At 42.2% G+C, this 143409-nt stretch overlaps 8 protein-coding genes across 9 annotated transcripts in view; 2 read left to right on the top strand and 6 right to left on the bottom strand.

Annotated features, from left to right (window-relative positions):
* The window catches only part of LOC311496222 (muscarinic acetylcholine receptor M2-like), a 7757-nt gene extending 6512 nt beyond the window's left edge, over positions 1-1245 (bottom strand). Inside the window, exon 1 of the mRNA XM_084555984.1 lies at positions 1118-1245. The gene's annotated coding sequence lies outside the window, so the exon portion shown is untranslated. The remainder of the gene's footprint in view (positions 1-1117) is intronic.
* An 8139-nt stretch (positions 1246-9384) lies between these two features.
* On the top strand, positions 9385-19751 carry LOC311495604 (guanine nucleotide-binding protein G(i) subunit alpha-1). The gene is made up of 9 exons (XM_084555120.1): positions 9385-9868; positions 13411-13453; positions 14572-14713; positions 15287-15444; positions 15567-15695; positions 16285-16414; positions 16510-16663; positions 18387-18579; positions 18670-19751. The coding sequence occupies exons 1-8, from the start codon at positions 9751-9753 to the stop codon at positions 18575-18577; spliced, it is 1065 nt and encodes a 354-aa protein (XP_084411246.1). The 5' UTR covers positions 9385-9750; the 3' UTR covers positions 18578-18579; positions 18670-19751.
* A 7146-nt stretch (positions 19752-26897) lies between these two features.
* On the top strand, positions 26898-101790 carry magi2b (membrane associated guanylate kinase, WW and PDZ domain containing 2b). Its single transcript, XM_084555695.1, has 22 exons — positions 26898-27243; positions 48177-48293; positions 63648-63767; positions 68589-68813; positions 70170-70398; positions 71237-71316; positions 79172-79229; positions 81037-81158; positions 81687-81869; positions 85306-85835; positions 86568-86736; positions 91797-91828; positions 92652-92844; positions 92931-93022; positions 93437-93629; positions 94080-94325; positions 95135-95320; positions 95683-95998; positions 96670-96949; positions 97064-97207; positions 97622-97760; positions 98655-101790. Exons 1-22 carry the CDS (start codon positions 26946-26948, stop codon positions 99347-99349), a joined length of 4647 nt encoding a protein of 1548 aa, XP_084411821.1. The 5' UTR covers positions 26898-26945; the 3' UTR covers positions 99350-101790.
* An 826-nt stretch (positions 101791-102616) lies between these two features.
* LOC311495988 (endoplasmic reticulum-Golgi intermediate compartment protein 2-like) lies at positions 102617-106224 on the bottom strand. The gene is made up of 13 exons (XM_084555696.1): positions 105688-106224; positions 105486-105594; positions 105363-105409; positions 105206-105273; positions 105076-105116; positions 104816-104917; positions 104629-104721; positions 104263-104318; positions 104040-104138; positions 103859-103956; positions 103610-103772; positions 103228-103307; positions 102617-103151 (listed from the first exon to the last, which is right to left on the bottom strand). The coding sequence occupies exons 1-13, from the start codon at positions 105791-105793 to the stop codon at positions 103083-103085; spliced, it is 1131 nt and encodes a 376-aa protein (XP_084411822.1). The 5' UTR covers positions 105794-106224; the 3' UTR covers positions 102617-103082.
* A 640-nt stretch (positions 106225-106864) lies between these two features.
* Positions 106865-108837, bottom strand: kxd1 (KxDL motif containing 1). Its single transcript, XM_084554682.1, has 5 exons — positions 108629-108837; positions 108184-108303; positions 107903-108055; positions 107772-107818; positions 106865-107689 (listed from the first exon to the last, which is right to left on the bottom strand). The coding sequence occupies exons 2-5, from the start codon at positions 108279-108281 to the stop codon at positions 107436-107438; spliced, it is 552 nt and encodes a 183-aa protein (XP_084410808.1). The 5' UTR covers positions 108282-108303; positions 108629-108837; the 3' UTR covers positions 106865-107435.
* Positions 108838-110534: 1697 nt separating this feature from the next.
* On the bottom strand, positions 110535-118068 carry LOC311495737 (SIN3-HDAC complex-associated factor-like). The gene is made up of 6 exons (XM_084555301.1): positions 117811-118068; positions 114513-114640; positions 114299-114398; positions 114090-114213; positions 113847-113997; positions 110535-112910 (listed from the first exon to the last, which is right to left on the bottom strand). Exons 2-6 carry the CDS (start codon positions 114638-114640, stop codon positions 112571-112573), a joined length of 843 nt encoding a protein of 280 aa, XP_084411427.1. The 5' UTR covers positions 117811-118068; the 3' UTR covers positions 110535-112570.
* A 1432-nt stretch (positions 118069-119500) lies between these two features.
* LOC311495603 (DENN domain-containing protein 5B-like) lies at positions 119501-135608 on the bottom strand. Its single transcript, XM_084555119.1, is given in 22 exon segments — positions 119501-120824; positions 120826-120901; positions 121949-122123; positions 122314-122440; positions 123231-123313; positions 123494-123678; positions 123992-124110; positions 124205-124350; positions 124626-124747; positions 124841-124969; positions 125112-125172; positions 125269-125347; positions 125498-125650; positions 125751-125870; positions 125953-126043; positions 126759-126909; positions 127621-127852; positions 127933-128439; positions 129509-129696; positions 130015-130735; positions 131590-131699; positions 135337-135608. Coding segments are annotated over 22 exon segments (3738 nt in total). The 5' UTR covers positions 135446-135608; the 3' UTR covers positions 119501-120770.
* A 1562-nt stretch (positions 135609-137170) lies between these two features.
* armc10 (armadillo repeat containing 10) lies at positions 137171-141887 on the bottom strand. 2 transcript variants are annotated; one of them, XM_084556098.1, is made up of 6 exons: positions 141332-141887; positions 140507-140652; positions 139506-139640; positions 139249-139425; positions 139072-139143; positions 137171-138913 (listed from the first exon to the last, which is right to left on the bottom strand). In XM_084556098.1, exons 1-6 carry the CDS (start codon positions 141591-141593, stop codon positions 138662-138664), a joined length of 1044 nt encoding a protein of 347 aa, XP_084412224.1. In that variant the 5' UTR covers positions 141594-141887; the 3' UTR covers positions 137171-138661. The 2 variants fall into 2 exon arrangements, with proteins under 2 accessions (XP_084412224.1, XP_084412223.1); XM_084556097.1 differs by having other exon boundaries at positions 139072-139425.
* Positions 141888-143409: the final 1522 nt, after the last annotated feature.

Below are 143409 nucleotides of genomic sequence, written 5' to 3'. Positions count from 1 at the left end.
TCTCGTAACCGTAATTCATTGTTTACTTTTCGGGACAAACACACGTCTAACTGTAAATCTGTAAAATCAGTTTGAACAGATGGGATGTTAATACAGTCAGCGGCTGCATACATTTACTTTCAGGCATTGTTTGAGGTCACACACGGTTTAATTTGTGAAAGTAACATTTGACAGATGTGAAATTGTTTTATGAGATGGTATTTTTATTAATTTTTTTCAGCAAAGGTTCCTGGTGTTATTGTAGTAGTTACTATAAGTAGGTTTGCTGTCATTTCAGAGAAGTGTGCCCTGAATCGGAAGAGTGGGAAATTTCACATCAGCCTGAGCTTTGGCCTCACACAGCAGTGTAACAAAGAAAACCAGCGAATGCCCAAAGCAACGCTGCAACTGAGCCAGAAAGAGAAGCGTGAAGAGGGTATGATGGGCAACAAAGTAAAACAGTTACGGAGGAGGTAATAAAATATTAAAGAAACTGGAGTGCTGCACAGTGTACACAAGGGGCAGGAAATTAAACAAACAAAGACTAAGTAGTTCTAATTTTGTACAGTTTTTTGGGAGGAGTTGAATGATAACATTTATACTCTGGAACAGTATTAGTGTTTAGTGGAAAGATTCCTCGGGAGCAGGGACACCGGGGAATCCAGGAGTTGGGATCAGACGCTAGTAGCCGACAGAACCCTTTCAGCTCAGGACAGAAATTAAGACAAACATTTGCAGAACAGCCTTATAGGAACTACAAAGCCCAGTTTTAGTTAATAACAAATCGAAGCTTCCCCAGGAACCTGAACCAGTATACAGCGGGTACAATTTCAATCAATATATTGATGTATCGCGTTATATTCCTGTTCCTTCTTTTCTGTGAATTTACAGGGTTGTCTATATTTACTGCCCCTATGATAATCCTTAATTTGACTTTTGCATTTAGAAGTCCTGTTTGCAAAAATAAGAAATGAGAAAGTGCTGGAATCTAATTGACTCTGTTGGTGCCTCAGCAAGCAGACATTAAATCCTGTTCAGTGCAGCTGTTGCATAAGTTTGGGCAAAAAAAACCAAAAAAGAAGCTGTTGTTCTTACCCACAGCAGTTTGATAGAAGTCCACAGAGAAATGTTATCTTACCTCGTTCGCAGGGAATGACACGGATGAGCTGTTTTATTTTCGTCCATGTTACTCTCACCTCTGTCGACACACTGGAGCACAGAGGGAATCAGAAAGTGACTCGACGCTGATGCCGCTCCTCCTCTGACAAGAACCAGTGTGTTTGTGTGTGTGAATGTGTGTGTGTTGGAGAGACTGACAGACAGAGAAGGGAGGGTTTACGGGGGGCTATTAGTGTGTTGAATCCCTTAAGCTAGTGCAGCAAGTTTGAATAAACAAGAGATGGAGACAGACAGACAGACAGACAGACAGACAGACAGAGATGTTTGTTTCAGGACCTCGGAGAGCACTGGCCAACCTCTGCAACACAAACACATCTTACTCTCCTGCATCACAAAGCTGTAGGCAATCATTTCAGAGAAAAAAAGTATGAATGGCCGTGGCAAAAAATTAAATGGTAAAGCACTATTAAAATGAGGATAAAGGGAAAGGGTCGCACAGTTATACCGTTGCTGCAGGACGTTAACCTTTAAGTTGTTTTGACCTTTTAACCAAACCGGTGACGCAGTCTGCCCCAGTTGGTGTATGACCTTACTTTGATGGAATTACCACTGAAGATAATGGTCCCACTTCACAAAACAATACGGCAAACGAAACAAGGAGCGTCCCAGTGTCCCATCAAACAGGCCGAGCCGGGCATGTAGCAAACATGATTTGCAACGAGGAAACATGAGCTGGTTTATCGTGCTTGTCCCGATCCAGACTTAAAATAATCAACATTGGTCTGTTAGCTGGATTTAATGTAAACGCAACAAGACTTCTTACACATCTTTAATATTCTGTGAGATTTAACAGCACGGAAATATTATTTTACTGTTTTTATTTTTAATGTGACCACAGTTATATCGTAGAAAACTGCACTGGTGCTTCTGTGGCTACGAGCTTTGAGTTTACTGTTTCATCATTTGTCATGAACACAAATCAATATGAGACTTTGACTACACTTGTGAGTGTTTGGTTTCGTGTGTCTTGGTTTCCTGTCTCCTTGAAGCCCCCTTTTAGCCAGTTTCATTGACACTCAGGCATCTTCTTGTATTCTTAACATATTTTTTAAAAACATACTATAAGGGGTATTTATTATCTCCATTAATGTTTCTTTAGTAATGGTAACATATGGTACATGTACCATATGTTACATGGATGGTAAAATATCCATTTTGCTCGAATAGGGTCATGTTTGACGTGTCCACGAGAAACACGAGCTACATTTGAAGGCAGCATGAGTTCACAGGGTGTGATATGTTTGCTGGTGCTTAGAGAAACTACAGAGATAGGTGGCAAGCTGATATATTGTAATTTATTCGCATAGCTTTCCTTGTGATGGGGAGGGGGTATGCCAGGGCAAGAGGCGGGGTGCACCTTGGACAGGATGGCAGTCCATTGCAGGGCTAGCACAGATGGACAGATAACCATTCACTGTGTGTTAATATTCCCAAACTTTTCATTATGCCCTTGTATTTCTTTGTATTTGCCATTAGCAACTTACAGCTAGCCATGTTCACAAAATGCTTGACGTTCAAGTGGCAACATCGACTATGAGTTCACAGAAAAACGCTGCTAGGCAACCGTTGTCATGTATAAACCACAAGGCTAGCGGTTTGCATTGCTCTTAGTGTAGGAAATGTGACAGCATAGATAGATAGATATGCAACCTCAAGACCTTTTAATCAAGGCTTTAGTCAGGCCTCTCTTGAAGGACTCTACTTGTGAACACAAGAAACATGACCCAATTTGAATGGAGCTCAAGTTCATGAGTTGTGACGTGTTTGCTAACGTCGTCAGGTCTATGACAAGTAGTCTGCTGTGAATTAGTCATACAGAGTTGTCTCTGTAATTTTATAACATGTTCAAGGAAGATGTTAGTACAGCCTCATCCTTTCATTATGCCCGTGCATTTCCTAGATTGTTACCTTGTTGTTTGCTTGCTAAACCATTAGCCTTGCTGGCATTTGGTGTTCTCATAACTATTAACAGCTAGCCTTGTACACAAAATGCTTCATGTTCAAGTGGAAACATTGAACATAAGTCATGAGAAAAGAGCTGCAACGCAACTACACTATGGTACAGTATGCTACTTTTGCTATCTCGGACCAGAAGATGGCTAACTTTCCCTGTGGTTTCTGATGGTTGTACTGTGCTAAGCTAACATATGCAGGCTGCAGCTTATCAGCTGTGCAAGCATGAGAGTGAACTTCTTGTCTAACTCTTGGTAAGAGATAATAGTGTCATTTAAATGATTTACTGCCCCTTTGAGTCAAATGTAATGGAAACGCATTCTGCTAATTCAGTTAGAATTGGATGCTAACTAGCTGATTTATGCTACGCATACGCTGGATACAAGTTGTCTCCACAGCAGCTTGTAATTTTATGAAAAAGTAAGCTCATACATGAAGTGAATGAAGGCGTGTTTTGTGATCTGTGTGACTCCAAGTGAAATGTCAAAACATGAGTAGAAAACTGCTGTCGCAATGCCTCCTCTGGGCAGTGGCTGTGTGGTTTTAAAGCTCGTCCCTGAATGTATAATTTATGAGGGTCGTAGAGTTGTGCCTGGTCCTCACTGGCCGCTGGCGATTTGCTTTGCATGTTTGTATCATACAAAGGATTCCTCATAGGGGCACTGAAATAACATCTGCATATGTGAATGGGCTTGTTAAAGGTCTCGGATTCATCAAATGCTTCGTCTTTGGTGTCAGATGGAATATGTTTTTTTCCTGTGGAGTTACACGCAAGCTGACCTTCTTTTAAAAGCCCCACACCGACTGTCATGTACACATTCATGAAAGTGTTCAGAGTTGAAAGGAGGACAGAAAGTAACTATAGTGTATTCACTGCTGTAAGGCATATAATGTACTATAATACAACAGCATGGCTGGTAAAAGCCACCTCCGTTTGTACACATACGTACCCTCTCCTTTCACACAACCCCCACCCATACTGTATTTTCCAAATTTCTCTTTCCTTCTCTCACCAACCTCGCTCCATAACTTATAAAAAATGATTTAATGTCTTTGCAGTAAGAGAAACATCACCCATTCAGAAGGAAGTTGCTGCCCCATTCCTTATGTGAGGAATAAATAAAAACAGCAAACAATGAAGCTTTCTCCTTGTCACTATATGAAGAAAAGCCCCAAGGCTGCAGGGAAATGAGGTCATCTTAGCTCGAGCACTAGCAGCTGTTTGAATGGAAAAAGGGCCGCACACACATCAAGGCAGCTCTTTATATTTTGAAAATTACTGGTGCATTCAGTTAATAACAAAGAAGCAGAATTTATAAGAGGGAAAGGAGGAGTTACAGAAGGAGAAAGAAAACACGTGAAGCTCACGATCTCTGGATAATAGTCTACTGCATCATTTACTAATAGCATAAAGTTGAGGATCCATAGACATTTAAAGTAAGGCTTCTTTGAGCCTGAAGCAAATCGTGACATGTTAATCTCTTCAGATGTTTCATTAAAGGCCATAATTCATCATTGTGTTAGTTTGTGTGTCTCGTGTGTTACCATTAGATTTGAGTCACAGAACTTTGCACAAAAATTGCCTTTGTGAAACACAAAAAGAAAGTGAATGACACCTCCGTCTTCTCTTCTCTGCGGATGTGTGCAGAACTGTTACTCTTCAATCATAGAGTGACAAAGAGTCGCAATAAACCTGACACATGTCTTTGCTTGTTGTATATTAAATATTTATTTTAATTAAAAAAATAAAAAAATCAGTACAAAAACAAAATTAGTTGGTGAAGATTTTTTTTTTATTATTTTGTTTCATGTTATTTCTGACTATCTTTAAGCTTGATTAGTTAAAAATGGGGGTGCATACAAAACATACATTTTTAATTAATTTATTACTTTATATTAAGAAGCAGTTCAAAGTCTTTGGGGAATATTTTATGATCTCTGTAATCCTAATATGATGCCTAAAGAAGCTCAAACCGGAACATTACGACTTGAGCTTCCAGCATATATTTATAGATAAACGCTCATATGTATTAAATTAATATGAGGATATTGAGCAGCTCTACTCTAACATATTCTCTTTTTGTGTAGCTGCTGTGGACTTATTCCAACTGAATGATAAATTACTAAACTTTGTGTCTTAAGATTTACTACTTCATAAAGGACGATAAAAACACACTTTGCGGTTTCTTTTCTGAGTTTATAGATTCATTTCAGTCCTTAAATGATAACAACAAGACACAAATGGAGGGCAACATAATCATATTGTACATTCAAATACACTACAGAACTGGCGAATATGTGCGGGCCGAAGTCAAAGCTAATCACACCTCCAGTTATAACACACAGCATCTGAACATGTCATAGCTTCACAGTCCAGACCGCAACTAAACAAACAGTAAGACATGTCCGTATACTGTACATACACATCGGCTCATTTATATTTACATGGATTCTTCAGCAGGGCGGCACAGTGGCGAGGTGGAGTTTGCATGTTCTCCCTGTGTCTGAGTGGGTTCTCTCCGGGTACTCCGGCTTCCTCCCATGCTCATTAGGTTAATTGGTGATTCTAAATTGGTCGTAGGTGTGCATGTGAGTGTGAATGGTTGTCTGTCTCTCTGTGTTAGCCCTGCGATAGACTGGCGACCTGTCCAGGGTGTACCCCGCCTCTCGCCCGATGATCCCAGGACCCTTAACAGGAATAACAGGATTCTTCAGCATAGAACAACTCTTTCGACTGCGGATGGACTGAAATATCTATAGTCTGATGGGAAACTATTTAGTTTTATAAAACTGGAGCTCTAACTAAGTCCATGTAGTGGACAACAGCCACAAAACACACATTTCGCATAACTCACCTCACTAGTACATATCACTAGTATTTTAAATCTCACTCACACACATTAGAATTATTAGAATATTATATGTTCTTAGCTTTAAACCAAATCTGACTAAATAACCCTGGAGATTAAGGCAGTATATAGCAGTTGCTGAGTAGTAAAGAACTGTGTAGCTGTTCATTTTCATCTCTCTGAGGATCAACCAGCTTCAGAACTCGTACGATTCTTTTTTTTAAAAAAATAACACAGTCAGAACCACCTTACTTATAATATGAAAACACAGATGAAAGTGATTTTTCATTGTCCCTTCTTCAATCACCAGTTGCCTCCTCTCATGTCTTCTGCTGATTGGTTGCTCCATGACTCTGCTGCCACCTGGAGGCCTAATGTCTGTTTCTCGAACTGCTCCTCGGCCTCACAGGACTGCAGGCAAGTGCTGTGCAGAGAGTGCACTCCATTCACTGGGTGAGTTTTTGTGTCAGAATTTAAACTACAGCTTAAAACTGGACTTCACACTTCACCAGATATAATCAACACGCTGAAATCAGACACAAGTAAACGCTCATTTATGTGTGCGTTTTAGTTGTGCCTATTTTATGGTTTCACGTCACACATATTAACAATATGGTGCAGAGAGTGTGATTTATATTTCACATGTTGACAAAATCTCAATTCAAGGTCAACTTGCAGATGATGGAGTTGCTCCATTGTCATGGAGAAGGCTGTGTTGCCATCTTGTAAGGTAAGTATGGAGCTTAACTGATGTGTTTCTCTTCCTGAAGGATGGTCTGTGGCCTTTATGAGCTTTCTCTTTCTGCTCTGGTTGATGACAATGACGCCTTCTTATCCGAAATCCAATAACTGATGCTTTCAGATTACAGACTGAGCTGAGTGAGGACTAGATAATAGAAAACAACAGGAAGTAAATGTTTTGCATCTCTCTGTGCAGCAATGGAGAAGCCTGTATACACACACAGACACACACACACACACTAATAGGTCCCTCTTGGAGTCCCTTGTCTCTGTGGAGCAAACTGAACATCAGAGTGCTGACAAGCTACTCCGCCGTCTCATCGTTCGTCTTGCACGCATGAGGCTCTGTCACTTGAAAGAGTCAAAACATTTCCTGTTGCTTGGGGGGGCTCTGTGACGTTGCCATGACAACGGCTACACGCATCCGAAACTTACACGTCCTCCTTTGAATTCCTGGGTTGTGTTTTGCCGATGGTTATTAAAAGGGGTTTTGTGCTGTTGACCCCGTGTGCTGAGATCTTTCCAGGTTCATTTAGAGTGGACTGGAAAAAAACCATGGCACTAGTTTGCATGATGGAGGGACCATCTGCAAAGGAAATCGTATGTAAAGTGAGGAGATGAATTCTGACCACATCTCGTCCATTTCCCATCAGAAGCCAATTCACATTATGATGACTCACCGGAGGTCAATTTTATTGTCATCATTAAGAGAGAACATGAATTGATATGGATTTTTGGTGCAATATTTGCACCATACATGTCTACAGGCATAAACATAGAGTCATACAAATTAACTGACCAATAAAACATGTTAAAAGACATTATGTAAAAATTCTTTTTCATCTGTTTTTTTTTTCTTCCCCCAGCTGTGTATATTTCAGGTACTCACAGAGCTAATTTGAATTCCTGGATGTGGTCACTGGCGAAGCTCAGCCACAGGGTGTAGCCCTCATTTGTGAGCCTCTGCTTATCCTTGCACCACCTCACAGCAGCACAGCAGGATTTTGCCATCAAGGCAGCCCTCCTTTGAAACCTGTGTTGTTCAAATCTCTTCTAAATAATTAACTATAAAATGTGTGCCTTAATCCAGTGCTGTTTCATTGGCATTGCTGTTTGCTGTAGTCCCTGCCTTTTTCTACACAGGGTTATGTTTAAAGTCTGTTATTTGTTTAACACTTTTTGATTTTAAAGTCTCCTCTCCTGTATATTTTGTATGAATCTGGTTGTAAGAGGCTCTCATACATTTAGATTTTTTTTTTTATGTTTTTATATGCTGGTCCTGAGGAATTGACAGTTGTCTACATTTCTCACAGTAGATAGAGCAGATGTGGAGTTAATGGTGGTTCCTATCAGTTTTGTGTCCCTGTAAATCATTATAGTGAACCAGTATACATCCCCAAAGTGACTGGCATACAGCCCTCCTTAAAACACCCTCCTATAACAACACATTTTAAATTAATATCCGACTGAAATATTATAAATGCTGTAAAAGAAAGAAAGAAAAATCTCTGTCTCGTTTTAACTACATTTAATCCTATGTCATGTTCTCAAATGGCTGAACTGTTTTGCACTAAGAGCATCTCGGAGCAGTTTTTCTTTACAAGCTGCTCATGCAAACACGCTACTGAGCATTGGCAGCTTCTGTCAAAGGCTTGCAATGCAAATCAGCACTGACAGCACGGATGAAGTGTGCATAGATCTCTTTCCCACATTGCTGTATGTGTTTTGCGAAGTTTTCCAAAGCAAACATGTGCCATCCGACTGCCGCTGATTTGCCTTAAATATCACTTAATTGTCTGCACTCCAGAATATCTTACAGCATGGCAGGGAAACACAGCTGCAGCTATTTTAAAAAACCTGACATGGAATCGAAAACTGTTCTGTCAATAATAATGTCCAAAAATAATAGACTGGAAATTAGTCAGGGTAAAAATAACAACAGTCACGGTTGGTTGAGTATGAGATATTAGCAGAAAATTTTGACTTTCTAAATCAAAATGAGGTGCTACAGTAGTGGGAAAGTACAATTGTCAATTAAATCAAAATTTAGAGATATTATTAGTCTACTTAGTCATATTGACTTTCTAGTTCAAAGTAGTGAGCTATTAAGTCAACATTAGGTAATACCAAGTAAACAAATCAGGACATACTCAATCACAGATTTCATTCACGTAATAAAAATAAATAAAAAGAGACACTGAGTCACAGATTTACACAGTAAGGTGTTTTAACTTCATTAAATGACATTAACTTAAGTTTGTGACATATCTTTTAGCATGTACACTTATTTTTAACGTTTTTTTTAATGAATTAATTCAAGGTTGTACTTCAAGTAAGGATTGTGAGGATTACTGAATGAATGTTTTGACTTGTCAACTCAAATTGGTGAAATTAGAAGTCAGAAGTTCAGAATTTAGGCAGGGATTTGTTGATATTTTCCACTTGCTAAATGAAAATAATGCTCATGCAAAGTCAGAAATGTAAATGCTTTATAATTTTGACTTTGTGTATGAAATGTTGTTTGTGTTATGCTTCATTTGTCTGTTACTGTAGAATTTGACTTCATTACCCCTCTCCCCTCCCTGCCCCCCCTTTAAATTAGCCTGCATTTTTTAGAGAAGCTTGTTGCTTTGCCGCGCATGCGCAGTTCACGTGTACGCGTAAAGAACAGGAAGCGAACATTTTGAGAGCCCGTCGCAGATGCTGCCGTCTGCTCCGCTCTCTGTGAATGACACTGGTTTGCTAGTTGAATATAGTTGAAAAACGCAAGTGGTACATCCAGATATTGTGAAGGCCACATTTTGTGGTTCGCTGATATTTTTAAAAGTCGCGGCTGTGAGATCGGGAGCCAGAGTGCGAGGTTAGGGCGTGTTTGAATCTCAACTGTTGGGAGAGACAGACTGCCCCCTCCTCCTCCTCCTCCTCCTCCTCACTGGATGCTAGCTCGGTAGCCTTTGCATGTCGTTGCCCTCGTAGAGTTAAAGTTGTGTTTTAGTCTGCGTTTATTTTATTTATTCGGAGGCCAGGAAAGAAGAAGAAGAGGAAGAAGATGGGATGTACACTGAGCACGGACGACAAGGCGGCGCAGGAGCGGAGCAAGATGATCGACAGGAATCTGCGGGACGACGGAGAAAAGGCAGCCCGGGAGGTCAAGCTGCTCCTGCTCGGTGAGAGAAAGATGGATGGACGAGGGGACCGGGGTCTCGGTCCATTTGCTGGAGAGGGACTCTACTACTAGTGTCTGGTCCAAACTTTACAGCAAAAACATTAAATTATGTTTATGTATTTGATTTAATTATAAGTTTAGTCCTGCTGCGCAACGCACGAAACAACCGAGAGCCGGAGTTGGAGACATTTTGGGTCTTCTTCTTCTTTTTTTTTTTTCTTTTTTTTTTTTTTTTAATGGCTCAGTGGTGGAGGTGCGGTTAGCTTAAAAAAAAAAAGTTTGAACCTCATGAGTTGTTTTCTTCGCTCCCTCAACAAATTAAAACCAGCTCAGTGTGTACGGTTTATTTACCCGTACAGTGATTAGGTTAGCCCCCACTGTGGCAGTCCGCCCTTACCCAGCACTAAGTCAGGAAGCTAATTTAACTAAGCCTTTAGCCTCTTAGCTAGTTTAGCTAATCGGTGCTAGCTCGGATTAGTTAGCTAGCAGAAAGCATTAGCGATGTTCGAGGTGTTAATCGTTCAACGAGTCCGTGTGTCCCGTACATGTGTACAGGTGTCGTTTGTCAGATTACAGCCGTTTAACGTAATTTAAATCACAGTAGCTAGCTAGCTAGCTAGCCGCCTTCCCGTTTAGCAGCCGTTTGTCACGTTACATAGAAAGTTAACGTACTTTTTTTTAGGCCGTTTGACTCCGGCTTGTACACAGTCTGAAAAATATACCAAATAAAAGCAAATCATTTCACACTGATTTTAAATCACCGACAAATATATGGAGCAGAAGTTTGTGTGTGTAAATATGTGTTATTGTTTGGGTGGGTTAATGTCTGCTATGCTGCTCAACAAGTCTGCTCCTTACTCCAAATCTGGAAGAAAAGCTGGAGGAAATGTTTCCTGATTATTATTATTTTATTTTTTTACCCCCCACTCTTGAGGCGTTGTATAGTAGTTTAAATCAAACATTAATAATAATTGGATCCTTTATATTTGGGGCTATGTGATTTCATACTTTCTGTGATTTCTCTGGTGAGGTCTTTGAAGGGTCTCTGTTCTCCAATTCATGGTTTATGTTAAAAAACAAAACTGCAACTGGACTTAAACTTTACTTGAACATCATACAAGTTCAGGTTTGTATTTGTTAGAAACCTGTGGGTGGTGCAGAAATGAAACTCACATGACTAGGGTTTGATAACAACCACATATCCAGCTGCCATTACAGGATGTTTTTTTTTTTTATAATAGTTTACTCATTTGAATATGGTGGTCAAACATGAAAATATGTTCAGGAAATCCTATTACTAAACTGCACTTCTACATCTCTCTGGGATCGTTATGGCATTTCAAGGGAAACTGCCACACCTTCTCTTTCTTTCTTCTTCCTATTGCTCGTAGCTGAAGACCACTGTTGGCTGTCTCAGTATGGATAGATGGGGTAGAGGGTTGCTTGGCAACCCACGCAGCCTGGCCGACAGCAATATGCATCTCTGGCAACTATACACACACACACACACACACACACACGGCTAGAGCATGCTAACTGCACGTCTGCCTGAGCTGTGCAGTCTGTTCGGAAAATGCACCACTATTCTGCATCTATCGGCTGATCTGCCCTCTGGCAGGTCTGTGTATCTGTGCCACCACTCATTTCTCAGACATGTGACTTTCACAGACACAATACGCCGTTCAGCTGCTGCAGTCGCTTCGTGTGTGTGTGTGTGTGTGTGTGTGTGTGTGCGCGTCATTTGAGAAGAGACCTGATTTGAATTTTCATGGTTGTGTTTTTTTGCCTAACACGATTGCCACAAGCACCTGCGCAAAGTATGTGGCAGCGTTTTGTGGATTTATCATTTAAATGGGATCTCACCCGATATGCCTACAAACGCACAGATGTCTTTCAGGTCCACATTTGTGACGTCAGGTTTTTTTTCTTCTACCCTGTAGTGTTTCTGAGGGAGACGCGCGGATATGCAGCTTTACATTATCTGCTTACTGCAGTTTACCGCTTTGTCAGGCTTCCCACTGGGGATGTTTGCATCAATGCAGTAAATGGCACGCTGTTGCAGCCACTGTTCTGAGTGGGAGAACTGCCTCAAATATAGATTATTTACATACTGCACAAATACAAATGCCAGCCTGATTTTGTGTGGTGGCATTTTTATCTAGAGATGCAGCACAGATGAGTTGTAGGGACGATGTTTACTATTATCTGCAGAGATATCTTTACTGTTCAGTCAGTGTAGCTCTGTCAAATACAATAGTTCACTGACAATCATTTTCTATTATTTCTAGTATTCTCCACAGTTGGCTTCGATTAAGTCCTTCATTTTGAGCGGCTCAGTGAAGCACGAGTGTGTGTGTGTGTGTGTGTTTGCAAATTAAATTTAAGCAATGTTTTCAGTGATATTAGCTCTGTGCCGTGTGCCTGTTTATCATATGGGACGATGAATTGGTGAACAGCCCTGCTCACGGGGGAGCGGAGTGTCCCTGCAGAGATATGGTAATTAAAATGTTGTGTGCTCAGCTCAAAACACGCCTGGATCTCAGAGGGAGCAGGAGGACTTTATGTGACATGGTGCACCTAACACTTCTGTGGCTAACTCAGATTGGTGTTAGAGTATTTCTGGATATTATTCACATGTAAGTCTGCAGTGACACCATACTGCAAACGCGGGCGTTGTGTTTTGATAGAGCATAAATCAGATTTCCCCCTTGAGACTCATTTCACAGCTTCAACCAGCCTGATGCAGCGTGAGCTCCTAACCCTAGGACGTTTAAGCTGTGTATAATCTCATTGACGAAGAGGATGTAGTTGATTAATCCAATTGGACTGTGACCCGACTAAACCGGGCCTTAGACACCTCACTGCAGTCTCCCGTAACGTGGCTGTTGTCAGAAACTGGTGTTTTGTTTGAATCTATGATTTAAGCTGTCATCATAAACTATTAACTTTAATTAGTGTTTTGACTATAGAGCTGTACAGTGGCGAAAAATAATGATTGTTAATTAGTTTGGCGTTTAAAAGCAAATAATTGGCAGCTGCGAAGTCACTGCAACCTGTGTGAAAATGCAAATAACAGAGCTTGGAATAATAATTGTCCAAACCAGCTCTGATTATATCTTTTTAGGGACTATTTTCTTCCCGGGTATCACATCTGTCATGAAATGAAAAGTGGAGAAATAACACCGTGTGGAAAATGAAAGCATGCGTTAAATGTAATATATTAGGGGCATATTTTCAGCTTCATATGGCACCTAAATAAACGGTTGAAGAGTCCTAGGTGATTTGCAGTAATCAGAATGATCATTCGAGTGTTATGAAACAGACATATGAAGCGTCACATCGGAGCAAAATACGTAATTGACATAAAATAAAGAACTGTGTATGGATTGTGCTTTTATTTTACACTAATCTACAATAAATGTGGTGATTTTAGAAGTTGCAGTGTTACTGTACCTACTCGTCTGTGGTGTATGTTTAAATTAAGTGTTCTGTCACTGTATCAACCAGGATTTAATTTTCTGTCCCATCTGTTTTGTGTTTCAGGGGCTGGAGAGTCTGGAAAAAGTACGATTGTTAAACAGATGAAGTAAGTCTGAATGATCAGTAACACATTTAACAACAGATCCAGCTTGGCTGAACCAGTGAAAGGACATTTTGTTAAACCGAATCTGGAGCACACAACATCGTTTCAGTTTCATTTGATCTTCCTCAAATGCAAAGAGAACAAATGACCATCTTTTTACGTGCAGCAGATCACCTGAACCAGACATGTTTTATCAGTGATCAACAGGTTAGACACAGTTCAGCTCTGCGGGAGGGAAACCACTGCTCACTCGCTCATTGTTCCCTACATAATAGACGTTTATTATGACTTTAGCGTCTTGTGTTCTCATCAATTCATGTTCATCTATCTAATATTTGGACCTCTTTTAAAACAATGTCTTACTGGATTTGTAAAACTAAAAGTTGAAAATATACGTAGTGAATGGAGAGTATTTGAGACGCAACCACAGACCAGTACAAGCTTTGATGAGTGGATCCCATTATTGCCTGATAGAATTAGATGCAAATTAGTTCAAATATGCTAAAATAAAATTAAGTCAAATTTCTTGACACCTTTTAAAGCAGCATTAGTCTGTATCCTAACAACAGTGTTTCACCAGACAAAGTTTAAAACAGTGTGACAGTAATTTAGGGCTATAACAACAACTAGATCTCAACAGCTGTGGAAATTCATTAAGAGACATCTTCAAATGCCATTGCTAACTAATTTTTGTAATACTTAATACGGCTGTTAGCGGCTCTTAGCGAAAGAAAAGCTTTGGTCCGTGCATACGACGTTCCCAACACTCCTGACTAGGCTCACTTATGAAACAGGAAGTGTATACCATTTAATGCCATTAGTGCTGCTGTTAATGCATCATCTTTGCGTTGGCGCATCTTTGGCTTTGTTTCCGCTGGCTGCAAGTGGCAAGAAATATGTTTGAATTTTAATCTTTAAACACTTAATCTCATCCAAGTATGAATCCCATTTAAAATGGAACTCCTCAATCTGCGTTTCTACTTATTTAATACTCTGGATTCAGCTCACTTACCACAAACCTTTTGTCTTTAAACTATAATACACAACAAACACTTATAAAACAAATCTGTTATGAAGCTACTTGGAGACAACACTTAACGTCGTCTCTTTTCGTGCACCAGGATCATCCATGAAGCGGGCTACTCAGAGGAGGAGTGCAAGCAGTACAAGGCCGTGGTCTACAGCAACACCATCCAGTCCATTATTGCCATCATCAGAGCTATGGGACGCCTCAAGATTGACTTTGCTGATGCAGCCAGAGCAGTGAGTGAAGGAACACAAACATGGCATTTACACTGTTCTTAAGACATTGCAGGTTGTATTTCTGTGTATAGTTCAGGCTAATGAGGGCAACAGCGGCTTTGTCATTTGTCCTACAGGGCAGCTTTCTTTGCATTACCTCCTTCTGAGGCTGGTCAGACAAAGCTGATCTGGCTGACATATTTAGAAATGATGGTACATGGGTGGTTAGATTATATAATGTAATTTTCTGGTAAAGAGTTTTTTTTCTAATTTTATAATATGTCTCATTTCCTAAATTGAGATACTAAGGGCGTAGTTGCACAGCAGCTGTGTTCTCACGACTCACCACTCATGTTACCCCTTGAACAACAAACAGTTGTGTTCACTACTTCACACGTTGTCAGCATGAGCTCACAAGTTACATTTAAAGGCAGCATGATACAGGTACACCTAAAATCTAAACATAATTTTCTCATGATAGAAGAAATAGGTAAGACAGTGCTCCTACAGTTAGAAACATTCTTCATCCACCTAATTGGAAAGTACGCGCACATTTCACGAAAACCTGTACAGTAACTGGATTTGTCTCATCAGGATGATGCGCGGCAACTGTTCGTCCTGGCGGGTTCAGCAGAAGAGGGCTTCATGACCGGCGAACTGGCCGGAGTCATCCAGCGGCTGTGGAAGGACGGAGGAGTTCAAGCCTGCTTCAGCCGCTCCCGAGAGTATCAGCTCAACGACTCTGCAGCATAGTGAGTGGGACGCAGTGACGCAGGGACCGCCATGAGACTCTCACTGTTAACTAGTCTTTTTTTTTAATCTGTTGTCAATCGTTTTGTTTCTCCTCATTTGACTTTTTCCCTCTTCTCTTAAGTTACCTAAATGACCTGGACAGGATATCCAACGGCGCTTACGTTCCCACCCAGCAGGATGTGTTGAGGACCCGAGTGAAAACCACTGGTATTGTGGAAACACACTTCACTTTCAAGGACCTGCACTTCAAGTGAGTACAACCACCGGCAATTCAACCCTGTTTACTCGAGGACTAGTGGTGCGCAGTTGTTGTTCTGTTGCTTACAGATGTTTGGTGTTTGTGCCGTTTAAAAATGGCAAAAAGACAATAAATGTGTAGTATGCTGTCAACTCCATAGTGTGTCAGTGAAACTGGCCAGTAAAAGCTCAAAATACTACACAACATGTACAAGATAGTCAAATCTATGCCATTATATGTTTATGTTCTTCTTTATTTGGTGATTGGTCCCTGCTACGTAAAGTTCTGATTGGTCACAGTACCTTGTGTCATCTGTTATGTGTCTCAGCCAAGTAGTAACACACATTTATTACTCTATAATCGCCTAATCTCACACAGTGAGCTTCGTGTTACTTCAAAATACAATGCAGTTTGAACCCAGAATCTTTTTACATTAGCTACGGTAATTGGCTGCTTCCATAAAAATAACTGTTGACGTATTTTCTGAAAAAATGTTCCGATCAGCAGATGGAAAGGAAGTCAGCGAGATGGAAACATGTCAGAGTGAAAATGTGTTTACTGTGCGGTGCATTTGTCTAACAGTGCGCCTTTGTGTTCTCAGGATGTTTGATGTAGGTGGACAGAGATCAGAGAGGAAGAAGTGGATCCATTGTTTTGAGGGTGTGACCGCCATCATCTTCTGCGTGGCCCTGAGTGACTATGACCTGGTGCTGGCTGAGGATGAGGAGATGGTAAGACCCGACCGACCCCTGACATACCCTACCCTGCGGTCTGCTGCTTCTCCTCTGGTTGGTGAGCGTTGTTGTGCGTCTCTTCTCCCCTTCAGAATCGAATGCACGAGAGCATGAAGCTGTTTGACTCCATCTGCAACAACAAGTGGTTTACAGACACCTCCATCATCCTGTTCCTCAACAAGAAAGACCTGTTTGAGGAGAAGATCAAAAAGAGCCCACTCACAATCTGCTATCCAGAATATGCAGGTAGGAGAGTCGCATACACAAACATGGTGGGACTATACTTTGTGTGCTGGCCGTGCATAGAAAACATTAAGTCCAGCCACGTGTATTTGGAGGTTTTAAGTGACTTGACCCGATTTTGTAAGGCTTTCTATTGGTCTTTAAAGCTTCATTTGTGCAGTCTTAACTCAAGGTCTTTAAATGTGCTTTAAATATAATTTATATAGGTCTATAATAATGCCCAGAGCCTGACGGTGAATAACTTCCATGAAGTCTAAATCATTCTGTAATGGCGTTAATTAGAATAATGCTTAAAACGCTCATAAATGCACATAAAATGGTTTTCTTCTTAGTAATGCTAACATTGAGGCTTTTACTTGCCCAGATCCAGTCCTCCGGTCTAAAACCTCCTTCCTTTTGTGACCACTCAGAGGTGTGTCAGTCTCTGCTGAAGATATTGTTTTATCCCCCCAGCTCTCAAACTGTGTGGGCTGCTTCACATTTAAACAATATGTCCTTGTCAGCTTGGACAGTAATCGCACTAAGCTGACAGCACACAAAATTCCTTGAGTGATTTTAAGATTGCACAGTCGGAGTCGGCCATAACGCTCAAATAAGATTGATGCAGTCACAGGAAGAAGTGAACAACATCCAGTATGTACCTTCAGTTAGTCACAATAGCACATATCAGACTGTGTGAAGACAGAGTTAACTAAAGGCTTGGTGTGTCACAGCCAGTCACCACTGAAGGGTTGCTCAACCCCTCCTTAACATTATTATCAAGTCATTGTGTGTCAGATGTCAGTTTGTTGCTCCATAACGCCTGCTTTCAGTGAAAATGACTTGTAGCCAGTTGCTTTTTCTTCCTGTATTGTGAACACGGCACCGGGTTTCTGGTCCTGTAGTGCTCATATACTAACCTGGCATAGCTAGACTTAACTCTTATTGGAATGTGAGTCTGGTAAAATGTCCGAGGGCAGTCATTATTTGGAACAGCAGCCTACTTCATGACGCCCGTGCCCATTTTCACACAACAAATCCTCAATAAAACAAGTGGAGCAGGAACACATCAGGGCATTTGGACTGTACTTGGTGCGACGCAGTTTTTAATTGGAGCAGTACTTGAGTAGCGTGTGGTGACGTTCCTCAAGAACACAAGTACAGACAAGAAAGCCTATCGATCAACGCCCAAATTATACCCCACTGACCTCAGATTATTTGTATAACTACGCCGCTGTTACTGCCCAAAACCTGCCTGGGTAATCTGATTGGCCCAGGCAGATCTTTGCCAGAGCATGTCAGTTTTCCAACAAAGCAACTCCAGACTTTTTTCTCCAGTCATACTGACATCCAGGCTACACCCTCTCTGCAGCAAGTTGTGGAGTTCAGCCACTAGAGGTCAGCAAAGGCAAGACATTCATACTGTGTTCTGCAATCCCAAACTGCTGTATAAAACCTACGGTGACTCCAGAGGCAGCTTTGACAACGTGAGAGAAAATTTGCAGTTTGGTGTTTTCAAGAAGGAAGCATCTGGAAAGCCAGGGGAGCTAAACAAAGGAGCTAGATTTATGGGAGTCAGTGTGATTCTAAAGGGGATGAAAGTCAGGATATCTCAACACCGCTGCTTTATTTCTTAGCCATACGTTTGCAGACTTTATGAAATTGCAGTACTACTATCAAGCAATGAGTAGCCTACACTTTTTTTTTTTTTTTAAAACAACTCGTCTTCTTTGTCATCTTGTTTTAGGCAGCAACACCTACGAGGAGGCAGCAGCTTACATCCAGTGCCAGTTTGAGGACCTGAACAAGAGAAAGGACACCAAGGAAATCTACACCCACTTCACCTGTGCTACCGACACCAAGAACGTGCAGTTTGTCTTCGACGCCGTCACCGACGTCATCATCAAGAACAACCTGAAGGACTGCGGCCTTTTCTAAAGGTAGCGGCCTCACCGTTACTATGAAGACCGTGTGCGCTCTGGCACGATTCTCCCCTCTAACCCTCGGCTTCTTTCCTTCTTTCTGTTCAGGCTCCCCGGTGACCGGCTAAGCGAGTGACTTTATTCAGGTGGAGTCTGGAAACTTCACGGACCCTGCTGAGAATGTCACTTTTAACCTCTTATTAACTTATGTTCATCTCTAAAAGATTTAAAGACGGTGTGTAGAGAAAACATTTTGTGTAAAATATTTGTACAACTGTCTATGGCCAGGGATTTTTCACAGTTTTTAAAATGTGCTTGTTTTACCTTTATTATTTTTAATTTTTATATAAACAGGAGGGCCTTTGCTTTGCTTTTTCTTTTTTTCTTTTTTTGTCCATGAATGAACACTTTGTCTTTTTGTTTGTAGTAGCTCGTGCCTTGCATGCTTTAGTTGCAGTGTCTTCTTTTTGTTGACTTAGGTTTATGTAGATGCCACCAGTCAGCTCTTTCCCTGAGTCCATATTATCCTATTTTTTTTTTTCTGGCTGTTGCATTATCTTTGCCTCCTTGTTCAAATCAAACAAGACCAAGTCACTCTGTAGACCAATTCACTCTGACGCTGACATACTGTGAGCTGTGTAGAAACCTGTTCCGATGTGTGATTTGCATGCATGCTAAGAGTGAAAGCTCTTTGATTTGATCGAGGTCATATGGCCGTGTGAGTGAGTGAGTGAGTGCGTGACTGAGCGAGCGAGCGTGGATGTGTGCACAATATAAAACAAAGGGACTTTATTCCTCTACTTGTCATCCTCTTTCAAAGTTTTATTTTTCTAAGCGACCAAAAAGAAGCTACTCTCTCAAATTAACGAGTGCACGTTGTTGGTGTGCTTCTACAAACATTCCTGAGTGAATCACGGCGGAAAAAGAAGCTTTGAAAAGATGATGCCAATGGTGGCCTTGTAGCAGACAGTAGGACCATATTTAGATCTGTGTTCAGTGCATTGACAGACATTCGGCTGGTCTAAGTGCACTGTTATTGATTACGATCTGTGATGGTTTCACGTTACATATCCCCCCCCTCTAGACCCCACCCCTCTGTTTCCATTGGATGGGGACGTAAGCGGACTAATCTCCATACTTTTGCTAATAAAAGAGTTGCTATGGTGAAACCATGGCAACTTATGCAACAACCGTGTTTTTCTGGCCTGTTTTTTTTTCTGAAATGACCGAGACATTGAAGCTGTTTCTGAGAAATACTTGAATGAATACATGACAAAAGTAGAGCTGAATCAAACAATTTATTAGAAGATTAATCTGCAAGTCAAGATAAAATGCAAAACATTTAGTGAGCATTAGTATTTGCTTTTTTTCCTCAGGTTTCTATCGATGCAGAAAGAGTTTTATTTCAACAACTGTTCTGAAAACATAAGAAATCTGAAGATAGATTTAACCGTGGCTTATGGCAAAAAAAATATTAAAATATTTTCTTGACAGAAATCAAAACCATGTTACTAGTGGCAACCTGAAACAGCAGAGACTCTTCTCAAATCAATTGTGTGATCCATATTTTGTTGTCTCATGCACTGGCAGTTTCTTTCTATACATACCATCCTTCACTCACCTGCCAATTCATTAGATACACTAGGACGCAGTCCTGCACTAAATTGTTGCTTCAAACTTGTTCTAATGTTCAGCTTATGTTAAAAGAGCGTAAGAATGGAGCTAATATAATAGTTTGATCATTTAGGTAGATGTGGTCTGAATGCATTCATTTTCAATAGTGTAAATTTAGATTCTCATTGAAGAAAGATATTTGGCCGAAGTTTCAGTACATGTGTATAAATTACAGCAGAAATCCATGCTCAAGTTAAGTATAAAATAATAGTGTAATGAATTAAGCAGTGTGTAGTTCCCTCTAGTGGACACCATCAGTAATTGAACGTAATGACCAAGACTGATGGCTGCTCCGTGATTGTGAAGGAGACAAACTGAGGAAAAATCTAATCACCAGTTTTAATATAATTAACGTAGACTGTTTCTGACAGAGACGTATTGGCCTCTCATATTAAGTCTCCACGGGAAATCCCCCAAGATTAATACTAATTAATCTTGAACTACAATGAGAAAGTGATTTCCCACCAAGCTGTGGTGATTTAAAGCCCGAGCCGAGGCCCAGAATCATTGCCAGCATTCATGAGCTGATCAAAGGAATTAGTTTAGAGATAGCGATAGGATTATCAGAACAACTGTCATATAACAGCCTTTTATTTATTTTTTATATTTCATAGACATCAAGACCATGGCAACCTACAAATGGGTCACAGTGGTGCCAAGGCTGACTCCTCCTGTCTTGCAGACTTAGCTAAGCCATCACCACTCGAGCACAGTGATTAGGCATTAGCTGAGAGGACACTATTTTTGGGGAGGCATTGTGTGATTTAAAAGCTAATTGAAGAGTCATGTGGCTAATCCCCGAAGCCCTCCCAGCAAGATAAAGGAGTTTGAGTATGAAGCATTTGTCATAATGAAGGTGTGTGTTTGAGTGAAATTGTGAAAAAGAAAGAGTATGATGAAGCTTTTGTTTGTGATCAGACAGCACATCAATGCAGGCTACAGCTGAGTCAAAGCAGAAGGAATTCAAACAACACAGCTTGGCTAAAGAAATCAGGCAACTGAGGAGACTTGAAGTGTATGTCAGGCTCAGGTTAATGTTTTAAACAAATAATCCTTTTATTGCTTCATTTTCAGTTGAAATCCTTAAAGGAATAGATAAATACTCTGGGTATACTTGCTTATACTTCATAAAAAGTTTGATGACAACACAAATCCTATGTTTGTATGCTGAATATGTAGCTGGAGTTCATGGCCACTTAGCTTAGCATAGCATAAAGACTAGGAACAAGCTAGCTGTCCAAAATCTAAGGAAAACACCAAGTGGAGTACACTATATAATACAAGTCGACCATTTTTTAACTCTTTGCTTTTATATTAAATAAACACATGTTATATACAGATTAATTACTGAGCTTGAGGTGTTGCTAGGCAGGTTTTGTTACCTCTAGACAACACCAGGCTAGCTGCTAAGCTAACCATGCAACAGTTTCATGTTAGCATTCAGATATACTTGTCATTTCTCAAATTTTCACTTTTTGGACACAACATATATTGCAAGCTGAACACAACATGGCATATTATCAAATTTTAGGTTATTCTTTTAGGAAGAAAAGTTCTATATAAACCCATCTGTCTGTTAGCGAGCAAAATTATAATGCTTATTATCATTAATTTGAAGATAGGTTGTTGTTCACACATATATCTACAGTTTCTTTAGAAATAATTGATGATGATGATGACTAGTGATGATGGTGAATATTGTAGAAACCATATTTTATAAAAGTTAGACAACACAACTGCAATATTTTTGTAGCTGGAGCTAACAGCCGCTTAGCTAGCTTAGCACAAAGACTGGAAACAAGGGGAAACAGCTAGTCAAATAAAAAGCTAATCAGAACTATAGAAACAGCCATAAGCCAAGTAAAAAAATGTTGGTTTTGTATGAATAAATTAAATGTGACATAGGCCTAGTGATTAATCAGTGAGCTGCAGGTGTTAATAGGCAGGTGTTGTTTTCTCTAGACTCCATCAGGCTAGCTACTAAGCTAATCTAACCAAGCTGCAACTTCATATTAGCATTCCCATATGAGAGGGGTGTAAATACACTTCTGATATTTCCCCATGAGGACAACTCAGTGAGCTTTAAACTGAATGCAACATTGAAGTAAGGGCAATATTCACTCTCCTTTTAGCTGTTTGGCTCCTGCCAATGCAACACACTATTCACCAGCTAGTCAGTATAAAAAGCAAAGATCCTCACCAGACAACTAAACCATGAGCTACAACTTCTGCATGTATATTCTCTGTCATCATGAGCACATTGTCATCATAAAATATAATTTACAGCAGCTTAAATTTTGTTTTTCAGGGTGTAGCATTTCTGTCTTACGTCTGCTCAACTGACACTGATGCTACCTCAGGTCTATGGATGCTAATGTCTGCTCAACCCTGCTCGTTTTTCAGCCTGCCGATGATGAAGTCTGTCTGATTTGGTTTGGAGTCAGACTACATTTTGTACAGGTGTACTCTGCCATCACATGTTTCGCTTCATAATTAAATCTCATCGTGAGCTGGGAGAAAAAAAGCCAACTTGGTTTGGTTGCCAATTCCCTAAAGCTATCCAGTCTAATTAACTTATTCTGTGTGCGTGTGTGTGTGTTGCATTTGTGTGTGTTTGTGCGCGCGGAACTGATTTTTAACTCAGTCCAGCACACTCCTGGGTCTGTAATTTTAAAGTTGAAAATGTCTTCCGAACACTGTTATTGTCTCAGCAGACGTTTCATGGTCGTTGAGTCTGTTTCCTCTTTTCCAGCTCCCGCACAAATGTGGATAAAATAAAGATGATAAAGGCGAGAGGAGTATGTTCACCCTGTTGAGAGTGTGTATTAGTGTGTGTGTGTATATGTGTGTGAAGGTGACCGCCACCCCCCTTCCGCCTTGTCTTTGCTGAGCAATAAAAACAACTTAGTGTGCATTTCCTTCCCCAACAGCAAATGCACAAAGCAGAGAGTCAATGAGGGAGGCAGTGAACTAAATCCATATAAGCTCTATTGAAATTCTCCCTCTGAGTGCGCAGACTGCCTCGTGTTATTGTATTTTTGCCTTCTGTTGTTGGCAGCCTGCTTTAGGATCCTCATTACTTTCTGTCCATAATGATGATATAAAGTAATATCCTTATCTTTCTTCTTCATCCCCCAGCCAGCGTGCACAAACACACCCACAAATACATTCGCAGACAGTCGAAAGGAGCCTCCGTGGATGCTTTTAAGAGTGCAGCTAATAACACTATTTTATTTTAATCGTCAATATTCTGACAGAAAGTGAAAGATTTGAGGAATAACAAAGCATGTACTGTTTTCAAAGCGCCTCCTTCAAAACAACATTGGAGCCAAGCTACAGTGCTGTTGGATGCTCCTCTTCCCAACACTGAAGCTGCGTCCATGTTTGCGCATGGCCATCCAGACACCAGAGAGATTCTGCGGTGCTTCAGCGTCCTGTCAAGAGAAAATCTTAAAGTGGGCGAGTTGTTTAAAGTGACTCTAAATTTAGACGCTCTGAACGCTCAAAGCTTCGACAGCTGACGGCTTTTCTCTTTGTTCTTCTTGTCACCACTTCTGTTCATAAAGCAAGGTCCAAAATAGTGAGATACTCTGATCCAGATATAGATAAATGAGCACAGGATGGAAAAATTAGTATATGATTCATCTTATCCACTCGACAATTACTCCTTATGTAACAAAAAAAATAAAAAATACAGTGTGCCAGATTCGTGTTCCCTTTGAAGCCACATTTTTTTAGTGACATGAAATGCGTTGGAACGATAACGTGCATAATTCCTCAACTCTGAAGTGCAGCATGTTTCCGTCCAGGCCACAAGTCCAGGCCTTGATGCTGCAGTTCTGACACCCACCAGCAGAGGAACAAATCAGGCAAAGCAGGGATTCATTTCTCCTCTGGGTGTATAATCTCCTAATCCAGCCAGTTTTCTGGATTATAGCAGAAACTACTCATTTTTTTCCCCCCTATGCACCGGTTAGTCTTTAAAATGAGTCCATCTCATCCCCTCCTCAGAATTAGTGTCAAAAGTATTTGCTATATAACCCAAACATACAGTATGACCTACATGCCAAGACAGTGAAGTAAGTAAAGTGACAGCAAAAGCGAATCCAGTGCCCTTCATGGATTATTTACTTGCCGCAGATACTCAGGGGGTTGTGTACAGTAATGTTGTTTTGTTCAGAGGATACTCACGTTACAAAAGCACATGCATGCCCTTAAAACATTGTCACACACACATACGCTCGGAGGCTAAGAGTGGCAGCGAGAGGGACCGTCATCCTCAGTAGGTCTTGAGGAAGACGCTCTTGATTTAAGCGTTGAATATTGAATGAAACTTTACTTCACCCGCTTCAGAAAGCCATGCAGCCATGAAAAAGTAATGGCAACAAACGGATTTGTCATTTACTGTTGGCCTCTGCTGGATTTGTGTCATCATAGCAATTACATAAATGTGAGCACCATAAAGAGAGGAGTGCATTTGAAAAACCAAGAGATAGATGTGTTCGCATTACAACAAATGAGTAAAAAAAGAGTCAGTGCTCTGTGTTTTTACTCACTGTTATACACTCACTCTCCAGTTCATTGGGTACATTAGTGAAAACAAATGCATTATTATAACAGTCCTGCACTAAATCCCCCTTCATGGCCGTTATAATGTTTATGTTGAAACAGCATCAGAAAGGTTGTAATTCAACTGTATGATCAATCAAGAGGATGTAGTTTGTGATGCTGTTAAACTGGATTGAATTAAACCCGAAAGTGTTTCTGTTATTTATTCTAGCTCACTGACTAAATTGGGGTTGTCAAAATAATAGAAACATGTGTCAGTGCAACATAATACAGTTCAATAGTTTTTACAAACCACAGCCTCCAAAATCAAAACACAGATGGATCAACAGCTCTCTCAGTTATTTTAAACAAATGCTGGATACGATAGCCTTCATGAAAATAAGATTTAGTGCAGGACTGTTACACCGATCAGCCACAACATTAAAACCACTGACAGGTGACGTAAATAACATTAGACCGTTTGTGACATTACAGTGTTCTGCTGGAAATCTTTTGGACCTGGCATTCATGTGGATGTCACTTAGACACCACCCTCCTAGTCCAGACCGGGCACCCCCACCCCATAGCAATGACACTCCTCAGCAGCCATCCCCAGCAAGATGCAGCCTGACACAAAAACAGTTTAGGAACAACTCAAAAAACATGAAAAACAGCACAAGGTGTTGACCTGGCCTCCAAATTTACTAGATCCCAAACTGATCAAGTATCTGTGGGATGAACTGGAACAAACCTGATCCAGAGAGGCCCCTCCCCTCAACCCATAGGACCCAAAGGCCCCCATTAACAACATTCTGTTGCCAGACACCACAGGACACCTTCAGAAGGCCCATGTCCATTCTCTGATGAGTAACAACTGTTTTGGAGGCACAAGGGAGACCTACACAATGTTAGGTCATAATGTTATGCCTGATCAGTGTATATTAGAATGCATTAGTTTTCACTAGTGTACCTAATGAACTGGTAAGTGAGTGTATAGTACACATGTAAAAGTGGGAAGGTGAATTTAGACCTACAGAAAAAAGACTCAAGAAATTAGCGACACCCAAAAAAGGGGGTCTCGGTGCTGATCTAGTCCCCTATCCTAGAGAGCTGTATCCACATATTGGGCAGTTCAGTAGCTTTATGTAGCAAGAACTTCTGGCCAGACTAACTGTGACCACAATGTTAGATTAAAAGTAGCGTATTTGAAACAACCCTGATATCTTGCCTTAATCATATAGTTGCAGTGTACAGTAAATATTCTATAAAGTGAAAAATGTTGACATTGGATGTGAATGCTGTGCATGTACCAATTAATGCAGCAAAATGTACCATATAATTACAAAAATGGAAATAAAAAACACTTTTGAATCAGACACTATCTCAAGATGAGTCCTCAAGATAATACTGTTGGTTTTGCCTCCAGGCTTCTATATCATTACACTTTTAAATGTGCCTAAGAGTCCATGCAGCATTAACAAACACATGTAATTAATTTACGGTAATTACCAGATCCTGGTGAACCTGCAGCCCCCCTGGCCCCTGGAGGTCTGGGGCCTTTCTGCAAAAGCAGCTTTGGGTACATAAACTGTTTATAGCATGTTGCATATATTTAAAAGTCGGTTCCCCCTTGCATACTAGCCGATTTTCTCTAAAAAAGACCTCTTAAAATGTGTTTTACTTTGTCTCACACGAGGTTGCATGTAAATCCTTTAAGTTCGTGTGTCGTGCAGTTGTAAGTGTTGTTCGTCCTCCTTGTCATCGCCTGTGTGTGATCACACTGAGCCTGAGGAAGCGCCCCTGGCAGTGTAGTAAGAGTGAAGCGCCTCCTGTGTTATTTCCCCTCCTCTCCATCCCTTTACGCCGAACCAGAACCATTCATCTCTCCCCTCCTTCAGGCTTCACATCCGGGTCATCCGAGAGGATCTGTCTCTTGCGTCTGTGTGTCTGACAGGGTAATAATTATTTCAACCGCCGCCGTGCTGTACTGCAGCTCTCTGCCCGACTGCGCGGCTCGCCGAGCGGACACTGCGCCTAGCGTGCACCGGTGATGATGGAGCCACGAGCGGCGTGAAGCTGCAGCCGGTCGCACAAAAGGCAGGGATGAGACGGTAGGGAGGCTTTTGTATGGGCTAGCCCGCGGTGATTAACTCGCCCTAAACATGTCGAAGAGCCTCAAGAAGAAAAACCACTGGACCAACAAAGTCCACGAAGCTGTGATAACCCGGGGGAAGGAAGGGGAGCTGGGGTTCGAGCTGAAGGGGGGCGCGGAGAACGGCCAGTTCCCCTATTTCGGCGAGGTGAAGCAGGGGAAGGGGCTGATCCAGAGCGGCAAACTGGCCCAGGATGAGCTGCTGCTGGAGGTCAACGACATGCCAGTAGCCGGGCTCACCACCCGGGACGTGCTGGCGGTGATTAAACACTGCAAAGACCCGGTCCGCTTCAAATGTGTCAAGCAAGGTGAGCTATAACGCGAAGGGGGTCCAGGAGCGCACCGCCGGATTTGAGAGGCGGAGAGGAGTGTGTTGGATATGTGTGTGTTTGTTTGTGAGTGTGGCTGGTTTGGTTAAGATGTCATTTGTGCAGTCAAAGAGAGAAGCGGTGTGTTTAGGTGGACCAACAAAGGCCTGTTTGTTGGGGGGAACGTGATTACGAGCCGCAGTGATGGGTTCAGTCCACCAGGATCAGCAGCTGTAACGATTAGAGCCGCCGTTTGTTTATCACAGTGTCGCTGGTTCGATGCCACAGCCAGGAGGGGGTGTGTCCGCTTCGGCGTGATGCCACAGCCTGCGGTTTTCTCATTATTTTGGCCGAGGACAGGTCTCGTTTCACCAAACAGGCCCGCGCTGTGGATCCAATGTTTTTCTCTTTGCTGCTGAGCGACAGACAGACATGCTTCACTCTCAAACACGCTGAGACTGCTGATGAAAAGCCTGAACCCTTGTAGCTTCCCTCCCACAGATCTCCTCTCTAGTCAACTCTTCATCCAAAATGTTACACACATAGCTGCAGGGGCATATTTTGTGCAGGTTCCCTCGCAGTCGTGAGCGTGAGTGTTGAGTGTCAGCTGGTGCATAGTTTAGTATAATTATTGTGGCCTCCCGAGCAGGAGGCTTGTTGTGATGTTTCCGAGCGCAGCAGTGGATTTATGACAACAGAGTTGACTGAGTGACCTGCTTCTGTCAGCCAGCGTAAAAGCACAAAGTGTCTCCACGCAGCTAGAACATTGGGTGGAAGTGGAGGAGATAGTTAGCCTCGCACCCTCAGTTCAAGTCCCGATAAGTGGTTATAAAAGGCTGTGTGCCCAGCCATGAAATACGCCTTATACAGTGGTTTGTTTCTGGGACACGAGGGAAGCAAGAAATCCAACCGGTTTTCGTTGTTGGTCATTGCCGAGTTTGCACACAGAGGATTTGCCTCTTCTCTTCACACGACCACGCCTGACTGCCCCCTCTCAATCTCTGTGTTTCCATGGGTTGCGTCAATGTGATTGATCACAGAGTTAGAGCTGCTGACAGAGTAAGAGTACAGCCTTGTGATGTGTGAGGGGTTAAATGCTAATGTGTACGTAACAGACATGTCTGTTCTCTCCCTCCCACCTTTCTCCCATCCATTTAAACATGAGTCTATCCGTGTACTGAACTCTCCACCTCGCCGCTCTCCAGACAAACGTGGGCTTCACTCTGAACGTCCTTGAGCACTGTGCTGTTTGTGCACAGCTTGTTGTCTCCTTCGCTTTATATTTTTCCTTTCTTTGCGGCTCTCTCCTCTCCTCTCCCCCTCTCCCTCTCTCTCGCTTGCTTCCTGTCACATTACTATTTGACTTCCATCCAGTAGAGAGTGGAGTGTATTTATGGCGTGCATACTGACACACTCGCGGCCCGCTGAGGAATCATCCAGAAGCAGTCGCTCGGCTCAGAAGCCACACACTCGGATGTCCTGTCTGAGTGCACAGTCTTGTCTGACTGCCCATGCAAACATGCGCCTGCTTACACCTTTTAACAGGCTATTTTCAGTCTGGTGTGATTGCAGAGACCCCCGTTACGTCCCTGAAGGAGCACATCGCATCGGCAGCGAGGCCTGACGCCGTGACCTCCTCTCTCACGTGCCGTTTCATCCGCACTCATCTCAGATTTTAGGAAACACGCAGCGCACAGGCATGTTTTCACCATCCAAATGCGTAGGACAGAACACTGCTTTGAAAACGTGGCACCATCACTCTCCTTTTACTGGAACAAACCTGTTTATTTGCGGTGCGTCTGCATCCTCAGCCCAAATCTCGGAAAGTTTCTAGACGGCGCCACGAACAAAGAAGTTTTCACAGGTCCTGTGTTGGCAAGTTCTCTTGTGCATCACCGCTTGCAGGTGTGAGCGGTTGTGAGGATGAATCAAGTTACCTTATAATAGTCCACAGACATGTTTTGCTGTATGACTAGCAATTAAATCTATAGGTGACAGGTGGCATAGGAATAGTTTTAAATGTGATAGTAGTGTTGCCTGGAAGGAAACATAGTTCGAGTGCACATCCCAGGAGGGCTGTTATTTATTCCCCTGCTGTGTGTGCGTGTGTCTAAGTGCTTCAAGGGTCTCGGTTCTCCGTCTTGTAAATGGATGTGCTGCAACTGTATCTCAACTAATGGCAGTATAAGAATGGGAAAAAACAGCAAACTTCCCCGACAACTTTTATAGTCAGCCTTTTGGATATTTTCTGGGACCGTATCAAAAGACGTTTTGACATGTCAAGTGTCAAAGGATTTAAAGGATTGTTGTCGAAACTGAGACGATAACAACATTGTCGAGTTGGGAAGAAAAACACGTAATTACAGATCTTCTTTTAAATGAAATATTGGCTGCATCCATGTTCCCATGTATGTAATTGTCTGATACACATCTCTCGGGCCGCGTTCCATCTCCTCATCAGCAGCGAGCACGAGTGAAGTGCAAACGGCTGCTCGGCTCAGTCAGGCAGATTTATTGAAGTGCCATGAAGATCATAACCGCAGAGAGGTGTTAGAACAGTATGGTGAGGAGGGAAGTGTGAAGAAGTATGTGTGTGTGTGTGTGTGTGTGTGTGTGTGTTGTGACACAGTGAGAAAGAGAGGTGGAGTTTTAAGAAGAGAGTACGGCGAAGGTGTGAGGAGAGGATACTTGGCGAAGCAGACAGAAACCATCTTGTGATTTCTTTTCTTCTTCCAGATAATCTCTGACAGATTCTTCATTCTTAGACAAATCAAAATCATTTTCTAATGATGTTTCTAATTGTATTTATAAAATAAATATGTATCCGCCGTTTTACTTGTCTTAAATTGGCTCTAATCTTCTAGCATAAATAGCTATGGAGCAAAATCAGCAATGTAAATAAAACTGTCAGCTATTTTGGGAGTTTTATTTTTTTCCATTCAGATTACAGTAGGCCCATGATCCGAGGCTGACTCCACAACAAATGTTGCTGTGATTCACAGTTTACAAACAGAATATCAGAAATGCGATTTTCCCCACCTGAAGGTGCTTAACTCTGGATAAGAAAAGCCGACACGAAGCCACAAACATGTCACGTCTCGCCGAGAAATGCAATTTGCTCTCTTCCAAATATATGTTGGGTTTGTTTGCCTCTCAGCAGAAGAGCGTGGAGGTGGAAGAACCCCGGGATGTTTCATCCAGTCGGGTTTATGAGAACAATGTGTGTGTCGCTTTCGGAGGGAACATAACATGAATTCAAAATGTTAACACGGCCTTTAACATCTAAGTGGAGCACAGCCTGCGTGCGCTACACCACGCTGCAGCTCTTGCCTACAGCGAACTGTACGCGGGGCAGGCCAGCAGACTCACTTTTTACTATTGATACTGTTAAGTGGAATTTAGCCGACAACTTTAACCTCTTTATGTGAAAAACAAAACAATCCTTCCATCCCACTGACTGTGTAAAGTTGTTTTGTCAGGACTACTGTATGTAGTTATGCCCTTTGGGTTGTTATACAAATATGCAGTTTGCATTGATCATGATGGCTGATTAGATATTAAGTTCTTGGAACAACAGCTTTTTAGTTTGTTGCAGAGGGAAACATTTCCCACCAGGATCTATGGACAGTGGCAGAAAGAACGATAAAATGCCAGCAGATTGTATCAAGTGTAGCTAAGGAAAGCTAATGCTAAAACCCTACGAGTTGGCTGACAGCTCTTCTCCTGCTAATGTTTCCAGCAGACTTGTTTTCAAAGGGGGACGCTAACAAGGGATTTTAACATATACTGATCAGGCATAACATTATGACCACCTTTCTAATATTGTGTAGGTCTCCCTTGTGCCTCATCAGAGTTGTGACTCATCAGAGAATAGACATGGGCCTTCTGAGGGTGTCCTGTGGTGTCTGGCAACAGAATGTTGTTAGTGGGGGCCTTTGGGTCCTATGGGTTGAGAGGAGGGTCCTCTGTGGATCAGGCTTGTTCCAGTGCACCCCACAGATACTTGATCAGTTTGGGATCTAGTGAATTTGGAGGCCAGGTCAACACCTTATGCTGTTTCTCATGTTTTTTGAGTTGTTCATAAACCATTTTTGTGTGTATCTGTGTCAGGCTGCATCCTGCTGTGGATGGCTGCTGCCATCAAGGAGTGTCATTGCTGTGGGGTGGGGGTGCCTGGTCTGGTCTAGGTGGGTGGTACATGTCTAAGTAACATCCACAGGAATGCCAGGTCCAAAAGTTTCCTAGTAGAACATTTTATTGTCGCAAGATGGTCAGTGTTACTTACTTCTCCGGTCAGTGGCTTTAATGATATGCGTGATCGGTGCATATATACAGATAGATGGATAGACTTCATCCACATCAAATCAAGTGCAGGACAGGGCTGTGTACCAACTTGGCTTTTTCCACTGTTTTCAATAACTCTACAAAATAATGACTATAAAGGCTCATTTTCTTTGGAAGAAAGTTACCAGTGTAGTGTACCATTGAGCTAGTTAATCAGGCATGTCAAGGTTTTAAGTTTAATTTACAGCAGATAGACATGCATGAAATCAATTTGTTAAACCCTTCTGTTGTATTGTATTGTTTTGGGAGGGCTTAAAAAAAGGACACAGCCTTTCAAACTCTTGAGATTTTGAATACTCCATGTACAGTGCTTCAGTATTTGGAGAGATCCAGAGCTTGGCAGGCCTCCCATGCCTAGCTGTGGTTGCTAAGCTCAGTCTGAATAATCACTGTTTGTAGGCGTTGTTTTGCGAATGGTCACTGAGCATAAATGTCAAAGCTACTGTCCTGGTTGGGTTATGTTGGAACTGTCTATGTGAAATGAAATAAAACCACAGTCACGTTGCTCAGTTGGTGTCCAGTTAGCGTTTCATGTCAGTGAGAGACCTTCAGGAATAGTTTTGAAGTTTTCTGACTGTCCGAGTCTTGCCAGTCCTCTTAATGCGGGTACAGTGTGGAGGGACAGATGGAGCAGACGACCTTCTTCTGCTCCCGTGTCGATTTGTTGATGAGAAGCTTGAAGAATCAGTGCATAACATCCTGTCTGCTCCGTTGGTATTAATAACTCACCAAGAGATGAGTTCTGTCAGAGGCAGAGGAGGATTTTATTGAGGCTAGAAGCTGCTGGAGCTCGGCTCAGAGGCTCAAACTCAAGCTCAGCCAGCCAATGACCAAACATCTAACTGGTCCACTTAAGTGAATTAGGTCAGTGTAATTCTCCTCACTGTGGACACACTCCATGGGACAATCTGAGACTGTGCTGCAGCATGTGTTTGTGAAATGTAGATAGAAATGTCTTTTTGTGTGTCTAAGACGTTAGTGAAAACCATTTATGCGTAAATATCACTGTGCTCCACTCACAATAGGATCAGAGTTTCAACTCATCACCGAGTTTCCAAAAGCGTTAAGTTATTTTAGAGTCGGTGTCTCATGATTGGTTGCGATTCTCTGCGATCAGAGATTTTGACTCAGCAATGAAGATGTTATTTTAATAAGTCAAAAGACATACGTTAAGGTTTTCTGAGGGTTTTTATAGAGCCTCTAACAGCACCAACCTTTTTAGTGATGGATCACCACGGCGATGTGACTTCGTGACGCAGCGTGCAAGGTCGTATTTTAGAAAAGAGGACATATTTCACACCGGCTGAGATAAACACCATATTTTAATGATTATTCATGATGTGAGTGTTGAGAGAGAGAGAAAGAGAGAGAGAGGGAGAAAGAGAGAAAGAGTATATTATGTTAAGAAAAGAACAGAGAACAAATGTGTGTGCTTTAAGTGTATGCATGCACACATTCATTACAGGAACAATAGGAAAACGTGTGCAACATTTCAGCACCAAATCACCTTTTTTCATGAAATAACACGGACATAATATGATATATATTCCAATCAATTACACATTTGTGTTCTTTAGTTTATGTCACTTTCTGCTTTCTCTAACTCCGGCATGAGGTGGAGAAAAATTAAAATCACCCGACTGATTATCCTATCAAGTGCCATTTTTAGGACGTAGCCTACATTTTAAATTTGACACTGTTCACAGCATTGTATTTACACTCACTTGCCAAATCATTAGGCAGGCTGGGGAAAGCCAATGTTGAAACGGCGTAAGAAAGGTGGTTTTTGAACTGTATGATCATTTTGGAGGGTGAATTTAAAAAAGACCCAGGGAATTCAAGTGTACTATACACTCACTTGCCATTTCATTAGGTACATACATGAAAATTAATTCAGTCTGAGAGAGCTGTTGATTTAACTTGTGTTTTCATTTTGCAAGCTATGATTTGTAGCACTATTAAATTACATTGGGTTGTACCGACACATGTTTCTATTGCTTTGACAACCTAATTTTTGTCAGCGGGCTAGGCTAAATAATAGAAACACTTTTGTGTTTAATTCAATCCAGTTTAACTGCACCACAAACTACATCCTCCAAAATGATCATCCAGTTGAATTTACCATGTTTCTGATGCTGTGTCAACATAAACTGAACATTATAACAGTCACGAAGGAGGATTTAGTGCAGGACTGCTATATTAGAATTCATTAGCTTTCATGAGTGTACCTAACATATTGGCAACTGAGCGTACACCTCCAGTTACCATGTAAAGCCTTACCTTTGTGGTAACTGACATAGAAAGTAATGTAATGTAATCTGAGGTGTGGACACATATATGTTCTCTATCTATAAATAAATGTATCAGTACCACACTGCAAGTGCTAAATCTGATTTCAGAAATGCTTTGATTGTGTGTAATATATAATTAATAATCACTGAAGCTTTTAAGTAGCACCTTAATGTCTAACTGTACGATTTTTATGAACTGTTAGGTCGGTTTTATATACCTATCATCAGTTTAGTATTTGAAATCTCATAGAGACTACTAAATATAGCTTTTAAAATAAACTTAGGGATGTGAAAATTGAGTAAATGTAATTAGATGTATTCCTTCTTCCATGTGCAAGCTCCTATCTTTTTCTCGGGTTCAGTGAGGCCTGCTGTAGCTGAGAGCCACAACCAGCTCTCACTTCCAGAGGCGAAGGCAGCTGGGACGTCTGACTCGTCACAAATGCTGCTGCCTTCCCTTGCACCGACAGTCATTCAGTGTGTGTGTGTGCAGCCTTGTACGTCTGTGTGTGTTCCATCTGTTTTCACGGTATAAGACACGAGGTCTGCTTTCAGCACGACACCTCCTGTATTTAGAAAAACTTTCTGAGCGTGACAGGGAGCCAGGTCTGTGCTGAAACAACGGGAACCCTCCCACTCCCACTGAATCATATCTTATTCAGTCAGGCACGGCGGCGCAGAAGGCAGCGGGTAGTTTTCATTCAGTGACATAGTGTGTAGATTAGCCAGCAGCGCTAATCTGATAGCTTCGCTGTGGGCTTCATATCTGAATGAGGGGGATTATAAAAGCCGGCGTCAGGAGCTGTTCCAGCTGCAGCACTGAAACTGGTGGATGGCTACCAACAATATTGTGTGATTTTCTGACTTTATAAAGTGGCTCACCATCATTCGTGAGCTAAATATCTTGGATAGGAGCCAACTCATATACATAGTATTATATACAGAGAGTGTACACAACATGAAGGGAATTGAAACAATATACCATTAAAGCTCCTTTACACAATCATTCCTCATGTGGTTCAAAATCCTCTTACGCATCTGCATCGGTTCAAATACATGTCACACTTTGTTGTATAGTTTTTGACTGCAATCAATAAGAGATCATAGATTTCACATCATCAGTGTTTCTCACATAATGGTTTAGTGTGAAAACGTCAGTCCATGTAAGACCGGGATTAAAAAGCTTCGTTGTTTAAATATGAATTTAAATTCCGCCGCTGACTTAATCGTGTTCATTGCAGCAGCCAGAAGCTTCCTGTCTCAACAGAAGAAGTCTCAGCTGATGTGTTGAAGTGCTTCATTTAGATTCAGGATCATTTCATCACTGTAGTTGATGCTTCCTGCCAGTAGAGGACAGTAGCTGTCTAATCAGTTAGAGCTTCAGAGAAGGAGCTCTTATCTGCTTTGACGCTCTCACAGGAAGTTTATGGTCCTTTTGTTCACTTCACAAGGAGAGATACAGTATTTATTTGACAGTCTGATTATATCAATATGGTAACAGTTAAACTTTAGCAATCACTTTATATAAATGTCCTGACTGTAACCAGATGGTTTCTTTAGCCTGTCTGGGATAATGACACACAGTTTATGTACAACACAACCCCACTGTCTGTGACAGAAGTACAAGTTTATGTCTGTAATATTCAACTAGACGAAGTCCTTTAAATCCTCAGCAACAGCTGAAATCACCTTTCATAGGTTTAGATGACCAGGCAAAAAGTTGCTAGTTCAAACAGGAGAGACTTCCGTCCGAGTGAACTGTAGAGATTTTATTTAATAACATAGCGCAGTAAGAGAAATATGTTTAACTTAAATTTTAATATTATGACCACCTGCTTAATACTGTGTAGGTCTCCCTCGGGTCTCCAAAATAGTTCTGACTCATCAGAGAATGGACATGGGACATCTGAGGGTGTCCTGTGGTGTCTGGCAACAGAATGTTGTTAGTGGGGGTTGAGGGGAGGGGCCTCTGTGGATCATCCCACAGATACTTGATCAGTTTGGGATCTAGTGAATTTGGAGGCCAGGTCAACAGCTTGTGCTGTTCTTCATGTTTTTTTTTCAGTTGTTCCTAAAGCGCTTTTGTGTGTGAGCCTGTGTCAGGCTGCATCCTGCTGGGGATGACTGCTTCCATCACGGAGTGTCATTGCTACGGGGTGGGGGTGCCTGGTCTGGTCTAGGTGGGTGGTACATGTTTAAGTAACATCCACACGAATGAATGCCAGGTCCAAACGTGTTCCAGCAAAAACATTGTATTGTTACAAGATGGTCAGTGTTATTCACTTCACCTGTCAGTAGTTTTAATATTGTGGCTGACTGGTGTAAATGGCTGATTGATATCGTATCAAAATCTGAACGGTTAAGCTGAAATCACCCTCACCAGCTGATTAGTCTTCCTGACTGAACTGACAGTGAGCTTCATATCATGTATATTTAAGCTATGCACGGCACACACACACTCTACCAAAAAGATGAATGTGTTTAATATACCATTATCTATCTATAACCACTCAGACTTAGTAGTGGGCCGCAGAGGGGCTGGAGCCTGTCCCAGAGGCACGATACACTGTGAACAGGTTGCCAGTCTATTACAGGGCTGACGCAGAAAGACAAATAACCATTCACTCTCCCGTGCACACCTACCTACGGCCAATTTAGAATCACCGCTCACGTAACATGCATGTCTTTGTACTGTGGGAGGAAGCCGGAGCACCTGGAGAATACCAATGCAGGCAGAGAACATGCAAACTCCGCACAGAAAGGCCCCAGGCGTATAACTATAATAATGAAACGTAAGTGAAATATTAATTTCGCCTGCTTGGCTTCTGCAACACAGGTAGACCGTTGTCAGTGCAATGCAGGTTTTCGAGATGGACCAGGGTTGGTTTTCCTGAACAATCGTCCTCATAGATCCTCATTTTGAACTGTGAATCTATGAGGATCTTTACACATCTGTAGGATTTCATTATGCAGTGTACCTCTGCGTGCATTTGGACAGTCCTAAAACCAATTCAACCATTCTGTCAGAAGCAAATTCAACTCCACAGTGCTCCGATGATGTGTATGACTATGTCGCTGTTACTCTTAATTGTCCAAAACATCTCAAATATGTCACTCTTAAATATCTGCCTCCAACCTTTATGAAATAATGAAACGACAGCATTTCCAGGAGTTTTAGTTAATTTAAAGGTGACATAGAATGATTGAACGGGGTATTTATCCTTGATCTGTGATGTGACATGCAGACAACAAAATTTTGGTTGGGTCTGTAATGGCTTAGAAGCTTCCTAAAAACCTCTCTCAGAAAGCTATATTAGGGTGGGGGATTTTAAACGCGTGGTTTTGCACCTATTTGGCGCCCCTTCGGGCTTAACTGGCAACCTCATTATGAAATGCAAGCACTTGACGCTGATTGGCTGCATTTGCTGCCACTCAAAAGAATGTAAACTTCGCTATAGAGAGCCGAAGTCCCGCCCCTCTACTTACCGAAGGGAGTTTTGGTCGGTTCTGTACGCGCCAGCATGCGGGACTTGTAGTTCGTTTAATTACGTATTTTCCATAGCGTTTTACTGAACTATCTTGCGACAAACTGTGACATTCTTGACATGTAAAATCATTTTTTATTCTGAAAAACAACATATGTATAATCCAAGGCACAAGTCGATCGGGACCAGAAAATAATTTATCTTTCGCCATAGACTGCCGTTCACAAACGAAGTAGCAGTCTGTGGTTGAGTGTAGTTGGAATCCGATTATAAATGAACAGCAGCCACGCATCTCGTGCATTTCTTTCGGTGGGAATGTAATGGAAAGTTTGCACACCGCTTGCACAGCCTGGAAGAGCACACCTCGGAAGGCGAGAGGGCGGATGTATGCAAATTATTTTGAAGGGGAGGGAATGGAATGAGAGTGGGGGGGCAGTAAGATACATGTTACGTAATATGTATCCGTTGTTCAGATTGGGCCATTTTCTGGCTGACATTTCTAAAGGAGGAATTTCTATGAAACGGAGATGTTCAGAATGTCTAGCACTTTTCGTATGTTCGTGAATGCGGGCAGACTACCGTTATTCAACTAAGACAAGGTAAAAACGTTTTTTCATTCTCTGTCACCTTTAAATAATCCACAGAACACGGTGTCGGGGGTCTTTGTCGGGAATTTGCTGCACTGAGAAAATATTCACATTGTATTCGCAGGGACGGGCACTCTCTCTGTTGAAAAAAAAAGTTCCTGTAAAATTTTTTGAATTCACATTTCCAATGCTGTTAGAGCCGCAGACAGAAGTCTATTACAATCTCTATTGTGATAGGCGGTGGAAGCAGAGATCTGTTTGAACATCTCAAACCTTGGCAAATAAAACTTGGATGAAACAGTCATTCAGTCCTTTCATTTTTTATATTCTGTGGGTTTTTTTGTTTGTTTTTTTAAGGTTGGTTCTTAAATTGAATTCTCTGACTGAAAACAGAGCAATCCCTTTTCTATTTTATGGCATTGCTTCCTCCATTTCTATTTATCTAACAAAGCAATCGTTAGAAGATTCGGGTATGTTGCACACAATGCTTTAATGATAGTGTCACATACATATTTTGTTAATATGGCCAGTGTACTATGATTGATTATGATAATTAGTTAACTGTGTGAGTTTTCATGATAATAATAATATATATGGTGACGATTTTAATAAACTGTCAGTCACTACTGATGACTCAGAGCACCATGCATCGGCTTTGAAGAGAAGTATTTTCCACTCGGCTTGTTAGGATGAGAGTTACGGCCCGTTCTCGCAGCTTTTATGTGCAGTGTGTGTATTATACTCTCGTTCATATAGTTCATTCTGGTCGTTGGAATGGAGAAAAGAAAGGGGCAATCAGGTCAGTGTAGTTGAGCTGAATTCAATTCATTTTAGTTTGGATTTAGCAGCATGAAGTGCCCCTTAATCACTACAGACAGGCTTTATTAGACTATCAGACCATAGCAGCCAAGTGATGCATTGGAGAGGAGAATCATTACGGTGCTCAGAAGGTGGCCTTCTCTCGGCCACGATTATTAATTTTTGTATCGAGTGGGATCAACACCCATGCTGGTTTTAACCCCTCAGGTTATATCGACCGGTGCGCCCCCAAACCTAGGAGACTCCTTCCTTCACGTCCTTTACTTTCTTTGTCTTCTCTCCATTACTTTTACTCAACCTTATACATCAATAAAACTTTTTCATTACTTTTCATTTAAATGCATCCTGCTTGTTGTTCCTGATATAGTCTGAGGAGCGCGGGTTGAACTGAAGAGTGCAATCAGGAGTGACACACACCTCCATATATTGCACAAAGACCACCACACACACAGGCACACACACAGCTTCTTGTGTCCATCAGTATTTATCTAATCAGCACAGATGTGTGTGGTGAGGTGAGATGAGGAATTCATTTGCTTGCAGGAGGAGGATTGTACCAGGAGCATTAGGGTTAGCAATTCCAATAACCTTCCTCCTTTAATCTTGAAGTCTCATTCGTAGCGCAGCCTTGTTTCTCTTTATAGTGACTCAGAGGTTGTAAATGTGTGTCTGGCCTTGATTACGGTACTGTAGAGGAAGACATGGAGGAACGTCATTAAGACTAGTCTCAGGATATGGGGGGATCAATATTAAGACCTTTAGGAGAGAGGCTCTGCCATTTGCTATTAATAATGGGAGAAGTCGCCTGCTGTAATAACGCCATTAGGAGAACTGGAAACAAATACTTCATCCCCGGCTAAATGGGCTCACAATACAAATACATGTAGCCTAGAAAGCATCGGTGCATACAGTATAATTCACATATACATGTTTCTCCCCCTGTCTCTCTATATATCACTCTTATAGGTCCTCCCAGGCCAGCTCAAAGTAGCTGTCCCTTATTGGGATTATTAAACAAGACAAAGTAGACCAAATTGGATCAGGTTGTTCTGAACGGGACCACTGGAGAGGAGGATGAAAATGTCAGACTGGACAAAGGGACTAATTGTGTTCACATAAAACTATTAAAAAAGACAAAGTTGGAAAAAGAAGAAGAAAGGAATGTGTGAAATGCTAAAAATTTATGAAAATCCTGGTTATTGTTAGTCCATATTACAAGATATAAAATAAACTCTACATCAGTGGTGACACCCCAATTAAAATAATAATAATAATAATGATAATAAAAATTAGCCAAGAAGAATATTATGAAGATAATATTTGTATATTTGCCTGGCAGTTGCTGGGCTTTTATTTTGAAAGGTGTACTTTTAACGGCAATTGACGGTGTCCGTTGAAAGTAACGGCAAACGAAACAGCGGTTAGCTCTGTACAGGCGAGGAATGACATCATTTCACGTTATATTCATAAGTACAGTTGAAAATGACAGGAAGTTTGGTTTCATTAATTTATTAATTTGATATGCTATTTCAGTTGGGGCCTAACTGAAATAGCATAGCTAGCTTAGACTGACAATACAATCTAACTGTTAAGGCTAAGTGTTTCAGTCTAAGCTAGCTCTTGCTGCTTGTTTGCGTTAGTTAAAATGTGTATCTGCATCCCACAACCAGGAAGACACAACTGAAAATTTATTTTGTTCAACGAAGCGTTAATTTAACTTTATTTGCTCTCATGCTAATCTTACTTTTCATTGCTGACATGGTATCGTCCCAGCATCAGGTGCAACTAATAACAGTAATGTTTGCATTATTATAATTATTATTGTTTATAAGGCTAATTGTCTGGAGTAAACCATGGTCAGTTGTAGTTTAAACCCTTTGTGTATAGAAGAAGAACAGGATGCACTGATCAGCCATAACATTATGACATACCCTACAGATAGTCGATTGGATTGAGGTCTGGTGAAGGTAAAGGCCAAAACAAGACCTTGAACTTCTTGTTGTTCCTCAAACCATTCCTGAACCATTTTTGCTCCATGGCAGGGCGCTCTACCTTGTTGAAAGAGGCCCGTTACAGCGCTTAGTAAGGTCAAGTAACATCCACACGAATGGCCGGACCCAAGGTCTCCCAGCAGAACGGTGCCCTATGCGTCACGCTGCCTCCGCCAGCTCTCCCTTTCCCATAGTGCGTCCTGCTGCCAGGTATTCTCCCAAGTAAGTGATGTAGACACACCTGTTCATATGTGTGATGTAAAAGAACATGTGATTCATCAGTCCAGGACACGTTCCTCCATTGCTCTCCAGTTCTGAAGCTCACAGGCACATTGCAGGCGCTATCGGCAGTGGACGGGGCAGCACTGGCACCCTAAGTGGTCTGCGGTTATGCGGCCCCAACTGTGATGCCCTCTGCGTTCTGACACCTTCCTATCAGAACCAGCATTAACTTTTTCAGCTATTTGAGCCACAGTAGCTCGGTTGTTGTGTCAAAGCACAAAGGGCCAGCCTTCACTCCCCATGTGCACCAATGAGCCGTGGTCATCAATTACACTTATTGGACCATTTTTGACTGGTACTGAACACTATAGACCATGAACACCCTGCAAGAACTGCAGTTTTCGGAGATACTCTTGCCCTCGCTGCTCATTTTGCTGCCTGATTCTGAGATCAACGCCAAAAGTATTCTGACAACTGACAGGTGCCATGATAATCAGTGTTATTCTTGTCACCTGTCAGTTATCATAATACTATGGCTGATGGTAATCATTGTTCAATGGTTCACCCTGGTTATATTTACTGAAGATGCTTTTGTGTTTGCCCAGAGAGTCATGAAGGAAACTTTAGTGTAACTAACTACATGAGGGATGAGGTGAAGACAACGTTCCTTTATTTACTAATGCATGTGTGAGTGTGTGTTTCAAAGGTGCTGCTATATATATATATGCTGACTCCTGCACTGTAGTTTTTGGACTCTGTAACCTATGCGACCTATTGTAGGAGTATGCGAAAGTTATCGATCACAGAGTCTGTCTCCGAGTCTTGTTCTCCATGACAACCGCTCTGGTAGAGCTCTGCTTCACCTCAGCTCTCCCCGGACGCCCCCGAACATCAGCTCAGATTTCAGCCTTTAACTGGCCTTTCACTCTACTCGGCGTGGTAGCGTGTGCGTGTCTGTGTCACTGGGATTTCACGACGATGTCACGACGGTTTATTTGCACGTCAGCGTAAACACGTTGCCTCGTATTCGTGTGCGTGGATGTACAGTATGAGTCTTGAGTTTACTTGCCCGGCATAAATTCCTGAAGCGTGACTCCAGGGTTGTTTGCACTTAAGAGGTTAGCAGTTAAACTTTGTGAGGAGAGAAACTCAGAGAATCAATGTGGCAAGACTGTGCTTCCCTCCTCTATCGGTCTCCTGAGAGAGTGGGTATGTCAGACCTAATTATGCCTTCCCAAATCAAACAAAATGGCTCCTGTTGGTTTATGCTCCTTGCCTTGTAGTAGAAACTAGTACCCAAAAAAGATGTGAAATCAAACCATTCTTATGTTTTTAGCCGGTTTCGAGCTAGTCGATTAAGAAATGTCAACAGTCAGCAGAAAATTATTTGAGAAAAGATTTGGTAATTAGATTTTCGGCCCCTGGCATGGAGTTCCTCAATTATGAGGATTTGTATTCTCCCTGTGTTGTAAACTGTATATTTGTGTGTTTGGAACAAGAGAGCTTGGACTCTAGGGAAAGGACCAGAATAATGGAAATAATTATTATTAAATCAAAATATAAGCAAGTGAAAATGTATTGTTTTACAAAGATAACATTGTAAGAAAACATCAAAATATAACTTTACTCAGGCAAAAACAGAATATTGATACACTGGCAATACATGTTGATGTATTATACAATCATATATGTGTGTGTGTGTGTATATATATATATATATATATATATATATGTGTTGAAGATAAATGTATGCTGGAGAAACTGGTGAGTTTCCCTAATGGCGCTAACTGGTGATGTTTTTTTTGTTTGTTTTTTATAATACCTGCCTTCTCATTTTTCTCTGATCATGTAGTTTGCATCCTGGTTAGCTTGACCTCAGGCTGGATGCTATTTCTCGACAGGCAGCTTATCAAGATAAGTGACAGGTGTTGGAGTGTGAGCTTGACTTGCTGAGGGCATTGCACTGAGGGCAAGATTAACAATTCAGTTAGCTGCCTCTTGGAGGAAAGCTGCATTATTATCAGTCCTGCTGTATCGCAACTTTGATGTTCTCGCTCAGTAGTTTCATCCATATATACGTGACTTTACGAAGACAGAAAGATCCAGGAAGATGTTTATTATTTAAACATGGATAGCAAATGTGGAGACATGTTTTTTATTTTGGAGGCACATACTGTATCTAGAAATATAAAATCAGTGACCCGTCAAAGGTAAGCCCGAGTTCTTATTCTTCTTTTCTGATGAATCTATAAAACGAAGCCAAATAAAATCTGCTACCAATGATGAAAATAAGCCATGAATTGCAGGAACTCTGTACTGAATGTGTGGTATCTGTTTACAAGCGACGTGATCTGCGGTGACTTTTATGGTTTATTTGGAAAACCTTATTTTGTGATGAATGCATTTTTTAAAATAAATTAACCTCTTGAACTCTGAGGTTTCGAGTGAGATGGGCCTTGCTGCTCAGAGGGAACAATAGCAGCAAACCCTCCGCTAGTGTAATGTCATAACAAGTCTGTGGCTCTGGGTTTAGACTTGCTTTGGTGCTACGCTATAGACATTAGCGGAGGAACAGGACCTTATTTTCACCAATACACTGTTGAACCTGCATTGAACTATAGTTAAGATAGAATAACAACTATAAGTTGAATCACATCTGAATCTTTTCAGATGCTTTATTGATTCAGTTTGGACCTATGAACAGCTATTGTACTGGCAAGAAGTGTGAGTGTAAGAGTGGAAGCTATTCAATTTAATGAATCAGTTTCTTTAGAAATAAAAGGAGCTGAGTTTATAAGATCTTGATCATGATATTGTTGCGACATACTGAAATACTGACGTTAACAGTTTTTGGAGGCTTGGAGACAGAGCATGTTAAGCAACAGACAGATTGATGGAGCTACTATCCAGTTAATAGAATTAATATTAATCGACGATGTCAGAGAATAATTTCTCTTGCCTATGGATAGTTTGTCTGGTAAAGTTAGATTACTACTGGGGTCAGTTATCTGCCCTATTTTCTCTCTGAGGAACATGCCAAGGCCATGGTCCCTCTTTTGGCGTCTTCAATCTAACTCTCTGGCTGTCTACAGGCACAGCTGTAGAGTTAGATGATAACGCCCTCCGTCACTGCCTTGGCCCACCTTTCTAGTATAAGAATCTGAGTTTACTGTTTGTCCCTTAGAACTGAGGTGGACTGATGCACTTATGTTGTGATGAAGAATCTTCTGTTCTCCTCGTACGGGCCTAAATAAACTCCTTCAGCATAAGACATACAGGACTCTGATACTTCTTCTTCTTCATCGGCATCACCGCAAATTCCAGACGACACCTGACATACACCCTCCAGTTCATTAAGTACACCAGTGAAAACAAACGGATTCTCATTTAACAATCTTGCACTAAATAAAGAGTTCTCTGTTACTTTAAACAAATGCTGAATTGACTTGAGTGACTTGAGTGCAATACTAGAACGTATTAGTTTTACAGATGTACCTAATGAATTGGCATGTGAATGCAATCCACTGCTGATGCTAGCCAGGCGCAGGCTGTCCCAGCTACGTTCTTCGTATGTTCAAAATTTAAAAACTTATTGTCTCTGTCTTTATCTGCCCCTCAACCATCTATTGTCAAGGACAGACTTGGTTATTTTTTGCATTTCTCCTTTGCGTTGTTATGTTTCGCTGTGTTTGCTGTGTTTGAATTGGCAGTGCCACACAGCTTTTGTCAGTGAGGCTTCGTATGAATATTTCTTGCTTTTCTAACGCACGTTGCTTTTGTCATTGGACATAAGACACTCAAAAATATGCTGATTTGGGGGCATTGTGGGGGCAAACAACATTAACACTAAGGTTGGAGTCTGGCTGCTGCGTTTCGTTGCTCAAAGTAGTAGTATCTAATCTGCATTTTCCCTGTGAACGCACTCAAATCAAGGAATAAATATTTATGATTTGATGTTTTTTCTGTCTAGTATGGGTATGTTAGGTGGAAATCAGCTGTGCGAACAAATCTACTTCTTTGTGTTGCTAAGCAACAAAGACATTAGATTTAGTTGTGTATGCCGTCAACCACCTATACATGTTGTTGATTTACAGATTTTCTTTTGTAGAATGGAAAGCCGTGTCCCCGGTTAAACATATGGTTATACTCTTGTTTGTATTGTAAAGAATCCGCTCTCCCAACATTTGGATTCCTAGCAGCACACTAAACACTCAGCAGGAACTCATTTAACTCACGCAGCAGCAACAGAACAGACACATGTTTACGAGATATTGAACATATAAATTCAGCACACAAGCCCGTAGAGACCCAAACTGTGCCTGAAATCATCTGCATTCCTTCACTACTCCATAACAATAGACAGTAGTGAGTGGTTATTGTCATCATTTTGTATCATCACTGATTGCTTTCGAGGCCCTGAACTGCAGTGTTTGCATCCATAAATTGCCTGGCATTGCGCTGCGAGTTGTGCACATGTCACAGACTTGTTTGTTCCCTTGTGGATATTTTTCAGGGCAATGAATATAAATAAAATGGAGGACAGTAAATGTATTGCGGTGCATCATAAATCGGGAGTGATATTGGACACATTCCCTGTGTACCATCGCGTAATAAGGTGGAGGCTGCTGTAGTGGAGGGAGTGCTAGCAGCTCAGCATCTGTAACAGTAGCTTGTGGGCAGCAGGGAGGAATCTGACTTCCCTAAGCAGGAACTGCACTCATTGCTCTCTGTGTTGATGAGTCTGTGATTAATCAGGATGTCGTCCTGTTCCCCTGGATGTGTTACAGTTATTGTAAATCTGTAAAACCGTTTTGGAGCAGCCAGCCACGAAACAAGTTGACTGAGATGAGAGTCAACAATTCTGAGATTGCCTAATTTGTCCTATTTGAACAGTTACACCGATAAAGCATTTTTAAATATACCCCTCCTCCACACTCTACTGTGCCTTGGGCTGAGTACTCATATCAGGAGCGCGTGTGTGTGTGTCTCTGTGTTGGTGTTTGTTTACGTCTTCTATTTTGACCAAACCTTGCTCGAGAAGACGCTCAAGGCGTCTTCACTGGCGTCTGCAGCTGTGAGCTCATCAGCCCTTTGTGTGCGTATGAGTGTGTGTAACCTCCGTGTGACATATGCCGCCGCCGCTGCGTTTCACAGTATTTCTCTGGAGTCTTGTGACGTTAACACAAGGTCAAATAGGGAGAGCATCTGGTGGGCGAGATGAAAAGTATTTGAGGAATGTCGGGGAGCAGCTGGATGCACTCACACACATGCAAAAATATGGACACACGTCTACAAATGCTTTCACATGCATAAACATTTATTTGCCACAGTCACTCAATGTCTCTCTCTCTCTCTCTCTTTCTCTCTCTCTCTCTTGCGCTCACTTCCTCTCACATAAATGCATTGCGGTGTAGTAATAGCAGCAGCAGATAGGGGTCGCTGTAGGACTGTGGACGCTGCCTGGCCAATCCTCTGGCAGGTTGTTTGGAGCCCGGCTTCCCACTGGCACATCTCCGTCTCCTCTTTTTTCTCCCGACGGTCGTCGTCTCTCTTCATCTATCCGTGTCTTTCTACATTTCCCATCCCCCCCCCCCCCGCCCCCCGTCCTCATCATCTTCTCTGGGATTAAAATTGGCTGCAGCCGGTAGCTGTGTGCTGGAGCAGCATTGGAGAAGCAGAGGGAGAGAGAGAGAGTGGGGTTTCAACCGAGGCAGCGGAAGATGTGCGGTGGTTGGTTGCGAGGCTAGAGGACGCTTGGGAGGACAGGCGGTCTGTGGATGTATACCTGTGGAGAAAGGACCGCTTTTATCAACATCTGGGCCGGCGGCTGATAAGGTGTCTGGATTGCACTGCCTTTCTCTGTGCTGTCTGTCTCCCTCTCTCTGAGCATGTATTGGTTTGCATGTATAAATATGTGTGTGTGTGTTGAGGTTGCATGGAAGAGATGTGGCCTATGCCTGAATACAGAGCTGTGTGATAGGATGTCTGCCCGCCTGAAACCGCAACAGTCCTAATACCGTTAATCAGCATTTCATTTTGTCTTCCTTTGTTTACTGGCTCCCTTCCTCTCCTCTCCTCTCCTCTCCTCTCCTCTCCTCTCCTCTCCTCTCAATTCATAGTGCTTCACAGCTTTGCTAAAATGGTGTCAGTTTGCATAAGATGTCATACCAAATGGATTAATCATTTCAGAAGTCACCCGTGTCAGGGACACACATGCTTGTATCTGCACAATATGTGCAGTGGTGTCCAGGAATGAGTTTCCTCTCCAGTGGCAATATGCTCTCCTTGACAGGTAGGCACTGCATTAATCTTAACTGGTAGGCCGAGCACTGTCGACTCAATTTGGCTGGAGGTCACTAGAGTATGCATCAGTGAGAAGACGTGTTTGTCATTTGTAAATGCATGGCATGTAACCTCATCCCTCCTGCTGTCAGATGTAATAGTTTTGCATAGGGAATGTTGCATAGAGAATAAGATCCCCTCCTCTCGTCCTCCTGGGCTTCTTTTGGTTTGAGACGGGAGGAGAAACTATTCATGGACATTATCATATAGTGTGTGCTGCACAGATATGTTCCTCGTCCTCAGTCTTTTGCCTTCACTTGTGTTTGTCATTTATTTCACTGTATTTCACTTCACTGACTTAATGACAAGAGAGACAGCTGGTACAGCAAAAAAAAAATGAACAGACAGAGGGGCAGAGAGGAGGAGGTTTGAGTGTCCTCTGTAGCCTTTGTCACCCAACCTGCTGACTCCACGTATATTTAGCCCCAAGGGGATCACAGGTTTACACAATTACCATGATCTGTGTGTGTGTGTGTGTGTTTGCATCAGTAGCCTTGGCTATTTGGCTTTGGTGTGAAAATCATTGCAAGCTTTCAACCTGATTAAGCCATTTTTGGAAGCTTAATGTTAAAAATCATCTTCATTGTTTCACTTAGAGTTGTGTCTTTGGAAACTTTGCGGTCTATACTATAATTTAAAAGTTTTGTGGGTATGTGGAGTATAAGGCTATACAGTATGAGTGTGTAATCATGCTGCTTGTTCTTCTACTGGAGTGAAATCTTTCTGCCTGTGTCACTTGAACCATGATTCATGTTGGGGCCGGTTACGGTATCCAAAAACATCTCTTGTTGCGTTTATGTTATAAATTATGAAACACTACTCACTCCTTTTCTTTGCTCTGTTTGTTTTCAGGGGGGGTGGTTGACAAGGATTTGCGGCACTACCTCAACCTGCGCTTCTCCAAGGGCTCAGTGGACCACGACCACCAGCAGATCATCAGAGACAACCTCTACCTCCGCACTGTTCCCTGTGAGTCCACATCCCCCCCCCCCCCTCTGTCCCTCTCGCCCTTTCCCCTCTGGCCTCCATCATTTTCACTCCTTCACTCCTCTTTGATCTCCTCCTCTTGGCTGCCGCGCTTTCATTGTCTCTCCCAGATATCATTTCCCCCCACCTCCCCTCCTTACGGCTCTATTTCCTTCTCTCTTTTTTTACTTTTTCCTCCTCGCCCCTCCGGGATGTTGCCCTCTAATTTTTTCATCACACACATGCTCTTTCTCCGTCTCTCTCACCGTCTATCGCTCCCTCTTTTCCTTCAGTCGTCCGGTTGCCGAGCTCTCAGCCTGAGGTTTCCACGGCAACCACCCTCTTGTCTCGAGGCTTGCGTTGTCGTGATGCCCTACCCCCTTCAGCACACGCTATACATGCACAACCAACACACATAGATATACGAAGATAACAACACTTTACCCTGTTCCGAAGATGGGACTGTGTTTTGAGTGTGACAAATCTTTATGTTCCGGACAAACATATAGTCTCTTCGTGTCCGTGGTTTACTGTACACGCTGAACATGGATTGTGCTTGTGCCTTTTTGCCTTTTGGGAGCGATGTCATTGCCGTGATTGACATTGAGGAGATATCACCCTCAGGAGGCCCGCCTTCTGTCAATACACCGAGCAGCTCGTGAATCAGCTCTGATGCTTGACTCTGCAAATTACATGCTACTCCTTTTACGCGTCACGTGGATCGGTGCATTTTAATTCAGAGCACAGGTAGAAAAACAGGCTAATTTTGACGTCAGAGATAGTTGTTTTCGCACTGGCCGAGTGCTTCTACTACACTAGATGTCTTCGGCTGGTGTGTTGGGCCGCTGACACAGAAGTGATTGTTTAATACGATCCCACAGCTGCACAGTCCTTGAGCCTCACTCTTTTTCCTCTACCCCTCTCCCCTGTCTTCTTCATCTCTTTACTTTCGCTGTCTCACGTTCCCCTTGGCTCTCCCTGCTTTCTCTGGCTGTTTGATTTCATTCGGTCACCCCCCCACCCCCCCACTCCATCGCATTTTCTCCCTTGTTCAATTCTAACTCCAGACGGCACCTACCTTGCCTCTGCCTCTCCTTTCTGCTACCTTTCGCAGACTGCTGGTTGTGTAATAGTGCAGTAAAGACTGACTGACAAGGTGACGGCTGAGGTGGTGGGGACTGGCTGAGCTTCAACACTTCTGTCCTGTTGAGGCTGAAGTATGGCACGTGTCTGTTTTAGCAGAGCAGACTATAGTTTTGTAACCACGTTTCTATTATAGCCGCCTTCCAGACATTAATGCGAATGGAAAGACAGTTACTCTGATGTGTGAGCAGTTATGACATCCCTATAATTAACTGCCGATCACTTAACAAAGCTGATGCAGTGTAATGAAGATTATAAAAAAAAATAAAAATCCAATTCATAGACCGCCTGCACAGCAGCTTTTAATTTCATATTTGAAATCAGTTAAGATATAGTTGGGATATTACAGTGATTTCCCAAATTTGTCTTAATCTTACCAACATGTCTTTGGTCAGTCGGTCACCTGTGTGGCCTGTGAGGATGTACATTCACTGCATGACTTTGTGTCTGTCTGAGACCCCCTATAAGCAGGCATTGCCCAAATATCAGAGTGACACAGCATCAGGCTACTAAAAAAACAGAGATGATGGTCCTGGGCACTGCGCTGCTCGTGCCCGGCGGGCTGTTTGTTGTTGTGGTTTGGAGCGTTATAAAATCAGTGTTTTTCTTCCTTGTCTGCGGCGCTCTGACCATGCTGTCAGCGCGGGTCTGTCAGCTTGACAAGCAGACGCCACTCTGCATCACAACATGCTGTCAAGGACGTGGGAGGATGTGTGTTTGTCTGTCTGTGTGTGCGTGTCTGGCTATATGCGTGTGTGTGTGTGTGAATGTGTGTATTCATACAGCTCGAAGACTCACATGCTGACATCAACTACTGCATCCCGTTACATCATTCAGCTCCAGGATTGGCCTCTCCCCCCTCCAAAAGAATAATTGAATGTGATGATTTGCTGTCTGGTATTAATAACTTGACTGTATTTTGTGTGTGTATGTGTGTGTGTTTTCTGTTGCTGTTTCTGTTTTCTCATACTGGTCACACTTTAGTAAGTGCTTATGCCAAATGGTAGCAGGGCTACCACTTCAAGGACGTACACGTATTTCCACTACGACAGGGACAAAAGGGTCATTGAAGAATGCTAGTTTATTAAATTAAAAGGGATAAACCACATTGTGCGAGAATAAGTCAATAGCTGGGGGAAATATCAAGCAGTAGAAATCCAAAAAGGCAGAGGAGGAGAATTAGGGATGTGAGGGGAATAAACCTTCTGTGAAGCCCAGAGAGATATCACAGATTAGAGGCCATTTTTGTAGTGTAACTTCTCAAGCCTTTGAGCTTTGAATGTTTGCAGCACAATTTAATTTAATTTAAAGTGATAACTTGACTATGTCAGAGTGTGGGCTCCTGGCAGAGTACCTGCTGTAGAGGAATTTAGAGAAGAGTTTTCGATGGTTGTGTAAAAGGGGTAGAGGGAGTGAAAACATCTGGAAGATAGAAAGAAGATGATGGATGTGGATATGAGCGAAGAGGCTCTTCAGTGAGTTGGGAAAATGGATGGAAGACAGGAGGAGAGAAGGTAAAGAATAGGACAGCAGCAAGGATGGGGAAGGAAGAGTGGACAGAGGATGGAAAGTGAGAAACAAGAGTCGATGTAGGAGGATGGGTAGAGCTGTGGGGAGTGGAAGGGTGGACGTGCTCTGAATGGGGGTAGAGGGAGATATGAGGGAGCCTCGTAAGTCATTCCCGGGAGAACCATCTCCTCTCCTCCACTCTACTCAGAGGCATCAGTAAAAGGCTCTATAAATAGCCTCAATAGTGAGCAGCACATTTCTCTACTCAGATAGCCTATAAATACATGCAGCTTCTGTCACTTCACATCCGTTGCTCTGGACGCATGCTACCCCGCAGCTTCTCAGCCCCCGACAGGGATTCCTCCTTTAAAGGCTACAGAGGAGGAGCAGATAAAGATGTTGGTGAAGAACGTGACCAAGATGCTTAGGATGGTGATGGTGATTGGGATGACGGATGCCTATGATAGTCGTAGCAGTAGTGAAGAAGGCGATGAAGATGATGTGAGGAAATTTGTGGAAAATGAGGGACTCATCTTTAATGCACAGTCCTGTTGATGTAAAGCAAACTGACACTGTTAGAGACGCATATTGATGGAAACATACTATGCTCTCATGCAGTATTTTCACTAAATTTTAAGGGAAAAATAAATACATACAAAATACAAAGTACACTAGAAAAACCAGTGTATTCTGATACACTGAACAGCCCTGCACTATATCTTAGCCTCATGAAGGTTATGGTATTCTGCATTTGTTTAAAATAATGGAGAGAGCGGATTCAACTTTGTTTTAATTTTGGAGGCTGTGTGGCTTTCTAGTACTATTGAATTGTATGTACCAACATATATTTCTATTATTTTGACAACCCCATTTTAGTAAGTGGGCTATGCTAAATTATAGAAACTCTTTTCTATTTCATTCATTCATTCATTCATTTATTCATTCATCTTCTGTAACCGCTTGTCCTGTGAAGGGTCACGGGAAGGCTGGAGCCAGTCCCAGCTGTCATCGGGCTATTAATCCAGTTTAATAGCACCACAAACTACATCCTCCAAAATTGATGGCAGAAGCCACCCCCAGCAGGATGCAGTCTGACTCAGACACACACACAAAAATGGTTTAGGAAAACTCAAAAAAACACGAGGAACAGCACAAGGTGTTGACCTGGCCTCCAAATCCCCTAGATCCCAAACTGATCAAGAATCTGTGGGATGCACTGGAACAAGCCTGTAAAGTAAGTAAGTAAGTAAGTAAATTTAATTTATAAAGCACATTTAAACACAGCATAGACTGACCAAAGTGCTGTACAGTGGATAACAAGGATTAAAACAAATAATACAGAAAAACACATTGGACCATTAGTCATAAAAACATAATTAAAAGGAACCACATAGGATAAGCAGGAGTACAGGATTAGGGAACAAGGAAGGCCAGGGAGTAAAAGTGAGTTTTTAGCCTGGATTTGAAGGCAGAAATGGAGGGGGCAGATCTAAGCCTGATCCACAGAGGCCCCTCGCCTCAGCCCATAGGACCCAAAGACCCCCCACTAATGACATCCTGTTTCTAGACACAGCAGGACACCTGCAGAAGGCCCATGTCCTTTCTCTGATGAGTCACAACTGTTTTGCAGGCACAATGGAGACCTACACAATATTAGAAAGGTGGTTATAATGTTGTGGCTGATTGGTGTATAGCTGAGTGTATTTGTGGTAAGGGCACTGAAAAAAAAAAAATTACATGATGTAGGTTTGTCCATTGAGTGCTGTTTTACTACTGTGAGGAAGAGGCTTACTAGCAAGCACCACATCTAGTTTATTTTCTTGTCAGTAGTTAAAACGTGTAACCATTCAGCTTTTTCAAAACTAATTAACAGTAGTATGACTCGTTAATGTGTGTGTGTGCCAGCTCAGTCCTCTGTTTTCTCTCTGCTGCTTTCACACTCTTACGACCTTTTGGCTATTGATAATGTGCAGTCAGATGGACACTTACTTTAAATACACAGTGACTAAATCTGCACCTCCAAACAAACGTTCTGCCCATTCATCTGCAAAGATTTCCTGAGGAAATGAGGCTGTCACTGCAGTCAAATTCTCCCACTCCCATCTGTGTTTGATTTTTAATTTGACTGTTCTGAAATTCAACCAGGAATAGATTCACTATTTTTATTGTTGGAACAGACTCGTTTTAGTTGTCAATAGTTAAATCCTGTTTATAGATTACTGATTTAATCATGCTTAAAGGGACGTGCATGGGGCCTCACGTCTAATTAAATACTGTGACTGATGATGATGAGGCAACGGAGGAGGAAGAGGAGTAATGACAGTCACTGGAGGATGTTTGTCATGATGATAAAAGTGAAGTTCAATGAGGTGATTGAGATAAGATTCACTCATGTGGGAAAATAATTGTTTGCGTATGCACAGAAGCACACTGTACTTGCTTGAATGTACGTATGTGATTTTTTTTTTCCACCCCTGCATTGATTATTCTGTTTGTGTGTAGGGATTTAATAGACTGAGCTGATAAATGAATCATGGGAGTGTTAGACCCTGATCTCTGTTAGTCTGTTAGGATTGTGTGTGCTTGTCTTTATTCATATATATATAGTGTGTCAGTGAGAGAAATACATATCCCCCAGGGACTCTCTCCTTAAAGGCATGATTTGCGTACTGGCTTGCTCTTGTTAAAGGACTGGCTGACATGCTTTGATGTGGTTCTGTGCTCCCTGCAGTTTGATTGGCACACTGGATTAATGTTGCTCCACAGATGAAAGAAACTGCAAGGGAATGATATGAATTTTATGAAATGAAAATAGCAAATATTGAACATGATTAATGAATTGGTTGTGTATGCAAAGTGCTTTCCATGTTAAGCTCTGGACAGGTGTCATCTCTTCTCAGTGTGATCCTCTCACTCAGCCGCTAATCACAAAATTAGGTTTTTCTGAAGCCTTTTGTATCTATGTTCCTGTCTGTAGTTTTACTTCTCCACCCTCTCGTCTCGGTCTGCGGTGTTTCTAACATCAGAGTAATGTGTGTGATGAGCCGGCTCGTCCGGTCAGTGAGCACTGACACCTCAGAGAGCTCCACTGTTTACTCTGCTCAGTCTTTACCCCTCCACACAAACATACACACACATACAGCCGCCTGGCAAACTCTACGCACCAACTCTGCGTGCGTGGCTCATCGTGACCCTCACTGTCGTCCTGCGTCAGTCAGCTTTGCAGACTAATAAAGGTGCTTTTCAGCCTATCACGGCTGATTTCCATCAACACAGGAAACACCTCAGTACAGGGGTAATTTCTCAATGTCACCCAGGCACCAACTCCACCAAACGCTGATCCATCAAGAATCACAGTTGTCTTCGCATCCTGAATGTCAGATACGTCATGGAGGAAACTCGATTCAGCTGTTTAACCTGAGGAGTGCTGACTCACAATCTAATCATTAAAATAGCAGGTTGTAATGTCAATTTACGATTCATAGAACTTTATTTAATTTTCAATTATGTGCTCCAAATGTCTGAACATACCAAATATGTCAAGATGACATTAATACAAAAATGTTTCAATGGAAAAAATGCATTTAATGAACTAGATACTGGCATGGTTAATGTAACAGAGACTCATTCACTCACTCACTTGCCACTTCATTAAGTACACTAGTGGCAACAAATGCATTCTAATATAATGGTCCTGTGCATGTGTTTCTAGGGTTGTTCAAATAATGGAAACATGTGTCGGTTCAACACAATACAAGTCGATATTGCAGCAAACCACAGCCTCAAAGATGAAAACACAGCTGAATCAGCAGCTTTGTTATGTTAAACAAATGCTGAATACCATAACCTTCATGAAGGTATGATTTATAGAATACATTACTTTTCACTAGTGCACATAATGAACCAGCAAGTGAGTGTAATTCAATAAGATTCATATGGACTTGTCCCTTAAAACACAGGAAATTAACAAAAATATAATAAAATCTATTTTATATATCAACTGATCTTTGGAAAGTCTCTTCTAATTAATTGGTTATAAGCTCCAGCATTGTCAGTGTGCTTAGTTAAATGAAAGAAAGTTACATTTCTAATCCTTAATCACATTGTTAGTTTTATTTCATTTGTATAGCAAAACTGTCAAACATTTGCTGACTACAGCTTCTCAAATGAAAGGATTTGGTCATTGCATTGGTCTTATTTAAAAGCACTCTCAGTATCTTTTTCAGAGTATATCTATATCTATATACATATTTACAAGTATATATAAATTAACTGTAGCCCTGAGTTGGTCAAGTGTAACGTTTTTAAATACACAATGTTCAAATGTGAAGCGAAAGGTAAAACATTGTGGAATTACCACACATCTCCAAAACTATTTGTTTCGAAACTGAAATATCTCCAAATGAATCTGAAGTTTGATTCTCAGTCCCGTATCTATAGTGCTGCAATCTTTCAACAACTTTTTTAGAGATGAAGCTTAGCGTTAGTTCAGGCAGGGCACTGAGTCAAGCTCAGCTCATAAGCCCAACTCATCGGCTGATAACTGATCGATAAGCCCAACCTTATCAGCTGTCAGCATCATTGGTACATCTCATTCAAAGCACCTATTTAAGTTCCTTAACCTACCCTCCCTTGCTGTTTATCAGCAAGCTGATTTGAAATCCACCTCCACACCAGCTCCTCCTTTTTACGCTGCAGATCTTATCAATGTCATTGCTGTGTCATTGAAGCTTGCTCTGTTCTGTCTTGGGTCTGTGCTGCTGCCCGTCTCCCTGCCTTGAGCTTTCAGCGTCGGCTCGTGGAAGCGCAGTGAACTCTCAGAACACAGCCATTCCACCAAAAATAATTTACTCCCAGTGCACAAGTTCCTTCACCAAAGTAGTCCTGAATGAGCTATTAATATTGGTTTTATTTGCTCAGCGTTACATGAGAAGATTGCTAGTTACCTTAACATAGAATAACGACTGTAAGTCTGGCTCTTCCCAAAAGTAATAAAATCCACCTCCCAGCACCTCCAAAGCTCACTAATTAACAAGTTGCATCATGTTTGTTTAACATGTACAAAAACCCACGTGTGAAAACAATTGTCCTGGGGGTTAGAGGGTCTGGGCGGGCGCGGATGTGCTGGGCTGTTTCTTTGCAGAGGCCAGTCACTTCTTGGAGTCTCCACTGGTTGCCTGGCAACTGATCTTAACCAAGAAATAGCCCGAAACAAACCCCCGTAATGCCGTAACAGTTAAAGTTATTTTTTCACTTTGTGTGTTATGTTGAATAAACAAACAGGACAGGTGAGGTTTATGGGTGCCGGTAGACACATTTTGGCATGTATGTATTCTGCTCATACATGGAAGAGAGACAGTTTTTAGACTTGAGAAGAAAGAATATAAGCTCAGTGTTTGCCAGCGCAGTTTCATTTCACAAGCTTATAAGAGTTACACCTAATAAATAAGATTCATGGACACTGACATCTTTTATGGGCTTCCAAAGATCAAGATAAAGGATTTTTATGAACTAAATGACCAGATGTTGTCCGGAAGTAGACCTTTATCAGCTCATTCAGCCTTTAAAGTTATGAAGATGAGTGATTGTGATTACATGGAAGACAGCGTGTGTTACAGAAATCTGCCTTTAACGCTTACAATTGGTTTATCTGTGACTGAGCACTGAACAGCCCAGTCTCACAGCCGTCCCACACACAGTCCCACTCCTGACTGCAGCCAGACTGAATCTGTGGAGCAGAGCATCCTCCAGCCCCGAGGTCAAATCCACGTCCCCCAGTCCCTCCAGCCTGCAGCTTCCATCAGAGTCAAACCTGCTTAAACACCAGTTGAATTGCTCTGAGGTAGCCAGGTGTGAGCTCTCAGTGGCCAGGCTGTGACAGTAATTGATTGATGAAGTGTGAGTCAGTGACGAGTACAAACCAGCAGCTCTGCCGAGCAAAAAAGGCTCGGGATGAGGACCTCTGAGACTGTAACCACTAAAACGGCTGTGCATGCAAAATGGTGTGTCATATCCGACATAAATATTATTTTTGTACAGCTCATGTAGATGTTGCTGCTTGTTACCATGGCAAGTCCGCGTTGCCAGGCACTGATGTGTTGTCGTGGTAGCAGACGCTCCTGTCAGAGTGTTGCCATGTTGTGTCGCTGCATCTGTAGCCTGGGCTTTGTAGTGTAAATAAGGATGACTGTGTGTGTGTGTGCTCAATCATACCTCTCCTATAGACCTGCTGTCACACTTCACATCTGCCAACCGGGAAGGAGAACGGAGGAGGAGGAGGGGGATGAGTGAGAATTTGACACATGAGACAAAAGTACGAGACAGAGCTTGAAGGAGAGTCAAAAGAAGAGAGGTGGATAATGAAGGGAAGGGGGAATGGATTAAAAAAGACAGAGGGTGTAATAGGGACAGAGAGCACAGAGGAACAAATGGATGGAAGAGCGATGAGGTAAATTGGAACCAGGAGGACCTAGAGAAAGGGAAAGGATAATGGCGGAGGCCAATTTGAAAAGATGGATAGATGGATACATAAAGAGATGGATGGATGGCTAGAAAGACAGCTGTATAGAGAGCATGAGTGAGAAAACCAGCAGATTCAGACAGTCCTGACACTCCTCTCTGCTCTCTTGCTGCTGTGTTGCTCTGCTTTCTCTGTGTTGGAAAGTATTCTGGGTAAACAAGTTCAGGGTTTTTTCAGGACACTGTGACTGTGACTGTCTGTATTTTTTGTTTATACCGTTGCAAGATGGTGTCTTCAAACCTAATGTTCCCTTTAAATTCCCCCTCGGCTAACTTCAGAATTAGATTACATTTTTATAGCTGCACAGCTAAATTGAATAGGAAAATCTTAATTCTCATGCAAGCCTTCATAGATTTTAGTGTTAAATACTGGGAATAGTTGGATACCTTTGTGTCTTTGCTGGAATCAGGAATTGTGTGTGCTCTGCTCCACAGTATGCTTGTTTCTTAATAGATCTATCAAACCATCCAGCAGGGTCAAAAAGGTAAAAAAACAAACGCAGCACGTGCCAATTAAGTTGAACAGATGCCCATTTAGACGATAAATGTCTGGTTGAATACATTATACCCAGGAGACAGGTATGCTAGCACATCTGTACCCTTGTGAATCCCCCTTATCAAGTCCGTTTGGGGATTACTGTGAAAGCGTGTCATGCCTGTTCACCTTTCAGAGAGTATTTTTAGTTGCCGTTAGATTTGGTGTTACATCAGTCTCGTAAGAAATTCACTCAACTCCCAAGGCAGGCGGCTGGTGGCTGTGATGGATGAGACGCAGAAACCAAGAGGGGTTTGTGAGACAAACACAATCGGTATATATCCGCATAGAGACACAGAGCTAGAGGCTCAACTGGGACCATGCGTATCCAGTTTCACTCACCCGGGTTTGTTGTTTAGTCCAATTACTGTGCAACTGTTGCATGTATTATAATGACAAACGCATTACAAATAGTGTAGCAGTATTTATAAAACAAGTCTCAAAGCTCTGGAGAATACAGAGATATCTGTAGCTCTGTGCCTATAGATTAAAGTATTAGCTATTAATATGAAAGACACATATGCCGCCCCTCCCTTCGCACCCACATACCTCCTTGTTCCCACACATACTCACACTGAGAGACCGTATCATTTGACCACCTTCCCCCACCCTTTATTATGATAATCAGCCTATCTGTCTTCTATTTTTAGCTCTGCTTCTCCCTCTCGGTGACTTCCTGTCTAATTACACAAACATTTGTATTAATACATGTGCGTATTCTCAAACACACTTGCAGGCTGCTGTGGATGCGTCGCGAGGTTAGCCAATCAGACCTTCTCGCTGTCTCCTTCTCTGTTGCTGCCTCTTTCCGCTTTTCTCTGCTTGCCACTCTTCTGCTGCTGTATTATTTAGCAAAGGCCTTTGTCCTCTTATCATCTGACACCCAGCTGAGTTATTTCAGTATATCAGCTTTTTTAGCTTTAGCTCCAAATGGACTTTCCTTGTTATGTTTCTACGTAATCTCTCTCTCTTTCACTCTCTTCTACCAATGTGAAAATACTCTGTAGCGCTCAGTCGACGTGGTTTAAGGCAGAAACTGTCTTCACCCCCCCTAAAGTGGCAGCTCCAGAGCTTTTCTTTGCTTTTATAGATTTAAGTCATTTAAGCCATAAATCTCTGCGCCGCTCATACTGCTACTCGCAGCGTCACCTCTGAGAGGTTTGGCTACACTGGCTGATTTCAATGCAAAGACCCTTTTTGGCTCACAGTTGACTTTATCCTTTATTAGCGAGAGCATGACATCCAATCAATAGTCAACAGCAGTGCTGCTTGAGCGTTACTGCCTTCTCTCTGTACATTCTGCACCTGTGCAGTTTGTCCTGCTTTGTTCAGCTCATTTATTAAAGCACTGTTTGTGCGACTGTGTACAAAAGCCATAAAGAGAAAATCCCTTGAACTGAACTGAAGACATTTCAGCCTCGATCCACAAGAGTCCATCAATAATAAATAGTATTTTTATCATTTTTGGCTTCTACCTGGGCGTTTTCAAGGATAAGAAAAAGGAACTTCGCTAAATTTAAAGATAGATGAAGATAGAGGAAGGTAGCAACGGGAGCAGAAGGAACAGAGTATAGATTTTTCTGAGAACAATGTTCTTTTTAATAAAAAGGTCTGCTTCACAGGTATTTAGACGCAGTGGGAGGGAGGAGGAAGAGCAGATAGTGAGGAGGAAGAGCAAGTAATGTGCTAAACCACTCTGAGCACAAATGTGTGAAAAGGAAGGAAAGGAAAATTGAGGGACAGTCTCCCTATCTGCCTATCTCAAAGCCAGATAGTGGATCGATATTCCCAGCTCAGATCCAACAAACGCTCTCTCCCTGCGTCTCTGTCTCTCTCTGTCTCTGCCTGCTTGGCGTGTCCAGTGAAGGAAGCCGTGGGAGAAGGCCATCAGCGGGTCATCAGTATTCCAGCAGGCTCTGCCTTCTCTGGTGTGGGCAGCAGAATAATTTCATTCTGATCTTACAGATCAATAGCTGTACCCAGCAGAAGGCGACTGGCCCCGCCTGGCTGGCTGAGCTGCTGCGGTGTTCAGAGCTACACTACACATGCAGTAGATGGCTGCTTCAAGACGTTTTAGTCTATAATGCACAGTAAGTTTTAGACTGCGTCTCAATGTTAAGGTCTGTGAAATGCCTTGGAGCATAGCCAAAATAGTCAAATAACCTTTCAATATACACTATCTTTCTGGAGATTTGGTGTTAAATATAAGGACAGGGTTGGAAAAGAGATGAAGCAACTCCTTCCGATCCAGAATATACAACATATAAACTATAGCTTGAAAAATCAGTACTTAAATCGATACTTCTGACATTGGGCAAAACTAGAAAGCTCGTATTTACTTGGTTGTTTTGGGGGATCATTACATAATACAGTCTAGACAAAACAATCAAGAAAAAGCAGTAATGTTTTGTTTTTTTGTTGGACCTGTATATACGTGTTGATGAATGGCAGTTTGCTTTTCTCTTACAAATATACATACCGTACGTAAGTGCATTTTCGTCCTTCAAAATTACTCCCAACACCACTATAGATCTTGCAGCCAGATGAGAACAGCCTGCAAGGAAAACCTGACCTCCAACCTCCACTTTCCCCACCAGCCATAGTCTTACAAAACCCCTTTAGGAAACGCTGCATTAACTCACTGAGGCCCGCCTTGGTTTATATCAGAAAACTATTCATCCATGTACAGGTCAAAAACAAATCTTATGTTCTAAACTTAAACTTCTGTTCGAGGGTAATGTACAGACACATCTTCATCTTCTGACTGTGGTGTCAGTTAAATCCATAATAATAGTTAAATATAATGAGCAGTTTAGCGCTCTTAATAAGTGTTGCAGCCATTCACAACATATTCAGCTGAGTGTTGATCAGAGTCAGAGTACATCAGATAATGGGATTCAGTCACACAGAGAGACACACACATACAAACACACACTCATACCTGTGGTGTGGTGGATTTACAGTGTCCTGCTGAGCTGTGATCAGCTTGGAGAGGGGATTACTGCTGGCACATGGGAACTTTACGACCATTTAGAGCAGGGATGTCAAACATAAGGCCTGCGGGCTAAAACTGGCCCACCAGAGGATCTAATCTGGCCGTGGCATGAATTTGCAAAGTGCAAAATGTGGAAATTATATAGAAGACGACTAGTATTTGGGAAGGTTCATTAAGTATATGGAATGTCCTACATTCAACATGGTTCCTGAACGCACCATAGTCTTGTGGCGTTAATGGTATGGACAAGTGTCAATTTATTTAATTAGCCAATTAGTGATGTTCAAGTTAACCTACCAGGTTTCCAGGTGGGTGGAACCGAGAGGACAAAAGACGGAGCTCAGTGGGAGTCTTTTTCCGTCTGAATTCTACTTAATTGATGCTAAACCGTTACCACACTGTGGACTGTTGCTAGTTAGCTCCTCGTGCTAGCAGTATGAGAGACTTGTGTTTGGGAAACACTTGTTGCACCAAGCTGCTGAGAACCTACTGGATGCTTATGAACATGGACAGAGCCCGAGGACGTTTTTCTTCACCACAGTGACAGGACACTGCTGAGGGAGGGTTTTGCCAAATTATATCTAACAGCCTTCTGCATCCCAGGCACTGTGAGTGCTGTTTAGACACTGTGAACTGGATTCAGATGAGCTCCAACATGCGTGTGCGCCAACTGTTCAGTGCCATAGACTAGTTGACTTAATTGATGGACTTAATTGATGTTAAATTCAAAGGTGGGGACCACCTGGTCAAAAATAAATGTTCAGATATACTTCTCGAAGTATATTTGTCATAATGTATTTCCTTTTAACGAGAAGGGATCTATGTTGCCACAGTGGTTTTGTTAATGCATGGGAGGCTGAGCTCTCATGTGCAGCATAGCTGTATATGAAGCTAACCAGGTCTCTGCACCCTAGAAAGAACCAAAGAATCAAATTTAATACTCTAGTAGACCCGTCATCCGCTCACCTCTCATGCAAAGAGTGATTACTCAGAATAGCTGTAAAATAAGAGAACAGAGTGCTACAAAAGTAACTGCTCTTCCTAATTTGTCCTCTGTTATAGTAAGAGTAGTGAACAGAACACAACATCCATAACTGAACGGCAGACAGAAATAAAAATTGCACTTTTTTTATTTTTAAAGACATTCCAGGTTCATAAATGTTTCGTAAAAGGATAGCTCAGTAAATGTAAGAATTTTCATGATGTACTTCTTTGTACTAAAACAAAGGGAAACATTTGGAGTTGTAATTATTTATTGGTTATTGTACTATAATGTTTCTGGTCCGGCCCACTTAGATCACATTGAGCTGTATGCAGCCCCTGAACTAAAATGAGTTTGACAACCCTGATTTAGAGTCATATAGACAAACAGTCTGTGAGTGTCTACATGTGTGTATTGACTGAGACGAGTGGAAACACACCTAGTCAGTACACAGTATGGCAACGTTGGACAGTTTTATACACAAACCGTGGATGTCTTATGGCCTGCGTATCACTTGCTTGCTCATTAGGCGTTGCTAAGCTTCCTTCTTTGCTCCCAGTAGTGAAGTAAATACAGTTGAGCATGTTCAGTAGATGCACTACAGGAGTAAAGTGGTGACAGACGATCAATAGAGATCTAATGATTAAGATATCACACTCTGGGGAAGTTTGAGGATGCTGCAGTCCCCTCTCACTCTCTGTGTGTGTGCCACATGTGAGAGCACAGCACATCATCCACCTGCTGTTTTAATCTCCCACAGCTCACACTTCTGCTATGATGCTAGCAAGTGTTTTATACCCTCCATTCATACCTCAGCATTTTCGCAACCATGTCAGAGCTCCTGATCACATTTACAGATTAGTTCACTTGGGCCATTGGATCACAAATCTTACACTTTCTGGCAACTGCTTGACCGGATCAATCCGACTTAGCTGGTAACCATGTGGGCCTGTGTCCTGGGAGGAGCTCAGAGAGTGGGCTCCCTCTTCACACCACACCAATGACTGTTTTCAGGCATGATCGATAGAAAGCAGGGATCAACACCAGCAGACTTCACTGAGCCTGAGCTTAAAGTCCACTTGGCAGAGACACAAACACAGCACCTCATTAAACTCAAAACTCCCATTGCTGCCATCACACAGCCGAGTCTCGCCGCCGCAGCCCTGATGGAGATCTCCAGAGCGTTGATGCAGGAAGGCTCTAATTGCCGCATGGTAATGTGGTGCCTCTGCATTCCTGCTGTTTCGACAATAATCCAATCGGCACGGTATTGTGTGCTGTGTAAGGAGGTTTGAGTTATGCTGGATAAAACTACCATATTGATTCACTCATTACTAAAGCAGCACCAGATGGTCTTGAAGGGACTGAATGACGGTGGTTTGCTGTTCGAGCTTGCTTTCCCTGTTCCTCTCTAGCTGTCTCTCACTGTCACTCATGCACATTTGTGTGAATGGATTTGGCTATCACAAGTGATGACTCCTCCATCAGCCTCTTCTGTTCCATTTCCCTTCGCCCTCCTACTTCCTCTCGTACACTTTGTAGCCTCAAATCTGCCGTCTTTTTCTCTGTCCAGCCCTTTTTCTGAGTTCTTTCTCTGCCTTCCTGCCTTTTCTTCTCAAGTGCCCTATTTGGCTTGAATGACCTCTCTTTTTCTCTTCCTCCCGGGTTCTGCAGGTACCACCAGGCAGCCTAAGGAGGGGGAGGTGCCAGGGGTGGACTACAACTTTGTGAGTGTGGAGCGTTTTATGGAACTGGAGCAAAGTGGAGCCCTGCTAGAGAGTGGAACCTATGAAGGTGAGCTGTGGGAGCTGTGCAGGAAATGTTCTGTCTGCGAGACCAGTGCAGGTGCTTGGGGAGTAAAAATGGGTCTGTATGTTTCAGTAGAGGTATTTTGCTATTTTTATATTTATTCTGTCTTCTTTTGGGACTCTGTTTATCTTTACTTGATTAACCGGATGTGTCAGGTGATGCTCTCATACACAGGTCAAGTAAACAAAATGAGTCTTTGACACCGATTTGTATTAGAGCTTTCTCTTGAGCCTATTGAACGGCTGGTTGCTTATGTCAGTGTGTGTATATGTGAGCTGGACGAATGCCATTTCCAAGTCATGTCAAGTCTGTGCATCTCATCTTTGCTACACAGGGATACATCTACAGATGGGGGATTTGCTGGTTCATTTGCCTAGAAGCAATTTTTGTAAGCATGTGCGGCTGACCACACTTTTACACAACTTCTGTGTGTGAATGTGCGCGTGCATGGATTATGGGCACATATATGTGTCTGTTCCCGTTTTGCATGTGTGTGTGTGTGTGTGTGTCACCGTTGTGTGTGTCTACAGCAGAGTTTACTTATGCCCACTGGGGAAAGTTGTCTCTTTCTGGGTGGCTGCACTGGAGGTGCTGCAGCTCTTTTTGTGATGCATATTAATATAAGAGAAGAGGAGAAGAAGCAACGAAAGACAGGACGTAAATTTAGAAGTCACACTGGGGTGATTGATATATTGAAGTCATTTGTTTGTAAATTAATTTATAATTGGATTAATTGAAATGTTATTGTGCAGTGATAAATGCTGCACTGTATTAGGATGCAATCGTTTTCACTGGTGCACTTAATGAACTGGCAAGTGAGTGTTCTTGCTTCCATTTCTGTCTGTCTAACTACACGAGCATTAGAGTTGTGACAGCAATGTAAGCTTTCACTGGAGATGCCCTCGCCTGGGATCTTTGTCACTGTAACACACAATGTCTTTGTTTGGCAAAGTACGACTTTGATCAGACCACTATGCTGTCTAAAAGCTTAGTTTGAACCAAAAGTGGCAGCATGATAGATTGTGCCCGTATCTGAGCTAGACGCACAACGATGTAATTGATCAAGTGTGTCTCAGGATTCAGCTTCTGTCCCAATTCAAAAACACAACTAAAAAGCAGCTGGCTGCCTCACCTTCCAGTTTCACCCCATATCACAAAAACTGCCGGGATGAGGCGACAGAAGCTTTTATCCACAGAGACATCCATTTACTTCACCTCATGTTTTTTAAGATGCTGAATTATCCAAAGTATAAACCACCCAGCAGACAGTATTTTGTAGAAGTAGAATGTGCATGTTATTGTTAAATAGCCGATCCCATGTGTCTTCTGTTGATGTTATACCGTAATCATATTTACAGGGGTAAAGTGGATAGTTTTATGAAAGGAAACGGAATCATAGTTTGTCTTGTGTTTAAGTAGAGGCAAAAAAAAAAAATGTTTCAAATTGTTTTTCCATGAGACTGAAAAAATAGGAAATTAAGTTTTTGGCCTAGAAGGGAGTTCATCTGACAGATAGTGTGGGGGAAAAAGTAATTGTATTACTTGTGGGTGTGAATGTTAGTGTGTACAAGACTTTGTGCACAAAAGAGCTTACATATGTATGTGATGATGTAGGATGAGTCATGGCTGAAGGTGGATATTGAACTGTACAAAAGCCAAGATGCCTTCAGGCGTCCCAGGCATTCAAGATCAGGGGAATATTTCCTTTTTAAAACCAGTGTGGTTTCTGGCCTAAACTTATCTCGGGATGCTTTGTGTTCTCCAAAGCGTCTCTTCAGGTTGTCTTTTTAAGCTGTCACAGGTGGGCGCTTGCTGCTTATGCAGTTTCATGTTTGTGGTCTTTGTTTACATGTGCCTGTGTGCACACATTTACATTTTTGACAGGATGTGATAATTCTGTCTGCGAAGCAGCAGGGCTAAGTGTGCTTATTAAGGTGGCTGTAATAGATTTGTTTGTAATATCCATCCACCTCCTGCTGTGATGAGAGCAAACTGATGTCTGTGGACGTTTTAGTTCAGATCCTCCTTTCATTTTTTTGTTTTTTTTTTATTTATTTCTGCCGCCTTCCTTCTTCTTTGCTCAGCAGTTCTCTTCTCATTGCCTTCACTGTCTTCTTTTTAATAACCCCACGACTCTTTGCTTTTATAGGAATTTTAAAATATAACATCTATGCATCTCACTCACACTCACTTATTTATATATACAGTATGTATATTAATAAGAAATCACAGAAATGTCTAAAAGAGAGCAGTATTCTTCTTGTTTTTTTGTATACAGTCAGAAACATTAGGGTGGGTGTGTAATGACAGACATCCGGTGCTATTTCTGTTTGTTGGTTTGAATCATGTTCCTACTTTTGCCATCAAACAGACAAAACCTAGAAAATCAGGACCGATTCACTGTCATGTAAATGGGACAATCATAGGCAGTTTATAGGTACATTTAAAATACAATAGCAAATCAAAGTGCTTTAAAAAAACACAAAAAAAAACATAAAATTGCTTAAATGAGAGAAGTGTTATGTTAGAAACAAAAACATACCCAAAGGAGGGCACATTAAGTATTTAAGGTGCAACATATGTGTTTTTAACCTGGATTTAAAGGTGGTTAAAGTCTAATATCATCTGGACGTTTGTTTGAACTCTTTAGTGACAGTAATTAAATATGACATCTTCAGCAGTACTTTAAAGACAGTGCAGAAACCTGAAAGCTGTGTCATGTGTGCACTTTTCTTGGAGTTATGACTCAGCAGCAGCATAGGGAAGATCTTTTCAGTAATCTGACCTGCTGGAAATTAAAGCAGGGCCGTGACACAGCAAGCTGGCAGTCGGCCGTTTTACATTGTTGGATCATCGGTGAGCGTCTGCGGCTCTAGCTTTGGCGCTGTGTCATGCACTGTTGGCACGAATCGGACCCCTGTCTCCAATCTTCCAGACGATTCAGCATCTTGAATCGTCTGCAAAATGAATGAGTCGTTGAGAGAGATCTCTCTTTGATTGTCTGTTCAGCTGAAAGAACCAGTGTATGAGAAGAGAAACAAGTAAATGAAACAAAGTTGAAAGGGCACACAGAAGGATCTGCTCCTTTTACATCTTTAATTCATCTAAACATTTTACAAGCTTCATGTGATATTTTTACAGCAGCATGAACATCATGGAGTTAATTATTGTAGACCGACTGATCAGCATGATTCTTTCTGATTTCCCCCAAAATAATTTTTTCCTTTCACGCAGGTACAGATCTTACATGCTAGCTGGCCGTAGTCTTTGTGGTGTGTTCAAAGTGAGACTTTTTGGGAAGACTCAGGTGACATGAGGTGACGTTACATTCACTGACTGATAGTTTGGTGTGTCCCTACAACAAGACATATTTTTAGGGCTGCTCCTTATAATTGATGGAGGATTACATAGGATGATATACCTTAAGAAAAGCAAGTATTTGCAATTCTGAATTATACACATGCAAATGTCTCCAAATATGAACTGAATACAACCTTTAGACACCTTATCAAACCAATCATTTATATAAAAAAATGTAAACATACTAGTTACAACATAACAGAGAAACATAGCTATCATTATGCTCTAAAAGCGTCATTATGCAGAGAAAGCACAGGGACAGGCTTTCCTTAACTACCAAAACACTATCTTGTCTTAAAAGGGGACACGGTCCGTCCTTGGGGACATGTTTATATTTGGAGTTTTCCATTTAAGGAGTTGCCGAAATCTCCCCCGAAACCATTAAGGACACTGCCTGCTGTTGAGGAAGCTTGTGGCTATTATTAAAACTCACCCCAACTTTAACTAATATGTTGTTCCTCCCACTAACTGTGTAATAATCATTCTCTAAACACTCTTTCCCATGTCTGTCCAAAGCAACAGTTGTAGTTTTGGAAGAGTCAGCTCAATTAAAAAGAACAGACAGCTGGTTTGGGCTTTGCAAGTCTGTAAACTAGTGAGTCAGGTAATTTAGCACAGTGGCAATGAAGAAAAAAGAAATATATGTATTTAATCCTAGAAATACCATGAAAATTAAGATCTTATTCTTCCTAAATATGGATCTAACCATTAAAACAAAACTCAAAGCCCACGTTGACCAGACATAAAAGAACTCAGCTTTCTTATTTTTATTCAGCAAAAGGTAATAAAACACTTTTAGTAATTAGCTGCAGCCATATAGTTTGTATCACGGTTGCATAGAGTTAAAGTGACCCAACACACAAGGCAAACTAGAAGGTCTGGACAAGTTGACAAATCTGGAAAATCTTGACCTTGCATCATGTGATATTTTAAAAAACAATGTTTTTTAAATCTTGGTGAACTGGAAATAATGATCTAGTAATGAATGAAGTTAACTGAAAGATGCCTAGAGTGCCTCCTCTTCACCACTGGATGATAGAGTTAGAAAAGGCTTCTAGATATAAAAGTCAAAAGAAATATCAGCACATTGGTGACATTGACTTGCATGTTTTTTTGGTCTTCTTCATAAGTGTTAGGATGGAGAAGTAAAGAAGGTTGATTATGAAAACAGGGTTTATTTTTTCCCAGTGTACTGTGTTGGCATCCTTGTTATATTTCAGGAGACAACAAAAAATTCATAATCCAGTCATGATTCCAGCACACAGAAGTGATTGCACTCTGCTCAGACAGCTATGTGTTATATGCTGAAAGGCAACGGTCTGCTTCAAAGCCAAATCAGCCCACAAGCGGTGGACCTCCGCACTGCCTGCCAGACTGTGTGTTACATCACCTGAGATCGTACATGCGGCCTCTAACACAAGTTGGGCTGTGCCTGTCTGCCCTCAGATAACTTCTACGGCACTCCGAAACCTCCAGCGGAGCCGTCCCCGGCAGCCCCTCCTCTGAATGTGAGTGAGGCCCTGCTGCCCGGAGCCCGGCCAAGCGCCCAGGGCAAGAGAAAGAGGAACCAGTCAGTCAGCAACATGGAGCAACGCGCCAGCCTGGAGCCGCCTGAGGAGGAGGAAGAGGAGAGTCCGGTTGTCAATGGCAACGGGGTGGCCATCACACCAGGTACTGTAGGATGTGACAGAAGAAAAAAAAAACATGATTTTCATGTTTTGATATTTTAATACCACATTTTTCATCCACTCATGACAGAAATTAGATTCACACATGGTCTGTTTCACGACTGCTGTGACCATAAAGACGTTTTAACATCTGACTTAAAGTTCTGGACTGTCCTCTGGGTTATTTATTGTTGTCTCACTGGTATGAGTGACTCAAACCAGAGAAACAAACCAGCTGTCATAGCAATTGTCACCAGCGCTTCTTATTTGCCCCTAAGGTAAAAATCAAGTCTCTTTTCTCCTTTAGTATAGTTTCATGTCTTCAACAAACTTTACCCTGACCTGTTATTGCAGTCTTTGCTGTCATGAGTGTGAGCTGCACAGGTTCTCAGTAACTTTATGTAACAGACTGCACAAGGGCACCTTAATGTCTCCACTGTTTGTCACTGGCCGCAGTCTCATTTTGGCTTCAGCTCCCGTCTCTCTGTCCTCTCATTTCTCTGTCTCTCCACTGTCTTTCTGCCACTGGCCTTTGTCCTTGTTTCTAATAATACCCCAACTCTCCTCTCTGTCTTCCTCTCCTCTGCCATCCTCATCCTTCTGACCTCTTGCTGTTTCTTAGTCTCTGTGGTTCTGTCCCCGCTGCCCTCTCTTCTCCTTCCCCCATCTCTCGTTGTAGAGTGTGTTGTTGCAGCATGTCATATTCATTCTGGCTTGTTCTCTTACTGTCATGTGATTGTTATTTTTACTGTAACAGAAAAAACAAACTGTACTATAATACCTCAGTAATTTCTCACCAGTGCGTTTCTGACAACACAGCAAAACTTGAAATGCTTTCCTACTTGATTTAAGTGTCTGGGCAAAGTCCCTTCTTACCTACAATTGGAAGAAATTCACCAAAGAGCTTTGCCGACCACTGTTACAAGGTCTGGGTAAAGATACAGAACATAGAGTCAGTCTTTTTTTATAATAATTGTGAATGTCAGATTTGTTAATACCTTGAAAATGCTTGTTTGTTTTGTAATTGTATCTCTTCCTGTGCCTCTTAAAGTCCCAGTAGGAATATTATAGAATTATGTCCATAGTCCAAAAACCTTTGCTCGTGATTGTGACTCCGTCTCTGACCCCTAAAGTCTCTGTCTTTCTCTTGTTTCTCAAATTCTGACATCCCTGTGTTGTTTTCTCTTCATGCTCATTGTCCTCGGACTCCAACTCCCCCCCCCCCCCCAACTCTCTCTCCTGGGGGTTCATAGCTCTGCAGTCGCTTGGCTCTGACTCATCATGCATGGCGCATGTAGTGGGCATTCAGGTCTGCATGTGTGTATGTGAGAATAACTGTGTGTGTGTGTTCGGCCCACAGAGTCAAGTGAACATGAGGACAAGAGCACAGATGCCTCTGGGGAGGTTGCTGTTGAAGCGTCCATCCAGGCCCCAGCCACCGCTGAGCCCCCAACCGAAGGAGAGGAGTGCTCAAAATCTCCCTCTAAATCCCCCACCAAAGTTCCAGATGCAGATGAGGAGGAGCTGGGTCCTCTGCCCGACAACTGGGAAATGGCCTACACTGAGAAGGGCGAAGTTTACTTCATCGAGTAAGAGACAACCTCTTGCTAAATATTAATATACACACCCTTGCCAGTTCATTAGGTACACTAGTGAAAACAAATGCATTCTAATAACCGTCCTGTAGTGAATCTTAAATTTATGAAGGTTATGATGTTCAGCATTTGTTTAGTATAACTCAGAGAGCTGTTGATTCATCTGTGTTTTCATTTTGGAGGCTGCGGTTTGTAGTAATATTGATTTGTATTGTGTTGTATCGACACATGTTTCTATTATTTTGACAACCCCATTTTAGTCAGTGGAGTAATCTTTTGTGTTTAATTCTATCCAGTTTACCTAGACCTAGAAGGGAGGCTCTAATGCAGGACTGTTATATTAGAGAGAGAGAGAGCGAGAGAGTATATTTACCTCTCAAAAAAGAGTATTATTTTGCATCCACTGCTGTGACAAGTGTTTTATTTATAATATAATAATGGTTAGAAACAAATCCAGTGCAATGCACCTCTTAAAGTGCCCCTACTTTAAAATCATGGTTTATGTATGGCCGTGTGTAAACTTTATAGCTCTGGCCTCTGTTGAATAATTGATTTGACTTTGTGCTACTAATCAGATGCGACACACACCCACACACACATACACATAGACTTTTACCTTCCCATCTCACCCTCAATAATTAGTGACTGAATGCTAATTAGTGAATTAATGGCCATTTACTTCCCTTAGAAATCATCTTGTTCCTCTTTCCCACACACACACACATATAAGTCATTCTCTTATCCTGGCTGTCAGTCTGTCTGTGACCTGTGTTTGCACCTCTGTTTCCTCTTGGTATTCCCTTCATCTACACGTCTCTTTCTTCTTCTCTAGTCATAACACCAAAACTACATCATGGCTCGATCCTCGGCTTGCGAAGAAAGCAAAACCACCAGAGGAATGCAGGGAGGACGGTGAGTCTAAACAACCTTTGTTGTTCTCTTGTAAGCTTTAGCTTAAGTTCATCTGAGTCAAGCTCATCTTTGGCCGTTTTGTTTGTGTGTTGTTTCTTCATTTCCTGCTCTTTGTGCACTTGTGTTGTCTGTTCCAAACCTACTGTTCACAAAGAGCACAGAAATACTCGGCTGTTTGAGATGATCGTTAGTCTGCCGCTGGTCCCAGAGTTCACTCGCGTACTGAATAAATTAAGTGATTGTATTAGAGGGGCATACAAGCAAGCCCCATCAAAGATGCATTGCTTACAAGATTGCTGGTTTACAGAAGCATTATGGAACGATGGAAAATAAATGTTTTCCTGTGTAGAATGATAAAAACTTCCATTAGCTTTATAAATGGCGGAAGAAGTTCATTTGCTTCTTTACTGCACTCAACATTAAAAGCAAACAACAGAGCCAGCAATGGTGGAGACTGTGTGGGGACATGAATGTCAATCCCTCATGTATTTAATGACGACATGATTATTATTATTATTATTATTTTTTTTTTACCTGACTGTTTTGAACTGGGTTAAGGTACACAATCACCAAACTGACATCAGAGGCCTACAGCTAACAAATGATTACAGTGACAGGAAGAGCTACTAGCTATTAGCTGTAAGGCTGGAAAGCTTGGAACAACTACAAGCTGTCGTACAGTTGAATGATGCTGATTTCATTTATTCTAGATGATCAGGTAGTTGTGAACATACAATGATGAAACTAGAAATTAGTAAAGCCCTCTGTGTGCCCTTTGAACTGTATTTTTTTTGGTTTACTTTGATCTCTAACGTTTTCCTTCTTGTCACGACCTGGCTAATAAGAAAGGACAAAATGTGGAGGCCACACAAGTAGATTTATTTTATTGATATGCAGTCAGTAAATCAGTCATGTCTGTAGTGTGAGTGAGTGAGTGCTAGAGAGAGATAGAGAGACAGACAGAGAGAGACTGCTCAGACACCTATACTGTATAGGTTAACAATCACATCATCCCAGGTGTCAGCCATCACTCCTCATTAACACCTCCCCGAACACTGACAAATGAGGAAGTCGGACTTGAGTCCTAGAAGCCGTTAAATTCTCATGGACTGGTTCTCCAAGCTGATCACCATTTTGTTCCACCGGCAATTCAATGTGAGGAATCAGCTGAAAAGGTGACTGGTGCCAACATTTTGGGGCACACCAGAGAAGCCGGGGTATAGATGCGAACTAAGACCCATCACCGGAAAATAGCCAACCGTCTGCTTGGTGTGTCACAGCCCTAAGCCGGACTGTAGTGGAAATTTTATGTTACATCATTTCCAGGGAGAGCTGGACTGTGTACTTTAGCTACCTTAACTACATCTAACTCAGAGAATTGGTTGAAATGTGGCACCCAGTCTAATTAGTTTTTTTTATTATTATTACATATTTTATGTATTAAAAAGGACCTGAAAAAAAAAACTCCAGCTGTAAATGTGTGAATCAGACCTTATCTCTCAAAAACTGGGATTATATATTTATCTAAAAAATGCTATGGCATCTCAAGCATCTAAAAAACATGTGTATTCTAGTCTTTCTCTCCGTTTTTTAACAACCCCCTCTCCCAGTCTGCAAAGTTCAGCTACTTATTTGTACCAGCAATGTTATCATTTTTAAAAAAAAAAACTAATTTAATTGTAGTTTTATTTTGTTTATCTTTTTAAAGCCAATTTCCTAAAACATTGGTTTCGCTGTTATTTTTAGCAAATGGAGTAAAACTAATGGAGTGGGTGGTAAGCTGCAGTATGCCAGTCCTAGAGCACACAAACAGTACTTGCAAATGGGATTATTTTATTGTTGACTTTGGTGTTTTCTTTGAGTGTGAGATTTGTCAGCATCCAGGAGTTTGAATCAAGGTGAAGGTGTGTGAAGAGAAGCCATCAACAAAGGTTTTAGTGGGAGAAATAAGGCAGAGACCGGTGCAGATGTTAGTAAAGTGGTGGTTCAGTGTAATCAGATATGTAACAATAAGGTGATCTTACATCCCTGCTCCTGTCACAGCCTTTGGTCAGCGAATTAGTTTGTGATGTGATCCACCCGAGCGAGATCTGAATCAATTCCTTCTCTATCTCTCCTCTGTTCTCCATCCCTTCAATCTTCTCCTCACCTCTCCGCTCTTCCTCACCTCACACCTCTCTCTCTCCCTTTCAATCTACCTCTCCTCAATTTTCCTCCTCTATCGCTTCTCTTCCCACCTTCGTCCCCCCCCCCCGTCTCTCTCTCTCTCTGTCTCTATCTCTCTTGCTCTGCCCAGTAAAGGGCCAGACTGTGACAGGAATTCTAATATCCCCACTCAGCTCTGCACAAACTGGTTCTTACTCTACACACACACACACGCCTGTTATCAATTCCCAAACCCTTTTGACAAACATGACAGACATTCTTCGGCTTTGTCTTGGTAGAGCTGAGCTGTATTCAGAAGCAAAGTTTCCGTCACTTAAACTGCAATGCTCAGTGTTTTTTTTTTCTATTTTTAATGCCATTTCTTGATTTAACTCTGTTTATGTTACCTGTTTCTCTTCAAGTGAAATCTGATGGATGGCTGCTGTTTTACTAGCGTCTGTGTTTCAGTTCAACTGTTCATTAACGGTTTCTTTTATTGCAGTGTCACAAAGAAATACGTTCCTTTGCATTTAACAATTATGAAGACAATTTTTTTTTTTGTGCTACAAACCCTGCTAGCGGCTCTGCAGTTAAATGCTGAAATAGGCACATAACGTTCACCATCTTAGCCAGTTAGCATGCTTAACGTTTGCACTAATACTAAACACAAAGTCCAGCTGAGGCTGATGGGATTGTAGCCTTTGTTTGAATCAAAGGCTGTTAGCAGAACGGTTGTTAAGGTCCTGGATGACACATCCTCTCACAGCACCTTTGAATTCATGTCTTTCAGAAATGAGTTTCAGATGTCAGGAAATATTATTCTTCAGTACAAAGAGCTCAGCAGCCATTCAGATAACAGATCCAGCTTTAAATTAGTCATCATGTTATTATTTTCTTTTAACGATCACTCTGGTGTCCTGCAGCTCTTTGTTCTATGCCGGTTTCTCTAGGTTTTAAACTTTCTAGGACCCACTGTGAACCGTGTGACAGTTCAAAGGCAATTGTCCATTTTTGCCCGCATTTCTGGATACACGGTTAGTTTTCAAATGAAAAAATATTTATGGATGTGAGGTTGTCAAATTATGCAAGGAGAGCGAGTAAAACAATAAATCAGGAAGAGGTGGTGCTGTTTTAAACTACCCCTCCGCCTGAAGGATTACCCACAGCCTCTGGCAGGAAGCAGACAAACATGCAGACGTACTTTCATCAGTGCCATTTTCCTCTTGTTATTCCCTTTCCGTTGCTTCAATCTAATGCATGTCTGGTCTTTTTGCTCCACTTTCCTCTAGCATTTCACAGCCTCATTCACTATTCCCTTTCCCCTCGCTCAGCCTCTCAGGCTGCTTTCGCTCCCATGCTGGGTTTCGGGAGAGTTTGAGGAGACGCTTTTTTGTTGTTGATGTGTTTGCGCGTACGTACAACCTTCGTGTGCTATGTAATGTATCTATATGCTGTGGCTGACTCCCAGAGTTCAAAGGCTTGTCACCATAGATCTGGTTGTCTCACAGTCTTTTTGTCAGTGAGGTTTTTTTTTTTTTGTTGCATAACATAAGCCCTATATCTCTTCCCTCGCTCAGAGGAGGCAAGAACAGAGCAGGACAAGCTTCAAATCACGGCAGGAGTTGGTTTCCATTCTGCCTTTGATATGCGCTCAGTCTCACCATCAGTTTCAAAGTAATACCAGCGCTATTGACGACAATGTGCTGTTTATAGTAGTTTGGAGACAGGAATCCTCACTGAGATTGACGTCACAGTGTCAAAACCCTTGTCTGCAATCAGTGGAGAAAGAACTATGACACAATAAGGGACTAGACTGAGAGGATGAAAATGAGAAGTATAACAAATGAGTTTGAAGAAGTAATGGTGATGAGCAGAGGGAGCCCTGCTAGTTGTTCTTCTTGAAAAGAGTAAACGAGAGAGAAAAGAGAGAAAAATGAAGATGGGGGATGGTTTGCATATGATGAGTATTGAAGCACAGACATCTGCTGTCTGTCAGTGATGCTAAAAGTGTTACCTCTGAGTTACATCACTGTTATTACACCCAGACATGTCTGGACTAGGACCTTTTCACTTTCTTCCATTCATTTTTTTCTGTTTTCACTGTTGTATTTGTTTCTGTGTTGATAGCTTGATTTTATATCTACAATAATACATATTTTACTATGCCACTCCAGATCTAGACTCAACAGTAGTTAAAGCTATAAAGTCATTCAGAAAAGAAGTAATATAACTAAGTTGAATAATATTTGAGGGATTTCTTTCCTATAATCCTCTTTTCATCCAACATCATCACCATTTTTCTGAATGACTAATTACCTGCAAAACTAATGATGTTAGCCTGTGCTGTATATTGTGCTGATAAGCTAATCTTAGCATGCTAGCTTGCTATGCTGAGATGATAAATTTGGTTAAATCAGCATGTTAGCATGTAGCACAGCCTTGCAAAGCCCCTGATACTTATGAATGTTTTGTTCAAGCTAAAATGCAAATTCATGTTTTCCCGCTTTTCATTTTGTAAACTATACTTGTTTGAGCTGTTGATTAGACAAAACAAATCATTTTGTTTTGCCATTTTTACTGTTTTCTGACACTGCAGAACAAATAATCAACTAATTGCAAAACTAATTCAATACAATAATCATTTGTTGCAGCGCTGTAAGGAAGTGACCTCGAAGGTTGATTTTTTTTTTGTTGGAGTTTATTCTTGAGTTCATGAGTTTAATCTTTTTGCTATGAGTCAGTGTCTGTCTTCATGTCTTCTGTTGGTCAGGGACTCGTTATGTGAGAGGGGAGATGAGTCATCTAATGCAGAGGAATCACAATTAGACTGTATGTCAAAAGAGACACCAGTGCACACACACACACAAACACACAAACAAGCCCTCGAACACACAAGTGAGCCCCACACATGATGATGTATTTGATATAGCGTCAGAGACAATGACGCTTCCACTCATTGAGACATGCCAACACCATTCAGCCGTTTAATACACACTGCACACTCACACACACTGCAAATATAGACTCATACGAATGCATTAAAACACACAAACACTCTCTCTCTCTCTTTTTCTCTCTCGCTCTCTCTCTCTCTCTCTCGCACGCAGGAAATAGAGACAAGACAGAGCCCTCAGCTCAGGCGAAAAAAAAAAAAAAAGACTTCCACTGCTGGTTTCCATGGAAACTGTCTCCCTTTCACTTTAGGGGGAGGGCAAGCGACTAGTGGATGAGTTAGGCCGACATTTAAGGTGGCTCAGGGACAGGGTGGTAGGGAATTTAAGGTGGTTTGAAGTATGGTTCCATTTGACTTTTTCACAGCGAAGATGAGATGGGTCATTCGAGGTAATGTCAGCGCGGGCAGTTTGAGCAAACTGTTAAAGCAGAGCAAGGATAATTGAGACGAGCGCCCGTTTCACCTTGGGCTGCACAGTCAGCTTGCTCAGCAGCTGGGACACACGTAGACACTCTGACACATACTGTACATTCACACGTGGATTATTGATATCAAAATCACAGATCTGTTCATAATTACATTACAGCGTGAGGGGATGATGCCACAGTATCCGTGTCGTGCAGACCGGATAATTGTAAAAATAATAGGACTGGGGATTTGTGTGTGTATGTGTGTGTGTGTGCCAGTGAGCGAGTCTCAAATATAACATGTTGTTTTCCAAATAGTTTCCATGATGTCAGTTGTGTTAATACAACCCAGACTGTTGTCTGAACACAACATTATAACCACTTGCCTAATATTGTGTAGGGGAATGGACGATGTTTGGCACCTAGACGCTGGTAGTGGGAGTATTTGGGTTCAGGGGAGGGGTCTCTCTGGATCAGGTTTGTTCAGGCGCATCCAGCAGATGCTCAATCAGTTTGGGATCTGGGGAATTTAGAGGTTAGGTCAACACCTTGGGCTATTTTTCATGTTTTTAGAGATGCTCCTGAGCAGTTTTTATTGTGTGGAAGTGCGCATTGTCTTGGATGCTTGCTGCTGTTTTAAAGTGTCATTGCTATGGGGTGGGGGTTTCTGGCAGGTGTCTTAGTAACATCCACATGAATATCGGGATCAAAGGTTTCCCAGGACGAACATGTGTTGTACACGTGTTGAAACGAGTGTTTTAACTATATTCACATCGATATATACTGTATTTATTTAGTGACAATTTTATTAATACCAGTATTAACAGTTATTTATATAGTCATTCCTTTACAGAAGTGTATAGAAATTTGAGCTACTGGCATGTTTTTCTACAAAATAAATTTGTCAGCTGAAGCAACATTTCTAAAATACAAAATGTTACTGTATTTATACACAAGACATCAGACATTTAAACAATTACAGATCAGTCGAGGCATTTGATGTGATCTATAATTGTTTAGAAACCCACTTTGGCTACTACTGTGCTTAGATACTAAATCCTGTGTTGGATTCGGTCAGGTCAGTGGGCTGAGATGAGTACGCATTGAACTGTACCAGATCGGACAGAGCAGAATCATCACATCCAAACTCACCCACCTCACCTGCCGTCACCACACACCTTTTCTATGCAAATGCAACAGCCGGCCTATTCTCACCAGTCCCTATTCCCACTTTGTTTCACTTTGATTACATTCACATCCCCCAGTGCTCCTCTTCCTACCGCAAAACTTGTCAGTTCTGCTTTGTGAATATATGTGCATATGTGTGCATGTATTTGTGATTCAGTAATAAGCTCAGGGTCAAACAAAGTACCAGATGACTCACTGTTGGAGTATTTGTCCTCTTTTCCAATCTGTATGACACTAGTATCCCGCTACGTTTGGCAGGTTTGCTTTATTATATAGTCATGAATTATACTCTTTAATACAAGACATGAGGATGAATTAATTTAAGAGAGGAACATCAACCTTTCAAGAACACTTGCTGATGAATATTAATCAGAAACACTATATTTTATATATATATATAATATGAGTGGGAGGGAAACAGCTTGGGCAGGCGAACAGTGTCGGGGACTATGTGTACCTTAATGAAGGCTGAGTGATAAAGCTGAAAAACCGAAACATCTTGAATTTTGCAAACACCGGCAGAGGCAGCTCATTACGACACACTGTATGTTGTATGTACGTGTATGTGTGCGCATCAGTGGAAAGTTTTAAGTGAATTGGGAGACTAGGGCGCAGTGTATATGAAGTTTAGCGGTGCCTTGACCCAGTTCCTTTGCAACGGAGAGAGGAAAGATAAATCAACAAAGGGATGGATGAAGTGAGGAGGGAACGAAGAACCAGAGGAGGGAGAGGAGGAGACAATTAACACAACAGCCATGGAAGCCATCCAAGGCGAAAAAAAGTGGGTGGGTAAATGAAAAAAAAAGAGACAGACACGAAGTACGGTGAAGGTATTTCGCCTTGAAGGATTTGTGCACGCAATAAAGGGAGGAGAAAGAAAGAAAGAGAGGGCAGGATGAAATGTGTCAGATGATTTAAATCTTTTCCTTCCGCTCTGCTTTGTATTGATGTCTTTGTTGTGATTCGTGTCTCCATGAAGAAGCCACCACTGCAGATCGAAGTGTTGTCTGTCTATTAAAGGAGCACTTTGAAAGCGTCTAGCTGTGAGCACTGAGATTCATGTCGTCTCCCCTCAGCAGTTCAATTTAGTGTCTACCTTCCTTCTTCTGCTCTCAGCATAAACTGACTTCATTTCCCTTGTCTGGTTTCTTCCTCCTCTCAGAGCTGCCCTATGGCTGGGAGAAGATAGATGACCCCATCTACGGCAGCTACTACGTCGAGTAAGTTTCCATGTTGGCTTGGATAACTCACCGTGTAGTAAAACAGGAAATGCATCTCCATGGTTTACATTGGCTCGTTATGGATTATAAATGACTAAATTCTCTTTTCTTTGTCATATATTGCCACTTATTTGATTAAGAACAGTAAAAATCTGGTCAGTAAGGACCGTCCTGAGATAAAACTTGCTTATAAACGCTGTTTAAATACTCACTGCTTTAATGTGTAATATTACAAACAATATATTTCTTTCTAGGTACTCTTTTATGTGGCAGTGCATTTCAGTTTTGCTCCGGGCCAAACCTTAAACATTGGTAACCTGCTGCTTAAATTATTTTTTAAATGTAGTATATTTTTAAACTTACTGAGTCATAACGTTTCACTGTAGGTGCAAATTACTTGAGCAATTATGTTTTACATTCAATACAAAGGAAACTTCATAAAACATAATGTCTTGCCAAATTTAAGATTTACAATGCAGTGATATACCCTAACAAAACAGCTCTGCACTAAATCTTAGCTTCATGATTGATATGTTGAAACAGGTCTTGTGTTGTGGTGCTGTTAAATTGTACTTCAACCCAAAAGGTGTTTCTATTATCTAGAATTATTACTATTATAACCCTAGCCCAATGACTAAAATGGGGTTGTCAGAATTATGAGAAACATGTGTTGGTACAACACTATAGAAATCAATAGTGCTTCAAACTACAGCATCAGACATGAAAACACAGTTGAATCAACAGCTCTCTCAGTTATTTTAAACAAATGCTACATATCATAACCTTCATGAAGCTACGATTTAGTGCAGGACTGTTACATTAGAATGCAATTGTTAAACTTGACACTAGTGTACTTAATAAAGTGGCCAGTTAGTGTAAAGTGCCAGCAAAGGACAATTTCATGTCAGCAAATATCTGTCTGGTACTAGTCATACGGCGCATCAGAAATATTAGCGGTTCAGTGTCAGCATCTTACGGATGTGGACAAAATTGTTGGTACCCTTACGTTAAAGAAAGAAAGATGGTGGTCACTGAAATAACTTCAAACAGACAAAAGTAATAATACCTTTAACACTTGTCTAGGATTTAGTTTCTTCGCTTTCTGTGCTCCATGTTCAGTGTAGTACACACCATTATACCAAACAGCACAGTGACTACTGAATGATTACAAGTTTGAAGTCACCTGTTTATTACAGGACACACCTTAGTTTAACATGCCTCTGTGGTCAAATTATTTTCTTTTAGGGGTACCGTCATTTTTGTCCAGGTCAGTTTCATTAGTTTGTTTGTTGAACCACAACTCAAAAGCAATGACTGATTTTCATTAGTAAACTTTCTGTAAATTTCAAGTTATTTCAGTGACCACCGTGGGTTTTTCTTTCTTTAACGTGTCCATTTCAGGTTTGGTCCTTGACCTCATTAGATATATGGCATACCCAGTTCTTCAGCTTGGTAAATGTTTCCAACTTTGGTAAAGCTTTATTTTGGGTCACTGCAAATCCATGTTTACCATTGTACCATCATTCTTACCCGCTACCACTTTACATGTGTACTAAGTATGAGTACGTACATACTCGCATATGTTGATTCTCAGTGGGACTATTAACGCTTTCCTTTAACAGAGAGTCATTCAACTGAGAAGCATTTAAATATGTCAGTATAGTAAAAAAAAACAAAAGCCAATATTCCTATGAATGAACTCTTACGTTTGGTTCATGAGAAAATTGTAGGACAAATGCTTTGGTATTTCTAAATGCCGAACTGCGGCATTTCTGTCCTCGAATGTGATAATCTTCTATCTTTTCAGTCACATCAATCGAAGGACTCAGTTTGAGAACCCAGTCCTGGAGGCCAAGAGACGTCTGGAGCAGCAGAGGCAGATGCAGAGCCAGGGACTCTCTGCTCTACCGCTACCCACAATATATAGAGGTACAAGACTACGCAGTGTGCTGTACTTACATGAAAACATGCTGACATAGTCACACAGTTGTACAAATATTAAAATGCCATGACTGCAGAAAGAATATGCATACTACATGGCTTTGGTCTTGAGGCCATCGTTTGCTGTCCGACGACACATTGTCTTTATTGAATATTGTGCATTTTCTCACTGTTTTCCTGACTTACCTCATAGAGTAGGCAGTTTCATGAGTATTCGATGGGGCAGATGCACAATGTCAGAATGTACAGGGTCGAATGGAGATCACTGGCAGTGCGGGGGACAGAGTACACGCTCACCCTGAGGCCCCTAGTGGGCCTATTTCAGGCACGCTTGTGAAGACATACTAGACCAGTACAATATGTACTGCTTCTGAGTGAAAACTGTATTTCTTCAAGGGGTCAGTTTTCAGGAAAATGTAACTTGATTGGTGTTTTGGCTTAAAGAAGAAAATGTACAAAAGGTAGACTGAGTATACGATAGATCAAGCCACAAACAGAATGTTTTTCTGATTGCAGAGAAGCCATTGTTTACGAGGGACCCTACCCAGCTGAAGGGCACCTTCCTGTCGACCGGCCTGCAGAAGAGCAACATGGGATTTGGCTTCACAATTATAGGAGGCGACGAGCCCGATGAGTTCCTGCAAGTGAAGAGTGTAATACCGGACGGACCCGCTGCTCAGGATGGAAAAATGGACACAGGTAATTATGTGTACAATCCACTTCTGGTTTAGAAGTAAATTGAGAGTTGAATAAACTGCAAGCTGTCACTGCTGATAGTATAATTCTGTGTTTACTGAAATGTTTAAGTATACTGTAGCCTCATTATTCCAACACCTCAGCATCATGAACCTTAATTTCTTGCCATTGCGAATAAAATACGAAGTTCTTTCAATTTCTTTAAGCAGGTTTTGTTGGGTAATATCTGTCAATATCTCTCATACTTAAAAAGCCAGGGAGCACAGTTGTATCAAGTATCCAGTAAATTTTGGTGATGCTCTGAAATTATGATACTATATCTGTGATATATATTTTTTTGTGATTAAGTGATGCATTGAGTTCAGTTTAAAAAGTCATTCAGTCTATCAGAACGCAATGTTTATTTTTCTCCATAAAAACACCTAAAGGAGATATTAAGGTATTACCTGAAGTCCGTGGATCAATAAAGTATTTCTGATTCTGTTTAAGATATCAAGGTCGCCTATTACGAGTTGTTTCTCATAACTGTTTGTACAGCCTCAGCTCTAAAACAATCAGAGTTTCTTGTTTACAGAGTTGGTAGTATTAAATCTTCATGTGATTTTATTGTGACCCTGAAACCTGCAGCAATTCTGTTCTCATCGTTTTCATCCAAATTAAACACAGCGCAGCTTAGGGATCTAACCTTCCTCTCAACCTTTTTATCTCACACACCCACATATGGATGGGCACATTTTATATACAAAAAGGTGGCACAATACTTGTTATGTAAAAACAAAGACAACAGCTTTATCTGTGTAAAGTTTACTTTAGTTTTTCACAAACTCAACTCAAGTGCAGTTCTTTTCAGCTCTACGTTTAATAAATTCTGTCAATACTGTGAAAACAAAATCACATTAAAACCTCAAAAAAGGTTGACGTGTAAGACCTCAGCAATATCAGCTCATCTTATAACGGGGCATCATTGTGTCTTGGTGGCATATTTGGGATGGAATATATTTGGCTGTCCCAGAGAAGCACGTCACTCCCCTCTCTGAACTATCTTTAATAAGACTGAAAGAAAATGATTTGATTGTGCATAACTGACATAAGCCCACAAAATGCTTTCTTCATCTGCAAATCTATTTCTTCTTTTATAGCCGTACTACAGGTGCAGTATCCCTGCGCCAATAGTCAAGGTATTAATATTATAAACAGGTGCTTTGACTCATAAAACTCCATGAACCATAACATCCACACAAGCAGCAATGTTTGTCTCACGAGGCCTCCCTCGAGAGAGCCAACATTATTTTATGTGGAAAGTTAAGATTGGGTCCTTGCGACAGCCAGTGTGTGTCTGTTTGCAGAGTCCTTGAGTGAAGACCCAAATCCCAACGGGTTCATTAACTGTATGCAGCTTTGGAAGAAAATAAGGAGGCTCCTATATTTTGTTCCAATTCAGGGAGTAATGAGACATTATGTTACAATGCTCTGACATTACATTCCCGACATGCCCTCAACGCTACTAACTTACAAATTTGCAGAAGAAAATTTGGTTGCAGGAAATTAGGAAATAAACAAATCCAAAATGGCGCATCAGCAGTGAGTGTGAGTGCTGGCATTTATTATCGTTCTGTATATGAACAACATTTTGTTAGTTTGATTGAGCATCTAGGGTACAATGTTTTAATGTATATGCTGAGAAGGCACACTGCTGCTCCCAGACACCCCTGAAGACGTGATCTGGAGGCATACACCCAACGATGTCTCAGGTAAACTGCAACACCATATTGTACACATTCATATCGCTCTGTGGGTAGTGTGTGTTCTCACTGCAAACAAATAACTCCAGGGAGCGATTACACTCTTGAGTGTCTGAGTGAGACCACTCTCTATAACTAATCTGATTTGTTATGGGATGGAGCGATTCCTGTGTTCACACCATCCCAAATGGACCGATCTTGGGGGGAAACGCTACTGGGTTCTGAACAACGGCCAGAGAGAGAAGGATAAGTGTGTCCGCAAGGAACTGACTGATTGAAATTGTCAAAGAACTGATGTTAATAAAACAGCGGGTTTTAGTCACAGGATCAGAGAACATACTGCTGTATGAGGCTTTGTGTGTGCTCTTCTCTGAACCTGTGAGCTGGCCCCATGCCTGGCACGACTGTTGCCTTAACTGCTCATTTAGGCCTCGCTTCGGAGCTGTGTCGCCCTCCTTCCTGCTTTACGCTGCTTCTCTCTGCTTTTATGTCTCTCCCTCTGCCTATCAGTTTCTCTTTTATCTGGATTCTATCTCTTTTTATTTTATCTCCATCTCTCCCTCTTTGTCTTTCCAGCTTACCCTTTATTATGCCGTCTTATCAAACCATGTCATCTGACACGTCTCTGTTTTCAGCCTCAGTATATTTTCATCCGTTTTCTCTCTCTACCTCTCTAGTTTTTCTCTCTTCATCCCTCTATCCTGATCTGTCAGCCCCTTTTCTCTCTCCAACTTGCTCCTCTCCACTCTGTGACATTGCCAGAGCTGCACACATCCACACACAGACGTTCAATTGCTGAGATTAGCTGGCCTATTTGAGCTGTGCAGCATTGCTTTTAGGGATTGTGTGTGATTGTGCATGTGACATGTATGCTGTATGTTTATGTGTGTGCACATGGGAGTGTGTGCGCGTCTGCATGTGTGACAGAGAGTGCCACTAGAAGTGTGAAATAGAGGATTTGAGGCAGCTGCATTTGTCATGGGGCTGTGACTTTAAAGCTGAAATCCATAACTTTCCGCACGTTCAAACTACAGCAGAGTATCTAGTGTCGCATTTGTGAAGTTGTTTCACCTCTTTGTTACCGGTAAAAATCCTTAGTGAGCAACCAGGTAAAGTGAAGTGCTGGAAGTGGACAGAATGCATCTGTTAGTCAGGAGGGGTGTAGTGAAGACAACAGATAAGATCATAAACAATGCTACATGACATCATTTTGTGTCTGATCATCAGGCCAGGGAGGAGAGGCAGAATCATAATGCATCATGCATGAGCCAAAACTCAAATCTGTTAGTGCTCAAGACTGTGAGAGTCTGCATCATTTGAATATTTGAGATTTCATGATTAAAAGGTCTCTGTGGATGCCAGTGAGCACCAGATGGTTGTCATATTCACCAAGACCCCAAACCACATCTCTCTCAGCGCGCCTTCTCACACATGTACTTGTAGATCGCGGGGCAGTGACAGTGAACTGATGTTATGTTCCCATGTTGCAGTGGAGAAGGACAGTGTGCTTCCTCAATTTTGCCGCAGCATGTTCTTATACTGCTGAGATTTGACGCTCATGACAACAGACTGTCACAAGTTGTATTTTTGCAGCACAGTATGTTTCACAAAAACCACAGACGACATGTGATCATGTGGTCTGTGTAACATCTAACATATTATAGTGTGACTAAAGCTCTCTCTGTCTTCTTCTTCAGGTGATGTCATTGTCTACATCAACGACATTTGTGTGCTCGGCACCACGCACGCCGATGTTGTCAAGCTTTTCCAGTCCGTGCCGATCGGTCAGAGCGTGACCCTTGTGCTGTGTCGAGGATATCCTCTGCCCTTCGATCCTGAGGACCCGAGTGGCGCAGCCAACACCTCCCTGACACCCATTGGCTTGGAGCACCGTCCTCTGGTGGTAAACGGCCGCGGCAGCTACGACCCGTACCTGGAGTACCTGTCGTTGAGCTCCCAGCTTCCTCCTCAAGCCCTGGCCCAGGCCGGAGGCTCTCACCCGGGGGACACGCACCTCGACGGCTCATCCCTGCCGCCCACCACGCCTGGCTCAGCATCGGCACACACGCCTCACGACGATAACGTGTCAATGGCCTCTTCTGGGACTGCTGGTGTTGCCGGGGCAACCTCACAAGGGGCAGAGCTGCTAACAGTTACTATGGTGAAAGGGGCAGAAGGATTTGGGTTCACCATTGCCGACAGTCCCACTGGTCAGCGAGTTAAACAGGTGATGATTTTACATTGAATACTCCAGGAGTGAAATTGGCTTCAGACCTGCTCTATATTTTAATTATAATCCACTGTCAAGTTAAATCTGTTCTTTCAAGAATAAAATCACAGTACTCAGCTAAACTCCGTAGTAGAGTTGACTTACTATTTAAACCTGAGGCTGAGTTAAAACAACGGGTCAAAGAGAATTTAAATTGTTCAACGCAACCAAGTAGAAAGAGATCGAGATAATAGGAAGAGAGTGAACTCAGTCTGTGTTGCCATGGCATGGAAATAAACGACGAGTATCCTACAGATACAGAATGAAAAATTCCAACCTGCACAGCGAGATACCTGGCAGTAAAGGAACAGATAAATGAGAGGAGATGAGCTGGAATGTGGCAGATGCTGTTCCTCATCCTTATTGTATTCATATAGTACAACATATGCACTGCCGAAAAGAAAAATTAAACATCTGTCTGAACTATTCCATTTGTTTTATGTTCAGTGTTTCAGTGTCTTATTCTTTTACAAATTAAAAAAATCTCCCTGTAGAGTAACATTATTACAGTGGACGTTCAAACACTTTTACATTTTAGAATACTAGATGATTGTTTTGCATAATTTATGGGAAAATGGATGGATTAAAGTCCACAGTTTTTTTTTTAAATACTTTTTTGTTGATGAGATTGTACGCTTCACACAGTCAGGTTAAATGGAGTGACCATGGGTGTGTGGTGTTGTGGTGCAGGTGCTGGATCCAGGCTCACAGGGATCGTCGGGGGTGATAGAGGGAGACCTGATCCTGGAGGTGAACCAGCAACCAGTGGCTGCAGCAGGGCATGGGCGAGTGGTGGAGATGCTCAAAGAGTGTCCTGTGGGAGCAGAGGCGACACTCCTCATACAGAGAGTAGGAACAGGTGAGAGACAGACTTCCATGCTGCAAAGCAGTTTCGCTATCTCTATTGTTCATTCATAAAGGCTGCAGGGAAGCTTTTAAACGTAACCTGATAAAACAGATTTATAGCACAGCTTGATTGTAAGTTCATTGTAGGGTTTATTTACAACAAAGCCATTTATTTTGGGGGGTATAAATTCCATTTCCTTCCACATAATAGTCCAATGATTTTCACTTTAATACCCAATGACAGTCTTTAATCTATTTTGTATCTGCAGTGGTGGAAAAAAATGATTACCCCGCAGTTAATACCAAATCACATGTGACATTTTGATACCTCGCAAAGGCCGACATCATTTTAGCAAAAGTAGAAAAGAGTCCAGTGCAAGAGCAACTTCCTGCTTTATATAAGCTGGCTTCTGATCAAGAGGCACAAATATCACTTTGCAGTGCATCTTCAGCCCCAGCTGCAGCTTCGCAAGAGAGGAGTCAAGTAGAGTTGACAGTGAGAGCTGAGAGAGCAAAAGAGATTTTGATTATGATAATTTTGAGACCCGTTCTATTTTTGAGCACATTCAAGTCACAGTGGCTCTTTACTTGAAATTTATTCAAGACTCTGGATGAGATTTTATTTTTGGAACATTAAATAGTTTAGAAGATAGCAGAATATTTTTGTCTGGTGCAAAACGGGACAAATTAGTGTATTGTCTTGTGAAAAACAGTATTTGGGACTTATTTCACACAGCAGTGATTTCTGTGTGTCGGTTAAAGAAAAATTAGACTTTAATGTCGCCTTGGAGAAATTAAATCACTGCAGTACGAACTATTAGACAGCGGAAAATATGAAACACTAGAGTGTAATGATCAATATGTTGTTTAATGTATTTCGTAATGTGCTGACTCATGCGGGGAACACAGAAATATTACAGATCAGAAAGAGTATACACAGATGTCACACTAAATGTTCTGTGTGTCACAGCATGTGTTGTCAGTGGTTTCCAAATTCGTCTTTATCGCCAGCATGTCGTAGATGTTTTCCAGCAGAACAGACTGGAGCGGTGTGGAGGGGATTTTTCATGCGGCGTTCTGAAGATGCAGCACATCAAATTTAAAATGAAGTGAAGAGTTGGGATGAGAGGTGGAGTTAAAATCACTGTAAGGTGTAGAACGGCTCTGTGGGCAGCGATGGCTCCTGCACTGCTGTGGGGAAAGAGGTTTTTGTTCCCGTCGGGGCCACTCATCTTCAAAAATACATGCTGTTCTTTCACTGCAATGTGCTTTGGACAGAAATTACCATTGAGTGTAATCAAGCCGACAAACAAGCTGAACTGGCTGGTGTGATGCTGTTTGATTGTCCCATACTGACTCTAGTCGGGAAGAGAATAAAAACCTCAAAGCTCTAACCAGTTTGCTTAAAATTTTTTTCCTCTACAAGAGAAAGACAGTTTATTATATGCCCTTGGTTCTGAGCAAATAAATCAAATAAGGTTATAAAGTGGCCGAAAGAATGGCCGGGAGAGAGTTATATGGTGAAGAAAATTAACAATTGGCCACATGCAAGGAAATGAAATTGCACAGCGAAAGCCTTATTTGTTTAACATGTGCTCTCGCAGTGATTTTCTAAAAGGTGCTCTGGTCACAGGTCAAAATTTGACTTGATAATTAACCCGGGCGGCCATCTGACAAACAAACACACACTCTCAGCCACACGGCGCTGCTCTAACGCCTGGATGAAAGTCAAAAAACTTTCCTGTCCTTTGGCCATTTAAAGAAACAAAGTTCCCGAGCTCATTATTTGTTTTAGATGTGCCACACAGCGGTCCCGCAGTTCACGTTTTCGTGCTCATTTTTCTTCGTGGAGATAATTTGCCGGGAGTGAAGAATTAATTTGCATTGTTTCTGAGAACAATAAAGAAGAATTATGGGTATAGTCTTGTTTGCATCACCCTTTTCATAGATTGTATTTAATTATACATGAAGGAAATCAGTCTCATATGCATCCCCGGTTTAATTAATTGAAGTGCGACAAGAATTATTATTGCAGACCTGCAAAGCAATCAAAGACATTAGCTCTTAGTGTCGCGACACATTAGACTGTCTAAGTGCTGCTGTGTGGTTTGCCGATTTTACGCCAGTCCTGATGTCATGAGTCTACAGTTCGTTATTGACGATTATTGGAGATGTGTGACAAACTGAACGTGTACTGTATGTTCAGTTATGCTCTGACACTTGATTGCATTAAATCTAATGAATCTAATGAATGAGTGAGACTGTGATGAGCAGAACGGGTGAACAGGAGCAGGAGCCACAGCACTGTATGCAACTGCATGTGTGTCTGCAAGTATATGTGAGCAGGTGAAATCAAATGTGGCAGCCCAGCGTGTTTAGAGCCAACATCTGCCACCTGGTGGTTAACCTCTGCAACGACAAGCTCTCATGTTTCACTGTCAGAGGCCACATTTAAAATATATTCTGTAATTTCGATACACAAATGAGGCTGTCCGTCACAGATGTGAGAGCACAGATTTGTATTTTAATTCTCGCAATAGATGTCCCTCTTAAGGCTGAGCTACATGTGAAAAATGACCTCCCTTCCCCCAAACGTGTCATCCCCTGCTACAGCCGCACCAGTTTCTATCAAACAGTTCAAGACAACGGCCCCACAGGGACTATCAGGCTGACACAACAGGAACCTCTGTGACTCTCTCTGTGAGGCTCTCCTCTCTGCGGGGTGAAAGAAGGGACAAGGTCCTTTACTGTGACTCAGATGTGCAAAATGTCAGGAATGTTTAAACATGTTTGAGTTCACAGACGCAGCATTTCTATGTGCAGCGTTTCCTGCAATTTAGGGTTGACCAAATGATTTCAGATGTGTTGCTGAGAGCACCGGAGCCGTCTCTATCACAGGCACGGTGTTAGACTTCCACTGCATGTGTGACTCTGTGTGTGTTTGTCTCTGTCTGACTGCTTCACTGTAGCGTGGGCACTCTGCCAGAGTTTCACTGAGCTCTGGTCGTGTTCACAGCTCCGTCCCCTGACATCCCAGTTTGAAGCAGAGCCAACCACAGACCGGAGACATTTGCGGCACCAATAAGAACGCAGAGCGAGGCTGTGAAGAGAAGGTTGTGAGGTGGCACGAGCCAATCAGACTAATCCGAGGGCCATCCAGGACTCAGCAGGATAGTCTGTGAGGCTGGCCTGCCAGACTGGCTGACCACTGAATTGTGAGAGAAGCCACGTGAAGCCTCTCTCCCAGTCATTCATTTGTAATTCATCAGCGTGCGTACGAGTGCGGTACACATCCAGCACATATACCGGTGAATTATATTAGCATTTAAATTAAGCTTAAATACGTCTGTAAGGATGACGGGTAATATGAGTGGACAATTGCCTCGTAGCTCGTACTCATTTCTTTCAGTGGATCATTAAGGAAAGTTTCCTGACAATGAGTTATTAGAATTCCTTAAAGGCTTCCCTCAAGGCCCGTATTCCCTACAGAACATGGTTATTAGTCCCCACCTCCCACAGAGCCCTCCCTCAGCTGCTGCCACCGTGCTGAATCATTTTAGCACCGCGGAGAGCGCTTCTCAATCCAATTCACGTATATGACATTCATATATATAGTGGCGTTTTTTTAATTTTTATTTTCCTCATCTCCTTGCCTACTCCACCACAGTGACAGACGCAGCAGGGACGGATGGCATGTGGTTTTAAAATGGAAAAGATTTCCAGGTAGCAAAGCTGCTTTAATTGGGGCGCGTGGAGGAGGTCTGGAGATGAAGAAGTGAGTGGAAAACCACTTGATAAAAGACAAAGAAACGGCGGAAATGAATAGAAATGTTTAACTTCACATGAGCACACTGTGATCGATTGTGTTTCATTTGCCTCAAATCTCCCCTCGCTCGCTGATTTTGATAGAAAATTCTGCTCCATTGCTGAGTGCTGAGGCCTTCATCTCAACATCTGAACAGCAGGCGGATGAAGTTGGAGAGTAATTCCATGAATATATTCTACCCAGTGCTCTCTGACATTTCTCAGGAAAGCTCATAAAGTCACTGAATATTAAATATACTTGGGATCTCCAAAGAGTATTTTACAAGCGCCCACGTCTGTTAAAGGATTCAGGAATCCTCTTGATGACTGCGTCTGTGTGTTTCTATCCACATGTGTAAAGATTCAGACTGAATGTTTGAACAAGGCAGCCACTGCATGGTTCCCCCACGTCTGAATGTATGTATTTGGGTCTTGGCGGCATAAATGTAGTGAGTGTCTTTGATTCTGTGCAGTCACAGGGGAGTTGTGTTGATGAGATTGTTGTGATGTGGAGTGCTCCCTGCTTCCCACATGCAGATAAAATACGACTTGAAAAGACAATTTGTGCATGTGTCTTTGTGTGAATGTGCGTGTGTGTGTGAAGGGGGTGTGGGTCTGTTGCTTTCGCCTGCAGCTAATGATGTAATTATGTTGAAAACAAACGCAACAACCAAGCCCATTTAGAAAGAGTTACACAAAGTCAAAACAGAGGAATAAGAAATCAGCAAACCGAGAGATTCTGTCAGTCATTATGGGGAGTTGATTTTTGATTTCTATCTCATTAGCAGGGCGGCACAGTGGAGTAGTGGTTAGCACTGATGGCTCACGGCAAGAAGGTTCTGGGTTCTACTCACCGGCCCACTGGAGCCCTCCTGTGTGAAGCTTGCATGTTCCTGCTCCGGGTGCTCTGGCTTCCTCCCACAGTCCAGAGACATGCTCGTTAGGTTAATTGGTGATTCTAAATTGGCCGTAGGTTTGCATGCGAGCGTAAATGGTTGTCTGCCTCTCTGTGATAAACTGGCGACCTGTCCAGGGTGTACTTTGCCTCTCACCCATTGACAGCTGGGATTGGATCCAGCACCCCCACCCCCGCGACTCACTCGAGGGCAAGCGGTTACTGAAAATGAAAATAAATGACGTGAAATCTCGTTAGCAGAAACCTTTGGATATAGATTCCTCGATAGTTGCCTGGACTCATGCTTTTTATTCCGGAGTTTGAATTTATTCTCCTTTAACAGTTTTTTTTTTCTCTCTCTCCATCTTTCTCAGGTCACATCTCTCCATGGAAGGCATCTAAACAGGTACAATGATTAAACCAGAAGTGTTTGTGCTGGTATGTTAAGATCAGCGTCTCAGTGGCTGTGTTACCTCAGAGGTGTCTGACTTTGGCTTTCACAGTGAAAGGTGGCAGCCTCTCCTGACCTGCTTATTAGTTTCATCACATCACATGTCACGTCTCAGCAGCTGGGGAAAAGCTCTTCAGATTTATACTTAAACTGCACCTGTTGCTGCTTCTGCAATCAGCTCTTATTCATGCCGGAGAGAATATTCAGACACGGTGCTTTTCACCTCATTTGGGCTTAAAATATGAATATTGATTTGAATGTGTCATCAAATCTCCTCCTGCCCAAACACTTATTTTCTTTATCGCATAATTGAGCCACTGAAGCACCAAATATATCTCCCACACTTGACATAAAAACATTATTTTTCCTAATTATTTATCACCTTCCATTATCTAGTTTAGCTATAACAATAATCTCTGCATCGCTACATGGAGTTAGACTTGAAGGTGTTTTAATTTCCCGGTCTTAAGTTACGTGTTACAAGAAAGAGTTTGTTTTTGTAGATTCTTGTCAACAAAGCCAAATTATATTGGTTCTGTTTCTCACATTGATCTGATGAAAGACAAACTATTCTCAGTGCTCACTTTAAATCTAAATTTAAGTTTGCAGTATCAAATATCCAACTTTTAACATTTACAAATTGTAAACCTGAAATCTCCAGTGCACACACTGACAATGTAATTTTTGTAGCTTAGATAAACGAGGTAATATACTGGCTGCAAATCTAAATGAAATCTAATATTTAATTAAACCTTACTTGTTGTTGTTTCCCTTCTAGCTGCCTGATCAATGGGATCCACATGGCAGCCCTCACACGAACCTGTCAGGCCCAGTCTTACCACCCGGGACACCCTTCCCAAACCAGCCACAACACCGCACATCTGTGCCTGACTCCACTGAAGGCTTCGACCTTAACAAACCTGATCCTTACGACCTGTACGAGAAGTCGAGGGCTATCTATGAGAGCAGACGTGAGTACAGAAAACCTTTTTGTCAGTGGGTGGTGGTTGACGTTAACATGATTTGTCAACCTTCATTGTCCGCTTCTGTGTGTCAGGCCCAGAGTACGAAGAGGTGGAGGTGCACCTGCTGAGGGAGAAGACTGGGTTCGGCTTCCGCATCCTGGGGGGAGACGAGGCCGTGCAGGCTGTGAGTCCGGACGCCCGTGACAAGGCTCGTATGGGACGGGCTGGACCACACACATTTATAACCTCATACACGCCACCCTCACCTGACCTGCACCTAACCTCATCTCAGACTCTTTATTCAGTCCACACATCTGACCAACAGTCCAGACAACCTCGCACTTACAAGCACACCTTGGCCTCCTCACACTGTCCTGACCCTCTAACTGCTCCCATACTGAAGTGTCGCCTTGCTAACTTGTCCACGTTGTAAAACAGCATGCAAACCGAGATAGAAAATGTGTTGGCAGAGTATTTGGAACGTGAAGCAATGTTACCGTGCCCCAAAAGTAGTTTTACAAGCTAGATAAAGCAATTACTGTGTGTCTCATCCTCTTCACCTTCATCTATGCTGCTAATATTGATTGTCTTTGAACAGATTGTTATTGGCGCTATAATAGAGAACACTCCTGCTGAGCGCGATGGGCGGCTTCGACCCGGGGATGAGCTCATTTCTGTGGATAAAAATGTGGTTGCTGGGAAACCGCACAAATACGTAATAGACTTGATGCACGCAGCCGCTCGCAACGGTCAAGTCAGCTTGACTGTGAGAAGGAGAGTGCAAATGCCTGGTGAGGACGTGATTTATGTTTTTGTTCTTTTTGTTGTTGTTGTTGTTTTTTTCACACTTTTCCAAGATTGGAGAACAGGCTGCACATTTCACTGGCATCAAATAAAGAAAATTTTAAAAAAAAACACAACTTGGACCACGCACACATGCTAACAGTCTGTGCACTGGATCACTGTGTACTTCTCACCCACTCATCTTGTCTGGTGTAGTAGATCATAGATACTGTAACATTTATCTTTTGTTCATTGTGAGCACTGAAGCCACTACTCCAGCCCTACAGGGGTATGCAGTTACAGCAGAGTCCTACCTGTCAAATGACAAACAGACGAGCACTGTTTGACTTTGACAGAGAATCCAGGCTGGAGCTGGAGAGTTTTACCTACTTTCACCTCGAAAAAAAAATCCGCTTTAGTGTCTCATCCTATCTCCTCTCCTGCGTCCTTTACTCCAGGTGAACCGTGTCCCGTGAACGGCCGTAGCCCCGGCTCAGTGTCGACACAGCACAGCTCACCGCGCAGCGATGCGGCCTCGGCCTCGGCCTCGGGCCCCCCGACGGTCAATGTCCCCGCTGTCACGTCACCTCCAGAGGGATCGGCCCTGCAAACCAGTGACGTGGTCATTCACCGCAAGGAGAACGAGGGCTTCGGCTTCGTCATCATCAGCTCCCTGAACAGGCCGGAGAACGCCGCTGTCATCAGTGAGTTGCAGAATGACTAGCGTCTGTCTGGAGCGCTAAAGGTTGTTTCATCCTAAGGGCCTTACAGTACTACAGTCAGTACAGATGTGTTGTGTCTGCACTGTATGTCCACTAAAAACACATATTTTATCTGCTTTACTTTTAACCAACGAGTACTGTGTTCCTCACCACTTTTTTCACTTGAGCGACGTTTCTTATGTCCTCCAATAGCAGGGGTCAAACCAAAATTGATTTGTCTTTTAAGATTTATTTTTTTATTTTGGTCTTAATTTCAAGCCAAGGTAGTAAAGTCTGTATATAAGTATTAAATGAAGCTTTATTGAACTATAAATATGGTGTGGCTAGTGTCCGCTTGGCCTGATTGTACAGTAAAGCTCTTTTATATGAATGCGGACTCCTCAAAGTCCCAGTGCAGCCATGAAAACAACCACTGCTCTCAAAAAATATTCATGCACACAAACTTATGAAGATGTGTGCCTGAATTCATGGCTCCCTCTCAAGGTTTCTGCTTACAACAAGGAATATGGAAGCCTCCAAAGTGGAGTAGTCATTGCAATATCAAACATTACTTCAGGATGTAATGGTGTGTGTTCAAGAGTCTCTCAGGGATTTTCTACACCTGGTGGGTCCAGAAATATTTTATATTGAAGTGGAAATTTTTGTTGTTTCAAGTGCTGACAAAAGCTAAGAAAAAGTTAAATGTCTTAGCAGCTTTGAATGTAGTGAAGTATCACAATATTACTATGCTGCCGTGAACATTTGTCTTTAAAATTGCCAGTGACAGCCACCTTGTTATGGCCTGTTTCTAGCTGTGCCCCATAAAATAGGACGCATTATTGAGGGCAGCCCCGCGGACAGATGTGGGAAGCTGAAGGTGGGCGACCGGATCCTGGCTGTGAACGGACAGTCCATCATCAGCATGCCGCACGCAGACATTGTCAAGCTCATTAAAGACGCTGGACTAACAGTCACACTGCACATTATACCAGAGGAGGGTAAGTGTTTGTGTGTGTGTGTGTGAAATGACCACAGAAAAGAAAATGGTCTCAGGCTGGGTTGTTATCATGTGAATTTTGTGTGGGTCTCTGTTTAGTGGTGCCATTGTCCTCAGCCTAGAACACACACAACTGTTAAGATTTCTACGTAGAGAAAGCCAGGAAGGACAAAGGGTTATGGAGGCATGATGTTTTCCTGATGTTATCCTTAGAAATTAAGGTTACAAGGCAATCGTCCTCAAATAGAGCAGATAATTCTGAAGATTTCTCATCAAAAAATGTTTTATCTAAACCAAACCCCTCAGTCAAAGCTAATTCTGATACTCAAGTGAAATCTTGTCTCATCCTCTGGTCCACCACAGGCTCCCATTCAGGGCCCAGCTCAGAGAAGCAGAGCCCCATGACCCAGAAACACAGCCCGCAGACCCAGCCCAGCCCTGTAGCCCAGCCAAACCAAGGTGGCACCCAGTCTGGCCAAATGGCTCCTCAGCAAGGCCAGACGGCCACCCAGCCAGGTCAAGCACCTGTCCAACCTGGCCAGACACCAGCTCAGACAAACCAAACCATGACCGGTCCTCCTGCACCAGCAGCCTCCCAGCCTGCACCAGCTGGAACCCAGCAGAGCCCGGTCACCCAGGCATCTGGCCTCCCTCCACAGCTCTACCTCCATGACGGCAGGTAAGACCACACTAAGAGGGATGCTCTTGTTTGGTGTTTTCATGTGTGTCAGATATCAAACTGTATAGAAGTGCACTGTACTCTTGTTGCATACCAGTAAATTCAGAAGAAAACCGGTGACTGCAGACAATTTTTATCCCAGGCTGACTCTCGGTCTCAGGCTGATTTCGACTTTGTTGCGTAACGCCACTTAGCTCCTACAGTTTGAGTGAATAATTTACCTCAGTGTATCTTCTCTATAATTCAGGAGCCCAGCAATCAGACCCTGCTCCTTGTCAAAACTATGGAAGTGTGAGTGCATGCATGGACGTGAGTGTGTGTGTGTGCATGAGAGTCTCAGATGTAGACGTTGAGAGCAGCACTCCCAGAGCTGTGGATTTATGGACATTTTACAACTGGGAACTTGATAAATGTTTCAAAACAGAGCCTGATATTAACAGGTTTTTTTTTTTTTCGTGTTGAGCCTGCTCACATTAATCCTCTTTCAGATCTGTCCTCCCTCACATGGCAAGCTGAGCTCAAGTTTTATTTTATCAATAAATATACATCATTTGGGACACAGTTCATTCTTTGAGAGAAGACCCACGCATATCGTCTCGTGTACAGCTGGACACCTCCATCTTCTTTTATCCTAGCACCTCTGATTTGGCAGATTTTTCTTCTCCTCACAGGTCAGAGGTAAAAGCAAGGCAGGATGTCAAACCTGACTTCCGCCATCCACCGTTCACTGACTACCGGCAGCCTCCAGTAGACTATCGCCACCCACCAGTGACTGATTATCGTCAGCCACCAACACTGGACTACCGGCACCCGCCCGGTCTGCTGGACTTTAGACAGCACCCTGCAGCTGCTCAGTTCCCTCTGGGGATCCCTGCTGACTTCAGACCACAGGTAGAGCTAGACCAAGAACTGTCTGCTTATGTTGACCGTACATCCTTCATTTCTCTGCAGGTGTGTAACATATTTCAAATAAGCAAATCATAATTATTGTCTTTTGACAAAGTTTTTCCATCTGTTGTGTTTGCTGCGGGTCTTTGTAAAAAATTGTCCACACTTGTTCGGCAGGACTACGATTACTTCACAGTGGAGCTGGAGAAAAGCGCAAAGGGTTTCGGCTTCAGCATCCGCGGGGGCAGAGAGTACAAGATGGATCTATTTGTGCTGCGTCTTGCAGAGGACGGCCCTGCCATACGAAACGGAAGGATGAGGGTGAGATGTTGAATACGATGACAAAGTGAAAAACACTTTTTCGGGAGATTTCAGTTACTGTTGGTGAGAAATTGTTGTTGTTTCGTTGAAGAAATGTAGAATGAGATTAATACAGTCACGATGTGCCCCTTTATCCATTTCACATATCACAACAACATGCAGGCTGAATTTAAATTGAAGAGGACATGACTATTTGCCTGAAGTATAAATGCATGTGAACACAGTGACTGAGTGACCCTCTGCTCACCCTACACAGCTCCTGTAGACATGAACAAGTCTCTTAATGGCCCTTATTCCCCAGTTGCTCGGTGGAAGTTCTCAGGAGCAGGAGACTGGTTGTGTGGAAAAGTTACCGTTCCATGTACAAACAGAGCTTGACAGAAATCGACCCTGTCCTCCGTGTGTCTCCTGCAGGTGGGGGATCAGATCATAGAGATTAACGGGGACAGCACTCGGGACATGACTCACGCTCGCGCTATTGAACTCATCAAGGCGGGAGGCAGGCGGGTCAGGCTGCTGCTAAAGAGAGGCACAGGACAGGTGCCAGAATATGGTGGGTTTTACTGGCACACACTGTGTGTCTGACACTTTCTTTGGTCTCTGATTTAATGGCTTTCTCAAACCAGAGACATTAATGTTTCATTACCAGAACAACCTTTTTCTCCAAATGCTTCATGTTTTTCTCGTTTAACTTATTAACATGCATCAATACCTTTATGCCTTTCGCTCCTCACTCTACAGTCACCTGAAATAAAACTTGTGTTTATGTGTAAATCTATGACAAAATACAAAACATTAACAACCTACTCTCTAGCCTCCATGTGTCGTAACCCCCTGCTTTAAGTCTAATGATTGGTATAGGCTTCTACTTGCCTTCCCTCAGGAATGGTACCTTCCAACCTCTCCATGTGCATGAAAGGTGACACACTAAGCTCCCCCTATTTCTTCCTAATGGGCCACTCTAAAGACACGGTTTGTGAAAAACTGCATGTCTCTATTTCCATACTGATGAATCTGTGTCGTCTGTACATGTTGCTCTATGGGCATGCGTTTGTGTGTGTGTGTGTGATGACTTCATGCATGGGAGAATAGTAGTCGTGTGTGTATCTATGTGTGTCGTATGAAAAGAGCAATATGGTCTGAAGTGACCCTCCAGATGAAATTGTATCATCCTGAAGAGTGCTGTGAAGTAGACCGTTAGAACCCCGTGTGCTCTGAGCTGCTCAGGATCAGTCTGTCACACAGCTACAAATATGGTAATTATCTTCAGGCACTGAATGAAAACCAGCGCAACACAATTGTGCTGCTCATACATATGTGCATGTAAGTTTACTTGATATTAAATGAGACTGCTCTTCTGATTTTCTACTTCTGTGCGCATGTGCATGCTGACTGTCCACCTCTTTCACATCAGAATACTTGAATGTGTTTTCTTCTTTCTTGACAGACTGTGCCGGCCCCTGGGATTCCCTTTCTACAGCCCACTCTGCCCTGCAGGAAGTGACCCTGGAACCTCACCTGAATCCATTGCTTTCATCCCATCCAGCCTCAGCCCCAGACTCCCCTCATCAGCTCCCTCTAGAGGCCACAGTGTGCATGGCAGACAAAGCTCCACTGCTGACAGACCACAGCTCCATTAGAGGGGCTACAGGTGGCAGGTCCACCGAGCAGAAATGCATCATCAGAGGGCAGGGAACCCCTCAGGGGTCTGCAGAAGTTGACTGTGGACCGGGTGACAGACAGCCTCGGGCTTTGCCTCCCAAAGCTGTTGTGGGAAGATCCATTGAAAGAAGAGACAGGCAGAGGGACACTTGCTCCCCCTGCTGTGAGAGAAAGGGCCTGCATGCACAGGTAATGAGCACTGTCTGGCCCTGGGACCCATATGTGAGTGTGAATTTGAATGGAGCCTCTCTGGGCAGTGGAGATGGACACGTCGGCCTCCAGGAGAGACTCGTGTCCAGAGGCCTGTTCTCCAGAGAAGATGAGAGGGCCAGTGGCCACGGTGGGCTCTGCTGCCCCTCCAAAACCATGGAAGATCCTCCGGCGAGGAGTGCAGCTGCCTCCCCGGGGCCCTGGAACATCCCCGGGTCTGACAAACTGCCAGGCACCCTGAGGTCCTGGACCTCCACGGTCAGCAGGTAGAATGGATCTAGCTGGATTGGACCAGCTCACACTGTACGGTTCCTCATTGATTTCACCATAGGACACTTGAGAGACCCAGTACATGTCTCTTGCCCTCTCCTTCCGCCCCGTATCCTTCCCCATCATATTTTATGTTTAATTTGTTGTTATGAGATGATTATTACACCCACCACCTTAAAGAGCAGAGAAACTTTCACAGCTATTGTAACATACAGTATAAACCTGATGGAAACGCGACCGCTGACGTTCTGATCGGAGCCGGAGCCACAAAGTCTGACTGTGTGTGGAGCTGTGCTTTCAACGTGTACCTTTAACCGCTCCACCGAGTGTGGCTCAGATTGGTTAGTGCAACGTGGCCGAGACAGAGAGAGAGAGACAGATGTCTTTTGCTCTATTTTCTCTGTGCAGCGGGAAGAATGGACTTCCACTCTGTCAGATGGAAGCAGTGACGCTGACGCTGACCCAGACGGCCGCCTGGTTAACCCGACATATGTTAGATCTCACACGCCTACCAATATATCATATACTGTTAATGTAAAGATGTGAAAATATGTACATTTGGTTAACTCAAAAACAAACCTCTAGGTGTTTTTGAGGCAGTGTTGTAGTTTAATACATTGTAAAGAAAAAAAAAAAGAAAAGAAAAAAGAGAGAAGAAACCCAGGATCGTATTTTAGGATCAATATTTCCATGGCCTCGTCTATAACTACATATCAAAGACTGTGCCAGTCACCAAACCCAGACTGCTGAGGGAGGCGGCGGCGGCGGCGGCGATGGTGGTGGTGTGTGCATGGATACAAACCACCAAGGCATCAGACAAGGACTCACATGTCCTTTAAAAGTAGAGGACTGACCAGTCGGCGCTCATGTGAGACTAAAAGGATCTTTTTTTCATGAACTTTTTGAGTGACTGAAACCAGTCGGCTTAGTAAGAACTCGTGATACTCTCCTGAGTTATGTACACAACTTGATCCACCATGCAGTCATCGTGCTGAATTATAAGCCGTGTTGTATTCATTTAAAGCTCAAAGTTTTGTCCCGTCTCTATTTCCCATTTCTATGCCTTTTACTGTGCTACATGTACCACATCACTGTGGGAGAGGGGGCATCGGTGCGGGGAAGAGGAGGCCGATGGTTATGAGGTGGGGCGGAGTGCCTTACTCAAACTAATGCAGAGCCGTTGGGATTCATTTTGGGAACTGAATGCAAAACAGATATTGGTTACCGTGCACACGCGTCAGCAAACCGCTGAGCTGTGGAAGATGTTTTTCTTCGGACATTAACGCCGAGCAGTATATATATCTTGATGCACTCTGCTGTACAGCTCATCAATGTCAATGACTGCCCTTGTCCCGAGTGTTTTAAAAGGGACAAACGTAGCCTGTAGCATCACATCCTCTTCTTACGAGTCCTCCAGGAGTGTTTATCGAGACAGGGTTGCGTCAAAGTGGACCACTGTTTCTGGACTTTGTTCTGTAAAGACAACGTGAGTTTCTGTCGTTACATGCAGTGACAGTACTCACTGCCTCTGAACCCAAGGTTTTAGATGATCCGTGAGACACAAATGCTTTGAAAACGTGTGTTTAATCACAAAATGTTGTCTCTGGCGGAGGTCGAGGCATGCTGCTATCAGACTGAGACACTCTCCTCCTGCATTCCTCCATTTTGATATTATCCTTTTGTTCTCAGCGACATTTACGCTCTTAATTAAAAATGAATCACTAGAGCTCCTTTGAGCACTGGAGGACCAGATGAGTTTAAAAAAATAATAATCACAACGCTTTGTGACAATTTGACTGAATGCAGCATGATGGCACATCTGAGTTGTACTTGTAAACTGCTGGTAATGTGCTTTCAGCAAAGCGACGCTTCTGCAGACTGGGACACTGGTAAGACCGTGAGGATCGAGCATCGCCAGGACCGACCTCGATCCGCAAGTAAAACGTTGTCTGGATGTTTTTAAGCTGACCGAACTGATACGATGAACTGGTTAACCTAGTAGCGAGGAGCATGACGACATGCCGTTAGGCTGTAGAAATGTGTTTACTGTTTGTACCAACGTCAAAGCTCAGAAAAGCTGAAGGAGTACGTCATCCAGCCCTCTTGTCTCCATCCAGGCCGCCCCCCCTGCCTGCTGTGACTGATTTTATATACAGAAACAAAAAAAAAATCTATGTATTGGAACTTGTGAAGGATGGCACGTTCATAAACCCCCATTGAGATCAAGTATAACTGTGTAGTGTTAATTGTGTACTATTCACCTTGTACAGCTGTATTCCTACAAATATGGTTTACTGTATCATTGATACTGTAGTTTCAAAGACGTGAACAACTATTTTTATGAAATGCGACAGTACTGATATATTACATTTTGCTAAAAAACAAAAAACTTGTTTACTGAAAGATATTCTGAAATACTGTCAAATAAACTCTTGACATGGTGTAAAATATTCTTCTCTAGAGATTCTTACTGAAAATGAGACTCGAGCTGAAAACGTTTATTTAATTAACGTCTGGTTGTTTCTTTTAGCCATAAAAGGTAAATACTGTCAGGTCTTCAGTTATCAATGTTTGCCTGTGCCAACTCTAAATTGTGTGTTTTTGGGTAATTACACTTATCAGCCATAACATTATGACAGGTGAGCACTGACCATTTCATGGCACCCAACAGTGGGTGTGATTTATTTGACTGCAAGTGAACATTTTGTCCTCAAAGTTAATGTAGGAAGCATTAAGAAAGAATAAGTGGTAAACCAGCAAAAGACAGACCTGTCAGGTTGTCCATGCTTACCTGTCTACTGCTGTAAGCGTTTATTATGGACATGTGAGCATCAGAGCAGGACCACAGACCAATGGAAGAATGTGATTTGGTCTGACTTGGGGAATGAACAAAAGGTGAGCTGGTGGAGTAAAAGTGTGACACTTTGGACAACAATCTGGGACACACACCACCTACCTAATCATTATTGTACACCCCAATGTACAATAATGATTAGAACTGCTTCGGTCAGGTTTGAGGTACCAGTCATGGTACCAGATACCACAGCACATCTTCCAGAGGTCAACTCAAGTCTGTGCCAGTTCAGGGCTGCTTTGGCCCTACACATAATGTTATGGCTGATCAGTGTATGCTGCGGTTTTATCAAATCTACCACATCACATTGGGCTCTGGGATTACTCTCAATGATTTGATTAACTGATTAGTTTTTTAAAAAACTTCCTTTGGTGAGACCAGAGACCGAGCTAAACACTGACAATGAATCAATGCCAAGTTGAAAGTGGATTTTAATGAACACATCAGCCTCATTGTTCAACAATCATTCACACACATCAACAAAACCCTCACACATTTCCCCGTTGAAGGCCTGGACACACCTTCACAGGTTATGTTTTTCATTGGTTCAGGCGTCTTGTTTCTGGAGGTCAAACTAAACAAAGAATTTTCTCAAATGTTGAAGTTGTTCCACATTAAAATGTGAAACTAATCTGTCTGTATGCACCATCGCATTTAGTGTAATCAACTTCTGCTTTCCAGTGACTGTCACAGATAATTAGTGGAGGCACTGATTACAATCCTTCCAAGATAGATGAGGTCGCATTTGAATCTTACACCCAACTTCATAAAAATATTTTTTTTTAAAAATGCTAAAAATATTACACATTTCTCAACAAAGCACATTTTATCACAGCATGTAAACATTTCCCCCAGCGTCTCGTTGCTGGTGTCGTCTCATCACTGAGTCAAATCTTCTGTAGGAACCAGAGCTTCAGTGTTTTTCTGCACATCCAGATCCGGATCGTTCTGAGAGCAGAGGAAAAATATTAACGATAAGGAAAAAAATTTACTCTGTCTAGTTTATATTCATGTTTGCACTTACATTAAGAGGTCTGTAGACTCCCATTTGGAAACGACAGCAAATTATATCAACGAAGAATCCGACCATACCATGAATTATGCCTGCAACAGAGAAACTTTATTAAATATTGCATTTTAGTGAAAATCGCTTGGTTTATGTTGTTAAGTATGTTAAGTGCTCCTTTTCTATAGAGGATGACGATGAGTCAAAGTGGCAGCCTGCATTTTAAAACCCAGAAATACGCATGAATATTACATAAAGCAAGGATATGGTATTTTTCCAAGCTGTTTAACACAGTTTAAAAATGAGTCTCTACCCTTTAAAGCCCTTTAAAATTCAAACATGTCAGTTACTCCATCATGTTTGGGCAGTTATAGGTGTTTCTGACAGACGGCGTATCTACCTGTGGTGGAGAAAATGCCTCCAATGATGCCGCAGAGTCTGATGAGAAACTGCCACAGAGGCATGTGCTGCTCAGTGACTTTGACCATCAGCGAGCTGATATCGTATTTCATAAAGATCCCCGAGACTCCATGGCTGCCTGCAGCATGGTTTATCGCTCGCTCCTGCACAACAGCGAGGCAAACACAAAAACACATTCAACACACTGATGCGGAGTCAACTTGACAAAACACACAAAGTGAAGACCTACCCGTTCAGTGACAGAGTACTGATGTGTGTCTGCGGAGATTTTGTAGGTGTTCAGCTTGGTGGGCACGATGGTGATGAAGTACTGGAACATGTGGTTAGCTGGAGAGAGACGTCAATCAAAAAAGAAAATCAAGAGAAGGAATTTATATTAATGTAATAATGTCTGACGACCCACAACGTACAATCAGGAGCGATTTTCTCCGTGCCGTCCAGAGGGCTGATAAGTCCAGGGATCGCTTCTCCAAAGGAGAGGTGGTCAATGCGGTGAGAAAAGTTATAACCTGTAACACAACAACAAATCAAAACAAAATCACGATCAAGAGAGTACACCACAGTCAAAACTGTGCTGTTCAATGCGACAACTGTTGGCAAGGCCCCAAAGAGTCAAAAAGATAATAAACTCACTGTCGTGACTGACTAGAGCAGCTAGATGTGCATGACCTCTGGGGTGTGGGATGGACCTGTGCAGGAATGAAAAGGTCAGAACTTATATAACAGACTGTATATAGAGAATGACGACATGACATCTCCCTGGAAATATCTCAGAAAGCCGAGCTGCCATCTTGCACAGAGATAACACTATTTACAACCAGAGAATGGAGAAGGCATACTCCCTGTAACAAGCTAAAAGCTAAAAGCACATCTTCAGCTCCCATCTGTAATATAGTGGCTTCACTTTTGTACATTAGGATGACGTGAGGAAGCATTTCCTATGTTTTTATTCAGTTTAGGCTCAGAAACTCATAATGTGGTCTGGACGTGGGTACGTACTTTCCAACTGTGATGTGGAAATTTCCCGCCACCTTGTTGACGTACATATGTCCATGTACCCTGCAGGCGGTGAGCGAAGTGGTGCTGTCCTCACTGTGGAGAAAAAAAATAACATCACTTCCTGGTGCATCAGTGTAATCACAACAACAACAACAACACAAACTAGATGATACTATGGGTCTCATACCTTCGAGTCTCAGCGGGAGGAGCTGCTTTTAATGCAGCCTTGAAGAGCACATCCTGCAGAGAGTGCTCCACTCTCAGACGCTCCTGGATGTGCAGAAGAGTCCTGACAGAAAGAAAGTACATTACAACAACTATACAAAAGCAGTTCTTAATGAGTTTACTGATTAGGCAGGAAATATGTCCAGCGTCCTTTAGGGACTTAGACATACATTTAAATAACACTAGACAATAACAAGTACGACAAGTTTATTTGAATCTTACATGTGCCATAATCTTTGCTGTGGCGGGAGCTCGAAATGAACCTAAAATGTGGAGAAAATAAAAAAAACTGTCAGACAAGGATACAGAGGTTTTAAGTCTTCATTTGATCACTGAATAATCTCAAACTCACTGGTTCATATTTTAAGCCATCAGAAGAAACCATGGTCTCTGCCAGGTCCAGGACATCCGCACCTATATCTGTAATCAACCATGCATGAAGGTTAAAAACCTTTTTTTTTTTTTTTCTAGAGCTGAAATACACATAAAACCTAAATCTATGTACTTACATTGACACCTCATAGCTACTGTGATGTCCACATTTATCCTCAGCTTACTGGAAGGGAAGCACATGTGTAATCAGGACACGGAAGTGTTATTTTATGGAGAGAAATCCCAGGTTTAGCTTTTACCTGCTGTAGTCTCTGTCCACCTCATATTCATACTTCATCCATGTGCTTCTGTACACAAAGAATTCCAGGAAGGCCAGGACAGCCATGAGAGTGAAGGCTATCAGAGACACTGGACAGAGTTTTTTTTATTATTATTATTTAATATTAAACAGTGTGAACAACAACTGAAGGCTACAGCTGTCTCTGTAAATGCTATATGTACCTGTCCCACCGCTGGCTGTGGACTCCACGTAACTCTCGGGAACTTTAGGAAAGGCGTCCAACTCTTTGACCAGAGTCAGAGCCTTCTTTTTGGTCAGTCTCCTCATCTTAGGACCAGCAGCAGACGTGTATCTGCAGGTAACCCACTCATAAAGTGAATGTTTTTAGACAGCTAGCTTGCTAGCCAGCAGAGCGACCGTTGGGCTTTAACGTCCAGTCATACGTCTGTGATGACGTCGAGCGTGACAGCTACCGAGGCTAGCGTTAGCCTAGCAAACTGCTAGCTAGCCAGCTAGCCTAGCCGGCTGAAACCGGCTAAAAACGCAACTACACACACACGGTTTAACGTTAAATTAATCGACCAAACAGCGTTATTGTCCACGGTTAATGTGCTTATGAACAAACTCGTCAAAAATACGTAATTTTGAACGTGTTTTAAATTAGACAATGTGTCGTTTAACCCCTATTGTCTGGGACAGGTCTGGAATAACTGCTCTGAATGAAGTCAGTGCCCTCTAACGGTAGCTCCCGCTTCTCCATGTTCCGGGTATTTAATAATATAGTTTAAAAAATAAATAATGCTTTTATAATGTAAATATACTATCATATGTGCTAGCTAATTTCCCATTAATATTGCTCAGAGGTTATATTAATTTATGACCAAATTTGTTTTACATATATGACCTTTACTATTAATATAATTATAGGCAATTATTTTGAGACATTTTCATTTATTTTTTAAAAAGAGAGAGTTATATTACCTTAAATGTGATATTATGAACATATACTGTAGATAATAAATAGTATAAGGCATATTAACCTCTACTAGATTATTAAATTCCTCCAAAAAGGGATTATGAGATGAAGGTCCTCTGTGTATATACACGTTATATCACCAGTAAGTCTTAGAGGATCTATATTAAATGTTCAGTTGAACAAAACCAAACTAGCCCTCAGCATGTCACCATATTTTTTTCTTGCATATCCCCAACTTAAAATTAAAATTGATCACAAACCCCATAAATATTTCAACCTCAAATCTATGTTTTCTTCATTTTTAAAGGCCTAAACATTCTCTTAAGTTTTGTTTTACCATTTAATGTTTTTTATTTATGTATCAAATATTGATTTCATATTGAGTACTTTAAGTTTCAGGACTTAAAAAGCATATTGGGGGAATCAAAGGACACAGATGTTTGTTTTTAATTGAAGGGACACTAGCTGTCAAATATATTGTTCATATACTTGAGGCAAAAACATTTTTCAAAACACAGTCACACTTCTCATATTTGTTTTCACCTCAGGGGAAAATACACTACATAATACAATTTGTTTGAAAGGCGTTGAGGTTGAGAACACCAACTTTTGTCTCTTTTAATAATGAAGACATTGAGAGAAACTTCTTCCCTCATTCAGCTGTGCATCTTTTAAAAACAAGAATAAAATATGCTTCCAGTGAAGGCTTTTTGCTCAGGTTTCCTGTCACTAATATAGCTATATCTAGTGAAATATTACACAACTTCAAGTATCTTCTGCATTATTTTAGTGCTGTGCAGGCAAAGGACAAGTAAACATGCCAACAAATAAACCCAGCGTCCTAATAGACAGTTCAGAGCCACAGATAACATCAACTTATTAATATCTGCAAATATTACACACACTTAAATATACAACATGACTCCTGTTAAAATTATTTTAAGACTGAAGCTCAGTTTCAAGTGACAGAGCTCCATTTACAAACTGTCCGCTTTACTCCGCAGGTACAGAGTCTGGACCTTCGTCTCGTAGGACGCCTATCTCAAGGACATCAGAGGTAGGCGTGTCAGGTGGCTCTTGAGAGAGGTCTTCTGAACATCTGCTCACAGTCGGTGAGATAACATCTGGACTTGTGTCACACGACTCTGTGCTCTGCTCTGAGGTGGCTGTAGTTATTGTTGCAACACTTTGGGGAACTGGGTCAAACTCATCGTCGTCATCCTCCAGTACGGGTGCCTCATGGATATCTGGCAGGAAAAAAAGAGATGTTTTAGACATGCTATTTAGGTTTTAGGAAGTTACTTTGGCTATAAAATGGTGCTTACTCACTGCTGAAAGCTTCTGGGTACTGCTTAGCAATCTTTCCTTTCAGTGTCCTGGAGAAGCAGAGGAGGAGGATAATTAGAGGTTGTGTGAGCACATGTATGCTTGGACTGGGGGTCGGACTAGTGGCTAGTTACCTAATCCTTCTGAAGATGCTGTCCAGATCTTTTTTCATCTCCACAAGGGTGCGTGTGTGGAGCATGAATCGCTCGTTCATCTGCTGGAGTCGCACATTAGACAGCCCGTTGAAGTTGATCAGCATCTCGTTGGTTTTCTCAAAGCGGTCGAGCCTGTTTGTCACGATAATTAAGCACAGAAACAACTACCTTCAATTCTAAAATGAATAAAACACGTGTCGGCAGATGAAGAAGAGACAGATGAATCAAACAAGAGAGACTAATGACAGTATGACCCTCACATGTGTCTCTGAGCCTGGATGATGGCATTGACATCCTCAGAGTTAACCATGCTCAGCATCCTGTTACAGAAAACACCAGATGCTGTGGGCTCCTCCATGATGACGAGCAGGACGAAAAAGCTGCAAATACAAACTTAATTTACCAATCTGTGTGCAGTACAATAGTCCCAAATGCCAACAACATGAGCACTGAATTCACCAGCCTATAAAATCAGCGTAAAGATGAAAGACACGGACACGGTCGGCACGATATTTACAATAACTAGTCTCCTTTAATTAACACTTCTATTCCTGCAGCCAAACTCGAGCTGTTCCCTTTCTTCGTGGTCATTTATTGCAGCATCTTGAACCAGTGCTTAACTTCACTGGACTTCCCTGTTAGCAGCTGGACGAACCATTAGCCTGCAAGCTACAATAACAAACCAATCAATAACATTCATATTACCTGCCTCAGGTCCCACGGTGGTCGTTCGTTTACTTTTGGCTGTCCAGATTACAGATTAAAACTACATCTGACAGCTGGCTATAAAACAAAAACAAAGCACTTCCGTATTTTTTTTAACTTCCGGTCATAGGGTGCCGTTTTTCTTCTTCTTTGTCTTTATTCGGGGACGGCAAACCGACTTTAATGATGCATGCCGCCACCTACTGTATAATTGTGGTGTCCAAACGTACAGTATGTCTACTGATAAGTTTACAAGCAAAACAACACATTGAACTCTCAATTTATTTTTAAATCATCTATAAATCTTAATAATCTTAATAATCTTTAGCGTTTTCAGATGTTTTTATATTTGATTGATTGATTGATTAAGTTTATTTAAGTGTCAAACACCATGGTACCCAGCCCACATGGGCTTATTAGACACTGAAGCAATAATTTACACAATAGTCTCCAGATAGCCACGTACACAGAGATACCCAACATAACACCACTAAAAATAAATACAAAAATAAAAAAGCTTGTTAAACTGGATACAGAATACTTTGTCTTAAATACCAGGCCTTTTCTATAAATTTGGCCAAAGCAAAAACATCATTTTCAAACAGCCAGCACAAAATCTCTCCTTCATATTGCCAAAATATATCAGGGTTTTTTAACTGAATTGATTCAAAAAGTGAGATCCTTAGGTCACAGTATAAGGGACAGTAAAAAACAAAATGAAATTCATCTTCAACCACTTGGAGGTCACAGAATTCACATAAACGTAAATGTTCAGGTGTACCTTTAAATCGACCCACTTCCACTGCCAGAGGTAAAGTACTAGTTCTCAATTGAGCACAGAGGGACCTCTGCCTTCTCTTTAGATTAAAGGAAATATAAGGTTCTGTAACATAATCATTCTTAAACTGAACATAATTTCTAAGTTTTGGCTTCTTCCATATATCCTGTTTCCATTGCTCTTCATATTTACTTACCAATCTTTGTCTGACAATATTTATATTACATTGTAAATTATTTTGAAACTTTATATGTAAGTCAGACGCAGACAATATTATTGAAATCTCTCTAGACCAGGGGTGATGCCTTGCTCTGTCCCAATTAAAAATTTTCCTAGTTACCCTTTCCTCTGGCAGACTGACAAGACGGTTCCACAATCGCACCATTTCACACCTTTGTTTTACAATACATGGATCCCATCCTGCATCCCCATTAACAGCTACCTTTGCTGCGTATTTATGCACACCAAGAAAACACCTTAAAGCACGATTTTGAACAGAGTTACAGTCAAAAACTTCATCATAATTGTTTTTCAGATTCAGAAATTTATGATAATGATAACGATCAGCAGAATTATCTACCTTTCCGTATTTCAGTATAAAATAGTGACACAAAGAGGACATGTGCTGTTTATAGACTCTGTATTACTCTTTTTGACTGTCCTTACTGCAGCAGTTGCACAATTTACAGTGGATACTGAACAAATCCACATGTATACATATCACATGTGGTCGTATTTATTATACAGATAACAAAGATGCTGCAGAAGTACAATATTATTATTTTTGTTGCTATTGTTATTTCTTAGCATATATATATATATATATATATATAGATTCTGGTATTTTCTTATCATCTTATTGTATTAGTTCTGTGTCACCTTGAATTTCCTCCTAGGGAGATTAAATGTAAATAGAAGTGGCATTAAGTTCTACCATTCTAAAATATCATCCCAAAGCAGCTTTGGGAAGGTAAGGTCACATCAACCAATGTCCATTGCTGGGGTGCCTTGAGTAAACTGCTCCCCCTGAATGTATACAACACTGAATGAATAAATTGACTAGATAAATGAAAGAAAAAAAATTACACTGCATTAATAATATAAGCAGCATTAAATACATTTGAATGTAATCAATTACTTTATGTCACGTTCTCTCTCCTCCCTTAATTTGGATCATCCACTTTAAGTTCTTTCTGGCTTTCAACAACACATTTAGAGACTCATTTCCAGAAAACTCACAAAATTACTTTTATTAGGGGACAAGTAAAAAAAGTACAGGATGTATAAAAAATACAAAACCGCTTTGTCTAACTTGTAAGCTAGGTAAATGCATAGCAACAGTACATGCAAGTCTAGAGTTAGGTGTCCTACTGTGGTATCCTACTATTCAGTTCTCTACTATTCTGTTTTAAGCTACAAGGTAAAAAGGGAGACGTACAGTTTGGTTGCAATCTATCAGTCGCTTCAGTCTACATGATACAGATCCAGAGTGATGATACAGAATAAGTTAGGTTGCATACGCAACTCAGCTGATGTGTAAATAAATACTTAACAACATTTCACAAATATTGACAACCGGTAATTCAACGCAATGTTAAAACGGAACCTGCGTGAGAATTACATTCGTTTTTCCGATGAATAAAACCATTCTACGTGTAAGCTAATGGTGAAAAGAGTTACAGCACTTCTAAGCAGGGATGCAGGGATACAAATAAATATAAAATAAATAAATAACGAAACCGATATAAGAGCCATAACGCTCGCCCGACCCTTTATGTACATAACACACCCTCTGCTCCTAACTACAACATCACAAGTATGAAATTTCATATTAGTGTTCTTCTTAGAATACCATTAACATACATACAAATGACCTCGGACAAGCACAAGTGTCCATAGAAAACCTGCATTGATTTGACATAGGGTGAATTTCAATGTGCTTTGGCTTCTCGTTTGATAAATAAAGTAATATTAGGCTATATATCACAACACATTTGTGGTATATAATAGGCAATGGCATAGGATTTCAGCTTGTATAAAGTATTTTACCATACACTGACCCAGGAATGACAGAAATCACTGATATTGATATTGTTGAATGACTATAGACCGATTTGGAGTTTTGCTGCTGTATTGTGTGGTATTATTATGCAAAGACACATCTGTTTTTCCTTTTTCGATTTTTTTGTTTACATAGAAAAATAAGTTAAAACTTCAGAGAAACGGATCCAAAAAAATAAAAAATAAAATTTACAGTTTCTATAAGGCCATGCAATTTTAGGAGACTCATGCATCAGATCATCAGGTCTTTTGGATGAGTGGGTTTTGCCATTCATGCAAAATGCACTACGTGTTGCTGAGGCCACAATAAATATAGCTACCGTCCCTTTTTGTTCCTTAATACCAATCCAGAATTAACACTAGCGCTGTCTGTAACACATCGTTAAGGCTGGTGTATTTGCTGTTGAAGCTGTGAATAGGCCTTGTTTAAAATCGGACCCACATTTGAACACAGAGACGCTTATCCGGTCTAAAGAAAAAACGGTTTGATAGGAGTGGATGTCACTGTGAGCAGACAGAGAAACACACAGGCTACTGTACAGGTCTGTGCTCGGGAGAGTAAAGTGTCTTTCATTCCAAAACGGCATATCCACCATTTAAACAAAAAGAGATATCTACTCTTTACAAAGGAAGCAAAACGAGCCCCATTATCTTAATCATCTTTACATATATGCTCATAGAATATCCACACTGAGATTGTGTCTGAATTGTTGAGTGATGAATGTCAAGTAGCACCTTTTTCTGTAAATAAGTGGATCTGTTTTGGAATAAAGGCTGTTAAATGTACCAGCAAACTAGAGCTCCAGCATCTAAAGTAGATCAATAACAACACAGATGACGGTCCATCGGAGCGATGGTAATATTAAATATAAAAAAAAAAACAAATTTAAAAAGTGGAAACACAACAGTTCATAAGTTACAACATAATAAACAACCCTCCAACGTTATTATGGAGAAGACTGAAGGATTTTCAGCTGCTTTATGATTGAAGGCAATCTGAGGGAATTACTTTCTGTAAGTGCTCTAGAAATAAAATTAAAAAAACAAACAAAAAAATAAAAATACGTAACAGCACCCCAAGATTTCTTCAGAGATGTGTGACTTTACCACCCTTCCTTCACCACCACCTCGCTCATGGCTGGAGACGTTGTCACGGTAACACGTAGCTGAGCAGGCTCCGCGGTCTCCTCGCACCTCGGTAACTCCTTCACTCCCTCCTCCATCTGGGATTTCTCAGCATCCACTTGGGCCTCCTCCACCTCCACCTCTTCCTCCTCGTCCTCCTCCTCCTCCTCCTCGTCTTCTTCCTCCTCCTCTTGCTGCTGTTGCTGCTGCTGCTGCTGCTGTCGCTGCTTGTTGCGGCAGCACGGTTTGAACAAATGGGGGTCGATGAGCACCTCCCCAAAGCGCCCCTTGTAGATTATTCCACAGCACACCTTTTGCCTGAACAAAACAGGGAACACGTCCATATTTTATATTCAACATTCACCACTTTGGTACAACAGATGTAAATATTTTTTGTACCTTTTGCCCTACCACTGACTAAATTTTTCCCTCTGGGAAAATTAAGTCTTGTGTTTTTATTACCTGCCTCAAGCAAGTTTCAAGTACTTACAAGTTTTCACTAAATAATAAAAGGAAAACACTGGCTAAAAAAACTATACAACACTAAATAGTTGGCAATAAAAAAATGGCACTGTGTGTTAAACATCCTTTACAGAAGGTGAGCCCTCCATGTTACATTTTGTAGTATCATATTAAGTACACTCACCTGCCAGTTCATTAGGTACACCAGTGAAAAGAAAACCATTCTAATATAACAGTCCTGCACTAAATCTTAGCTTCATGGCTGCTATAATGTCCACTGCTTCTGTTATTTAGCCTGGCACACTGACTAAAATAATAGAAACATGTGTTGGTACAACACTATACAGTTCAATAGTACTACAAACCACAGCTACCAAAATGAAAACACAGTTGAATCAACAGCTCTCTCAGTTATTACAACCTGAAGCTATGATTTAGCGCAGCACTGTTATATTAGAATGGATTCACTTTCCCTAACTTACCTAATGAATTTATTTACTGATTCTGCTGTGAAGAATAATCTACCTCAAGAAAGTCTCCACAAGCTTTTTGCATGTTAATAAATGCCATCTTTTTAGTAGTATTATAGCAAATATGTAGACATTGCACCCTCTTAATGGTCTTTTACTTCAAATGGCTTATAGTTCATCATCTAAAGGTAAACTACAATTAATCTTTATTCAACTGGTGTGGCACTGCAGACCTATAGAGATTAGACCTGTGTGTGATGTGCATTTACATGCCTATACAGTCCTGAATGAAAACGTATTGAGGGCAAAGAGTCCGTCTCACCTTTTCCAGTAAGTCAAGTCCAGAAAAGAGAAGACAGGGGAGCGGCTGGACCCGGGGCTGATCTCTGTGTCAGAGCCCTCGTCTGACAGGTTGCTGTAGCTGGGAGACTGAGCTGGAGAAGCACTGGAGGTGGTGCTGTGAGCATCGGAGTCTGACGGGCAGAACAAAACATGACGGGTGACCTATGTGTTACAAACTAAATGAAGAAACTACTTCCACATAAGAGCAATTCAACAGACTCACTGCTTCTTTTGAGCTCTTTCTGCAGCCTGCTGATCTGACTTGGCCTGGCTTTCTTGGAGATGGATTTTATCTTCTTGGGCCTTGAAGTTATCTTTAGGCTGGGACCTCCTCTGGCATCTACGACCTGTATGAGGGATGTGAAATCAGTTTCACGTGTTTTATCGTGAGAACAGCTCCGCCATAATGTTTGTACTGCGATCCAAACTCACGTGGTTCCAGTTTTTCTTGGTTCCCACAGGAAGCTTTTTCCACCGTTTCACAAGGAGCACGCAGGCGTTACAGATTTCTCCAGATCGCGTTTCACTCAGTCTGCACAGACCATTACACGGGGACATGCATTCACATTAATCTGGTATGTCTAGCCTCCACGCTACAACCGGCTCTCTACTCTGCAAACACCACGTGTTCAGGTGTGTCTCTCACCCAAAGCAGCTCCTGAAATCCTTCTCGTAGCGCTTACTGTCCGTGAAGCGAGAGCTTGACGACTTCGCACGGCAGATGCAGCAGCCGTCCAAACTCCTGTACATCTTCGGCTTGTGAAAGCCAAACATCTGCGTACAGGAGAAACAATCATCTTATCACGAACATCTGATGCGCTCGCCAGTGTGCGTCGTGTCTGCACCTCAGCGCTCCTGCAGCCGCACATCTTTGGTATTGATCAGAGGCGATATGATAAATCATTGTGAATTAATAAGATAATGTTTATGCACTGACAACATTCGCGCGTAGCAATTTTGTTTAGGAGCATCTCTGCGCTGTGACCCACATGAGGGAAGTAGGTCAACAGTCAGACAGCGTGTCAGACAGATAATGTCACCATGCTGCGCTCACAGGAATCACGCTACGTTTTGGAAACCCAAAATATAACATCAGCACGCACTCAGACCGAGCCTCCAGGCTGCACGCTCCACGCTGCATGTTTCATGATGCTTTAAAAACAAACTACAAGGTATAAGCTTGTGTTCTGAGGGAAATGGCAAAAATATATAAAAGTATCCGCGAGAAATTACTCGAAAATGCAATTAGCGTGGCGATTATGCAGAGGAATTATGGTTTATGTTGCTAGGCAAATTTTAATCTCCTCAGCACATGGAGACCTGAACTGCGGCAAAACTGCGAGCCGCGCCCCCCAGACTGTTTTTTTTTTTTTCTTCTTGCCATCAGTCCTCGGGGTCTTCTGACAGTGCGGTGCCACGGAGAGCAGACAGAGAACAGGGAAAAAATCAAAGACCTCTCACTCTGCTGGATATATCAGATAGAGATGAAAGTTTTGCACTGCGGTTGGAAATAAAAACTGAAGACATCAGTTTAGGCACAGCGTCTATAAAAAGTATTCACGCCTTCAGATGTTTATAAATAGAATCATAGTCGATATAATTGACAAAGACTTTATAAAACAAATTAACTATTAAAGTGAAAACCGATTTCTGCAAAGTAACAACAATTACTTAAAAATATATAATGTAAAATAATGCACAGAGAATCACCCGATTCCAGTCAGTATTTAGTAGATGCACATCTGGATGCAACCACAGCCCTGAGGATTTGTGAAAGGTCTCAATCAGGTTTGCACATCTGGACACTGCAAAATACTGCAAAAACCTGTCACGTTGCACAGAGATCTGCAATGAACAGCTCTTTCGAGTTCGGACGTAAACTCTCTATTAAACAGAGGTCTGGGTTTTCACTCTGCCTCTCCAGAGCATCCACCTTGTTGTCTTTATATTTGTTTGTATGGAAAAATTGTGCATCTGTAGCCTTTCCACAGATCCAACGTGGCATGGTGTGTAGAAATTACAACTAGCGCATGCGAACACATTTATTTATTAAAATACAGCAATATTCTGTAAAAGAATAGCTGCGTATGCAAGATATCGGAGCAGTCGGATTTCAAGATACACTCACTTGCCAAAACATTAGGTGCACAAGTGAAAATATTTCTAATACATAGCAGTCCTGCACTAAATCTCTCTTCGTGACTGTTATAATGTTGAGTTTATGTTGAAACGGTGTAAGAAAATTTTGTGATTCAACAGTACGATCATTTTGAAAGATGTAGATTGTTGTGCTGATAATTATAAATGTGTTTCTGTTATTTAGTCTAGCCCACAACACAGCTGAATCAACAGCTCTCTCAGTTATTTTAAACACATGATAAATACCAGAACCTTCATAATGCTAAGATTTAGTGCTATATTAAAAAATATTAATTTTCACAAGTGTACCTAATGAATTGGCAAGTTAGTGTATTAACCACTGTAATATTAATTATTATTTATTTGAATATAAAACTGCTGTCCTATAGAGGTCAAACTTGGGTGGTGCATCGCTGAGATAAATATATTTTCTACAAGAATCCTACATAAATCAGCAGCAAAGCTCAACTTTAGTACACATATAGGGTTTTATAAAACAGATTTAAGTCTTTAGCGTTAATTTAAATCTGCAAATTTGTGCATTTCGTGGTTTCCAGCTTCGCGTGCTTCATCTGTAAACTGCAGACGATCTCTGCAGCAGAATACAGTACGTGACGCAACTCAACATGGCAACACACTTCAAAGGCGGAGGCAATGTGGGGAAGGGGGTGTGATGCGATTCTCTGCAAAAAAGAATAAAATATCAAAAGTAAACTGTAAAAAATCCCCGTGAAAGCGTTCATGCTCATGCTAGCAACCCGCCCGCGTGTTAAAATAAAAGAAGACACCGATAAATGCACGTGTTTTCATCGAGAGATAAAGTGCAAGTCGGCCAATTTCACCGCCCACTTCCAGCGAGGAAGCATGGCATGCCACACGACCTGCTTCATGCGCACCCATTTTATGACGGCCGTCCTCTTACTCGACGATGCCCGACTTTCCCTTAGCAACATTAACTTTACCCAAAGAGATGAGCCGGGGATTGTAGTATTTCGAAAGCAAAACACGCCGGTTTCAGTTTTAAGGGGACGCTGCCCTGAGATAATCGTGTAATTTGATCTTTAGTCTTTGTTATTCCAGAGCCGCGTCACTGCAACAGTCCCCACTCCAACTACATGTGCGCGAAGTTCAAAGCGACTGCGCCTAGAAAGTCGTTTTTTTTACACAAGTACCTTTAAATAAACGACGTATTTTGACGCTTTTTTCTTGTTTCTTGAGGCGTTCGTGGACAGTTTTGTTTGCGGGCGGTGTTTTGTTGACAGCAGCGTCCGCGTGCTGAGACGCATCTCTTCTCCGGGTGGGCGTGAGAGCTCCAACTTGTCTTATTTAGCCAGACATAAGCGTGTAGCAGGCTGCAGGCGCACTACAACCACAATGTGGACATTAATGCTTTTTAAAAGAGTGCGTTTGTGGTCATATCGCGCAGTATAACAGACTTTATTTGAATTAAATTAGCGATGCGATGATTTCCTCCCACAGCCAAATGCACCGAGCCAGCCCACCACAACAACAACAGTCGTCCCTCTGCTCTTCATGTTTGCATGTGGATCCCGTCCTAACACAATTTTAAACACAACCTAGACTTCATCTTCCACTTTGCTCGGTTACTTTTATTTTTTATTTTTTTTAAGGTGACCCAAACCTCAAGCTGACCATCCGCTCGGTCATGCAGCAGGCCTTAAAAAAAAGAGCAATTGTTCTGAGACAACTCGAAGCTTGTTTTCTGTAAATCCAAAAGCGAAGCTAAAGACTTTAAAACCCACCAAAGACGCGACAAAACACACACAAACCGCTGCGTACGTTACCTTGTTGCAAGTTGCGTGGAGCTGATACAAAGTAATAGTCCTTGCGGCGTGTCGTTACGTTGTGACTATTATGAAAATCAACCCGCATCAGTAAACCGCTCTCTTGTTGATGTCTGCGCTTCTGGACGGGACTGGATAGTTGTGAACGGAGTGCGCATGCGTCGTATCCACACCTCCATTTCGGAGTGGAGGAGAAGGCTTTTTTCTTTTTCTTCAATCAAACCATTTACATAAACGACGTGTGACGTACCCGTGCGTCTGCGTTCTACTGGCCTTATAAGGATGGGAACATTGCGCGGGAACGGGGGGCTCGGCCCCGGTTGCTATGGCACATTGGAGAATGTAAGCAAAGGGGCGGGGCCTGTCGTTTTACTACAGAGCGGCAGATGGCTCGTCTGGAGGCCCACGGTGTTTTCAGGAGGCTCGGCGTCTAGCGCGGTGTGGGGCTTTGTTGATTTGACTTGCGTGACAAACGGACCAGATTAGTTGTAAATAAAAGGTGGGCGACGCTTGGTCCCCGTCCTGTGGTCAGTTTAGGCCGAACAACCGTTTGTATCACGAGCAATAGCGAGAAAATCGTCCACCTATCAGTCACAACATTAAAACCACTTTCAGTGCAATGTTCTGTTGAAAAACTTTTGGACCTGGCATTCACGTGGATGATATTTAGACATGTACCCCCCACCTAGACCAGACCAGGCACCCCCCACTCCATAGCAAAAACAGCTCGTGAACAACTAAAAAAAAAAACGTGAAAAACAGCACAAGGTGTTGACCTGGCCTCCAAATTCTCTAGATCCCAAACTGATCAAGTATCTGTGGGATGCACTGGAACAGTCCTGATCCACAGAGGCCCCTCCCCTCATCCCATTGGACCCAAAGGCCTCCACTAACAACATCCTGTTACCAGACACCACAGGACACCCTCAGACGCCCCATGTCTATTCTCTGATGAGTCGCAATTGTTTTGGAGGCACAAATGAGATCTACACAATATTGGGAAGGGTGGTCATAATGTTATGCCTGATAGGTGTATATACATCCAATAACATCTGTTTGATAATGTATGGACTGTTGTATGTGCTGCTCTGCATTACACAGAGTTGCCAGTTCATTAGGTACACTGATCATTTTGGAGGATGTAGTTTGTGGTGTTTAACTGTTAATGAAGCCAAGTGTCTGTGAATGAACATAACAGTCCAGCACTAAAACGTAGCTTCATGAATATCCAAAAATGTTAAAGAAAAGCAACTGGACTTGTAGAATTAATTTATATTCTGCAATTATATGGTCAAACTTGAGTGATGCACTCACTAAAGTCTTAAATAAATCCGCAGTTGCAAAAGATGTTGCACTGTTACATTAGAACTTGAAAGATCCATACTCCAAGATTCATAGGAGTTCAAAAATGAACTATAGCTCTGAATAAAATCAGCATTACAACCTCATGAAAATGAGATTTTATTTCAGTGTTATTTAACTGACTTGTAGATCATGTCTTATGAGGGTTTTTTTATGCTGTAATGACTGCAAAGACAGACCTAATGACCCCTTTGTCAGAGGGTACATCTTTCAGTTAGCCCCGTTATTATTAACAAGTGTAAAGTTTGTGTAAATCATTTGCAACATTAAATTTGTTTTACTAAGAAAGAATCTATTGAAAAAATAACACCAAGACATGTCACTTATATCAATATTAACTTTAATTTTCAACATCACACTTCATAAATAACAATTATTTATTGCTCTCTCTCTAATCTGTATTTAAACAATAACGGGGGCTTGGTCATTGTGGGTTACATAGTGCTTGCAGGATAGTGCAGGAGACAGCATTTTCATAATTCCTCAACTGTTAAATCAAATGCAGCGTCAACATAATACTGAGCATTTATTTTTTTTTTTTAAAGAACCTGTGCTCTATTCATTGTCTGATCTTTGCGAAAGACAACTGAACAGTTCAGAAACAAACGGCGTGACGTTCATCCACGTAAGGACGAGTGTCCACAGTGGAGTCTACGCGGACGAGATAAACGAGATTCACCATAATAACAAACTGAACATCTCAAACGGGATGGATGGGAAGATCTGATGAAGCAAAATATTTACAACAGGAGAGATAGGGCGAGAGCTTTCTGACAAAATGACAAACGCTAACTGAACTGACACAACTAGGACACCGGTTTGGGTCCAGTGTTTTACCCGCTGAGGATGAGGATGAGGATGAGCTCAGCTGCATGTGACCCCAAACTGGAATAAACAATGAGAATCAGGCCAAACATTTTACAGTAGTAACGATAATAATACTTTTTTTTTTTAACATTACAGAGTGGAAACATTATTTTGTCTTGAGTATATCTACTAAAATACCCAATGAATGAATGAAAATGAAGATGAAAATGTTAATAATAATAATAATAATAATAACAATAATAAGGCCTGAGTCCAGATATTTTAGATCACATCACGGAAAGACATAAAACAAACAGTTTCTGGCCATGCATGTGCTTAGTTTAAAATTGAAGTGCAAGCAATACAGCAGTAGAAGAACATTTATAGCTGTCCTCGGGTCAGATACAGTAAAATGACGTGGGCAGGAGGAAAATGTCTACGGTAGATGTGAGTTTATCAATGACTCCGTTTCTCCTCGAGGAAACAGAATTTCACAGTGTAAACAAGCATAGGACTATTTCCTGAAGCGAATACAGTATATAAGACATTTACATCAGTGAACAAGGCAATATGTTTGGTGCTTGAGTTCAGCGACTTCATCCAGTCCTCCGGTCGATTTGATGATGGAGTCACCTTTGTCTGAATGAACCTCCTTTAGTCACGGATGGGAACATGGACGTTTTTAAACCCGTCGGCGTACCTGAAGCGGGTTTACAGAACAGGGCCTGAACCTCGCGGTCAGAGGTTGACCCCTTTAACCAGCGCTGTCTCCAGGGTGATGCTGAACTCATTTAGTGTGTGCAGGATGCGAGAGAGGGAGTGTACAGCGGCACGGTCCCGCAGCAGAGCGCCGTCCTCGTAGGTGCGGGGTGTCAGGGGACAGTCTGCCAGCAGGGGGAGCCACTGGGAGAGAAGCCGGTCCCTGCCAAAGAGAAAGTGTAGCTGGTCAATAATGGTGCAATAAATATCTGAGGAAGCCTGATCTGTAATTAAAGTCAAATTATCCGAATGGAATATAAAACTAGCACCATGTGCCTTCTCTTATTTGACAGAATATATATCAACCGTACCTGACTTTACAGCACAGAGGCTCACAGCCGTCTTAGCACGATAACTGTGTTAATAATTAATCTCTACATGTGGTATTTAATAAAACTTAGATTGCACTGGTATTCCTGCAGAGAAAAAGTTCAATCTGATGCGTAAATGATCAAACTGAATTTCGAAAATGCATATTTTAGTGCTTTTCTCTGCTTGTAAATTATTCAGCCACCAATCAGCAATCTCTTTTTGACACAGGAAGGTGGTATTAGTCATGTTTTTATGCCTTTTATTAAGCGTTTTCTTTTGTGAATAGTTCATTAGGAGAAAAACAGTTTCACCTGGACCACATCATAACATCAGATTCCAACAGGAAACTTGCTAAAACTAACTCTTCCACAAACTAAGCTCTCTTTCATGAGCATTACCCTGTGCAGTATTTATACATGGATTTATTCATACAATTTTGCACTGCTGTTTTATCCATGCTTGCTTTTTAGATTTAGTTTTTATGTTTATGTTATTATATATATTCTCTTGTAAATCTATTGACTGGACCTCAGTACTTAGTTGAGCTCCCTTTCATGTACCTCATGTTTTGAAATCACAAAAACATTTTCAAATAAATTTTTTCTTTCAGTTTTAATTTTAATTATAGATTATAATTCCACATCCACATACAGCTGGTTAATTAAATTAGTAATTTGGTTGGATTATTGTTGGATTTTAAACATTTCAGTGTGCGATAACCTCCTCTCCTACGGCTGCTTTTACCCCACTCAACAGTTTTCTAAGATGACTCCAGATTTGCCCTTGTTTGTTGAGGCATTTAAGGGAGTATTCCTTGTTTTATTACCATCTGGGATTCTTGTTTTCTGTATTTCAGAATTTCTTTATAAAAAAAAATAAAGAAATCACGTCTAGTCACCTGACTCCGAGGCAGACGAACAGCTGGAACTTTCCCTCTTTGCCGATGTTTCGGGGTGATGCATTGATGGCGTTCACGTAGTGACACAGCGAGTCGCAGGGCGGACCTTTAGTCAGCGTCGACCCGTGCAGGTCGCCCATCTGATCGGCCGTCTCCATGGAAACCACTGCCTTCTCTGCGGGACAGAGTTGGCAGTACTTTTAGTTCATAAGTAATTCATAATCTGCCAAGATGAGAAAACACTGGGGGCAACGCTGGTCGTTACCAAAACATATCAATCACTCTTTGTTGCATGAAACCTGAGATGTAAAATTCAGACCGAGCACCACTAGATGGAGACACGAGACATCACTAACGGTACTCACCCACAAAGTCCCAAACAAACACGTTTCTCTGGAAGAGGCGGTTTGATTTGAAGCCATGGAGCAGGAACTTCTCCAAGGAAAGCACCAGCCCCCCTTCACCACATAACAGGACTGTCAAGTTTCCCCTCTGGGACGACAGAAAGAGAGCACAGTGTTAACAGAGTGTTAAGCAAGATAAATCCCAAAAAGGCACTTATTTTATTTTTGTAAGAAAAGTAGACAGAAACCCGTGCACTGAGGATGTTCACATTAACTTTAATTTTTATTGCAGTAAACTTAATTGATGCATCAAGTCTCTGCAGCTCTGTCGAGAGAAGAGAGTCTAGCTTGATGCACTAGAGCATACGTGTCAAACATACGGCCCAGGGGCCAAAACCGGCCCGACAGAGGGTCTAATCTGGCCCGTGGGATAAATTTGCAAATTGAAAAAATTACATAGAAGACATTAACTGCAATTTTTCCAATAAAAGTAACTGCTATTCCTAGGGTTCACACAGATTTAGTAAGAGTTGTGGACATAACACAACACTGAGACCTAGAACTAAATAGAAATTGCATTTATTTTTCGTAAGAAACGTCTTTGCACTAAAACAAAGGGAAACATTTGGAGTTTTCGTTATTTATAAGTAAATATGCTATCGTGTTATTGGTCCGGCCCCCTTGACATCAAACTGGGCTGTATGTGGCCCCTGAACTAAAATGAGTTTGACACCCCTGCACTAGAGAGACAAATGAGGCTTGTGCTGGAAAAGTCAGGGTAATGAACCGTGTTAGAGATAAAAATAACACGCAGGAGACTGAGAGTTGCTCATAGGAGTTACTCCTTCTCTGCATTTGACACTCTTACACTTAGTGAGCCATCAAGTTAAATCAGTGCAGGAGCTGAATCGAGAGGTCGCACTACAACGCTCACGCACCTCTTGTTCAGGTTTGTGGAAATGTTTGACGAGGTTATTCGCCGCCTCCCTCATGTCCTCTTGTACTTCAACAGACAGCATTCCTGAGAACATAAAAGAAGAAAAGGGTTAAAAATAGAAACACGAGGATGATAAACATGAGGGGAAGAAAAACAGGCACAATATGGAAAGGCGATACAAGAGCAGGATCCGCTATTGTAATGAGCGAACAAACAAGTGGGTCAGCTATTGTACCAAAGAATGCGTTCTTTGTTAGTACGTACTGCTTCGGCTGCCAAGAGACCCCAGCACTGTCCGCATGCTCTGAGAAGGAGAGGGCAGCTCTGGAGGCGTCCCTGTCCACCTTCCAGCATCCTCCTCTGCACCAGGCGACACCAGCTGACCGATGAGAACTCTCTCCAGGCTGCCGTCTCCTACACCTTTCCCCAGCCACCGGCCGCACGGGAACCTAAAAAGAAGAAAGATTCATTTTATTCCAGTCAGCTAATGTTCAAAAGTCACTCCAGAGGTTCTGCATGTTTTAGCCGATTAACTATAATAGTTTCCTGAGACAAATAATTTTCTATTTGGCTGATTTTCCTTCAGTGACCTGACATAATGTCTGGATAATAAAACCACTTGTTTTATATGCTGTGAATGTTTAAAGAAGTTCGTACGTCCACTGTTTGACAGTAAGGAGCATTTAAATGTCATCATGTCTTTAACTCAGAGCCTGCTGCTGCACTTTTACTGATGAGATGAGATCAGAGCATTAATCTTACTTGTAGGTGTGTCCAGTGATCTCATTGTACACCATCACACAGTCAATCAGACACTTGGCCAGCAGGCCCGAGTTCTCCTGTCCCAGCTGCAGCGTGCTCAGCCGGCCAAGGTTCTTGCACTGAAATAAAAAAAAAAATCCACAAAACAAAATGTCAAAGAGGAGCTCGGTGCGATGTGAGTTTATGAATGATCAGAGTGAGGTGAATGCAAACCTGGAAAAAGATTTCTTGCGTATTCTTTGGGATCTGTCTAACTCCTGAATCCCCCAGTTCTCCTGACACACACACCCAAGGGTTGACTGTTGCCATCGCGATGCTCAGCTTCTTCATGGGTATTATAACAACGCGGTATGGAATACCTGGAGACACACAAGTTTTATACATTCATGTCTTCTCCTTCACTTTTTAAACTGGCAAACTTTTCCCACAAAACTCAAATAGCGCTGGAAGTTTAATGAGGTCTACAGGGTCCGTGTGAACACAAAGGATGCTGGATGTAATACGTGTTTACAAGGCCAGCTGGGTGGTGATGCGTGTTGTAAAGCACAACTTTTAGTGCCTTTCAGTGCCCTGGAAAAGCTACAAAACTGCCTGTAAATGCTGCCATTGTGCTGTCACACTTTACAGGACTTACAGATGGAGGTGAAGACGCGTGTAAAACAGAGGTAGTCCACAGTGTTGAGAGAGAGCAGGTGGAACAAAAACTGTTCCCTTTCTTCCTCACAGAGCAGGAATGCATGAGGTTTATACAGCTGCCTGTCACGGGACACAAAAAGGAAACAAAAAGTCTGTCAGACCAGCTGCAAATAAAAAAGTATTTGTGTCTCGCTGTCATTTTTGCAGTCTGACCTGAGCAGCTCCTGGTTTTTCAGCAGCTCTTTGAGGTGTTGGGAAAGCATTTTCTTCTCCAGAGCCAGATGGATCCACGCCCGGGCCTGACCCACCTCAGACAGACCCTCACTCATGGTCTGGACGAACCTGGAAGAGCAGCCAGAAATGTTGCATTAATTCTTGAGATCATGCACAAGACATCCAGCCTTTATTGAGCCTTTCATGCCACATTAAACTTCACACACACACACACAGTTTCAAAGATCGGTGTGTGTTTGCCCTCTTTTACCTCATGTCCTGTATTAACGATCCTCTCGGGGGCAAAGCGCCATCGTCGAGCGTTTTCTGGTCTGAACCGCAAACAGAGTTCAACACAGATGATCAGTTTACTCTTAACTCAGTGATTTACGAGAAAAAAAAACAAGATGATCGACTTGTGCTCTGACCTGGAGACTCGGCCGGCGCCTCCGTCTTGCCCTGGGCGGCCTGGTAGTGGAGGAGATGTGACCAAAGAGCGGACTTCCCCTGCTCAGAATAAACACACTTGTCAATAACATACTCATTCAGTCCTGTTTGTGCTCATGTGCATGATGTAAGTTCAGTTCATCTCTTCACATAAAGGCACACAGTGTCTGCTGGTCGTCTGCAGCAGACATGTCACATCACATGTCTGACCTGTTTGATCTGCAGCCCGTGGCCCCAGGTTCTCTCCAGCAGGTCACACAGACCGTGGATCAGTGTGTTTTCCTGGAGGCCCGTGATGTTTGCCTCCCCCTGACCCAGTTCCACACTCTCCTTCCCCATCCGCTCCATCAACATCCGTTTGGTCTTAAGGAAAAAAAAGGAAACAGGACGTTTTATGGCGTTAACCCTGGATGGTGATTGTATAATAATCACTGACAGTCGCGCTTTCCTCGAGGGCTCTCACCTTGAGACGACACTCACTCAGCAGGTCGTCAACAAACTCTCTGTGAGTCTGAGTGGCGGCTTGAGGCGACGGGTCAAGTAATTTAGACTGCCGCAGGGTCTTCCTCATATATGTGTGTTTCTGTTGAATAAATAAAACATAACACGTCAGAGGTAAACACCTTGAAGCCTTCGTTGTGTTATATCTGAGAACTTAAAGGTACCTGTCTCGGTTCATTGTCCACTCCTGAATGATCAGTGACGGTTGATCTTTTGGGTTCAGATCTGCGCGATGCTGTGACGCGACCGGACCACCTGTCCATCCGGCAAAAATAAAATGAGCAATGTGAAGTGTGACTGCGTTTCTGTATTTAAATTGTGAAACTCGTCAACAATCATAATGAATTTTAGTCCCTTATTCAATCACCATGACTTTTAACTATCACTTTTATCTGTAAATAGGGATTGCAGAGGGATCTCACCAATTTTATCATATCTGGATGTTTATTATCCACCTAAAATATGTGGATATATTGTTTTGATCACAATTATAATTATAATTTTTCCCAAGTACCAATACTAAAAACAAAGCTAAAACAAAGACCAAGAAGCTTCTTTCGTTCTAAATGACTGGTGGAGTTTAGATTTTTATAGGAACATCTGTGGGTGGTGCACACTTGAAACAGACACAACCAGGGACAATGCAACACTCAGCTTAACGTAGTTTTCCACAGAGAGTTATACTCTAACGACACATCGATGGCCAGACACTCTCCAGACTCAAGGTCTGAAACTTAAAATATTACATAAACTGCTGCAGCTTCCTTTACTCCTCTTTTCAAACCATACTTCTTCTCTGGCTAAATATTTGTTGTCCACAAATGAGTCTTCCTTGTCCTTGGGGTGTAGGTGGACTGCTGAGTCCTAACATGTTTTCTTCAAGAAACCAGTCGCCTTTGTGTTTAGCTTTCTTTTAGCTTTGTTTTTAGCTATGACCTTCGCAGACGTGCCAACAGAAAACAAATCTCACTTATTTGTGTTCTGTGCCTGCGCGAGCACATCGGCCTGCAGCTTTGGGAAGTAGCCCGGATGGTGACGACCCTGGCCGATCCTCATGTCCAGCAGGTGGGGGTGTATGGCTGTGTGGTCGGCCTTCAGCAGCCGGCGCTCGGTGGCCTGAGCTGTAGAGACAAATGTAGTGAATGGTTGTGTGTTGTGTTAAATGTCACATCTGCTGGTAAGTTTGTTAAGCTACTAGAAGAGTTGCATGAACTTTTAGTTTAAGACAAACTAGATATAGATAATATAATAAAACTTGACGGTATGACTGGAAAAGAGATAAAGCGACATCTTTGAGTCTAAATGACACAGATAGACTGAGATGTGAGCGGTGCTGTTTGTGTTGTGAGGTTGGCAGAACTTCAAAAGGTTTGAAGCAGTTTTTGGAGGACACAAAGCACTGTGATCTGCTTATATAATCCCCATCCCCCCACCACATCCGGTAGTTCACCCCTCTTTAATTCCCTAATTCAACTCTCTCCTCTCATATCAGACTCTATCCGCTTTGCTTTTCAATAATTAATTAGATTGTTTGGCATTAATTTCTGTTTAAGAGATGATTCCTCGAGGCGAAAATTATCGCAGTTAAATGGAAAAGTGGTGCAGAAGTTACAAAAGAGAGAGAAACTTATAGAAACCCAAACAGATGGGCAGATGGTGGCAGATTCCCTCTGTGAAGTCTAGCATCAAGTTCAATCACATTATACGGCTCAGTCCACCACATCACGTTTCAGCTTTATTTTCTTTCTCATTTGAATACAAAACAACAGTGTGGGCTTTTCTAAATGTCAGTATGCAGTGATTACATGACTAGGAAGCATTGAAAGTAGTACCTGACTCGAAGAGCGTGGTGCATTTCCTGTAAGGACAGTTGTGTGAATCCTCGTCCCCCGTGTCGTACCGTCGTTCTCGCTCCAAGCGGTTGTCAAACAGCTGCTGCAGTGGCTCCCTGTCGGCCCAGCGAGATATAACTTTCCCATCCACGAAAGAAGAAAACATGGATGTCTCCAGAAACCGTGACAAGAAGCGCAAGTGTTTGGCTGGCTGAACTGAGAGGAAGGAACCCTGAAACATTTAAAACAGTGAGTTCAAACAATCCATATGAATATAATCAAAATACGTTACGGGGGAATCTTCTCAAGTACCTTGTCAAAGCTGAACGTCCCCTCTCGGTTGCTCAACCAAGAGTCCAAATCCAGAGCGCTGTGGATGACAAACTCCTCGTACCTGCCAAACATGGCAGCGAAACGAACGGCGAACACCTCCCTGAGCTGAATGTTCAGCTTTGCAGCTTTCAGCTCTTCTTCCTCCTCCTCAAACAGAGTCTTCCCTCCCTCTGACATCTTTCCTCCTCCGCACCTCCTAGCCAGAGCCTGGAGCTTCTCCAGCACCGCCAGCTCCTCGCCTCCGAGGTTCCCGTTCCTCCTGTCCTCCATCAGGTCCTCCAGCACCAGGCTGCTCAGGCGAGGGGAGGAGGTCGTGGCGGAGGTGATGGTGGCGGGCTTGGTGGTCACTCCTCCCTGAGGGGGGAGCCCAAAATTCAGCAGGACCTCGCTCAGTTCCTGGATCAGCTCGGTCTGATCTGGAAACAGGGGGAGGTCCTCGGGAGCTTCGACGCAGTGGTTGTCAATGTCCACAAAACACAGGTTGGCCTGCGATGGGAGACAAACAAGAGATTAAGATAAAAAATGAGGATTTACATTCTCTTAATAGATTCTTGGTGTTTCAAAGTGAGAAGCGGTAACGGGCATATGAGCACGAGAAGGATTATCTAATGATTACTGTTATCGCTTCAACAGGAGACCTTGTATAAACCTGTGATATCAGGCTCTGATAACAAAAAGTAACCTGGAAACTTTGCCTTTAAAGCTGCTGAACAAAGAACTACACAACTGAAAAAGATAGGTAGTGATTTAAAAAAAAAAAAACTGCCTCTGTAAGCAGCAGTGAAGCACAGCAGTCAGCAGCAACACGACCTTCGGCAGCGACCTCCGGCAGTCAGTTTATAGCCTCAGGGGAAGTTGGGAGATGTACTATCGCGTGGACAGGTGCGGCCGACTCTGCAGCTTCATCTCCCCAGTTTATGTCTTTGCTTCTTAGTGAAGACATGAATTTTCAAAAGGGGAAGATGAGGCGAGGAGCCGAAGTAGAAGGCGACACAAACGCTCAGAGAGTTTATGTTTTAAGGAGATCACACAAACATATTTATTTCACCGCATTTATGCTCCGATTCTTCTGTGGATCAGCGAACATGAAACGGTACATGCTCTGGGTTCTTACTTCATATTAGGCTTTAAAACTAATACATACATACGATTAAAATAATTCCTTCAAAGTGCACGGTTAAAAAAATAAACAAATAAATAAGCGGTGTTCTCTAATTCCAATTGATTATTCAGCAAGCATCATTATTCTGGATCTGTCGAGCTCTGCGTTTTTGCTTTCATCCCCTGGAGCTGTCTTACTGCTGCCTCTTTTCTGGGGCAGAGTGACTTCAAAGAGGCTTCAGTGAGACATTCATGCAGCATAAAGTGAGCTCGGATGCAGGATTGGATTTGAAAAGGGAGGGGAGCGAGGGTTTAGCAGCTCTGAGGAAATCTATCGTCACAGTTCGACTGGCTGGAGGCGGACGGCGAATTACTGAGCCGCTCGACTTTAAGAATGTTTCACTTTTAGATCCCTTTACTCGAATTGTCTGCAGCTGCTTGTCGCATGTCGTACCTCGTGCGGGAGGTGGAGGGAGGACCGCTGAGCTCCGTCTCTGCGCTGGATGCCCATCAGGAACGGCACGGGGGCGTCCAGAAGGTGATGCAGTGGCGTAGAGACGATGGGCAGGTAGATGTGCTGCCACTGGAACGGGAACAGCAAAGTGGTGATGCCTTCTGCTACTGTCATCAAACGCTGGTAATCTGAAGAGGTGTTGAGACAAAAGTAAAAACGGGACATGAGGATAAATAAATCAGACATCATTTTCAGTCAGGCGGAGCAGACGTTTAATCAAACTGCAGACATTAGTTTCTTGTTGATGATATAATTAATATTCGTGTCTACGTGCTACAGAGCATGGCACAGTTAGGGACTGATATTATCAATGGCTCCGTGACATTCAAGGAGCGCTACGAGCCAGCATGGGCAGGAACAGGACTGAAACTAAGCAGCTAAATTGAATTCATCATAAATTTATGGAAAAAAAAAGTCTATTGCAAATACCAGAACTGTGTGCTCACCTTGAGAGTAGAGCAGGACTTGTGTCTCCAGGAGTGCACAGGTAAGTAGTTTCACCATATTGTCCACACCCAGCAAGGAGAACGCCTCTCCAAGAGGATACTCCCCCAGCGGAAGCTCACCCGGCCCGGGACGCTGACACACGATGGGTCCCTGCACCCCGTGGAACCTCAGGGACCTTCCAGGTGGAGGCAAGGGCACCTCGTAGAGGATGTTATGGATGTAGCTCTCTAGAGGGAGGGGTGGGGCCGTCTGCGACGTGACCGCCTGGTGCAGTTGAGCCAGAAACTCTCGTGAGGCTTGAAGGAAAGGGAGCGGCGTGACGAGGCAGAGGGCTTTGGACACGTACAGGGTGTCGCGTGCCGGATCAAAGGAGCCCACGCAGCCGAGGCAGGCGGACACCCCGGCGAGAGACTCGGCGTCCGACTCATCCAAGCTGCTCGCAAGCGAGTCCATACTGGAGGTGGAAGGTGAGGAGGCGGAAGAAGACGAGGAGGAGGGGGATGGAGAGGAGGCTGACGAAGAGGAGTGATGCTCCACGTGGTGCATCTGACAGAGTGTCTGCATGGCAGTGATAATCTGAGGACTGGTCACCTCCTCGTAGAAGGTGTGAACAAAGCCGTAGGAGCGTGTACCGTCATCGAAAGCAATCGTGAACGAGTGAAACTGAGGATCGAGTCTGTCCGCTTGAGTGCGGAAGGAGAGACCTCTCGGCATACAGAGCTGAAGAGAAAGTAAAGAAGAGAAGCAAGAAGAGCAGAAAAGAGAGAAGAAACATAAAAGAGGTTTTAGAATAAAGTGGCAACAACTGATAAACAGGATTTTCTAAACAGTACTTTGGTTTTAATGCGGTTGCCCTAAAATAAGGTTGACCGGGATTTAAATGCAAACATATCTGTTAGAGAACACATTGAGGGTATAAATGATGAGGATATAAAAGGAAGACAAGCTTATAGCCAGCAAAAGAAAAAGCTAAAAAAAAGAAGATGTAAAGATCCTTGTGCTGACATTGTTCTTGTATTGTTCTCCAAAATGCATTTAGTGCAAAAACCGACCCACCTCCCGAGAGTTAAAGGAAATATATTTGACTGAAACTGGAAAAAGAAATGAGATGCTACGTATAGAATAAGCCAAAGATGTATTTTCTCGTCGTTTCATTTGTTATGACACAATCTAACCCCGCATCGCTGCGTCTTCTGGGACACTGTTTACAGCAAATCTGAACATGTGAGCAGAAACAAGGGCAGACATTAACATTAATTAATTTCCATCTGACTGCAAACAGTTCTCTGAGGCTGACCTGATTTTCCCACCAGTGAACAATGAGCACGCTCTGCATATTAAAGCCAAAAAAAAAAAAGAGGCTAAAAAAAATACTAAAAAGAAAAGAGAGATGAAAAGGAGTGTTCCTGTTCCTACGACACTTTATTCCAGTTAATTTTGTTTCCTTCATTATTCACTTTCACTGGTTGGAAAAGCAACATCGGGCACGTCTTGTTCTTCGACTGCTGTGACAGAAAACAACCAAAGGAGCAGAAGCAGAAGCAGAAGCGTTTATGTGTGAACCAGCATCTCACCATGTTGACGGCATCTTTGTTGAAGGGGTTCCTGTCTGTGTTTTCGGGGTAGTGCACCAGAACCTTCGACTTGAAGGACCGCCGAATGGGGCTCTGCTCAAAGCCCTCGCCTGAAAGACACACAGACAAAGAGAATTTAGAGATTAGATTATAATATTAGCGATATTTGACCTTGATCAGAATTTATAACAGGCCGGAAGGGACACAGCTTTGATTTATGAAAACGTACAGACGAGGCAACCTTGTCTAACTAAAGACGTTTGTATGACAGCGAGGGCCATTCTGCAGCAAAGACGGAAAAACCCTCCCATAGGTTACGCAACTCAACTCATTACCATAAAGATTAGACTAGAAAAGTGATACAACACCCGTCATCCCTTACACTCTGCAGTATAGGAAACTCTCTTCGCTTACAGGGAGAGCTCTGGAATAAAAATGCCGCTTCTGAAAGAACTGAACTTGCAGTGCATGCAAGATAACTCTATATTCCTTATACATTCCTCAGTGGTGCATTGCCCTGCAACGTGCACCTTGTGTCAGCTTCCAGCTCCGGTTACACAGAAAGTGCTGTCAATGTGAATATGAGTGGATGAGGAAGAGCTTCTGAAAAAGAAAAAGAGGAGGCAGCAGAAGTAAACTGTGTGTATGATTCAGAGGAGTGTGTAATCGAGTGATACTAGCGGATGAGGTATTTTCATTATTTATCCACTTTCTGAGGGGAGGCCCTCGAATAGTACTCTTCCAGCTCCAGTCCCCATTTCGCTAATCCACCATGAATTCTCATCCAGTCATCTCTCAGCAGTCACTCAGCATCCAGGAACATCCACCTCAGCTGCCTACGAGATGACGCACAAGCACCTCGAGACAGGAAGCGGTGTCGCAGGCAGAGTGAGAAAAGAGCACCGCTTCAAGTTAGTCAGACTGGGAGGTGGGAGACGGAAGCTAATGGATCACAGCAAGAAGAAGAAGGGGGGAGGTAGTGTTTGCTAAGGATACAAATTGGAGCCGGCGCTGAGAGGCAATCCTCGCAGAAAGACACCGAGTTGCCATGGTATCCACTTCCGCTGTGGCCTAGAAGATAGCCATCAAGAGAAAGCTTTTGTGCTTGTCATCGGTTACGTCAGCCCGGGTATCGTCAGCTGACCCAATTAAAAAACAGCACTCCTCCTGACGCGAGTTCCCACCGAGCACGTGTAAATGAGGCCTCTGTTGTTTTTTTGTTTTTTTTTTTACTGTGTGACAGAGCAGAGGGAGGTTTGTTTTCGTGTTTGAAGGAGACCTTACATGCCTCTAATTAGCGCGTTTCACCCTCTTATCACATTATCGCACGTTAAACGGCATGTGTGGGATATGTGCTTTACATCATCGTCAGTAATTATCAAATTTTACATTAATAAGTCAAAGAAATATTAGAAAGTAATGATTAAAAAAAATGCCAAATATGTTCAGTTTTCTATCAGAGAGAAAATCTGAAAAAACTATAACGTCAGTAGTTTTGGGAGTTTCATATTCACTCCACATTTTAGATGATCATTTCAGAGATTTATGACTCCGAGTGGTCCTCAGTCCCAAAAAACAGACGCACTCCAGCAGCGAGGACAGAACCGCGACAGAATCTGCCGAATTACCCTCCCTGGCCCATTCATCACATCACTACATGATGAGGACAGTTACACAAAGCGGAGATTAAAATGTCAGCTGGCACTGACTGATGAGGAGTCATTACTTTTACGGTTCGAACTGTTTAAATCTCTTCATCATTAAATTACAAATCTGTCCGTCCGCTGAAGAGGGGGACCAGCTCAGTCGGGTTTAGAGACAGAGCTTAGGTGTCGACTGCCTCAAAATATCTGAACTGAATGTCCTGTGTGCGAGCAGTAAGATGTTTGGTGCATGCCTCTTTGTCTTCTGTTCAACATCATAAAGTAGCCCTGTTCGGTCAGGGAGTTCTCATCCTCCACTGATGTCATCCCCCTGTGACTGTCATCGGGCCCGAAGCCTCGGCCGTTCGGCATTCCTACAGTGAACGTCACGTGAAATTTGATTAGGCTGCAGAAAACACAGTGGCATCTATTGAGAAGCCAACAAGAGCAGATTGTCTCTCGGTGGGCACTCACTGATTACACGCTTACACAAAAAGAGATACTGCATGACCTCATCTAAACACATATATATGTGTATATATATGTATATATATATATACACATATATACTGAACACAACGAATGCTTGACTTTGAGGAATATGTTTGTTAAGGGAAAGACACAGAGGCAGAAATCCCCTGAATGGAGCAGAGTCCCCTGCTGCAGTGGGTCTGAGATGACCTGCTGTTACATAAGCAGATTGGAGGAGCTCAGATATACCAGCCAACAGTGTTGCCACTCGCTGCAGGAGGTCTGCTATCAAAGTCTAGTTAGTTAAAGCTCTGGAAAATCTGCAGCAGAGCTATGCATCCCGACATGATCCAGAGCTCGTCCCTAAAAAAAAACAAGCTCTCTTATCTGACTATTCAAAACAAAGCCATCTGGTTTCAGCCACCTTTCCCCCCGGGGAGCTGCTCTGCATGAGCTGCCACAAAGGAGGACATGGAGAATACAGGGGTATAACTATTGTCTGCTGCTCCTGAACTCAAACCTGAGCATCTTTTCAGGTTGAGTCTCCTCATAAAGACTGCAGCACACACACACACACATCAGGACAGACGTCACACGGGACTCCAGGGTGAATCTGTCCTCGACTCTGTGTCAACAACCCTGCACTGGAGAAAGCAACGCCACCTGATATCCGAGTTCAACCTGCCACAAATAAACCCTCACAAACACCTGACACTGAGGCAGCATCACTGCAGCTTTCATTACCGTGGCAACCTCCACATCCGCCCGCACTACAGTATCCAATTCCTTTCACCTCCTTTACCAGATTCTGCTTTTATTTATTTATTTATTTTTTAATAAAAGATGGATTTTGGATGTCACCATGACAGATACACGTCTGTGTGAGATCAAGAAGCCATCACATGGATTAATCACTGCTTTGTGAATCACATAACAGTGTAATCTGTGACCACACAGCCCTGCGTTAACCCTGAGCCCACTGCCTGGATGTTCCAGCTGTGTTCCAGCTTTAATGAGCAGAACGGGATGCTCTTGTTTTCTCCACATTGAAACCCTTTCCCTCAAACGCTCCTGATCCAGGTGGATGACTTGCAGAAAACACACAAAAGAAACATCCTCAACTGACTCCCAATGCTGTCATGAAAATATGATTAAACATCAACCGGAGCGGAGACGTTTCTACCAAGCAGAGGTCAAACAAAAGGACAAGACTGTGCTGTTATAGGGAAGAATTGTCATTTAAATTCAATTAAATTGCTTCAGATTCACAAGAAACAAAAAAATATTTATCTTTAAATGTTAGATTTGATTTAAGTGTCAAACACCAGAATATAAAATATATATTTCATCAGCACCTGATGCTCAGAGAAATACACAAATCCTGTCAAAGTAATTGTAGAAATACTGACATATTTTTTGGTAAAACGCAGAGTATTTTTCACAGACTACTCACTGATAACGTTGTCAACAGCGATGACAGAAAGAAAAACACATTTCCACGGCTGTCACTGCAGCACATAAAGGCCTGTGTGAACTGTTAAATGTTGACTTGAAATAAAATGTCACCAAACATAAAATCGGCTGCGGGTTTTATTTTTTAATTAGCTCCTTTGGTGTTTTAATTAGAACCTACCAGCTCCATCGTCGGGCTCCAGGCCCGTCTCCGTGTCCACTCCACACACAACAAAATAGTGGGCGAAACGGCAAGAAGCCGATCCCGTGGCCGCCGCAGTCCCGTTCATCCTCGACGCGTAAATGGTGTGAGAGAGAGAGAGAGCTCCGTTTACTGGATGTGGAGGATGTTCATAGCTGGTGCTGCTTTTAATCCGAAAACGCCGTGTCTATGTGTGTGTGTGCGTCCTGAGCCGTGCGCCTGTGGTCGTTGTTTGCCCGCCTGCGCTTCACTGATCCTCGGTGTGACTCTGATGGAGTCAGGCTGATCCAACGATGGTCATCTCGTTTGTTCACAGGGGGAGGAGGCTGTTTGGGAGGGAGGCAGGGAGTGGGAGAGGCGTAGGAGGGAGGGAGGAAGCGAGGGAGACAAAGACCTGAACGCATCACTGTTAAATCAGTTTAAAATATTGTTTCTTCAACTGAACAAACATGAGCCTCATAAGATTAATCAGGGTTTATATTTCATAAAGAATATTCATCTAGGTCTAGACATTTTTATTCAAACATTGAGGTCATTTATAGAGCACATTTACTATAGAAGTGTGAGTCAAAGTAATAAATCATTCAAATAAGTCAAGTGCTTCAAATGGCCCTAAACCAATTTTACACATGATTTCCCTTCTTATATTAGACCAGCCTCTGAATGGTGTCTGCTGCGGCTCTGAGACAGATTTTACAATCACCTCAATATGTTTTAGTCCTGAGTTTGGACATGACATGGGCTTTTATTGAAACAACACCTAATTAACCAATAGATATTGTTCAGAATAAAACAGACAACTGGGATGCATTGTGGGAAATGAAGGATCCAATGTTGTTGGAGCTGAACCTCATGCTATACAGTGGCTGTAAAACATATTAAACCCCTTTAAAGCTGCAACCAAAGGAGGCAAACACTTATTTTAGATTATATATTTTTAACAAATTGACATTAATCTGTAGAAATTTGTTTAATTTCATTCATATAGCATCAAAAAATAATTTAAATAGTCTCAAGAGACTTGACAGTGAAGATGTTTTTGTAATTTCTTTGTATAAAAAGACAAATTATATAGACCATGATTGCATTTATAAGAGCAATAAAATTAAGATATAAAAAAATCTGTCTCTCAACTTAGAAGGTCCCGGGTTTGAATCCATGGGCCGACTGGGCCTTTCTGTGTGGAGTTTGCATGTTCTCCCTGTGTCTGCGTGGGTTCTCTCCGGGTACTCCGGCTTCCTCCCATGCTCATTAGGTTAATTGGTGATTCTAAATTGGCCGTAGGTGTGAATGTGAGTGTGAATGGTTGTCTGTCTCTCTGTGTTAGCCCTGCGATGGACTGGCGACCTGTCCAGGGTGTACCCCGCCTCTCGCCCGATGACAGCTGGGATAGGCTCCAGCAGACCCCTTCACAGGAACAAGCGGTTACAGAAGACGAATGTCTCTCAACTTTAAATGTTCTCAGTGCCTTTTTTAAGTCTTTAACCTCAACTAAAGTCAGGGCACATTGTCTATCTGTAGTTTAATAGTAACTTACTGCTTCATGTTTAGTCTGGCGTCTATAAATACAGTAATAATGGTATTTTGGTTCTTGACCACTGACACATTCACAGACAAAACACAGTAATTTAGATTCTAGCATCGAATCTAAATAACAGTGTGATGTTTTCAGTTTTCTGCCAAAAGAAATATTTGTAGATTAACAGACTTTAAAGTCCAGACAAGATAATATAAATACTATTTAGTTCTTGTCCCAAGTCTACATGCCATGTCTACACAAAGAAGACTCGACCAAGGATAAAAGGACAGGAGATCGATATCAATAATACGCCTCATCGGGTATTTATTGACTATTCAAACAGACAAACATAGTTTCCCTTTAATAGTCAAAATGTTCACTAGCTTAATTAAATAAATAGGATACTCTAAGTCACAAGTAAATCAGCCTCCTGCTGGAAATATTCTGGTAAACCTTATCGCCTGAGAGATATTTAGATTTGGGTTTAACAAAGTCCAAAAAAAAAAAAAGTGCAGCATTTCTCACCCGGACTTACCCATGCCATAAACATCTTGAATCAAACAGTCACATTTCTCATGCATATACACACATCCTCCTCTTTTCTCTCAGTACTGACAACAAGGTCCACAGCTCCAGTCCTACAGGTGGATCTGCCACTTATTAGTGCATAGCTTGAAAATGGCAACGAGGTTTGTGTTTAACATTCGATCCCTGCTGCAATTCAAAAAACTATTTTATAAATAAAAATATTCACACACTCATGGCTATCGTCACTATTCTGCTGCAGCAGTCTTACAGTTATTTCCGAGCCGTATTTCTGTCTGATATTCGTGGTTGTTGTCAAACAATCATAGAGGTCCAGACATCCTTTTTCCTGGTAATTTCCTCCAACACGTCCCAGGGGGGGATTTGCAGGTGTTTACAGGCCAGTTGACATTCAACAAAAGAACATCCTGGATCAACCCCCTCCAGGCAATTGTGATCTCTGAAGTTGATGTTCAGGCTCCCTCGTGAGCCAGGTGTCCCGAACACCTCAGCTAGCTCTCCTTAATGCTGGTGAGGCAGTGTCAAAATCCTACTAAATCCCTCACTATCTCATGTAATATGAAGCCAACCATCATAGATTAAACTCACTTTGGTCCATCTAAGGTTACGATTCAAAACACTGGTAAAATGTGTAGATTTATTTAGGAGAAAAATCCAGCGAGGACTGGAGCTGCAGTACTTCAATCCAAGGCATGCGAAGGTGTGCAGCAAAAAAAAACAACAACTCTCTGAACCACAGAATAGTGGTACACTGGGACATGCTGAAACATTCTCTAGAAAACTTCTGGCAGTGGGGTTGGATTCAGAAATTTCACCTGGAACGTGTCTTCAGAGATTTTAGGTGAGGCTCTCAGAAGAAAGGGCACTATGGGTCTTTGAGAGAAAATAGTCTCTGGCAGGAAGAGGTGGCGTGTTTTTTACACTTAACTAAATGAATGCTTTCTCCCTGCTTCCTGCTCACTAGGTGCTCATCAACTAATTGCAGTGTAGGATGCAAGAAATCGGGGTGGCAGAGATCGCTTAGTTATGTGTGGCGATAATATTGAGCTAGAGAACACTGTACGGGGTGATACGGTGTGACAGAGAAAGCCAAAAGTATCCACAGGAGACTACACAGCCTGCTCTTCCATACGGATAATGCCAACAGATGTATAATTTAAAACTGGAAGGACGAAAGGTTGGCGGCTTTGGCAAAAATGTGAGGAAGCAAAATTATAGTGTGGGCCAAGAGAGGGGAGTCTATGTCAAGATACGAGCCACTTGGGCCTGAATCTCCCCATCAGGGTGAGAAAGCAGCTGGACGAGTCTGCCCTGCAGCTGGGAAGATTCATCCAACATGACCCGGAAGAGGCAATCCTGCTTCCGCCTCAGTTCATCAGCCACCTGTGCGGACGGCCTCCAGGCCTTCAAGTTCCCTACAAAGGTCAGCAGCCGCAGGAGCACCGCAGGGGCTGTTCGCTCGTCAAACAGCAGCATCACAGAAGCTGGGGCCTGGATGAAAAAGGAAGATAATGCAAGAATGAGGAAAACTGTTGAGTGACAAATAGAGTACTGTGTGTTACATAAAAACATGCAAACTACGCCGCTTGTTTGATTTACATGAGGCCGATCAGATAAAGACTAAAGAATTTTCATCCCTTCCGTTTTACCTGAGCTTGAACAATGTCGTCCATCATGTCTGGGTTAGACGACAAATTCACGAGGACTTTCAAAGTCTGAACCTGAAACAAAAATACAAGACTCACACTCTTACTGGCTATAACAATCTTCCAATTAAAGCCACAACTTCTTTGAACATCTTTTTTCGCTGCCCAAAATATACAAACCTGCTGCACTTCATTGCTCACAACCAGCAAAGATAGTAAAAGTGTAATCGACTGCTTCAGCAAGTGTTGATGTTTGTCCGTCACTGAGATGTTCGTTAGCAGCCTCAGAGCACCAAGCTGAAGGTCCGAATTCACTGGTGACATCTCGATCAGTTCCAGCACTTGCGGCACATAAACCTATGAAACAGGATGTTTTTAGTGGAACATGTCTTCTCCAAAATAAGCGAAACAGTAGAATGGCTGCAGACTTGACTGACCTTTATTTGTTCCTGGTTTTGGATGTTCATGCACAGATTATTTAAAGCATTCAGAGTCTGCACTCGAACCTCAGCGGCAGCGTCAGAAAGGAAACCGGCTATGATATGGATTCCTTCAAACTCCCGTATTAGATTCTGTGGGATCAGTGAAGCAGAAAAACATAGACAAACACAAAAAATAACGACACAAATTATAAAAAAAAACAACAACAACAGATACGCGACTCTTAAGCTGTGCACAGTAATAGTAAATATAGATTCTTGTTACACAATAAAGCAGGACAGACTTCACTAAGGCAGGCTCAAGAGAAAGTGTCGACCACAACATTAAAACCACCACCATCTGTGAAGTGAATAACACAGATGATCTTATTACGATGACTAAAACAGTGCCGGCACGTATGTGGATGTCACTCTGATACCTACCACCACCTGAACATCTTTGCAGACCAAGCTCAGCCCCATGGACACGGCATAGTGGTGTTTCTTGCATCTCAGCAATGCATGTCACGCAAAATAAAACGTGATTCATCAGACCAGACCACCTTCTTCCATTGCTCTGTGATCTAGTTCTGATGTTCACGTGTCCATTTTAGGAGCTTTTGGCACTGGACAGGGGTCAGTATGGACACCCTGACTGCTCCAAGGGCACACAGCCCCATACAAAACAGTATTTCATCTATTGGATCAGACCACACTAGTCAGCCTTCACTCCCCACTTGATCATTGATCGCCGGTTCACTGCTTTTCCTTCCTTGGACCTCTATTGACAGGTACTGATCACTGCACACAATGAACACCACACAAGATCTGTAGTTTTGGAGATGCTCTGACCCAGTCATCCGTCCATGCAAATTTAACCCTCGTCAAAGCAGCTCCAATCCTTCCGCTTGATCGTTTTTCCTGCTTCTACCACATCAATTTTGAGGACAAATTGTCCACTTGCTGCCTAGAATACCCCACCCACTGACTGGCGCCATGATGATGCATTTTTACTGTACCTGATTCACAGTAAAGGCGGCAGTGTTTCCTAATGTAAGCAGAATCCGACATCTGTCTGATGGATTATCGCTGGTCTGCAGACATGACAGCAGCATTTTCAAGTGTTGTGGCTCCAGGTTGCTGGGGGACTGGTGGATGATATCACCTGTAATCAATAAGACACTAACATCACTTATTGAGCTTGTCATGGAGAATCTATCATAGTTATCATTAAAGTGCACTGAGAGATAGATAGATAGATAGATAGATAGATAGATAGATAGATAGGAAATTCGGTATCTAGTAGCATCGTTACATATAAAGGAGGACTCATATGTCAATACAAAAGGGTAAAACACACAAATAAAATGTATAATGAGGTACAAATGTATAAAAAGTATATATAAATTATACAAAAGTATATTTTAAATATACAAGGGTGTAAGTATATATATACAAAATATATATATATGCAGTATAAAGTATACATATACACACTGTATACAGCATATAAGGATATATATAATATAGGGCAATATAGGGATGTAGATGTAACATATACAAAATGTGAGAGTCTAAAATATGGAGTGGACATGAGATATTGTTTGTATACGTAGATAAATAGGTCTGATATAAAGAGTTTTATAATAATATATAGAGGTAAGTATAAGAAGAATATGTATAGAACTCTACATGATATATAAATACTGTATAAAATATATTAAATACACAAGATATATAAGTTATGAGATACATAATTCTGTATGATATATATAATAATAACCCAAGTGTTTATACTATAACCTTGAGGTATTCACTTTCATATTAGGCCACCTGGTTCGTACCTGATGAAGCATCCACTGGTCGAGGACAGACAACATCCAGCCCAGACACTCTGGCCAGCAGACTCCCCGGCTGTAGCTTCACTCCACTCTGCTGATTGCTCTTCACACCACCAGGACCTTCAGTGGGGACACTTTTCTTATTTCTCTTGAAAACCCCCACGCTGATGAGTTTGTATATCCCGTAAGAAGCTCCAGCTCCGGCAACAATGCCGAGCAAAGCCTTCATGTTGCCTATCCTGGGAGTAATGCTGCCATCGCCCATGCTGCCGCTAGTGTCTTTAGCTAAGCTCTGCTAGCTAGCTAGCTAAGCTAAGCTAAGCTCCAGATGCCCTGAAAGGTTATGAATAAAGTCTATGAACTTAGCACCCGGCTCATTAGTCAGCTAGCACTAACGATAACCCGTCCAGACCACTACAAAGAGCACGGAAATACATTTCAACAGCTTCATTGTTATAAAACTGGACAACTTTACTGACAAGCCACAGTTGTCAACAATACTCAGTGTAGTTCCGGTTTTGTGTCTGAATCAGTCTCCTCGTCGGGATGTGTTTCCCTGGACACGGAGCGGTGGACGCGCGTTTAGAGCAAAGCTCGCCCACGAAACGTTTTGCTCGTACCCACATACAGTCGATGCTCGTACCCACATACAGTCGATGCTCGTACCATGGAGGCAGTAACCGTGAAGCCCCAAAATAGTCACAGTTTGCGGTTTCACGCTGCCAGGTGGCTCCATGTTGAACAAAACAGAACTATAAATAAAGATAAAAATGAGTGAAGGCTGAGCTGCAACTTTCAGCTGGATTCATGATGGAGGATTTGTACATGCATGAAGAAAAAATGTGTTTCTGGTGCAACTTCACCTGCTACCAAGATGCACGGTGGAGGAAAGAAACTGTAGAAAGGTCACAACTCCAGCAGCACTTGTATTAAATTGAACAGCTTTACTAGGCTGCAGGGTCATCAAGAAACACACTGCAGAGGACATTTTAAATAAAATATCCATAATTATATATAAATATTATAGAGGAGGAGCATATGAGGAAAGTTGTATTCATTTAGGAAAATTGATGAAACATAAATTTGCAGTTTTTTTGTCACCCATTGACATTACACAGCTTGGCCAGATGGTGGAACTATAATCTTATTAACAAATTCTTCTAGTATCAGTGACTAATCACGTTTACATGCAAACTTTCTGTTTAACTTACAACGTTCTTGGAGAAATTAAGGACAAAACTACCAAAATAAGACTACGCCCCGATCACATGTTGATCCATGATGCTGTTGGCTTCATTGTCTGAATTCTGTGAAATAAAATACATCAAAATGTCCATTAAGTTTTTTAAATTTCTTCTCCCTCCAGAGTTCCCTTGTCAGCCTCTTTGTGTTTATACAGTATGTATGCCTGTGTTATGTTCCTCTGCACCTTTACTGGCCTTGCAGTGGCAGGGCAAGTGTCTTTGGCTACACATGGATTTAATCACCCTAATCCTAATCCTAATGGGCCACCCCTCTGATGGTATGGATTAAAAAATAGGTCTGAGGAGACGCCACCCTTTTCAGCTGTAAAAAACACCAAGACTCACTGCTTCTCACTCTTGCCTTTATATGTTTTTATACAATTTACTCAAATAAACTTTGTTTTTGTAACTGTCGTATTGTCTGCACTTTATGTTGTGGCCCTCAAACCAGGTTGTAACATAAATGTGGTACTGGTACTGGTATGGGCTGGAATTATTAAAGATGAGCTTGTTGGACCTTTTTCGGGTTGAAGATGGACTCCAACTCAGCACCCAAACCTACTGCCAGTTTCTAGACACTTTCTTCACACATTGGCACAGGAAAAAGTCTGCAGCTTTCAAGAAGATCATGATTTTTATGCAGGACAGTGCTCCATCTCATGCATCAAAGTACTCCAGTGCGTGCCTAGCCAGTAAAGGCTTTCTTAAAGATGAAAGAATAATCACACGGCCCCCTTCTTCACCTGCCCTAAAACCCTTTTGAGAACTTGTGGGCCCTTCTTAAATGTGAGGTGTGCAGTGAATGAAAACAGTACACTTCTCTGAACAGTGTCTGGG

Source organism: Chelon labrosus, assembly GCF_963514085.1.
Source record: "Chelon labrosus genome assembly, chromosome: 11".
NCBI classification, from domain to species: Eukaryota; Metazoa; Chordata; class Actinopteri; order Mugiliformes; family Mugilidae; genus Chelon; species Chelon labrosus.
This window is presented reverse-complemented; position numbering and strand designations above follow the sequence as displayed.

What these genes read in the sequence shown, in the direction of transcription:
- LOC311495604 (XM_084555120.1), top strand. Translation starts at nt 9,751, where the DNA reads ATGGGATGTACACTGAGCACGGACGACAAGGCGGCGCAGGAGCGGAGC. An exon ending in GGTCAAGCTGCTCCTGCTCG is followed by an intron (nt 9,869 to 13,410) that starts GTGAGAGAAAGA and finishes TTTGTGTTTCAG; the next exon opens with GGGCTGGAGAGTCTGGAAAA. An exon ending in ACGATTGTTAAACAGATGAA is followed by an intron (nt 13,454 to 14,571) that starts GTAAGTCTGAAT and finishes TTCGTGCACCAG; the next exon opens with GATCATCCATGAAGCGGGCT.
- magi2b (XM_084555695.1), top strand. Translation starts at nt 26,946, where the DNA reads ATGTCGAAGAGCCTCAAGAAGAAAAACCACTGGACCAACAAAGTCCAC. An exon ending in GCTACCCACAATATATAGAG is followed by an intron (nt 81,159 to 81,686) that starts GTACAAGACTAC and finishes TTCTGATTGCAG; the next exon opens with AGAAGCCATTGTTTACGAGG. An exon ending in CATCCTTCATTTCTCTGCAG is followed by an intron (nt 96,950 to 97,063) that starts GTGTGTAACATA and finishes CTTGTTCGGCAG; the next exon opens with GACTACGATTACTTCACAGT.
- LOC311495988 (XM_084555696.1), bottom strand. Translation starts at nt 105,793, where the DNA reads ATGAGGAGACTGACCAAAAAGAAGGCTCTGACTCTGGTCAAAGAGTTG. An exon ending in ATGGCTTAAAATATGAACCA is followed by an intron (nt 105,117 to 105,205) that starts GTGAGTTTGAGA and finishes TCCACATTTTAG; the next exon opens with GTTCATTTCGAGCTCCCGCC. An exon ending in CAGCAAAGATTATGGCACAT is followed by an intron (nt 104,918 to 105,075) that starts GTAAGATTCAAA and finishes TCTTTCTGTCAG; the next exon opens with GACTCTTCTGCACATCCAGG.
- kxd1 (XM_084554682.1), bottom strand. Translation starts at nt 108,281, where the DNA reads ATGGAGGAGCCCACAGCATCTGGTGTTTTCTGTAACAGGATGCTGAGC. An exon ending in AGCATCTTCAGAAGGATTAG is followed by an intron (nt 107,819 to 107,902) that starts GTAACTAGCCAC and finishes CTGCTTCTCCAG; the next exon opens with GACACTGAAAGGAAAGATTG. An exon ending in GTACCCAGAAGCTTTCAGCA is followed by an intron (nt 107,690 to 107,771) that starts GTGAGTAAGCAC and finishes TTTTCCTGCCAG; the next exon opens with ATATCCATGAGGCACCCGTA.
- LOC311495737 (XM_084555301.1), bottom strand. Translation starts at nt 114,640, where the DNA reads ATGTTTGGCTTTCACAAGCCGAAGATGTACAGGAGTTTGGACGGCTGC. An exon ending in GATTTCAGGAGCTGCTTTGG is followed by an intron (nt 114,399 to 114,512) that starts GTGAGAGACACA and finishes TGGTCTGTGCAG; the next exon opens with ACTGAGTGAAACGCGATCTG. An exon ending in CCAAGAAAAACTGGAACCAC is followed by an intron (nt 114,214 to 114,298) that starts GTGAGTTTGGAT and finishes TCCCTCATACAG; the next exon opens with GTCGTAGATGCCAGAGGAGG.
- armc10 (XM_084556097.1), bottom strand. Translation starts at nt 141,593, where the DNA reads ATGGGCGATGGCAGCATTACTCCCAGGATAGGCAACATGAAGGCTTTG. An exon ending in ACCAGTGGATGCTTCATCAG is followed by an intron (nt 140,653 to 141,331) that starts GTACGAACCAGG and finishes TATTGATTACAG; the next exon opens with GTGATATCATCCACCAGTCC. An exon ending in AAAACCAGGAACAAATAAAG is followed by an intron (nt 139,426 to 139,505) that starts GTCAGTCAAGTC and finishes CCTGTTTCATAG; the next exon opens with GTTTATGTGCCGCAAGTGCT.